Source organism: Salvelinus alpinus, chromosome 20 (assembly GCF_045679555.1).
Source record: "Salvelinus alpinus chromosome 20, SLU_Salpinus.1, whole genome shotgun sequence".
NCBI lineage: Eukaryota > Metazoa > Chordata > Actinopteri > Salmoniformes > Salmonidae > Salvelinus > Salvelinus alpinus.
The window spans coordinates 1579301-1723479 of NC_092105.1; the positions used below are offsets into that span (position 1 = coordinate 1579301).

At 43.6% G+C, this 144179-nt stretch overlaps 2 protein-coding genes across 2 annotated transcripts; both read right to left on the reverse strand.

Moving 5' to 3' along the window:
- Positions 1 to 8045: 8045 nt before the first annotated feature.
- On the reverse strand, positions 8046 to 79656 carry LOC139547258 (uncharacterized protein KIAA2012 homolog). Its single transcript, XM_071356317.1, has 24 exons — positions 79552 to 79656; positions 79056 to 79346; positions 75177 to 75357; positions 74206 to 74388; positions 68011 to 68084; positions 66941 to 66990; positions 60171 to 60448; positions 59895 to 60031; positions 59524 to 59815; positions 57788 to 58009; positions 55508 to 55684; positions 54654 to 54803; positions 53931 to 54002; positions 45654 to 45805; positions 37815 to 37890; positions 37436 to 37727; positions 36737 to 36905; positions 17104 to 17221; positions 14908 to 15088; positions 14275 to 14455; positions 13722 to 13927; positions 10445 to 10617; positions 9555 to 9774; positions 8046 to 8360 (listed from the first exon to the last, which is right to left on the reverse strand). Exons 1-24 carry the CDS (start codon positions 79654 to 79656, stop codon positions 8177 to 8179), a joined length of 4164 nt encoding a protein of 1387 aa, XP_071212418.1. The 3' UTR covers positions 8046 to 8176.
- Positions 79657 to 94386: 14730 nt separating this feature from the next.
- LOC139546197 (complement C1q-like protein 4) lies at positions 94387 to 95282 on the reverse strand. The gene has a single exon (XM_071354298.1). It carries the CDS (start codon positions 95052 to 95054, stop codon positions 94548 to 94550), a length of 507 nt encoding a protein of 168 aa, XP_071210399.1. The 5' UTR covers positions 95055 to 95282; the 3' UTR covers positions 94387 to 94547.
- Between the last annotated feature and the right edge of the window lie 48897 nt (positions 95283 to 144179).

The window sequence follows — 144179 nt, forward strand, 5'->3', positions numbered from 1 at the left end:
GCCCCAGTGATGTACTGGGCCGTACTCACCAATTGCCTTGCGGTGATGCAGCCAGTGAAGATGCCCTCAATGGTGCAGCTGTAGAACTTTTTGAGGATCTGAGGGCCAATGCCAAGTCTTTTCGGCCTCCTGAGGGGTAAGAGGAGGCGCTGTCGTTGGCCTCGGTGGTCTGTTCCGTTGGCCTCGGTGGTCTGTTCCGTTGGCCTCGGTGGTCTGTTCCGTTGGCCTCCGTGGTCTGTTTTGTTGGCCTCGGTGGTCTGTTTTGTTGGCCTCGGTGGTCTGTTCTGTTGGCCTCGGTGGTCTGTTCTGTTGGCCTCGGTGGTCTGTTCTGTTGGCCTCGGTGGTCTGTTCTGTTGGCCTCGGTGGTCTGTTCTATTGGCCTCGGTGGTCTGTTCTATTGGCCTCGGTGGTCTGTTCTGTTGGCCTCGGTGGTCTGTTCTGTTGGCCTCGGTGGTCTGTTCTGTTGGCCTCGGTGGTCTGTTCTGTTGGCCTCGGTGGTCTGTTCTGTTGGCCTCCGTGGTCTGTTCTGTTGGCCTCCGTGGTCTGTTCTGTTGGCCTCCGTGGTCTGTTCTGTTGGCCTCCGTGGTCTGTTCTGTTGGCCTCCGTGGTCTGTTCTGTTGGCCTCCGTGGTCTGTTCTGTTGGCCTCCGTGGTCTGTTCTGTTGGCCTCCGTGGTCTGTTCTGTTGGCCTCCGTGGTCTGTTCTGTTGGCCTCCGTGGTCTGTTCTGTTGGCTTCCGTGGTCTGTTCTGTTGGCCTCCGTGGTCTGTTCTGTTGGCCTCCGTGGTCTGTTCTGTTGGCCTCCGTGTTCTGTTCTGTTGGCCTCCTTGGTCTGTTCCGTTGGCCTCCGTGGTCTGTTCCGTTGGCCTCCGTGGTCTGTTCCGTTGGCCTCCGTGGTCTGTTCTGTTGGCTTCCGTGGTCTGTTCTTTTGGCCTCCGTGGTCTGTTCTGTTGGCCTCCGTGGTCTGTTCTGTTGCCCTCGGTGGTCTGTTCTGTTGGCCTCCGTGGTCTGTTCTGTAGCTTATCTGTGACTTTCCGTGAACAAGGTTTGATGACTGGCATGTATGATGGTCAAAACAACAATCTCTCCTAGGCCAAGAGAGGTAGGCCTACTGATAAAACCTTCCCTCAGTGAGTTGCCAGACTCGTGTTTCTAAGGCTAGGCTACCTCTCTCTCTTCCTCTCTCTCTCGCTGTCTCTCTCTCTTCCTCTCTCTCTCGCTGTCTCTCTGTGTGTGTCTCTCTCTCGCTGTCTCTCTGTGTGTGTCTCTCTCTCGCTGTCTCTGTGTGTGTCTCTCTCTCGCTGTCTCTCTGTGTGTGTGTCTCTCTCTCGCTGTCTCTCTGTGTGTCTCTCTCTCGCTCTGTCTCTGTCTCTGTCTCTCCCTCTCTCTCTCCCTCTCTGTGTCTCTCTCCCTCTCTGTGTCTCTCTCTCTCAGTTCAATTCAATTCAAGGGGCTTTATTGGCATGGGAAGCATATGTTAACATTGCCAAAGCAAGTACGGTAGATAATATACAAAAGTGAAATAAATAATAAAAATGAACAGTAAACATTACACTCCCAGAAGTTCCAAAATAATAAAGACATTACAAATGTCATATTATGTATATATACAGTGTTGTAACGATGTACAAATAGTTAAAGTACAAAAGGGAAAATAAATAAACATAAATATGGGTTGTATTTACAATGGTGTTTGTTCTTCACTGGTTGACCTTTTCTTGTGGCAACAGGTCACACATCTTGCTGCTGTGATGAAACACTGTGGTATTTTATCAAAATCGGATTTGTTTTTGAATTCTTGATGGATCTGTGTAATCTGAGGGAAATATGTCTCTCTAATATGATCATAGCCTTCCAGCTGATTCTGTAATTCCGTCCAAAATCAGGTTGTTGGTTTTGAGTTTTGATTTGGAGTGAAGGTTATGTTGTAGAGGGTAGCATCCTGTATATGTTCCTGACAATTTTTTTTATCTAACTCTAAATCTAAGTTTATCTAACTCTAAATCTATTTGTTTTTAAAGAACATGCTGAAAAACACATGAGCTCATCTGATCATGACCAATCTCTCTCTTTCTCTGAACAAAAAATAAAACATCATTAACATTCACAGTTGATTATTATGTTTACAAATCCAAGACTTATAATCATAATCTATAATCACACTATGCACACTTTTATTTCGCCAGACAACAGAATGACATTTCAGCTGGAGCTTTTTACTTCCTCCATTTCAGCTGGATCTTTTTACTTCCTCCATTTCAGCTGGAGCTTTTTACTTCCTGCATTTCAGCTGGAGCTTTTGACTTCCTCCATTTCAGCTGGAGCTTTTTACTTCCTGCATTTCAGCTGGAGCTTTTTACTTCCTCCATTTCAGCTGGAGCTTTTGGCTTCCTGCATTTCAGCTGGAGCTTTTGGCTTCCTGCATTTCAGCTGGAGCTTTTGGCTTCCTCCATTTCAGCTGGAGCTTTTTACTTCCTGCATTTCAGCTGGAGCTTTTTACTTCCTCCATTTCAGCTGGAGCTTTTGGCTTCCTGCATTTCAGCTTCTGGTTCCTAAGAGAGTGATAGCACAAGACTTTAAAAGCAAAAAGTAACACGGAACATAACAGTATTAATAAGCTGTTAAAGTATGCATCATTTTTTATGCGAAGAAAAACCAAAGTTGGATAACATGACAATTCCCATTCTCTCTTCGCCTGACTCTATGCCTTCGGGATACTTTTCTGCTGGGTTCCACAAAAATGAAGGCCCTAAAAAACCTCCTCATGCTTTTCACTTTCTTCCCCCATCCGGCCACAGGCTCCAAAAGGTGTTTCCAAGCCATGTCATTTTCACTTTGTTCCCGTTCTCCTTCCTCCTCCATTGCCACCTGATACACATGTGCGGGTGGCCTTAATCAACATTACCTCATCTTGAGGTTACTCAGCACTGTATATACGTTTCAACATCAATGTCCTCAGAAAATGTGCGTACGGCCAAGTACATCACTAAGCTGCCTGCCATCCAGGACCTCTACACCAGGCGGTGTCAGAGGAAGGCCCTAACAATTGTCAAAGACCCCAGCCACCCCAGTCATAGACTGTTCTCTCCACTACCGCATGGCAAGCGGTACCGGAGTGCCACGTCTAGGACAAAAAGGCTTCTCAACAGGTTTTACCCCCAAGCCATGATCTGTGAGCTGCTCTGACAGCTGGTGCTTAAAGTTAGTGAGGGAGATAAGAGTCTCCAGCTTCAGTGATTTTTGTAGTTCGTTCCAGTCATTGGCAGCAGAGAACTGGAAGGAAAGGCGGCCATAGTAAGTGTTGGCTTTGGGGATGACCAGAGAGATAAACCTGCTGGAGCGCGTGCTACAGGTAGGTGTTGCTATGGTGACCAGCGAGCTGAGATAAGGCGGGGCTTTACCTAGCAAAGACTTATAGATGACCTGGAGCCAGTTTGATTGGCAACGAGTATGAAGCGAGGGCCAGCCAACGAGAGTGTACAGGTCGCAGTGGTGAGTAGTATATGGGGCTTTGGTGACAAAACGGATGGCACTGTGATAGACTACATCCAGTTTGCTGAGTAGAGTGTTGGAGGATATTTTGTAAATGACATCGCCGAAGTCAAGGATCGGTAGGATAGTCAGTTTTACGAGGGTATGTTTGGCAGCATGAGTGAAGGATGCTTTGTTGCGAAATAGGAAGCCAATTCTAGATTTAATTTTGGATTGGAGATGCTTAATGTGAGTCTGGAAGGAGAGTTTACAGTCTAACCAGACACCTAGGTATTTATAGTTGTCCACATATTCTAAGTCAGAACCGTCCAGAGTAGTGATGCTGGACGGGCGGGAGGGTGCGGGCAGTTGACTAATTATTTTTCAGGTAGTGATATCCACCTCTTGAGAGTAGTTATGGTGCCTAATAATTTGGTCTTGTATTACATTGTATTAGATCCAAAACTAAAGTGTCTGCAAATATATTACTGGAGAATACGGGTGACCTAATGTCTTATACCAGTGTTACGCCTCACATGTCCCTGTTGTTGATAACACACTGTACTAAAATGATTCACAGTTGTCTTCTTATTTCCACATAGTCTGTCACGGTTCCCCGCCCCAATAGGGCATCAACCAACCTCTTTCCTTATTGCTAATACACACAAATCATGTTCACACAACCCTCCTAGATATGCAGTGCTCGCAGCACCTAGTCCTACCGGTAGTATTTACAGGTGGCCTACTAAATAAACTCAGGCTTTTCTAGGTCTGTATCCTACATCTCCCCGGGATGTCAGAATGTGTGGTAACGTGTAGGAACTACCTTGTTTCTGGTGCTCCTGTTTCACTGATTCGGACTCCGTAGTTCGACTGTAAATCGTGGTGAATTCGGTTATTAAAGCTCAAAACAAGTTTATTCACCCAATGGGCAGCTGAACAGACCAAAGACATGTTTCCACCAGCACCAGCAAGTATATTTACCACAATTTAGGTGAAGTTGCCTTCTTCCCTGTAAACATCTTTATTGCTAGGCAGGAAGTTAAGTGACCTGACCTGGTCCTCACTAATCCACAGCTCTGAACCCTTATCAGGGTGATTGCCTTTCCTTTACAGTAGATTCCAAGGCCCCTGGCTCATATCCAATTACCAGCATCAATGTTGTTATCAGATTAGATTATAATTTATATATATTATAAAGATTAGATGATTACTTATATATATAATATTTTTCAGGATCGGTGTCCCTTCCACAGGACGGTTGAGCTAACGTAGGCTAATGCGATTAGCATGAGGTTGTAAGTAACAAGAACATTTCCCAGGACATAGATATATCTGATATTGGCAGAAAGCTTAAATTATTGTTAATCTTACTGCACTGTCCAATTTACAGTAGCTATTACAGTGAAAGAATACCATGCTATTGTTTGAGAGTGCACAATTTTGAACATGAAAAGTTATTAATAAAGAAATTAGGCACATTTGGGCAGTCTTGATACAACATTTTGAACAGAAATGCAATGGTTCATTAGATCAGTCTAAAATTTTGCACATACACTGATGCCATCTAGTGGCCAAAATCTAAATTGCACCTGGGCTGGAATAATACATTATGGCCTTTCTGTTGCATTTCAAAGATCATGGTACAAAATAAATACAAAAGAACGGTTGGTTTTGTCTTTGTATTGTCTTTTACCAGATCTATTGTGTTATATTCTCCTACATTAATTTCACATTTCCACAAACTGCAAAGTGTTTCCTTTCAAATGGTACCAAGAATATGCATGTCCTTGTTTCAGGGCCTGAGCTACAGGAAGTTAGATTTGGGTATGTCATTTTAGGCGAAAATTGAGAAAAGGTGCTGATCCTTAAGTAGGTTGGTGATCGATTTCTAATATCATTACATTAACAGTTAAAGTGAATAAATTCAAAAAGATTTTAGAATGAATGCAACTCATTTACTAAACTTGCGACTGCAACTCATTCACTAAACTTGCGACTGGTGAATCTTCTGTGAATCGAAGCTTCATTTGCCGTTGTCGAATCTGTGCTCTCATTAATTAAGTACCACCCAAGAGTTTTGGCATTAATTAAGTGACTAACCTGGGCCAAAAGCTTTGCAGTTGTAAAAATCTAATTCTGCAAGCGGGCAGCACATAAACACACAGCTCTGATGGACAATACTTTTTATTCTGACCAATCAAATAAAATCAAATTGTATTTGTCACATGCGCCGAATACAACAGTAGACCTTACAGTGAAATGCTTACTTACAAGCCCTTAACCAACAACGATTTAAGAAGTTTTTACCATGGTGATCATAAACACTACCTGCACGTATAGTTGGACCATATGGACATGCGAAAGGCACATTTGGAATAACAAGTGCTTGGCTTGCTTGTATGACATCAGAGCAGGATTTATTATAATCCTCAATGTCTCATCTTTGAGAACACATTGAGGCCTCATTTATTTACAGTATTTCCCTCACGCAGACAACGTATGTGCAGAAGTTGCCCCATCAGGCAGGGATGGGGGCATCTTCTTGTCACGCGTGGTGCTCAAGTTCAGAACGGCTGTCAGTCAAAACCCAAACTGCGAAGAACAGAACCAGACCTCTGATGTCGTGTAGAGCATGTTACTGTACAACCAGGCGTTTATTAGTGCCCAAATCTGTACTGTTCAACCCGTATACAGGTTCTGTTCAACCCATATACAGGTTCTGTTCAACCCGTATACAGGTACCATTCAACCAGACCTCTGATGTCGTGTAGAGCATGTTACTGTACAGCCACTACGTTCCAATTTTCAAAAACATTGTTGTAAAATATATATTTTTTAAACAGATAAGTCAATTAAGAACACATTCTTATTTACAATGATGCCCTTTAGGTGCTTATTAGTGTGCAAATCTGCCATTTGTAACCTTTGTATGAGTGTGAAGAGTTATTTAACTGTGATATTTTAACATGTATTAATAGTACATAGAGGAAAAGTGCTATTCAGAGACTGAAGGGACGTGACTGAAGGGACGTGACTGAAGGGACGTGACTGAAGGGACGTGACTGAAGGGACGTGACTGAAGGGACGTGACTGAAGGGACGTGACTGAAGGGACGTGACTGAAGGGACGTGACTGAAGGGACGTGACTGAAGGGATGTGACTGAAGGACGTGACTGAAGGGACGTGACTGAAGGGACGTGACTGAAGGGACGTGACTGAAGGACGTGACTGAAGGGACGTGACTGAAGGGACGTGACTGAAGGGACGTGACTGAAGGACGTGACTGAAGGACGTGACTGAAGGACGTGACTGAAGGGACGTGACTGAAGGACGTGACTGAAGGATGTGACGTGACTGAAGGGACACGACGTGACTGAAGGGACGTGACTGAAGGACGTGACTGAAGGGACGTGACTGAAGGACGTGACTGAAGGGACGTGACTGAAGGGACGTGACTCAAGGGACGTGACTCAAGGGACGTGACTCAAGGGACATGACTCAAGGGACGTGACTGAAGGGACGTGACTGAAGGGACGTGACTGAAGGGACGTGACTGAAGGGACGTGACTGAAGAACGTGACTGAAGAACGTGACTGAAGGGACGTGACTGAAGGGACGTGACTGAAGGGACGTGACTGAAGGGACGTGACTGAAGGGACGTGACTGAAGAACGTGACTGAAGGGACGTGACTGAAGGGACGTGACTGAAGGGACGTGACTGAAGGGACGTGACTGAAGGACGTGACTGAAGGGACGTGACTGAAGGGACGTGACTGAAGGGACGTGACTGAAGGACGTGACTGAAGGGACGTGACTGAAGGGACGTGACTGAAGGACGTGACTGAAGGGACGTGACTGAAGGGACGTGACTGAAGGGACGTGACTGAAGGACGTGACTGAAGGGACGTGACTGAAGGGACGTGACTGAAGGGACGTGACTGAAGGGACGTGACTGAAGGACGTGACGTGACTGAAGGACGTGACTGAAGGATGTGACGTGACTGAAGGGACGTGACTGAAGGACGTGACTGAAGGGACGTGACTGAAGGGACGTGACTGAAGGGACGTGACTGAAGAACGTGACTGAAGGGACGTGACTGAAGGGACGTGACTGAAGGGACGTGACTGAAGGGACGTGACTGAAGGGACGTGACTGAAGGGACGTGACTGAAGAACGTGACTGAAGAACGTGACTGAAGGGACGTGACTGAAGGGACGTGACTGAAGGGACGTGACTGAAGGACGTGACTGAAGGGACGTGACTGATGGGACGTGACTGAAGGGACGTGACTGAAGGGACGTGACTGATGGGACGTGACTGAAGGACGGGACGTGACTGAAGGGACGTGACTGAAGGGACGTGACTCAAGGACGCGACTGACTGAAGGGACGTGACTGATGGGACGTCCCTTACGTGACTGAAGGGCCGTGACTGAAGGGACGTGACTGAAGGGCCGTGACTGAAGGGACGTGACTGAAGGGACGTGACTGAAGGGACGTGACTGAAGGGACGTGACTGAAGGACGGGACGTGACTGAAGGGACGTGACTGAAGGGACGTGACTCAAGGACGCGACTGACTAGCATCCCATTTACAGCCCGACCTAAACTTACCCTTACCTTAACCATAACCATAACCATAACCAGTTTGGAAATTCAACATTGGTTTGCTGGTCAGCCACATCCCCTAGTTTTCCCCTTAAATTCTAGGACATGTCTTTGGGTGAGTCTTCCTGTGCTGTGGGGTCCTCAGCCAGCCCCAGTAGTTGCATGAGCTGGAAGTAAGAGTAGACCCAGGCTCGAGAGATGTCCTGAGTCTGTCCCAGAGCCCCGGCCTCCGTCTGCAGGCCTCGTCGGAACTGCAGCTGCTGCTCTAGCATAGCCCTCTGCCTGTGGACGGGACAGAGGGAGGAAGAGATGCTGACACAAAAATATATACTTTTCTAGGGGACAATCTCAATTGCCTTGATTCATCACATCCTCTCGCCTCCTTCTCAAATCCCATTTTGGATGAGAAGGTCAGAGGTCCCGCCCCTGACCTTCTCATCCAATGGGTTTTGAGGAGAGATAATGCACTTTTTGCAACAGAATCGGCGTAATGAATACACCCCTGTCCACTTCCTCTTACTGACACACCTTCATGTTATGGACCTCTTAGCCAGGCCTACCACCCTGTTAGCCAGGCCTAGCACCCTATACCCTGTTAGCCAGGCCTACCACCCTGTTAGCCAGGCCTAGCACCCTGTTAGCCAGGCCTAGCACCCTGTTAGCCAGGCCTACCACCCTAGACCCTGTTAGCCAGGCCTAGCACCCTGTTAGCCAGGCCTACCACCCTGTTAGCCAGGCCTAGCACCCTGTTAGCCAGGCCTAGCACCCTGTTAGCCAGGCCTACCACCCTGTTAGCCAGGCCTAGCTCCCTGTTAGCCAGGCCTACCACCCTGTTAGCCAGGCCTAGCTCCCTGTTAGCCAGGCCTACCACCCTGTTAGCCAGGCCTAGCACCCTGGTCCTGATGTAAATCCACTTCATCTACTGTAGTTCAAAAACCCAAATAAAACAATTAAAACCCAAGGTATCATGTCATAGATGAAACCCACTTCTTTCTGAAGACATCTTTCAATCTTAGTTCGAAACAGATGTTTCAGAGTTTCTGGAAAATGAAAAATACTGAGGGAGATGTGTTTGTAATTATTTTACCAAAGTTTGCATCTGCACAGTTCTTTCAGTAAATGTGTTTATGTGAATTTTTTTGTGTAAATTGTTCAAAGTAGTCCTTGTGTATAGAGTTGGTTTCTTAATAAACTTTTAAGTTTTGTTTGACATACATTTTAAAGTGAAAATCTGAGTCAAAGAGTAATTCTGTTACAGTGGAACTGCCCATTCTGAAGATGGAAAATTGGTGAAAATGTATCCATGCCTTCATTTCCCAAAAATGTTAGCTTTCATTTGACACCCAATTTGACATGTTCCTATGCACTTCACATGTTGATGCTCATGGGTCCTTTTTCAGGGAACTACTGGCATGCAAACGTCCCGTCTGCTGTAAAGGATTGGACATGGCAGCAACAATGAAGAGATTGAGATACCTGGCAAACAGTTCAGCTTGTAGTCGTGCCTCTTCTTCTGCCCACTGCGCTGCCTCCTCCTCTCTGCGTTTTCTCTCCTCCACTGCCTTCTTCCTCTCCTCTTCCTCCTCCTTCTGTTTCTGCAGGTACTCTCTCTTCTCATGGTCCTCCATCGCTGCCAGCCTCCTCCTCTCCTCTTCTTTACTCACCGCCTCCTCTAGTCGCTGCAGCTCCAGCTCAGCTGTAGTAGAGTGGAGGGGACACACTTGTTATATTCAGGTCTGTGTGTGTGTGTATGTGTGTGTTTGCAGGGCTGGCCCTAGCCTTTTGGGGGCCCTAAGCGAGATTTGGTTGGGGGGCCCCCTACCTCGTGGCAAAATGTTTTAATGGCCCCCCTCTTGATGGCGGAGAGAACAATTATAGGTTTTAAGTTAATTTCCTGCAACTCGACATTTTGCCATGGGGCAGAGATCTTTTTTTTTTAAGGTTTACAGCCAAATACCTGCAATTCTACACATTTTGCCAAGACTTATGCTGTGTTAATATGATATCTGAGTTAATGACTAAGTAAATCAATGGGGACCCCCTGGTGGTAAGAGCCCCAGGGCACGTGCCCGGTCAGTATTCGACCATGATTATTACAAGTTTAGAGGGCTGGCTAGACTAACTATCAATCTAAAAATTGTTATCTGACATGCCTAATTGAGTGAGTGTCAGTGAGTGACATAACAAGAAAAAGAACTGCAGATGCACAACCAAATTTCGCTACAGCACCTGTTGTATTCTGCTGTTCTTACTATCAATAGTAAGTTGAGACCCCAACTGAGTTCCTAAGAAAAGCCTAGCAGCCGGGGGCCCTAAGCAACCGCTCTTATACCTGGGACAGGCCTGGTGTGTGTGGAGCCATTCACCTGCCCTGCGCTCCTCCTCTTCCTGTCTGATCTTCTGAATCATCTCCAACTGTCGTCTCTTCTTCTCCTTCTTCCTCCACTCCCTCTCTTTCTCCGCCTGCTCCCTTCTTATCCTCTCAGTCTCTTTCTCCTCTAACCGTTGTCTCTCTTCCTCCTCAGCCAGCCTCCTCAGCCTGCAGGAAGAGATCATTACTATAAAAAAAAACATTTTACATTTATATTTTAGTAATTTAGCAGACGCTCTTATCCAGAGCGACTTACAGGATCAAATAGGGTGAAGTGCCTTGCTCAAAGGCACATTGACAAATTTGTCAACAAGTTGAGTCGGGATTCAAATCAGCAAACTTTCGGTTAGTGATCCAGTGCTCTTAACAGCTAGGCTACCTGCCCAGGCCCGGCGCCACGAGGGGGCAAAAGGGGGCATTGCCCCTTAGTTGGAATATTGTCCTCCATCAGTTCTGTCCGACAATCGACCTACTCCGTCATGCCCAGCCGATTTGTTGTGTATGTTTCATTCATGCAACTCCCTCGCATCATATGTACGTCATACACAATTTACCAGTTGAAAAAGAAAAGTGGGTTAATTCTCAAAGTTACGTACTACCGGGAAAAAAGTTTCACTGTGCAGCTGGATGGAATTTAGCTGATGTTAACAGTTAGGTAACTGGTGGATATTATAAAGTGGCTTCGCCAGGACACAACGGCAGCGTCGGATTAACGCGGCGGGGAGAAGTCTGCCACAGAGGCCAAGGCCGTTAGCCGACGCTAATCACCTAGGCAACAAAGGCACCTGCACAACCGTCTTGCAGCCTGGTGACATCGAAGGTAACCAACCCGAGGAGGGGCCTGCAGCCACCAAGACACCCGCCTGTACTGTGGGAGAAAACTGGCATTTTATAGCTCGCGGTTTAAAGTCAGAAAGTGGCTGGAATAATCCTGCAAGGAAATACATGCACACGGACACCCCCGCTCCAAGCAAACGGCAAAGAGTAGTGAGTCGTAATCTGAAGGAATATGTGGTGAAACAACAATGGGTCAGGAAGAAGAGGATCATGAGAGAGCACTCTGGATGCTGTACTGGGAGAAAAGTCAGCACGATTTAACCAACCAAACAGCCAACTTGTTGAGGCCCTGTGTGCCTTGCACCCACATAAGGAAACCTTTATGGATGTGGAAAAGGCCACTGCTGGACTTTGTGGAAGCTGAGTTTACTGTCGCACTGCCAGTTTGTACAGACTGAAATCGCCCCGATCTGGAGAAGGAAAATGGACTAATGCTATGCAGAGCATTTTGGATAAATACTCCAAGCGTCTAACAGCTATGCCTGCTGGGACGCTGGGATTAACATTTGGAGCATCCACGGCAATTTGCGAGAACTCTTTTTCAACATTGAAAAAAATGTATTCAGTAAAAACACAGACGGAGCCTGTTGCACAGGAGGAAAGCACAGCTGATTCAACTGGCATTTGGAAAGGGATCTTATAAGCAAGTTCCTTGGGGAACGAGAGACTGCTGAGGAGGTCCAACACAGCATCAAGGAGGCTTTGAATCTGGGTACGAACAGGCAGCCTGGCTGGGCTTGTATTATTTTGTTATTTTGCTAGCTTTTGGAAATCCGTGGCAAATGTCAGAAAATAGTCGTAGACGTGATTTTTTTTTATTGGCGTTGCTGCCAAGTCTACTGCTTGACTTCTGTGATTGGATTGGACATGTTTGGTTTATAATTTAAATTGGATTGTTTTTAATGTCGTTTTATACGGTAGAAGAGGTGCTTTGCATTACGTGGATGAGGGTGGGCAGATCTTGGCCAATGGTTGAGTAACGACGTAGCTATAGTGTTGCCATAAACAACTCGTTGCTATGGAAAACTAATTTCTCTGTCGTCATACGCAGCGTAGTACGGCACTCTTGTAGGAAGACAGCTTGGAAGCTGCGTCCAAGCTGCATTGATAAGTCGTGGTATTGCATTGTACATGATTGTTTGCGTTCCGCGATTGGAAATGCATTCTATTACAGTAATTAGCATCTGTTTTGCATTGACAGGTACTTGTGCATGTAGCTGTGTGGCGTTGTCATAACTTGTAATTTCCTCGAGAGGGTTATGAATCGTCCATGTTTGTAAAGCGGTGCAGTAGCCTGTATTCTTGCTGCAAGACAGCCGTGCAGTAGCCTGTATTCTTGCTGCAAGACAGCCGTGCAATAGCCTGTATTCTTGCTGCAACACAGACGTGCAGTAGCCTGTATTCTTGCTGCAAGACAGCCGTGCAGTAGCTTGTATTCTTGCTGCAAGACAGCGGTGCAGTAGCTTGTATTCTTGCTGCAAGACAGCGGTGCAGTAGCTTGTATTCTTGCTGCAAGACAGCCGTGCAGTAGCTTGTATTCTTGCTGCAAGACAGCGGTGCAGTAGCTTGTATTCTTGCTGCAAGACAGCCGTGCAGTAGCTTGTATTCTTGCTGCAAGACAGACATGCAGTAGCCTGTATTCTTGCTGCAAGACAGCCGTGCAGTAGCTTGTATTCTTGCTGCAAGACAGCCGTGGCTGCAAATACATTGTGTGTAATTGTACTATAGAGTATTAACAATCCTGTGTTATCAGCAAGCGAATATAGTTGTGCCCCTTTAGTCATTTCTAATGCCCCCTTGCCAAGTTAATCCTGCCGCCGGGCCTGTTCCTGCCGCCTAGGTAGTCATTTTGTTTTGGTCGGAACAGCATTGATTCTCTTTCTCTGCGTCTCATTAATAGTGCCAGAGGTTTTCCCCGACCAAGTGACCAGGAAAAGTTCTGAGTCCTCGACCAAGTGACCAGGAAAAGTTCTGGGTCCTCGACCAAGTGACCAGGAAAAGTTCTGGGTCCTCGACCAAGTGACCAGGAAAAGCTCTGGGTCATTCAAGTTGTTCCATATTTTAGGTAATTCATATCATATCCACTAGAGGGCGGTGCTGAGGCCCCATCACATATTTCAGAGGTAATTCGTATCATATCCACTAGAGGGCGGTGCTGAGGCCCCATCACATATTTCAGAGGAAATTCATATCATATCCACTAGAGGGCGGTGCTGAGGCCCCATCACATATTTCAGAGGTAATTCGTATCATATCCACTAGAGGGCGGTGCTGAGGCCCCATCACATATTTCAGAGGTAATTCATATCATATACACTAGAGGGCGGTGCTAAGGCCCCATCACATATTTCAGCGGTAATTCATATCATATACACTAGAGGGTGGTGCTGAGGCCCCATCCCAGCCCATATCAGGGAGTTAGCTAGACAGTCTACCTGAGTTCCTCAGCTCTCTGATTCTGCTCCTCTTCCAGCTCCAGCCTCATGCACTCCTCTCTCTCCTCCCGCTCCTGCTGCCTCCTCCTCTCCTCCTCTCTCTCCTTCCTCTTCCTCTCCACCTCTAGTCGGCGACGCTCTGCCTTCTCAGCCAACACGTTCTTCTGTTGCTCCATATGGGCTGCTGCCTCTCCTCTGTTCTTGTCCTTATTACCCACAGATCATGGAAAATGGAGTGAATTCAAGGGTAGCACCGACCAGGACTCAAACCCGGGTCCCTGCACCCATCAGTCCAACAACTTAACCGTTACGCCCAGAGGTCTGAACCTCTGTACGAAGTCGCTAGGTGTTGTACTGAGGTCACTAGTATATCAAAATAACATTGGGTAAAAACAATGGTGAGAATGTGTTTGTCCGAAGTGACGTCCTATTCACTACATAGTGCACTACTTCTAACTAGAGCCCTTTGACCCTAGGTGCCCTAGTCAATAGTAGTGCACTATATAGTGAATAAGGGGCCATTTCCCTTGCAGACTATGTCCTCCATACTCACAGTACTGATGCTGGCGTCAGATATGACCAGGTTTAACGGTTGGGTTTCTGCTGTCACGACAACCGAGCAGGATGACAGTTGGTCATGAGAGGACCGTCGTTGTCCGCACGGTAAAACCTCGTCCTCACAGGAGTTAGATCTGTGTGAACTCTGACCTGACTGCCCATTGGATGAGGAGCTCCTGAAGACAAAAAGGGAATTCAGCAACTCTTGGAAGACGGTGGAAGTGTTTACAGAGCTGTGATTGGATAAAACCAACCCACCTGTTTACAGAGCTGTGATTGGATAAAACCAACCCACCTGTTTACAGAGCTGTGATTGGATAAAACCAACCCATCTGTTTACAGAGCTGTGATTGGATAAAACCAACCCACCTGTTTACAGAGCTGTGATTGGATAAAACCAACCCACCTGTTTACAGAACTGTGATTGGATAAAACCAACCCACCTGTTTACAGAGCTGTGATTGGATAAAACCAACCCACCTGTTTACAGAACTGTGATTGGATAAAACCAACCCACCTGTTTACAGAGCTGTGATTGGATAAAACCAACCCACCTGTTTATAGAGCTGTGATTGGATAAAACCAACCCACCTGTTTACAGAGCTGTGATTGGATAAAACCAACCCACCTGTTTCCAGAGCTGTGATGGGATCTAGGGGATTGGACGAGGTCACTATGTTCCTCGTCATGTGTGTTGAGTGCAGCACTATCGTCCTTCACGTCTCCATCAGAAGCAGACGTCTCAGATAAGCCTTTGGTCTCTTTGGTCTTGTTCGTCCTCTCCACGTCCACATGGCCTTTAGGTTTTCCTATAAGACAGGGAGGGAATCAGTGGAGATGGGTCTCTGACACCATGGGTGAATCCCAAATGGCTCCCCATTCCCTATATACTGCACTACTTTAGACCAGAGCCCTATGGAACCCTATTCCCTATATAGTGCACTACTTTAGACCAGAGCCCTATTCCCTATATACTGCACTACTTTAGACCAGAGCCCTATTCCCTATATAGTGCACTACTTTAGACCAGAGCCCTATTCCCTATATAGTACACTACTTTAGACCAGAGCCCTATTCCCTATATACTGCATTACTTTAGACCAGAGCCCTATTCCCTATATAGTGCACTACTTTAGACCAGAGCCCTATTCCCTATATACTGCACTACTTTAGACCAGAGCCCTATTCCCTATATACTGCATTACTTTAGACCAGAGCCCTATTCCCTATATAGTGCACTACTTTAGACCAGAGCCCTATTCCCTATATACTGCACTACTTTAGACCAGAGCCCTATTCCCTATATACTGCATTACTTTAGACCAGAGCCCTATTCCCTATATACTGCATTACTTTAGACCAGAGCCCTATTCCCTATATACTGCACTACTTTAGACCAGAGCCCTATTCCCTATATAGTGCACTACTATAGACCAGAGCCCTATTCCCTATATACTGCACTACTATAGACCAGAGCCCTATTCCCTATATAGTGCACTACTTTAGACCAGAGCCCTATTCCCTATATAGTACACTACTTTAGACCAGAGCCCTATTCCCTATATAGTACACTACTATAGACCAGAGCCCTATTCCCTATATAGTACACTACTTTAGACCAGGGCCCTATTCCCTATATACTGCATTACTTTAGACCAGAGCCCTATTCCCTATATAGTGCACTACTTTAGACCAGAGCCCTATTCCCTATATAGTGCACTACTATAGACCAGAGCCATATTCCCTATATAGTGCACTACTTTAGACCAGAGCCCTATTCCCTATATAGTACACTACTTTAGACCAGAGCCCTATTCCCTATATAGTACACTACTTTAGACCAGGGCCCTATTCCCTATATAGTGCACTACTTTAGACCAGAGCCCTATTCCCTATAGACTGCACTACTTTAGACCAGAGCCCTATTCCCTATATAGTGCACTACTTTAGACCAGAGCCCTATTCCCTATATAGTACACTACTTTAGACCAGAGCCCTATTCCCTATATAGTGCACTACTTTAGACCAGAGCCCTATTCCCTATATAGTGCACTACTTTAGACCAGAGCCCTATTCCCTATATAGTACACTACTTTAGACCAGAGCCCTATTCCCTTTATAGTGCACTACTATAGACCAGAGCCCTATTCCCTATATACTGCACTACTTTAGACCAGAGCCCTATTCCCTATATACTGCACTACTTTAGACCAGAGCCCTATTCCCTATATACTGCACTACTTTAGACCAGAGCCCTATTCCCTATATAGTGCACTACTTTAGACCAGAGCCCTATTCCCTATATAGTGCACTACTTTAGACCAGAGCCCTATTCCCTATATAGTGCACTACTATAGACCAGAGCCCTATTCCCTATATACTGCACTACTTTAGACCGGAGCCCTATTCCCTATATAGTGCACTACTTTAGACCAGAGCCCTATTCCCTATATACTGCACTACTTTAGACCAGAGCCCTATTCCCTATATACTGCACTACTTTAGACCAGAGCCCTATTCCCTATATAGTGCACTACTATAGACCAGGGCCCTATTCCCTATATAGTACACTACTATAGACCAGGGCCCTATTCCCTATATAGTGCACTACTATAGACCAGGGCCCTATTCCCTATATAGTGCACTACTATAGACCAGAGCCCTATTCCCTATATAGTGCACTACTTTAGACCAGAGCCCTATTCCCTATATAGTGTACTACATTTAACCAGGGCCTATAGGGAATAGGGTGCTATTGGGGAGGTAAATCATATCAGATATCAGCTCCATTCAACAGGTCATCCTGACAGAGACAGAAACTCACCGACAACAAACTCAGCTTGACCTTTGACCCGGTCCTTTTTCTTCTTCCTCAAGACCTTCCCCGCCTTGGAGAGGACTTCCTGGTTCTGCTCCTGTCCTTCATTCACTTTTCTCTTTTTCTGGAAGACAGGAATGAAGCTCCAACTTGGTTTTTATTAAACTACAGTATTATGTGTTGGATATAGGCCGGGGGGGGGTATTAAACTACAGTATTATGTGTTGGATACAGGCCGGGGGGGGGGGGGTGGTATTAAACTACAGTATTATGTGTTGGATATAGGCCGGGGGGGGGGGGGGGGGGGGGTTATTAAACTACAGTATTATGTGTTGGATACAGGCCGGGGGGGGGGGGGGGGGTGGTATTAAACTACAGTATTATGTGTTGGATATAGGCCGGGGGGGGGGGGGGGGGGGTTATTAAACTACAGTATTATGTGTTGGATACAGGCCGGGGGGGGGGGGGGGGGTATTAAACTACAGTATTATGTGTTGGATACAGGCCAGGGGGGGGTGGTATTAAACTACAGTATTATGTGTTGGATACAGGCCGGGGGGGCCGGGGGGGTATTAAACCACAGTATTATGTGTTGGATACAGGCCGGGGGGGGGGGTATTAAACTACAGTATTATGTGTTGGATACAGGGGGGGGGGGGGGGGTATTAAACTACAGTATTATGTGTTGGATATAGGCCAGGGGGGGGGGGGGGGGTATTAAACTACAGTATTATGTGTTGGATACAGGCCAGGGGGGGGGGGGGGGTATTAAACTACAGTATTATGTGTTGGATACAGGCCAGGGGGGGGTGGTATTAAACTACAGTATTATGTGTTGGATACAGGCCGGGGGGGCCGGGGGGGTATTAAACCACAGTATTATGTGTTGGATACAGGCCGGGGGGGGGGGTATTAAACTACAGTATTATGTGTTGGATACAGGGGGGGGGGGGGGGGTATTAAACTACAGTATTATGTGTTGGATATAGGCCGGGGGGGGGGTATTAAACTACAGTATTATGTGTTGGATACAGGCCGGGGGGGGGGGGTTATTAAACTACAGTATTATGTGTTGGATATAGGCCGGGGGGGGGGGGGGGGTATTAAACTACAGTATTATGTGTTGGATACAGGCCGGGGGGGGGGGTATTAAACTACAGTATTATGTGTTGGATACAGGCCAGGGGGGGGGGGGGGGGTGGTTATTAAACTACAGTATTATGTGTTGGATACAGGCCGGGGGGGGGGGGTATTAAACTACAGTATTATGTGTTGGATACAGGCCGGGGGGGGGGGGGGGGGGGTATTAAACCACAGTATTATGTGTTAGATATAGGCCGGGGGGGGGTATTAAACTACAGTATTATGTGTTGGATACAGGCCGGGGGCCGGGGGGGGGTTATTAAACTACAGTATTATGTGTTGGATACAGGCCGGGGGCCGGGGGGGGGTTATTAAACTACAGTATTATGTGTTGGATACAGGCCAGGGGGGGGGGGGGGGGGTATTAAACTACAATATTATGTGTTGGCTATAGGCCGGGGGGGGGGGTATTAAACTACAGTATTATGTGTTGGATACAGGCCGGGGGGGGGGTTATTAAACTACAGTATTATGTGTTGGATACAGGCCGGGGGGGGGGGGGGGGTATTAAACTACAGTATTATGTGTTGGATACAGGCCGGGGGGGGGGGGGGGGATTAAACTACAGTATTATGTGTTGGATACAGGCCGGGAGGGGGGTATTAAACTACAGTATTATGTGTTGGATATAGGCCGGGGGGGGGGGGGGTTATTAAACTACAGTATTATGTGTTGGATACAGGCCGGGAGGGGGGTATTAAACTACAGTATTATGTGTTGGATACAGGCCGGGGGGGGGGGGGGTATTAAACTACAGTATTATGTGTTGATATAGGCCGGGGGGGGGGGGGGGGGTTATTAAACTACAGTATTATGTGTTGGATACAGGCCGGGGGGGGGGGGGGGGGGGGTTATTAAACTACAATATAATGTGTTGGATACAGGCCGGGGGTGTATTAAAATACAGTATTATGTGTTGGATACAGGCCGGGGGGGGGGGTTATTAAACCACAGTATTATGTGTTGGATACAGGCCGGGGGGGGGGGGGTGATTAAACTACAGTATTATGTGTTGGATACAGGCCGGGGGGGGTATTAAACTACAGTATTATGTGTTGGATACAGGCCGGGGGGGGGGGGTATTAAACTACAGTATTATGTGTTGGATACAGGCCGGGGGGGGGGGGGTATTAAACTACAGTATTATGTGTTGGATACAGGCCGGGGGGGGGGGGGGTTATTAAACTACAGTATTATGTGTTGGATACAGGCCGGGGGGGGGGTATTAAACTACAGTATTATGTGTTGGATACAGGCCGGGGGGGGGGGGGGTATTAAACTACAGTATTATGTGTTGGATACAGGCCGGGGGGGGGGTGGTGTTATTAAACTACAGTATTATGTGTTGGATACAGGCCGGGGGGGGGGGGGGGGTATTAAACTACAGTATTATGTGTTGGATATAGGCCGGGGGGGGGGGGGGGGGGTTATTAAACTACAGTATTATGTGTTGGATACAGGCCGGGGGGGGGGTTATTAAACTACAGTATTATGTGTTGGATACAGGCCGGGGGGGGGGCATTAAACTACAGTATTACGTGTTGGATACAGGGGGGGGGGGGTATTAAACTACAGTATTATGTGTTGGGTATAGGCCGGGGGGGGGGGTATTAAACTACAGTATTATGTGTTGGATACAGGCCGGGGGGGGGGGCATTAAACTACAGTATTACGTGTTGGATACAGGGGGGGGGGGGTATTAAACTACAGTATTATGTGTTGGATATAGGCCGGGGGGGGGGTATTAAACTACAGTATTATGTGTTGGATACAGGCCGGGGGGGGGGGGGGGTATTAAACTACAGTATTATGTGTTGGATACAGGCCGGGGGGGGGGGGGGATTAAACTACAGTATTATGTGTTGGATACAGGCCGGGAGGGGGGTATTAAACTACAGTATTATGTGTTGGATATAGGCCGGGGGGGGGGGGGGGTTATTAAACTACAGTATTATGTGTTGGATACAGGCCGGGAGGGGGGTATTAAACTACAGTATTATGTGTTGGATACAGGCCGGGGGGGGGGGGGGGTATTAAACTACAGTATTATGTGTTGATATAGGCCGGGGGGGGGGGGGGGGGGGTTATTAAACTACAGTATTATGTGTTGGATACAGGCCGGGGGTGTATTAAAATACAGTATTATGTGTTGGATACAGGCCGGGGGGGGGGGTTATTAAACCACAGTATTATGTGTTGGATACAGGCCGGGGGGGGGGGGGGTGATTAAACTACAGTATTATGTGTTGGATACAGGCCGGGGGGGGTATTAAACTACAGTATTATGTGTTGGATACAGGCCGGGGGGGGGGGGGTATTAAACTACAGTATTATGTGTTGGATACAGGCCGGGGGGGGGGGGGTATTAAACTACAGTATTATGTGTTGGATACAGGCCGGGGGGGGGGGGGGGTTATTAAACTACAGTATTATGTGTTGGATACAGGCCGGGGGGGGGTATTAAACTACAGTATTATGTGTTGGATACAGGCCGGGGGGGGGGGGGGTATTAAACTACAGTATTATGTGTTGGATACAGGCCGGGGGGGGGGTGGTGTTATTAAACTACAGTATTATGTGTTGGATACAGGCCGGGGGGGGGGGGGGGGGTATTAAACTACAGTATTATGTGTTGGATATAGGCCGGGGGGGGGGGGGGGGGGTTATTAAACTACAGTATTATGTGTTGGATACAGGCCGGGGGGGGGGTTATTAAACTACAGTATTATGTGTTGGATACAGGCCGGGGGGGGGGCATTAAACTACAGTATTACGTGTTGGATACAGGGGGGGGGGGTATTAAACTACAGTATTATGTGTTGGGTATAGGCCGGGGGGGGGGGTATTAAACTACAGTATTATGTGTTGGATACAGGCCGGGGGGGGGGGGCATTAAACTACAGTATTACGTGTTGGATACAGGGGGGGGGGGGTATTAAACTACAGTATTATGTGTTGGATATAGGCCGGGGGGGGGGTATTAAACTACAGTATTATGTGTTGGATACAGGCCGGGGGGGGGGGGGGGGTATTAAACTACAGTATTATGTGTTGGATACAGGCCGGGGGGGGGGGGGGGTATTAAACTACAGTATTATGTGTTGGATATAGGCCGGGGGGGGGTATTAAACTACAGTATTATGTGTTGAATACAGGCCGGGGGGGGGGGGGGGGTATTAAACTACAGTATTATGTGTTGGATACAGGGGGGGGGGGGTATTAAACTACAGTATTATGTGTTGGATATAGGCCGGGGGGGGGGTTATTAAACTACAGTATTATGTGTTGGATACAGGCCGGGGGGGGGTTATTAAACTACAGTATTATGTGTTGGATACAGGCCGGGGGGGGGGGGTATTAAACTACAGTATTATGTGTTGGATACAGGCCGGGGGGGGGGGGGGGATTAAACTACAGTATTATGTGTTGGATACAGGCCGGGAGGGGGGTATTAAACTACAGTATTATGTGTTGGATATAGGCCGGGGGGGGGGGGGGGGTTATTAAACTACAGTATTATGTGTTGGATACAGGCCGGGGGGGGGGGGGGTTATTAAACTACAATATAATGTGTTGGAAACAGGCCGGGGGGGGGGTATTAAAATACAGTATTATGTGTTGGATACAGGCCGGGGGGGGGGGTTATTAAACCACAGTATTATGTGTTGGATACAGGCCGGGGGGGGGGGTTATTAAACTACAGTATTATGTGTTGGATACAGGCCGGGGGGGGGTATTAAACTACAGTATTATGTGTTGGATACAGGCCGGGGGGGGGGGGTATTAAACTACAGTATTATGTGTTGGATACAGGCCGGGGGGTATTAAACTACAGTATTATGTGTTGGATACAGGCCGGGGGGGGGTATTAAACTACAGTATTATGTGTTGGATACAGGCCAGGGGGGGGGGGGGGGTATTAAACTACAGTATTATGTGCTGGATACAGGGGGGGGGGGGTATTAAACTACAGTATTATGTGTTGGATACAGGCCGGGGGGGGGGGGGGGGTATTAAACTACAGTATTATGTGTTGGATACAGGGGGGGGGGGGGGGGTATTAAACTACAGTATTATGTGTTGGATATAGGCCGGGGGGGGGGGTATTATACTACAGTATTATGTGTTGGATACAGGCCGGGGGGGGGGGGGGGGTTATTAAACTACAGTATTATGTGTTGGATACAGGCCGGGGGGGGGGGGGGGGGGTATTAAACTACAGTATTATGTGTTGGATACAGGCCGGGGGGGGGGGGGGGTGGTATTAAACTACAGTATTATGTGTTGGATACAGGCCGGGGGGGGGGGTATTAAACTACAGTATTATGTGTTGGATACAGGCCGGGGGTGGGGGTATTAAACTACAGTATTATGTGTTGGATACAGGCCGGGGGGGGGGGGTATTAAACCACAGTATTATGTGTTGGATATAGGCCGGGGGGGGGGGTATTAAACTACAGTATTATGTGTTGGATATAGGCCGGGGGGGGGGGGGGGGGGTATTAAACTACAGTATTATGTGTTGGATACAGGCCGGGGGGGGGGGGGGGGTATTAAACTACAGTATTATGTGTTGGATACAGGCCGGGGGGGGGGGGTATTAAACTACAGTATTATGTGTTGGATACAGGCCGGGGGTGGGGGTATTAAACTACAGTATTATGTGTTGGATACAGGCCGGGGGGGGGGGGGTATTAAACCACAGTATTATGTGTTGGATATAGGCCGGGGGGGGGGGTTATTAAACTACAGTATTATGTGTTGGATACAGGCCGGGGGGGGGGGGGTATTAAACTACAGTATTATGTGTTGGATACAGGCCAGGGGGGGGGGGGGGTATTAAACTACAGTATTATGTGTTGGATATAGGCCGGGGGGGGGTATTAAACTACAGTATTATGTGTTGAATACAGGCCGGGGGGGGGGGGGGGTATTAAACTACAGTATTATGTGTTGGATACAGGGGGGGGGGGGTATTAAACTACAGTATTATGTGTTGGATATAGGCCGGGGGGGGGGTTATTAAACTACAGTATTATGTGTTGGATACAGGCCGGGGGGGGGGTTATTAAACTACAGTATTATGTGTTGGATACAGGCCGGGGGGGGGGGGGTATTAAACTACAGTATTATGTGTTGGATACAGGCCGGGGGGGGGGGGGGATTAAACTACAGTATTATGTGTTGGATACAGGCCGGGAGGGGGGTATTAAACTACAGTATTATGTGTTGGATATAGGCCGGGGGGGGGGGGGGGGGTTATTAAACTACAGTATTATGTGTTGGATACAGGCCGGGGGGGGGGGGGGGGGGGTTATTAAACTACAATATAATGTGTTGGAAACAGGCCGGGGGGGGGGTATTAAAATACAGTATTATGTGTTGGATACAGGCCGGGGGGGGGGGGTTATTAAACCACAGTATTATGTGTTGGATACAGGCCGGGGGGGGGGGTTATTAAACTACAGTATTATGTGTTGGATACAGGCCGGGGGGGGGTATTAAACTACAGTATTATGTGTTGGATACAGGCCGGGGGGGGGGGGTATTAAACTACAGTATTATGTGTTGGATACAGGCCGGGGGGTATTAAACTACAGTATTATGTGTTGGATACAGGCCGGGGGGGGGTATTAAACTACAGTATTATGTGTTGGATACAGGCCAGGGGGGGGGGGGGGTATTAAACTACAGTATTATGTGCTGGATACAGGGGGGGGGGGGTATTAAACTACAGTATTATGTGTTGGATACAGGCCGGGGGGGGGGGGGGGGTATTAAACTACAGTATTATGTGTTGGATACAGGGGGGGGGGGGGGGTATTAAACTACAGTATTATGTGTTGGATATAGGCCGGGGGGGGGGGGTATTATACTACAGTATTATGTGTTGGATACAGGCCGGGGGGGGGGGGGGGGGGTTATTAAACTACAGTATTATGTGTTGGATACAGGCCGGGGGGGGGGGGGGGGGTATTAAACTACAGTATTATGTGTTGGATACAGGCCGGGGGGGGGGGGGGGTGGTATTAAACTACAGTATTATGTGTTGGATACAGGCCGGGGGGGGGGGGTATTAAACTACAGTATTATGTGTTGGATACAGGCCGGGGGTGGGGGTATTAAACTACAGTATTATGTGTTGGATACAGGCCGGGGGGGGGGGTATTAAACCACAGTATTATGTGTTGGATATAGGCCGGGGGGGGGGGTATTAAACTACAGTATTATGTGTTGGATATAGGCCGGGGGGGGGGGGGGGGGGTATTAAACTACAGTATTATGTGTTGGATACAGGCCGGGGGGGGGGGGGGTATTAAACTACAGTATTATGTGTTGGATACAGGCCGGGGGGGGGGGTATTAAACTACAGTATTATGTGTTGGATACAGGCCGGGGGTGGGGGTATTAAACTACAGTATTATGTGTTGGATACAGGCCGGGGGGGGGGGTATTAAACCACAGTATTATGTGTTGGATATAGGCCGGGGGGGGGGGTTATTAAACTACAGTATTATGTGTTGGATACAGGCCGGGGGGGGGGGGGTATTAAACTACAGTATTATGTGTTGGATACAGGCCAGGGGGGGGGGGGGGTATTAAACTACAGTATTATGTGTTGGATACAGGCCAGGGGGGGGGGGGTATTAAACTACAGTATTATGTGTTGGATACAGGCCAGGGGGGGGGGTATTAAACTACAGTATTATGTGTTGGATACAGGCCGGGGGGGGGGGGGGGAAATTAAACTACAGTATTATGTGTTGGATACAGGCCGGGGGGGGGGGGGGGGTATTAAACTACAGTATTATGTGTTGGATACAGGCCAGGGGGGGGGGGGGGAGTTTATTAAACTACAGTATTATGTGTTGGATACAGGCCGGGGGGTATTAAACTACAGTATTATGTGTTGGATACAGGCCGGGGGGGGGGTATTAAACTACAGTATTATGTGTTGGATACAGGCCAGGGGGGGGGGGGGGGTATTAAACTACAGTATTATGTGTTGGATACAGGCCAGGGGGGGGGGGGGTATTAAACTACAGTATTATGTGTTGGATACAGGCCAGGGGGGGGGGGTATTAAACTACAGTATTATGTGTTGGATACAGGCCAGGGGGGGGGGTATTAAACTACAGTATTATGTGTTGGATACAGGCCGGGGGGGGGGGGGGAAATTAAACTACAGTATTATGTGTTGGATACAGGCCGGGGGGGGGGGGGGTATTAAACTACAGTATTATGTGTTGGATACAGGCCAGGGGGGGGGGGGGAGTTTATTAAACTACAGTATTATGTGTTGGATACAGGCCGGGGGGTATTAAACTACAGTATTATGTGTTGGATACAGGCCGGGGGGGGGGTATTAAACTACAGTATTATGTGTTGGATACAGGCCAGGGGGGGGGGGGGGTATTAAACTACAGTATTATGTGTTGGATACAGGGGGGGGGGGGGTATTAAACTACAGTATTATGTGTTGGATACAGGCCGGGGGGGGGGGGGGGTATTAAACTACAGTATTATGTGTTGGATACAGGGGGGGGGGGGTATTAAACTACAGTATTATGTGTTGGATATAGGCCGGGGGGGGGGGTATTATACTACAGTATTATGTGTTGGATACAGGCCGGGGGGGGGGGGGGGGGGTTATTAAACTACAGTATTATGTGTTGGATACAGGCCGGGGGGGGGGGGGGGGTATTAAACTACAGTATTATGTGTTGGATACAGGCCGGGGGGGGGGGGGTGGTATTAAACTACAGTATTATGTGTTGGATACAGGCCGGGGGGGGGGGTATTAAACTACAGTATTATGTGTTGGATACAGGCCGGGGGTGGGGGTATTAAACTACAGTATTATGTGTTGGATACAGGCCGGGGGGGGGGGTATTAAACCACAGTATTATGTGTTGGATATAGGCCGGGGGGGGGGGTATTAAACTACAGTATTATGTGTTGGATATAGGCCGGGGGGGGGGGGGGGTATTAAACTACAGTATTATGTGTTGGATACAGGCCGGGGGGGGGGGGGGGGTATTAAACTACAGTATTATGTGTTGGATACAGGGGGGGGGGGGGGTATTAAACTACAGTATTATGTGTTGGATATAGGCCGGGGGGGGGGGTATTATACTACAGTATTATGTGTTGGATACAGGCCGGGGGGGGGGGGGGGTTATTAAACTACAGTATTATGTGTTGGATACAGGCCGGGGGGGGGGGGGGGGTATTAAACTACAGTATTATGTGTTGGATACAGGCCGGGGGGGGGGGGGTGGTATTAAACTACAGTATTATGTGTTGGATACAGGCCGGGGGGGGGGGTATTAAACTACAGTATTATGTGTTGGATACAGGCCGGGGGTGGGGGTATTAAACTACAGTATTATGTGTTGGATACAGGCCGGGGGGGGGGGTATTAAACCACAGTATTATGTGTTGGATATAGGCCGGGGGGGGGGGTATTAAACTACAGTATTATGTGTTGGATATAGGCCGGGGGGGGGGGGGGGGTATTAAACTACAGTATTATGTGTTGGATACAGGCCGGGGGGGGGGGGGGGTATTAAACTACAGTATTATGTGTTGGATACAGGCCGGGGGGGGGGGGTATTAAACTACAGTATTATGTGTTGGATACAGGCCGGGGGTGGGGGTATTAAACTACAGTATTATGTGTTGGATACAGGCCGGGGGGGGGGGGGGGAAATTAAACTACAGTATTATGTGTTGGATACAGGCCGGGGGGGGGGGGGGGGTATTAAACTACAGTATTATGTGTTGGATACAGGCCAGGGGGGGGGGGGGGAGTTTATTAAACTACAGTATTATGTGTTGGATACAGGCCGGGGGGGGGTATTAAACTACAGTATTATGTGTTGGATACAGGCCAGGGGGGGGGGGGGGGTATTAAACTACAGTATTATGTGTTGGATACAGGGGGGGGGGGGGTATTAAACTACAGTATTATGTGTTGGATACAGGCCGGGGGGGGGGGGGGGTATTAAACTACAGTATTATGTGTTGGATACAGGGGGGGGGGGGGTATTAAACTACAGTATTATGTGTTGGATATAGGCCGGGGGGGGGGGTATTATACTACAGTATTATGTGTTGGATACAGGCCGGGGGGGGGGGGGGGGTTATTAAACTACAGTATTATGTGTTGGATACAGGCCGGGGGGGGGGGGGGGGGGTATTAAACTACAGTATTATGTGTTGGATACAGGCCGGGGGGGGGGGGGGTGGTATTAAACTACAGTATTATGTGTTGGATACAGGCCGGGGGGGGGGGTATTAAACTACAGTATTATGTGTTGGATACAGGCCGGGGGTGGGGGTATTAAACTACAGTTTTATGTGTTGGATACAGGCCGGGGGGGGGGGTATTAAACCACAGTATTATGTGTTGGATATAGGCCGGGGGGGGGGGTATTAAACTACAGTATTATGTGTTGGATATAGGCCGGGGGGGGGGGGGGGGGGTATTAAACTACAGTATTATGTGTTGGATACAGGCCGGGGGGGGGGGGGGGTATTAAACTACAGTATTATGTGTTGGATACAGGCCGGGGGGGGGGGGTATTAAACTACAGTATTATGTGTTGGATACAGGCCGGGGGTGGGGGTATTAAACTACAGTATTATGTGTTGGATACAGGCCGGGGGGGGGGGGGTATTAAACCACAGTATTATGTGTTGGATATAGGCCGGGGGGGGGGGGTTATTAAACTACAGTATTATGTGTTGGATACAGGCCGGGGGGGGGGGGGTATTAAACTACAGTATTATGTGTTGGATACAGGCCAGGGGGGGGGGGGGGTATTAAACTACAGTATTATGTGTTGGATACAGGCCAGGGGGGGGGGGTATTAAACTACAGTATTATGTGTTGGATACAGGCCAGGGGGGGGGGTATTAAACTACAGTATTATGTGTTGGATACAGGCCGGGGGGGGGGGGGGAAATTAAACTACAGTATTATGTGTTGGATACAGGCCGGGGGGGGGGGGGGGGTATTAAACTACAGTATTATGTGTTGGATACAGGCCAGGGGGGGGGGGGGGAGTTTATTAAACTACAGTATTATGTGTTGGATACAGGCCGGGGGGTATTAAACTACAGTATTATGTGTTGGATACAGGCCGGGGGGGGGTATTAAACTACAGTATTATGTGTTGGATACAGGCCAGGGGGGGGGGGGGGGGGTATTAAACTACAGTATTATGTGTTGGATACAGGGGGGGGGGGGTATTAAACTACAGTATTATGTGTTGGATACAGGCCGGGGGGGGGGGGGGGGTATTAAACTACAGTATTATGTGTTGGATACAGGGGGGGGGGGGGGTATTAAACTACAGTATTATGTGTTGGATATAGGCCGGGGGGGGGGGTATTATACTACAGTATTATGTGTTGGATACAGGCCGGGGGGGGGGGGGGGGGTTATTAAACTACAGTATTATGTGTTGGATACAGGCCGGGGGGGGGGGGGGGGGGTATTAAACTACAGTATTATGTGTTGGATACAGGCCGGGGGGGGGGGGGGGTGGTATTAAACTACAGTATTATGTGTTGGATACAGGCCGGGGGGGGGGGTATTAAACTACAGTATTATGTGTTGGATACAGGCCGGGGGTGGGGGTATTAAACTACAGTATTATGTGTTGGATACAGGCCGGGGGGGGGGGGTATTAAACCACAGTATTATGTGTTGGATATAGGCCGGGGGGGGGGGGTATTAAACTACAGTATTATGTGTTGGATATAGGCCGGGGGGGGGGGGGGGGGTATTAAACTACAGTATTATGTGTTGGATACAGGCCGGGGGGGGGGGGGGGGTATTAAACTACAGTATTATGTGTTGGATACAGGCCGGGGGGGGGGGTATTAAACTACAGTATTATGTGTTGGATACAGGCCGGGGGTGGGGGTATTAAACTACAGTATTATGTGTTGGATACAGGCCGGGGGGGGGGGGGGGGGAAATTAAACTACAGTATTATGTGTTGGATACAGGCCGGGGGGGGGGGGGGGTATTAAACTACAGTATTATGTGTTGGATACAGGCCAGGGGGGGGGGGGGGAGTTTATTAAACTACAGTATTATGTGTTGGATACAGGCCGGGGGGGGGGGGGGGGGGTATTAAACTACAGTATTATGTGTTGGATACAGGCCGGGGGGGGGGGGGGGGGGGTTATTAAACTACAGTATTATGTGTTGGATATAGGCCGGGGGGGGGGGGGCTATTAAACTACAGTATTATGTGTTGGATACAGGCCGGGGGGGGGGTATTAAACTACAGTATTATGTGTTGGATACAGGCCGGGGGGGGGGGGGTATTAAACTACAGTATTATGTGTTGGATACAGGCCGGGGGGGGGGGTATTAAAATACAGTATTATGTGTTGGATACAGGCCGGGGGGGGGGGGGTTATTAAACCACAGTATTATGTGTTGGATACAGGCCGGGGGGGGGGGTATAAACTACAGTATTATGTGTTGGATACAGGCCGGGGGGGGGGGGGTATTAAACCACAGTATTATGTGTTGGATACAGGCCGGGGGGGGGTGGTATTAAACCACAGTATTATGTGTTGGATACAGGCCGGGGGGGGGGGGGGTTATTAAACTACAGTATTATGTGTTGGATACAGGCCGGGGGGGGGGGGGGGTTATTAAACTACAGTATTATGTGTTGGATACAGGCCGGGGGGGGGGGGGGGGGTTATTAAACTACAGTATTATGTGTTGGATACAGGCCGGGGGGCGTATTAAACTACAGTATTATGTGTTGGATACAGGCCGGGGGGGGGGGGGGGGTTATTAAACTACAGTATTATGTGTTGGATACAGGCCGGGGGGCGTATTAAACTACAGTATTATGTGTTGGATACAGGCCGGGGGGGGGGGGGTATTAAAATACAGTATTATGTGTTGGATACAGGCCGGGGGGGGGGGGTTATTAAACCACAGTATTATGTGTTGGATACAGGCCGGGGGGGGGTATTAAACTACAGTATTATGTGTTGGATACAGGCCGGGGGGGGGGGGGGGTATTAAACCACAGTATTATGTGTTGGATACAGGCCGGGGGGGGGGGGGGGTATTAAACCACAGTATTATGTGTTGGATACAGGCCGGGGGGGGGGGGGGGTATTAAACTACAGTATTATGTGTTGGATACAGGCCGGGGGGGGTGGGGTATTAAACTACAGTATTATGTGTTGGATACAGGCCGGGGGGGGGGGGGGGGTATTAAACTACAGTATTATGTGTTGGATACAGGCCGGGGGGGGGGGGGGGTATTAAACTACAGTATTATGTGTTGGATACAGGCCGGGGGGGGGGGGGGGTATTAAACGACAGTATTATGTGTTGGATACAGGCCGGGGGGGCCCGGGGGGGTATTAAACTACAGTATTATGTGTTGGATACAGGCTGGGGGGGGGGGGGGGGTATTAAACTACAGTATTTGTGTTGGATACAGGCCGGGGGGGGGGGGTATTAAACTACAGTATTATGTGTTGGATACAGGCCGGGGGGGGGGTATTAAACTACATTATTATGTGTTGGATACAGGCCGGGGGGGGTATTAAACTACAGTATTATGTGTTGGATACAGGCCGGGGGGGGGGGGGGTATTAAACTACAGTATTATGTGTTGGATACAGGCCGGGGAGGGTATTAAACTACAGTATTATGTGTTGGATACAGGCCGGGGGGGGGGGTTATTAAACCACAGTATTATGTGTTGGATACAGGCCGGGGGGGGGGGTATTAAACTACAGTATTATGTGTTGGATACAGGCCGGGGGGGGGGGGGGGGTATTAAACCACAGTATTATGTGTTGGATACAGGCCGGGGGGGGGGGGGGGGTATTAAACCACAGTATTATGTGTTGGATACAGGCCGGGGGGGGGGGGGGGGGTATTAAACTACAGTATTATGTGTTGGATACAGGCCGGGGGGGGGGGGGGGTATTAAACTACAGTATTATGTGTTGGATACAGGCCGGGGGGGGGGGGGGGGGTTATTAAACTACAGTATTATGTGTTGGATATAGGCCGGGGGGGGGGGGGGCTATTAAACTACAGTATTATGTGTTGGATACAGGCCGGGGGGGGGGTATTAAACTACAGTATTATGTGTTGGATACAGGCCGGGGGGGGGGGGGGGGTATTAAACTACAGTATTATGTGTTGGATACAGGCCGGGGGGGGGGGTATTAAAATACAGTATTATGTGTTGGATACAGGCCGGGGGGGGGGGGTTATTAAACCACAGTATTATGTGTTTGTTGGATACAGGCCGGGGGGGGGGGTATAAACTACAGTATTATGTGTTGGATACAGGCCGGGGGGGGGGGGTATTAAACCACAGTATTATGTGTTGGATACAGGCCGGGGGGGGGTGGTATTAAACCACAGTATTATGTGTTGGATACAGGCCGGGGGGGGGGGGGGTTATTAAACTACAGTATTATGTGTTGGATACAGGCCGGGGGGGGGGGGGGGTTATTAAACTACAGTATTATGTGTTGGATACAGGCCGGGGGGGGGGGGGGGGTTATTAAACTACAGTATTATGTGTTGGATACAGGCCGGGGGGCGTATTAAACTACAGTATTATGTGTTGGATACAGGCCGGGGGGGGGGGGGGGGGGTTATTAAACTACAGTATTATGTGTTGGATACAGGCCGGGGGGCGTATTAAACTACAGTATTATGTGTTGGATACAGGCCGGGGGGGGGGGGTATTAAAATACAGTATTATGTGTTGGATACAGGCCGGGGGGGGGGGTTATTAAACCACAGTATTATGTGTTGGATACAGGCCGGGGGGGGGTATTAAACTACAGTATTATGTGTTGGATACAGGCCGGGGGGGGGGGGGGGTATTAAACCACAGTATTATGTGTTGGATACAGGCCGGGGGGGGGGGGGGGGTATTAAACCACAGTATTATGTGTTGGATACAGGCCGGGGGGGGGGGGGGGTATTAAACTACAGTATTATGTGTTGGATACAGGCCGGGGGGGGTGGGGTATTAAACTACAGTATTATGTGTTGGATACAGGCCGGGGGGGGGGGGGGGGGGGTATTAAACTACAGTATTATGTGTTGGATACAGGCCGGGGGGGGGGGGGGTATTAAACTACAGTATTATGTGTTGGATACAGGCCGGGGGGGGGGGGGGGTATTAAACGACAGTATTATGTGTTGGATACAGGCCGGGGGGGCCCGGGGGGGTATTAAACTACAGTATTATGTGTTGGATACAGGCTGGGGGGGGGGGGGGGGGTATTAAACTACAGTATTTGTGTTGGATACAGGCCGGGGGGGGGGGGTATTAAACTACAGTATTATGTGTTGGATACAGGCCGGGGGGGGGGTATTAAACTACATTATTATGTGTTGGATACAGGCCGGGGGGGGTATTAAACTACAGTATTATGTGTTGGATACAGGCCGGGGGGGGGGGGTATTAAACTACAGTATTATGTGTTGGATACAGGCCGGGGAGGGTATTAAACTACAGTATTATGTGTTGGATACAGGCCGGGGGGGGGGGTTATTAAACCACAGTATTATGTGTTGGATACAGGCCGGGGGGGGGGTATTAAACTACAGTATTATGTGTTGGATACAGGCCGGGGGGGGGGGGGGGGGTATTAAACCACAGTATTATGTGTTGGATACAGGCCGGGGGGGGGGGGGGTATTAAACCACAGTATTATGTGTTGGATACAGGCCGGGGGGGGGGGGGGGGGTATTAAACTACAGTATTATGTGTTGGATACAGGCCGGGGGGGGGGGGGGTATTAAACTACAGTATTATGTGTTGGATACAGGCCGGGGGGGGGGGGGGGGGGGGTATTAAACGACAGTATTATGTGTTGGATACAGGCTGGGGGGGGGGGGGGGGGGTATTAAACTACAGTATTTGTGTTGGATACAGGCCGGGGGGGGGGGTATTAAACTACAGTATTATGTGTTGGATACAGGCCGGGGGGGGGGGTATTAAACTACAGTATTATGTGTTGGATACAGGCCGGGGGGGGTATTAAACTACAGTATTATGTGTTGGATACAGGCCGGGGGGGGGGGGGTATTAAACTACAGTATTATGTGTTGGATACAGGCCGGGGGGGGTATTAAACTACAGTATTATGTGTTGGATACAGGCCGGGGGGGGGGGTTATTAAACCACAGTATTATGTGTTGGATACAGGCCGGGGGGGGGGGTATTAAACTACAGTATTATGTGTTGGATACAGGCCGGGGGGGGGGGGGGGTATTAAACCACAGTATTATGTGTTGGATACAGGCCGGGGGGGGGGGGGGGGGTATTAAACCACAGTATTATGTGTTGGATACAGGCCGGGGGGGGGGGTATTAAACTACAGTATTATGTGTTGGATACAGGCCGGGGGGGGGGGGGGTATTAAACTACAGTATTATGTGTTGGATACAGGCCGGGGGGGGTATTAAACCACAGTATTATGTGTTGGATACAGGCCGGGGGGGGGGGTATTAAACTACAGTATTATGTGTTGGATACAGGCCGGGGGGGGGGGGTATTAAACTACAGTATTATGTGTTGGATACAGGCCGGGGGGGGGGGGGGGGGTATTAAACTACAGTATTATGTGTTGGATACAGGCCGGGGGGGGGGGTATTAAACGACAGTATTATGTGTTGGATACAGGCCGGGGGGGCCGGGGGGGTATTAAACTACAGTATTATGTGTTGGATACAGGCCGGGGGGGGGGGGGTATTAAACGACAGTATTATGTGTTGGATACAGGCCGGGGGGGGGGGTATTAAACTACAGTATTATGTGTTGGATACAGGCCGGGGGGAGGGTTATTAAACTACAGTATTATGTGTTGGATATAGGCCGGGGGGGGGGGGGTATTAAACTACAGTATTATGTGTTGGATACAGGCCGGGGGGGAGGGTTATTAAACTACAGTATTATGTGTTGGATATAGGCCGGGGGGGTATTAAACTACAGTATTATGTGTTGGATACAGGCCGGGGGGGGGGGGGGGTATTAAACTACAGTATTATGTGTTGGATACAGGCCGGGGGGGGGGGGGGGGTATTAAACTACAGTATTATGTGTTGGATACAGGCCGGGGGGGGGGGGGGGGTATTAAACGACAGTATTATGTGTTGGATACAGGCCGGGGGGGGGTATTAAACTACAGTATTATGTGTTGGATACAGGCCGGGGGGGGAGGGTTATTAAACTACAGTATTATGTGTTGGATATAGGCCGGGGGGGTATTAAACTACAGTATTATGTGTTGGATACAGGCCGGGGGGGGGGGGGGGGGGTATTAAACTACAGTATTATGTGTTGGATACAGGCCGGGGGGGGGGGGGGGGGTATTAAACTACAGTATTATGTGTTGGATACAGGCCGGGGGGGGGGGTATTAAACGACAGTATTATGTGTTGGATACAGGCCGGGGGGGCCGGGGGGGTATTAAACTACAGTATTATGTGTTGGATACAGGCCGGGGGGGGGGGGGGGGGTATTAAACTACAGTATTATGTGTTGGATACAGGCCGGGGGGGGTATTAAACTATAGTATTATGTGTTGGATACAGGCCGGGGGGGGGGTATTAAACTACAGTATTATGTGTTGGATACAGGCCGGGGGGGGGGGTATTAAACTACAGTATTATGTGTTGGATACAGGCCAGGGGGGGGGGGGGGGGTTATTAAACTACAGTATTATGTGTTGGATACAGGCCGGGGGGGGGGTATTAAACTACAGTATTATGTGTTGGATACAGGCCGGGGGGGGTATTAAACTACAGTATTATGTGTTGGATATAGGCCGGGGGGGGGTATTAAACTACAGTATTATGTGTTGGATACAGGCCGGGGGGGGGGGGGGGGTATTAAACTACAGTATTATGTGTTGGATACAGGCCGGGGGGGGGGGGGGGGTATTAAACTACAGTATTATGTGTTGGATACAGGCCGGGGGGGGGGGGGGTATTAAACTACAGTATTATGTGTTGGATACAGGCCGGGGGGGGGGGTATTAAACGACAGTATTATGTGTTGGATACAGGCCGGGGGGGGGGTATTAAACTACAGTATTATGTGTTGGATACAGGCCGGGGGGGGGTTATTAAACTACAGTATTATGTGTTGGATACAGGCCGGGGGGGGGGGGGGTATTAAACGACAGTATTATGTGCTGGATACAGGCCGGGGGGGGGTTATTAAACTACAGTATTATGTGTTGGATACATTAAGGACGGAGTCCCAAGTGGCACCCTATTGCCTATGTAGTGCACTAGGGCCCATAGGGCTCTGGTCAATAGTAGTGCACTATGTAGAGAATAGGGTGTCACTTGGGACAACACTGGGGCTCCACAAGGGTGCGTTCTCAGCCCTCTCCTGTACTCCCTGTTCACCAATGACTGCGTGGCCATGCACACCTCCAACTCAATCACCACGTTTGCAGACGACACTGCAGTGGTAGGCTTGATTACCAACAACGACGAGACGGCCTACAGGGAGGAGGTGAGGGCACTCGGAGTGTGGTGTCAGGAAAACCCCCTCTCACTCAACGTCAACAAAACAAAGGAGATGATCGTGGACAAACTGAAATGGTCCACCCACACAGACAGTGTTATGAAAAAGGTGCAACAGAGCCTTTACAACCTCAGGAGGCTGAAGACATTTGACTTGTCACCTAAAACCCTCACAAACATTTACAGATGCACAATCGAGAGCATCCTGTCGGGCTGTATCACCGCCTGGGTCGGCAACTGCACCACCCACAACTGTAAGGCTCTCCAGAGGGTAGTGAGGTCTGCACAACGCATCACCGGGGGCAAACTACCTGCCCTCCAGGACACCTACAGCACCCGATGTCACAGGAAGGCCAACAAGATCATGAAGGACAACAATCACCCGAGCCACTGCCTGTTCACCCCGCTATCATCCAGAAGGAGAGGTCAGTACAGGTGCATCAAACAGTTTCTATCTCAAGGCCATCAGACTGTTAAACAGCCATCACTAACTCAGAGAGGCTCCTGCCAACATACAGACTTGAAATAATTGGCCACTTTAATAAATGGATCACTAGTCACTTTAAATAATGCCACCTTAATAATGTCTACATATCTTGCATTACTCATCTCATACAGTATATACGGTATTCTATACCATCTATTGCCTCTTAGTCTACACCGCTCTGACATCGCTCATCCATATATTAATATGTATATTCTTATTCCATCCGTTACTTAGATGTGTGTGTATTGGGTATATGTTGTGTAATTGTTAGATATTACTTGTTAGATATTACTGCACTGTTGGAGCTAGAAACACAAGCATTTAGCTACACCCGCAATAACATCTGCTAACCATGTTTATCTAGGCAAGTCAGTTAAAAGAACACATTCTTATTTACCTGTATGTGACCAATAACATTTGATTTGAACACCATAACGTACCGTTTTCTGTACAGTAGGAGAGTCCTGTGATTCCACCTCTTTATTCAATGTGTCCTCCAGCTTCTCTCTGCTGGTTTGTTCACCTGTTTCCTGTGTCTGTCCCTCCACCTGCTGCGGATTCTGTTCATCTACTGTCACGTTGGTTTTCTTAGAATGGCCTCCTTTCCTGCTAAAAAGAGAGAAGAAGCAGGATAAAAGGTAATGATCGATAAAGATGGAGATACTAGAGGCAGGCACTGAAGAGAGGGGAGAGGAGGGAGAGATGGGGTGAACATGGGAGGGAGAGAGCAGGAGAGATGGGGTGGACGGGAGGGAGACTGAGGGAGGGAGAGACTGAGGGAGGGAGAGAGAAGGAGAGATGGGGTGGACAGGGGAGGGAGAGAGCAGGGGAGACTGAGGGGGAGACAGTGGGAGAGGAAGGGGGTATGAGGGAGGGAGACTGAGATATAACAGGGAAGGAATGCAAACAGCAATTAGACAGGATATGAATAAGGACTAGAACCCTGTGGAGCTTTACACTGTGACCTCTGACCTATAACTGCTACTCAGGACCCTGTCAACCTGCAGCCCAGATAGTAGATCTGAAAGGACTCGATTACGGTCTGTCTGAGTCCCAAATGGGTCCTATGACTCCTGGTCAACAGCAGTGCACTATGTAGGGCGTAGGATGCCATGTGGGATACAATCTCTTTCACTCACCCACTGGGTGTGAGGGGTCCCTCTGAGTGTTTGGGAGTTCTCTTCTGAGAGAGGACCCGTGCTGTAGAGTGGCCTGCGGGGATGGGCTGTGAAGGTTTGTGGGGGTTGATGTTTTGGGTCTCTTCTTCTTCTGTGGTAGGTAAGGAGGATACCCCGCTCATCTGTGTACCTGGCTGATCCCGATTCTGGCTCCTCTTCCTTCTTGTAGACTTCTCCTCAGCTTCCTCCCTCCTCACCTCCTTTCCTTCCCGTGCCGCCTTCCCTTCCTCCTGTCTTGGAATCTCCACTGGTGCTACAAGCAGAGTGTGTACAGGTGAGGTCCTTGCAGATCCAGATACCGGCCTATCAGAAGGCTAACAGCCGCTGGGGTTTTCTTTACCTGTCCCACTGCGGAGGTTGTAGCTCACAGCCGTGTCTTTATGTCTTCCCCCAGGTCTCTGAGTGTCTGGGTGCAGCTGGCCAGGGGAGGGACACACCACAGGGTTAGACCAGACTACAACAGGCAGTAGACCAGACTCAGTGTATTAGATCAGTGTATTAGATCAGACTCAGTGTATTAGATCAGACTCAGTGTATTAGATCAGACTAAGTGTAGTAGACCAGACTAAGTGTATTAGACCAGACTAAGTGTATTAGATCAGTGTATTAGACCAGACTCAGTGTATTAGACCAGACTCAGTGTATTAGATCAGTGTATTAGACCAGACTCAGTGTATTAGACCAGACTCAGTGTATTAGATCAGTGTATTAGACCAGACTCAGTGTATTAGACCAGACTCAGTGTATTAGATCAGTGTATTAGACCAGACTCAGTGTATTAGATCAGTGTATTAGATCAGTGTATTAGATCAGACTCAGTGTATTAGATCAGTGTATTAGACCAGACTCAGTGTATTAGACCAGACTCAGTGTATTAGACCAGACTCAGTGTATTAGATCAGTGTATTAGACCAGACTCAGTGTATTAGATCAGTGTATTAGACCAGACTCAGTGTATTAGACCAGACTCAGTGTATTAGATCAGTGTATTAGACCAGACTCAGTGTATTAGATCAGTGTATTAGACCAGACTCAGTGTATTAGACCAGACTCAGTGTATTAGACCAGACTCAGTGTATTAGACCAGACTCAGTGTATTAGACCAGACTCAGTGTATTAGACCAGACTCAGTGTAGTAGACCAGACTAAGTGTATTAGATCAGTGTATTAGATCAGACTCAGTGTATTAGATCAGTGTATTAGACCAGACTCAGTGTATTAGACCAGACTCAGTGTATTAGAACAGACTCAGTGTATTAGATCAGTGTATTAGACCAGACTCAGTGTATTAGACCAGACTCAGTGTATTAGACCAGACTCAGTGTATTAGACCAGACTCAGTGTATTAGACCAGACTCAGTGTAGTAGACCAGACTAAGTGTATTAGATCAGTGTATTAGATCAGACTCAGTGTATTAGATCAGTGTATTAGATCAGTGTATTAGACCAGACTAAGTGTATTAGACCAGACTAAGTGTATTAGATCAGTGTATTAGATCAGACTCAGTGTATTAGATCAGTGTATTAGATCAGTGTATTAGACCAGACTCAGTGTATTAGACCAGACTCAGTGTATTAGACCAGACTCAGTGTAGTAGACCAGACTAAGTGTAGTAGACCAGACTAAGTGTATTAGACCAGACTAAGTGTATTAGATCAGTGTATTAGATCAGACTCAGTGTATTAGATCAGTGTATTAGATCAGTGTATTAGACCAGACTCAGTGTATTAGACCAGACTAAGTGTAGTAGACCAGACTAAGTGTATTAGACCAGACTAAGTGTATTAGATCAGTGTATTAGATCAGACTCAGTGTATTAGATCAGTGTATTAGATCAGTGTATTAGACCAGACTCAGTGTATTAGACCAGACTCAGTGTATTAGACCAGACTAAGTGTAGTAGACCAGACTAAGTGTATTAGACCAGACTAAGTGTATTAGATCAGTGTATTAGATCAGACTCAGTGTATTAGATCAGACTCAGTGTATTAGATCAGTGTATTAGATCAGTGTATTAGACGAGACTCAGTGTATTAGACCAGACTCAGTGTATTAGACCAGACTAAGTGTAGTAGACCAGACTAAGTGTATTAGACCAGACTAAGTGTATTAGATCAGTGTATTAGATCAGACTCAGTGTATTAGATCAGTGTATTAGATCAGTGTATTAGACCAGACTCAGTGTATTAGACCAGACTCAGTGTATTAGACCAGACTCAGTGTATTAGACCAGACTCAGTGTAGTAGACCAGACTAAGTGTATTAGATCAGTGTATTAGATCAGACTCAGTGTATTAGATCAGTGTATTAGACCAGACTCAGTGTATTAGACCAGACTCAGTGTATTAGAACAGACTCAGTGTATTAGATCAGTGTATTAGACCAGACTCAGTGTATTAGACCAGACTCAGTGTATTAGACCAGACTCAGTGTATTAGACCAGACTCAGTGTATTAGACCAGACTCAGTGTAGTAGACCAGACTAAGTGTATTAGATCAGTGTATTAGATCAGACTCAGTGTATTAGATCAGTGTATTAGATCAGTGTATTAGACCAGACTAAGTGTATTAGACCAGACTAAGTGTATTAGATCAGTGTATTAGATCAGACTCAGTGTATTAGATCAGTGTATTAGATCAGTGTATTAGACCAGACTCAGTGTATTAGACCAGACTCAGTGTATTAGACCAGACTCAGTGTATTAGACCAGACTCAGTGTAGTAGACCAGACTAAGTGTAGTAGACCAGACTAAGTGTATTAGACCAGACTAAGTGTATTAGATCAGTGTATTAGATCAGACTCAGTGTATTAGATCAGTGTATTAGATCAGTGTATTAGACCAGACTCAGTGTATTAGACCAGACTAAGTGTAGTAGACCAGACTAAGTGTATTAGACCAGACTAAGTGTATTAGATCAGTGTATTAGATCAGACTCAGTGTATTAGATCAGTGTATTAGATCAGTGTATTAGACCAGACTCAGTGTATTAGACCAGACTCAGTGTATTAGACCAGACTAAGTGTAGTAGACCAGACTAAGTGTATTAGACCAGACTAAGTGTATTAGATCAGTGTATTAGATCAGACTCAGTGTATTAGATCAGACTCAGTGTATTAGATCAGTGTATTAGATCAGTGTATTAGACGAGACTCAGTGTATTAGACCAGACTCAGTGTATTAGACCAGACTAAGTGTAGTAGACCAGACTAAGTGTATTAGACCAGACTAAGTGTATTAGATCAGTGTATTAGATCAGACTCAGTGTATTAGATCAGTGTATTAGATCAGTGTATTAGACCAGACTCAGTGTATTAGACCAGACTCAGTGTATTAGACCAGACTCAGTGTATTAGACCAGACTCAGTGTAGTAGACCAGACTAAGTGTAGTAGACCAGACTAAGTGTATTAGACCAGACTAAGTGTATTAGATCAGTGTATTAGATCAGACTCAGTGTATTAGATCAGTGTATTAGATCAGTGTATTAGACCAGACTCAGTGTATTAGACCAGACTAAGTGTAGTAGACCAGACTAAGTGTATTAGACCAGACTAAGTGTATTAGATCAGTGTATTAGATCAGACTCAGTGTATTAGATCAGTGTATTAGATCAGTGTATTAGACCAGACTCAGTGTATTAGACCAGACTCAGTGTATTAGACCAGACTAAGTGTAGTAGACCAGACTAAGTGTATTAGACCAGACTAAGTGTATTAGATCAGTGTATTAGATCAGACTCAGTGTATTAGATCAGACTCAGTGTATTAGATCAGTGTATTAGATCAGTGTATTAGACGAGACTCAGTGTATTAGACCAGACTCAGTGTATTAGACCAGACTAAGTGTAGTAGACCAGACTAAGTGTATTAGACCAGACTAAGTGTATTAGATCAGTGTATTAGATCAGACTCAGTGTATTAGACCAGACTCAGTGTAGTAGACCAGACTAAGTGTAGTAGACCAGACTAAGTGTATTAGACCAGACTAAGTGTATTAGATCAGTGTATTAGATCAGACTCAGTGTATTAGATCAGTGTATTAGATCAGTGTATTAGACCAGACTCAGTGTATTAGACCAGACTAAGTGTAGTAGACCAGACTAAGTGTATTAGACCAGACTAAGTGTATTAGATCAGTGTATTAGATCAGACTCAGTGTATTAGATCAGTGTATTAGATCAGTGTATTAGACCAGACTCAGTGTATTAGACCAGACTCAGTGTATTAGACCAGACTAAGTGTAGTAGACCAGACTAAGTGTATTAGACCAGACTAAGTGTATTAGATCAGTGTATTAGATCAGACTCAGTGTATTAGATCAGACTCAGTGTATTAGATCAGTGTATTAGATCAGTGTATTAGACGAGACTCAGTGTATTAGACCAGACTCAGTGTATTAGACCAGACTAAGTGTAGTAGACCAGACTAAGTGTATTAGACCAGACTAAGTGTATTAGATCAGTGTATTAGATCAGACTCAGTGTATTAGATCAGTGTATTAGATCAGTGTATTAGACCAGACTCAGTGTATTAGACCAGACTCAGTGTATTAGACCAGACTCAGTGTATTAGACCAGACTCAGTGTAGTAGACCAGACTAAGTGTAGTAGACCAGACTAAGTGTATTAGACCAGACTAAGTGTATTAGATCAGTGTATTAGATCAGACTCAGTGTATTAGATCAGTGTATTAGATCAGTGTATTAGACCAGACTCAGTGTATTAGACCAGACTAAGTGTAGTAGACCAGACTAAGTGTATTAGACCAGACTAAGTGTATTAGATCAGTGTATTAGATCAGACTCAGTGTATTAGATCAGTGTATTAGATCAGTGTATTAGACCAGACTCAGTGTATTAGACCAGACTCAGTGTATTAGACCAGACTAAGTGTAGTAGACCAGACTAAGTGTATTAGACCAGACTAAGTGTATTAGATCAGTGTATTAGATCAGACTCGGTGTATTAGATCAGACTCAGTGTATTAGATCAGTGTATTAGATCAGTGTATTAGACGAGACTCAGTGTATTAGACCAGACTCAGTGTATTAGACCAGACTAAGTGTAGTAGACCAGACTAAGTGTATTAGACCAGACTAAGTGTATTAGATCAGTGTATTAGATCAGACTCAGTGTATTAGATCAGTGTATTAGATCAGTGTATTAGACCAGACTCAGTGTATTAGACCAGACTCAGTGTATTAGACCAGACTCAGTGTATTAGACCAGACTCAGTGTAGTAGACCAGACTCAGTGTAGTAGACCAGACTAAGTGTATTAGACCAGACTAAGTGTATTAGATCAGTGTATTAGATCAGACTCAGTGTATTAGATCAGTGTATTAGATCAGTGTATTAGACCAGACTCAGTGTATTAGACCAGACTAAGTGTAGTAGACCAGACTAAGTGTATTAGACCAGACTAAGTGTATTAGATCAGTGTATTAGATCAGACTCAGTGTATTAGATCAGTGTATTAGATCAGTGTATTAGACCAGACTCAGTGTATTAGACCAGACTCAGTGTATTAGACCAGACTAAGTGTAGTAGACCAGACTAAGTGTATTAGACCAGACTCAGTGTAGTAGACCAGACTAAGTGTAGTAGACCAGACTAAGTGTATTAGACCAGACTAAGTGTATTAGATCAGTGTATTAGATCAGACTCAGTGTATTAGATCAGTGTATTAGATCAGTGTATTAGACCAGACTCAGTGTATTAGACCAGACTAAGTGTAGTAGACCAGACTAAGTGTATTAGACCAGACTAAGTGTATTAGATCAGTGTATTAGATCAGACTCAGTGTATTAGATCAGTGTATTAGATCAGTGTATTAGACCAGACTCAGTGTATTAGACCAGACTCAGTGTATTAGACCAGACTAAGTGTAGTAGACCAGACTAAGTGTATTAGACCAGACTAAGTGTATTAGATCAGTGTATTAGATCAGACTCAGTGTATTAGATCAGACTCAGTGTATTAGATCAGTGTATTAGATCAGTGTATTAGACGAGACTCAGTGTATTAGACCAGACTCAGTGTATTAGACCAGACTAAGTGTAGTAGACCAGACTAAGTGTATTAGACCAGACTAAGTGTATTAGATCAGTGTATTAGATCAGACTCAGTGTATTAGATCAGTGTATTAGATCAGTGTATTAGACCAGACTCAGTGTATTAGACCAGACTCAGTGTATTAGACCAGACTCAGTGTAGTAGACCAGACTAAGTGTAGTAGACCAGACTAAGTGTATTAGACCAGACTAAGTGTATTAGATCAGTGTATTAGATCAGACTCAGTGTATTAGATCAGTGTATTAGATCAGTGTATTAGACCAGACTCAGTGTATTAGACCAGACTAAGTGTAGTAGACCAGACTAAGTGTATTAGACCAGACTAAGTGTATTAGATCAGTGTATTAGATCAGACTCAGTGTATTAGATCAGTGTATTAGATCAGTGTATTAGACCAGACTCAGTGTATTAGACCAGACTCAGTGTATTAGACCAGACTAAGTGTAGTAGACCAGACTAAGTGTATTAGACCAGACTAAGTGTATTAGATCAGTGTATTAGATCAGACTCAGTGTATTAGATCAGACTCAGTGTATTAGATCAGTGTATTAGATCAGTGTATTAGACGAGACTCAGTGTATTAGACCAGACTCAGTGTATTAGACCAGACTAAGTGTAGTAGACCAGACTAAGTGTATTAGACCAGACTAAGTGTATTAGATCAGTGTATTAGATCAGACTCAGTGTATTAGATCAGACTCAGTGTATTAGATCAGACTAAGTGTATTAGACCAGACTCAGTGTATTAGACCAGACTCAGTGTATTAGACCAGACTCAGTGTATTAGACCAGACTCAGTGTATTAGACCAGACTCAGTGTATTAGACCAGACTCAGTGTATTAGATCAGTGTATTAGATCAGTGTATTAGACCAGACTCAGTGTATTAGATCAGTGTATTAGATCAGTGTATTAGACCAGACTCAGTGTATTAGACCAGACTCAGTGTATTAGACCAGACTCAGTGTAGTAGACCAGACTCAGTGTATTAGATCAGTGTATTAGATCAGTGCATTAGACCAGACTCAGTGTATTAGACCAGACTCAGTGTATTAGACCAGACTCAGTGTATTAGATCAGTGTATTAGACCAGTGTATTAGACCAGACTCAGTGTATTAGACCAGACTCAGTGTATTAGACCAGACTCGGTGATTAGACCAGACTCAGTGTATTAGATCAGTGTATTAGAACAGACTCAGTGTATTAGATCAGTGTATTAGATCAGTGTATTAGACCAGACTCAGTGTATTAGATCAGTGTATTAGACCAGACTCAGTGTATTAGATCAGTGTATTAGATCAGTGTATTAGACCAGACTCAGTGTATTAGATCAGTGTATTAGATCAGTGTATTAGACCAGACTCAGTGTATTAGATCAGTGTATTAGATCAGTGTATTAGACCAGACTCAGTGTATTAGATCAGTGTATTAGACCAGACTCAGTGTATTAGATCAGTGTAGTAGACCAGACTCAGTGTATTAGACTAGATCAGTGTAGTAGACCAGAGTCAGTGTATTAGACTAGATCAGTGTAGTAGACCAGAGTCAGTGTATTAGATCAGTGTATTAGATCAGTGTATTAGACCAGACTCAGTGTATTAGATCAGTGTATTAGATCAGTGTATTAGACCAGACTCAGTGTATTAGATCAGTGTATTAGACCAGACTCAGTGTATTAGATCAGTGTAGTAGACCAGACTCAGTGTATTAGACTAGATCAGTGTAGTAGACCAGAGTCAGTGTATTAGACTAGATCAGTGTAGTAGACCAGAGTCAGTGTATTAGACTAGACCAGTGTATTAGACCAGACTCAGTGTATTAGACTAGACCAGTGTATTAGACTAGATCAGTGTATTAGACCAGACTCAGTGTATTAGATCAGTGTAGTAGACCAGACTCAGTGTATTAGACTAGATCAGTGTATTAGACTAGACCAGTGTAGTAGACCAGACTCAGTGTAGTAGACCAGACTCAGTGTATTAGACTAGATCAGTGTATTAGACCAGTGTATTAGACTAGATCAGTGTAGTAGATCAGTGTATTAGACCAGTGTATTAGACCAGACTCAGTGTAGTATACTAAATGTAGTACCGGATGTTGCTCACCTGTTTCCCTGTACTTCTGTTGCTGGAAGACTCAGGTTCCCGTCTGTGTCTCTGGTCACCAGACAGGACAGTTTGTCCATCAGATCCCACCTCTTGGACTAATTCACATTGCTCCATGTTGGTTGGCGGTCCTTCAGGATGACTGGCTTCCCCTGGAAATGAAAAGCCATCAGATATCTATAATTGATCCACTTGTATATACGCTGTGGGTACGTCATGAAACCTAATCAAAACACCCACTACATACCCAGCCATCACCTGCATATTGAGACACGATGATGGCTGGGTACGTCAATTTAAAACTGTCACCACCACTTCCATGTCGATAGAGAATAGTGTAATCCGTCTTTATGAAGAACTCCCAATCATATGGCTCTCTGAGACATGGAAGTGCCATGTTTCCTCTTGAGTATGTCTCAACAGGTTCTAGTTCGACTCCTACATCTCCTGTTATCTCAGTGTGTGTACCAGGCACCGAAGGGGTTAGTTAGGGTTAGGCCTGTCAGCACCGGCCAAAAACAAAAACATCAACTGGCTTCTCATAAACCTTGTATCGTGATTGGGAGAGAGAATTCCTCTTTGAAATATATATCCCATGACACTCTGGCCCACTCACCTCCTTGACCTCCCTGTGACCCTAACTGATTCCTAACCCCTGACCCCTGACCCACAGAGCAGACCAACAACAACACCTAGAGACAGTGAAACCACCAACCCACTACACTAAAGGGCAGAGTCATTCAACCCACTACACTAAAGGACAGAGTCATTCAACCCACTACACTAAAGGGTAGAGTCATTAAACCCACTACACTAAAGGGCAGAGTCATTCAACCCACTACACTAAAGGGCAGAGTCATTCAACCCACTACACTAACGGGCAGAGTCATTCAACCCACTACACTAAAGGGCAGAGTCATTCAACCCACTACACTAAAGGGTAGAGTCATTCAACCCACTACACTAACGGACAGAGTCATTAAACCCACTACACTAAAGGGCAGAGTCATTCAACCACTACACTAAAGGGTAGAGTCATTCAACCCACTACACTAAAGGACAGAGTCATTCAACCCACTACACTAAAGGGCAGAGTCATTAAACCCACTACACTAAAGGGCAGAGTCATTCAACCCACTACACTAAAGGGCAGAGTCATTCAACCCACTACACTAAAGGGCAGAGTCATTCAACCCACTACACTAAAGGGCAGAGTCATTCAACCCACTACACTAAAGGGCAGAGTCATTCAACCCACTACACTAAAGGGCAGAGTCATTCAACCCACTACACTAAAGGACAGAGTCATTCAACCCACTACACTAAAGGGCAGAGTCATTCAACCCACTACACTAAAGGACAGAGTCATTCAACCCACTACACTAAAGGGTAGAGTCATTCAACCCACTACACTAAAGGGTAGAGTCATTCAACCCACTACACTAAAGGGTAGAGTCATTAAACCCACTACACTAAAGGCAGAGTCATTAAACCCACTACACTAAAGGGCAGAGTCATTCAACCCACTACACTAAAGGGTAGAGTCATTCAACCCACTACACTAAAGGGCAGAGTCATTCAACCCACTACACTAAAGGACAGAGTCATTCAACCCACTACACTAAAGGGCAGAGTCATTCAACCCACTACACTAAAGGGCAGAGTCATTCATCCCACTACACTAAAGGACAGAGTCATTCAACCCACTACACTGAAGGGTAGAGTCATTAAACCCACTACACTAAAGGGCAGAGTCATTCAACCCACTACACTAAAGGGCAGAGTCATTCAACCCACTACACTAAAGGCCAGAGTCATTCAACCCACTACACTAAAGGGTAGAGTCATTAAACCCACTACACTAAAGGGCAGAGTCATTAAACCCACTACACTAAAGGGTAGAGTCATTCAACCCACTACACTAAAGGGCAGAGTCATTAAACCCACTACACTAAAGGGCAGCGTCATTCAACCCACTACACTAAAGGGCAGAGTCATTCAACCCACTACACTAAAGGGCAGAGTCATTAAACCCACTACACTAAAGGGCAGAGTCATTCAACCCACTACACTAAAGGACAGAGTCATTCAACCCACTACACTAAAGGCCAGAGTCATTCAAACCCACTACACTAAAGGGCAGAGTCATTCAAACCCACTACACTAAAGGGCAGAGTCATTCAACCCACTACACTAAAGGGCAGAGTCATTAAACCCACTACACTAAAGGGCAGAGTCATTAAACCCACTACACTAAAGGGCAGAGTCATTAAACCCACTACACTAAAGGGCAGAGTCATTCAACCCACTACACTAAAGGGCAGAGTCATTAAACCCACTACACTAAAGGGTAGAGTCATTCAACCCACTACACTAAAGGACAGAGTCATTAAACCCACTACACTAAAGGGCAGAGTCATTCAACCCACTACACTAAAGGACAGAGTCATTAAACCCACTACACTAAAGGGCAGAGTCATTAAACCCACTACACTAAAGGGCAGAGTCATTCAACCCACTACACTAAAGGACAGAGTCATTCAACCCACTACACTAAAGGCCAGAGTCATTCAAACCCACTACACTAAAGGCCAGAGTCATTCAAACCCACTACACTAAAGGGCAGAGTCATTCAACCCACTACACTAAAGGACAGAGTCATTAAACCCACTACACTAAAGGGCAGAGTCATTAAACCCACTACACTAAAGGCAGAATCATTCAACCCACTACACTAAAGGGCAGAGTCATTCAACCCACTACACTAAAGGCCAGAGTCATTCAACCCACTACACTAAAGGGCAGAGTCATTCCACCCACTACACTAAAGGACAGAGTCATTCAACCCACTACACTAAAGGACAGAGTCATTCAACCCACTACACTAAAGGGTAGAGTCATTCAACCCACTACACGAAAGGACAGAGTCATTCAACCCACTACACTAAAGGCAGAGTCATTCAACCCACTACACTAAAGGGCAGAGTCATTAAACCCACTACACTAAAGGGCAGAGTCATTAAACCCACTACACTAAAGGCCAGAGTCATTCAACCCACTACACTAAAGGACAGAGTCATTCAACCCACTACACTAAAGGACAGAGTCATTCAACCCACTACACTAAAGGGCAGAGTCATTCAACCCACTACACTAAAGGACAGAGTCATTCAACCCACTACACTAAAGGGTAGAGTCATTCAACCCACTACACTAAAGGGTAGAGTCATTCAACCCACTACACTAAAGGGCAGAGTCATTAAACCCACTACACTAAAGGGCAGAGTCATTCAACCCACTACACCAAAGGACAGAGTCATTCAACCCACTACACTAAAGGGTAGAGTCATTCAACCCACTACACTAAAGGGTAGAGTCATTCAACCCACTACACTAAAGGGTAGAGTCATTAAACCCACTACACTAAAGGCAGAGTCATTAAACCCACTACACTAAAGGGCAGAGTCATTCAACCCACTACACTAAAGGGTAGAGTCATTCAACCCACTACACTAAAGGGTAGAGTCATTCAACCCACTACACTAAAGGGCAGAGTCATTCAACCCACTACACTAAAGGGCAGAGTCATTCAACCCACTACACTAAAGGGCAGAGTCATTCATCCCACTACACTAAAGGACAGAGTCATTCAACCCACTACACTAAAGGGTAGAGTCATTAAACCCACTACACTAAAGGGCAGAGTCATTCAACCCACTACACTAAAGGGCAGAGTCATTCAACCCACTACACTAAAGGGCAGAGTCATTCAACCCACTACACTAAAGGGCAGAGTCATTCAACCCACTACACTAAAGGGTAGAGTCATTAAACCCACTACACTAAAGGGCAGAGTCATTAAACCCACTACACTAAAGGGTAGAGTCATTCAACCCACTACACTAAAGGGCAGAGTCATTCAACCCACTACACTAAAGGGCAGAGTCATTCAACCCACTACACTAAAGGGCAGAGTCATTCAACCCACTACACTAAAGGGCAGAGTCATTCAACCCACTACACTAAAGGGCAGAGTCATTCAACCCACTACACTAAAGGGCAGAGTCATTAAACCCACTACACTAAAGGGCAGAGTCATTCAACCCACTACACTAAAGGGCAGAGTCATTCAACCCACTACACTAAAGGGCAGAGTGACTAAACCCACTACACTAAAGGGCAGAGTCATTCAACCCACTACACTAAAGGACAGAGTCATTCAACCCACTACACTAAAGGCCAGAGTCATTCAAACCCACTACACTAAAGGCCAGAGTCATTCAAACCCACTACACTAAAGGGCAGAGTCATTCAACCCACTACACTAAAGGGCAGAGTCATTAAACCCACTACACTAAAGGGTAGAGTCATTCAACCCACTACACTAAAGGACAGAGTCATTAAACCCACTACACTAAAGGGCAGAGTCATTCAACCCACTACACTAAAGGACAGAGTCATTAATCCCACTACACTAAAGGGCAGAGTCATTAAACCCACTACACTAAAGGCAGAGTCATTCAACCCACTACACTAAAGGGCAGAGTCATTCAACCCACTACACTAAAGGCCAGAGTCATTCAACCCACTACACTAAAGGACAGAGTCATTCAACCCACTACACTAAAGGACAGAGTCATTCAACCCACTACACTAAAGGACAGAGTCATTCAACCCACTACACTAAAGGGTAGAGTCATTCAACCCACTACACTAAAGGACAGAGTCATTCAACCCACTACACTAAAGGCCAGAGTCATTCAACCCACTACACTAAAGGACAGAGTCATTCAACCCACTACACTAAAGGACAGAGTCATTCAACCCACTACACTAAAGGCCAGAGTCATTCAACCCACTACACTAAAGGACAGAGTCATTAAACCCACTACACTAAAGGACAGAGTCATTCAACCCACTACACTAAAGGGCAGAGTCATTCAACCCACTACACTAAAGGGCAGAGTCATTCAACCCACTACACTAAAGGACAGAGTCATTCAACCCACTACACTAAAGGGCAGAGTCATTCAACCCACTACACTAAAGGACAGAGTCATTCAACCCACTACACTAAAGGGTAGAGTCATTCAACCCACTACACTAAAGGGTAGAGTCATTCAACCCACTACACTAAAGGGCAGAGTCATTAAACCCACTACACTAAAGGGCAGAGTCATTCAACCCACTACACTAAAGGGCAGAGTCATTCAACCCACTACACTAAAGGACAGAGTCATTCAACCCACTACACTAAAGGGCAGAGTCATTCAACCCACTACACTAAAGGGCAGAGTCATTAAACCCACTACACTAAAGGGCAGAGTCATTAAACCCACTACACTAAAGGGTAGAGTCATTCAACCCACTACACTAAAGGGCAGAGTCATTCAACCCACTACACTAAAGGGTAGAGTCATTCAACCCACTACACTAAAGGGTAGAGTCATTCAACCCACTACACTAAAGGGTAGAGTCATTAAACCCACTACACTAAAGGGCAGAGTCATTCAACCCACTACACTAAAGGGCAGAGTCATTCAACCCACTACACTAAAGGGCAGAGTCATTCAACCCACTACACTAAAGGGCAGAGTCATTCAACCCACTACACTAAAGGGTAGAGTCATTAAACCCACTACCCTAAAGGGCAGAGTCATTCAACCCACTACACTAAAGGGCAGAGTCATTCAACCCACTACACTAAAGGGCAGAGTCATTCAACCCACTACACTAAAGGGCAGAGTCATTCAACCCACTACACTAAAGGGCAGAGTCATTCAACCCACTACACTAAAGGGCAGAGTCATTCAACCCACTACACTAAAGGGCAGAGTCATTCAACCCACTACACTAAAGGGCAGAGTCATTCAACCCACTACACTAAAGGGCAGAGTCATTAAACCCACTACACTAAAGGGCAGAGTCATTCAACCCACTACACTAAAGGGCAGAGTCATTCAACCCACTACACTAAAGGGCAGAGTGACTAAACCCACTACACTAAAGGGCAGAGTCATTCAACCCACTACACTAAAGGACAGAGTCATTCAACCCACTACACTAAAGGCCAGAGTCATTCAAACCCACTACACTAAAGGCCAGAGTCATTCAAACCCACTACACTAAAGGGCAGAGTCATTCAACCCACTACACTAAAGGGCAGAGTCATTAAACCCACTACACTAAAGGGTAGAGTCATTCAACCCACTACACTAAAGGACAGAGTCATTAAACCCACTACACTAAAGGGCAGAGTCATTCAACCCACTACACTAAAGGACAGAGTCATTAATCCCACTACACTAAAGGGCAGAGTCATTAAACCCACTACACTAAAGGCAGAGTCATTCAACCCACTACACTAAAGGGCAGAGTCATTCAACCCACTACACTAAAGGCCAGAGTCATTCAACCCACTACACTAAAGGACAGAGTCATTCAACCCACTACACTAAAGGACAGAGTCATTCAACCCACTACACTAAAGGACAGAGTCATTCAACCCACTACACTAAAGGGTAGAGTCATTCAACCCACTACACTAAAGGACAGAGTCATTCAACCCACTACACTAAAGGCCAGAGTCATTCAACCCACTACACTAAAGGACAGAGTCATTCAACCCACTACACTAAAGGACAGAGTCATTCAACCCACTACACTAAAGGCCAGAGTCATTCAACCCACTACACTAAAGGACAGAGTCATTAAACCCACTACACTAAAGGACAGAGTCATTCAACCCACTACACTAAAGGGCAGAGTCATTCAACCCACTACACTAAAGGGCAGAGTCATTCAACCCACTACACTAAAGGACAGAGTCATTCAACCCACTACACTAAAGGGCAGAGTCATTCAACCCACTACACTAAAGGACAGAGTCATTCAACCCACTACACTAAAGGGTAGAGTCATTCAACCCACTACACTAAAGGGTAGAGTCATTCAACCCACTACACTAAAGGGCAGAGTCATTAAACCCACTACACTAAAGGGCAGAGTCATTCAACCCACTACACTAAAGGGCAGAGTCATTCAACCCACTACACTAAAGGACAGAGTCATTCAACCCACTACACTAAAGGGCAGAGTCATTCAACCCACTACACTAAAGGGCAGAGTCATTAAACCCACTACACTAAAGGGCAGAGTCATTAAACCCACTACACTAAAGGGTAGAGTCATTCAACCCACTACACTAAAGGGCAGAGTCATTCAACCCACTACACTAAAGGGTAGAGTCATTCAACCCACTACACTAAAGGGTAGAGTCATTCAACCCACTACACTAAAGGGTAGAGTCATTCAACCCACTACACTAAAGGGTAGAGTCATTCAACCCACTACACTAAAGGCAGAGTCATTCAACCCACTTGAGGTCTGGATTGAGGTCTCGGCTTTGACTAGGCCATTCCAAGACATTTAAATGTTTCCCCTTAAACCAGTCCAGTGTTGCTTTAGCAGTATGCTTAGGGTCATTGTCCTGCTGGAGGGTGAAACTCCGTCCCAGTCTCAAATCTCTGGAAGACTGAAACAGGTTTCCCTCAATAATTTCCCTGTATTTAGCACCATCCTTCAATTCTGACCAGTTTCCCAGTCCCTGCCGATGAAAAACATTCCCACAGCATGATGCTACCACAACCATGCTTCACTGTGGGGATGGTATTCTCGGGGTGATGAGAGGTGTTGGATTTGCGCCAGATATAGCGTTTTCCTTGATGGCCAAAAAGCTACATTTTAGTTTCATCTGACCAGAGTAGCTTCTTCCATATGTTTGGGGAGTTTCCCATAAGCCTTTTTGGAGAACACCAAACATGTTGGCTTATTTCTTTCTTTAAGCTATTTTTTTCTGGCCACTCTTCCGTAAAGCCCAGCTCTGTGGAGTGTACAGTTTAGTGGTGCTATGGACAGATACTCCAATCTCCGCTGTGGAGCTTTGCAGCTCCTTCAGGGTTATTTATTTCAGGGTTAGGGGTTAGGGTTAGGTACTGGCCTGTGGCTGTAGGCTCTGTTTGTATCAGTAGGACCCAGGGTTAGGGTTAGGGGTTAGGGGTTAGGGTTAGGGTTAGGGGTTAGGGTTAAGGTTAGGTACTGGCCTGTGGCTGTAGGCTCTGTTTGTATCAGAAGGACTGAGGGTTAGGGGTTAGGGTTAGGGGTTAAGGTTAGGGTTAGGGTTAGGTACTGACCTGTGGCTGTAGGCTCTGTTTGTATCAGAAGGACCGAGGGTTAGGGTTAGGGGTTAGGGGTTAGGGGTTAAGGTTAGGTACTGACCTGTGGCTATAGGCTGCGTTTGCATCAGTACGACCCAGGGTAGCTCCCCCTCTGAGGTTAGGACCTGTTGAGCTGTACGGGTGACATACACAGTGGAGAGGGTTAGGGGTTAGGGTTAGGGGTTAGGGGTTAGGGGTTAGGGGTTAGAGGGCAAAGTGAAGGTATGAGTGAGCTTACATTCAATCTGTTTCATTTGGAAGCAAACAAATATAATGATTTACCATATAAATGTTAAGTCTCAACATTAGCTGAGACTAATTAGAATGTAACCCCCCCCCCCCACACTGCTGTATGTATCCAACCCCCCCCCCCCCCCCCACCACACTGCTGTATGTATCCAACCCCCCCCCCCCCCCACACTGCTGTATGTATCCAACCCCCCCCCCCACACTGCTGTATGTATCCAACCCTCCCCCCCCCCACACTGCTGTATGTATCCAACCCCCCCCCACCACACTGCTGTATGTATCCAACCCCCCCCCCCACCACACTGCTGTATGTATCCAACCCCCCCCCCCCACCACACTGCTGTATGTATCCAACCCCCCCCCCACCACACTGCTGTATGTATCCAACCCCCCCCCCCCCCCCACCACACTGCTGTATGTATCCAACCCCCCCCCCCCACCACACTGCTGTATGTATCCAACCCCCACCAACCTCCCTGTCGTTGGCCAGATGACCACAGTGTCCCTGCATCGTTAATAACCCCACATTACATACCATGGTCTCGTGTGACCTGGTCCAGAGCAGAGGTAAGGGCAGGCTGGTCCGCAGACGTGTTAGTAGGTTCCCACGGGGACATCTGTATAACCTCACCATCAGGACCCAAGATCAAGGTGCCCAGAGATTTGCCTGTCTGCTGCTGCCACTCTGAAAACACAAAGAGGGTTGCGTCTGAAATGGCACCCTATTCACTATATAGTGCCCTACTTTGGACCAGGGCCCCATGGCACCCTATTCACTATATAGTGCCCTACTTTAGACCAGGGCCCCATGGTACCCTATTCACTATATAGTGCCCTACTTTAGACCAGGGCCCCGTGGTACCCTATTCACTATATAGTGCCCTACTTTAGACCAGGGCCCCGTGGTACCCTATTCACTATATAGTGCCCTACTTTAGACCAGGGCCCCATGGTACCCTATTCACTATATAGTGCCCTACTTTAGACCAGGGCCCCGTGGTACCCTATTCACTATATAGTGCCCTACTTTAGACCAGGGCCCCATGGTACCCTATTCACTATATAGTGCCCTACTTTAGACCAGGGCCCCATGGTACCCTATTCACTATATAGTGCCCTACTTTAGACCAGGGCCCCGTGGTACCCTATTCACTATATAGTGCCCTACTTTAGACCAGGGCCCCATGGTACCCTATTCACTATATAGTGCCCTACTTTAGACCAGGGCCCCATGGTACCCCCCTGGTCAAAAGTAGTGGACTATATAGGGACTAGTGTGCCATTTGGAACACATTCAAACGTTGGTTTACCTAACTGAGCATCTAGAATGGCATTTTCAACATACCAGACATCTACTGAACACAGAGTCCTGTGATGTGGGCCGCTTACCTCTGAGCTCCAGGGGTAGGCTGCCTCTGACCATGGCCCTCCCAGGATCGGAGGGGTCCCAGAGGGCATCAGATCTGTCTTTATAGATGGCCATGGAGCTCTGTTTGCCTGGGCCTCTCAGCCGACCAGCCAGGGGGGCAGCCAGGGGGGCAAATACAGCGAGGGGGACAGCAGCCTCTGGAGGAGGAAGGGAAAGTATCAGCATAGTGAAAGAAAGATGGATACCTGGTATGGTACCACAGAGCAGAGCCCTATACTACGTAGCTGGTACCACAGAGCAGAGCCCTATACTACGTAGCTGGTACCACAGAGCAGAGCCCTATACTACGTAGCTGGTACTTCAGAGCCCTATACTACGTAGCTGGTACCTCAGAGCCCTATACTACGTAGCTGGTACCTCAGAGCCCTATACTACGTAGCTGGTACCTCAGAGCCCTATACTACGTAGCTGGTACCTCAGAGCCCTATACTACGTAGCTGGTACCACAGAGCCCTATACTACGTAGCTGGTACCACAGAGCCCTATACTACGTAGCTGGTACCACAGAGCCCTATACTACGTAGCTGGTACCACAGAGCCCTATACTACGTAGCTGGTACCACAGAGCCCTATACTACGTAGCTGGTACCACAGAGCCCTATACTACGTAGCTGGTACCACAGAGCCCTATACTACGTAGCTGGTACCACAGAGCCCTATACTACGTAGCTGGTACCACAGAGCAAAGCCCTATACTATGTAGCTGGTACTTCAGAGCCCTATACTACGTAGCTGGTACCTCAGAGCCCTATACTACGTAGCTGGTACCACAGAGCCCTATACTACGTAGCTGGTACCACAGAGCAAAGCCCTATACTATGTAGCTGGTACCACAGAGCCCTATACTACGTAGCTGGTACCACAGAGCAGAGCCCTGTACTAAGTAGCTATACCACAGAGCCCTATACTACGTAGCTGGTACCACAGAGCAGAGCCCTATACTACGTAGCTGGTACCACAGAGCCCTATACTACGTAGCTGGTACCTCAGAGCCCTATACTACGTAGCTGGTACCACAGAGCCCTATACTACGTAGCTGGTACCACAGAGCCCTATACTACGTAGCTGGTACCACAGAGCCCTATACTACGTAGCTGGTACCACAGAGCCCTATACTACGTAGCTGGTACCACAGAGCCCTATACTACGTAGCTGGTACCACAGAGCATTATACTACGTAGCTGGTACCACAGAGCCCTATACTACGTAGCTGGAACCACAGAACAGAGCCCTATACTACATAGCTGGTGCCACAGAGCCCTATACTACGTAGCTGGTACCACAGAGCAGAGCCCTATACTACGTAGCTGGTACCACAGAGCCCTATACTACGTAGCTGGTACCACAGAGCAGAGCCCTATACTACGTAGCTGGTACCACAGAGACCTATACTACGTAGCTGGTACCACAGAGCCCTATACTACGTAGCTGGTACCACAGAGCAGAGCCCTATACTACGTAGCTGGTACCACAGAGCCCTATACTACGTAGCTGGTACCACAGAGCCCTATACTACGTAGCTGGTACCACAGAGCCCTATACTACGTAGCTGGTACCACACTTTACCACATTATCACTTTACCACTTTATAATTTTATGATGTTATCATTTTAACACTTCAACACTTTATCACTTTACCCTTTATCAGTTAATCATGGGTGCGGCAGGTAGTCTAGTGGTTAAAATGTTGGACTAGTAACCGAAAGGTTGCTGGATCGAATCCCAAAGCTGACAAGGTAAAAATCTGTCGTTCTGCCCCTGAACAAGGCAGTTAACCCACCGTTCCAAGGCTGTCATTGAAAATAAGAATTTGTTCTTAACCGACTTCAACGGCTAAATGTATTAAAAAAAACAGTTTATACCTTTATCATTGCCCTTTGCATGACCTTTTACACTAAATGGAGTTGGGAAATAGGTAAGTTACTCAGAAACAGACTGGAATCCAGGCTAGGGAAAGTCAGTTACTCAGAAACAGACTGAAATCCAGGCTAGGGAAAGTCAGTTCCCTCAAGTTTCTTAGGGAATTGTCATACCAACTAAATGCATGGCTTGACAATGACAGCAATGGAGTTGGTAAGAGCACAACCAGATCTGGGACCAGGCTATAGGAGGAGACTACAGATATGGGACCAGTATAATCCCCTCAGCCCAGTGAATACCTTCCCCAGGCTGTAGTAGGGAGAGACCGTTCTGCTCAGGCCCGGTCTGCTTCGAGCCTTTCATCTTAGTGATCAGAATACCTTCCCCAGGCTGTCGTAGGGAGAGACCGTCCTGCTCAGGCCCGGTCTGCTTCGAGCCTTTCTCAGGGAGACCTCCTCCTCCTCCTCGTCCTCCTCCTCCTCCTCCTCCTCGTCCTCCTGCTCCTCCTCCTTCTCCTCTTCTAGTGCTCTCTCTTTTGTGTCCCATCTCTCCACAGTGAGGCTCCCCTCTCTCCTCCTCTGATGGCTTGTAGTGGACACCAACTGAGAGACACAGAAGAGACCCGACAAGACAACAGGATGAAGATCGTTAGTGGAAAAGAAAATGTGTGTTTTAATGACTTACCTGGTGTCATGACGCTGGCCTGGGGGTAGGTTCATAAATATCTCTCCCCCCTTTTTTCCTCTCTCTACCCTACTGATGTGACTATTGAAAATCCCTTGGTTAACATAGAGATTCTGGGAACATTAGAAGGAGGGGGGAAATGAACCATATTTTGGTAATCCAACCAGTTGAACATATGCGTTGGTACTTAATGAATATGATGTCATTCGGTTGTCATCTGAGACATTCTCATCAATGATAGGATGACATAAACGGTACAGTGGAAAGTCTACACATTATAGTTATCAGATTCACATGGAATTGTTGTGCAATTTAAATGTTTGAATATGAAATTATTTGTGAGGGGATGAAATGTGATTTTAGCTTCTAAAATGTGAGAATTGGGTTTTAATGAGTGAATTAGGCCCGACTCAGTGGCCCGCCCACGTGAAGAGACATTGGTTATAAACTATTAAACACGCCCTCCTCTCCCTTCCTATATAAAGCCTTGACGACAATGTAACTTCCTGTTCCGGGTACATTAGGATGACGATCTGATGTCAGAAGGGTTCAGATAATAACTACAGAACGAAGCCAACCTCAGGGTGAGCATTGGTTGCGAATGGTATGAACTTTGAACTCTTATTCGCTACAGAAGTGATACCTGTTAGCTGTTGAGTTAGCAACAATAGCTGAAAACGAGGGCTAGGAAAGAACAGACAGAGTATCCCGTCTACCACACAACGACGTTACTACACAGTAGTTTGTAATCAAGGTATGATTCATTCTGTGTATTTGTAATTCTGTGTGATTAGTTAGGTATTTAGTAAATATATAATTAAACCCAATTTTGTATTGCTGATTCAACTTGTTAGCCAGGGTTCGTGAAGATAACCAAGAATTTACAACTTTCAGATGAGACTGAATAAAGTGATGATTAAATATTGACTGCTATTGATGTAAAATATTACTAGATCTTTAAGAGTTTATTCGGAAGATAACCGCTCTATAAATAGTATTCCGTGGTGCCCCGACTTTCTAGTTAATTACATTTACATGATTAGCTCAATCGGGTAATATTAATTACAGAGAAAGGATTTTATAGAATAGCATGTCATATCACTTAATCCGGCATAGCCAAAGACACGACACCGGTTAAATAATACAATCAATAAGAATGTCCTAGTAGGTATTAGTCAGCATGTCAAATATTAAAATACACAGAGAAAATAAAGGGCTCATGAGGTGGCTGGTAGCCTAGTGGTTAGAGCGTTGGACTTTTAACCGAAAGGTTGCAAATCAAATCCCCGAGCTGACAAGGTAAAACAAAATGTGTTGCTCTGCCCCTGAACAAGGTAGTTAACCCGCTGTTCCTAGGCTGTCATTGAAAATAAGAATTTGTTCTTAACTGACTTGCCTTGTTAAATAAAGGTAAAACATTTTTTTTAAATACCACAGGGAGTCTGCACGTCCTCCTCTTCTGTATGCTCAAGGGGTAGTAGCACTGACAGCAGCAGCCTCCTGGGCCCTGGCTTCTCCAGGTGAGCCCTCTCTGGATGGTTACCCTCTGGGTGGGCTCGGGGCTCTAGGAGGGTGTGGGCTGGATGGACAGGATAGGTCTGGGTCAACCTCTCTGGCTGGGTTCCAGCCTCTGGCTGGGTCTGGGCTGGATCCTCAGGGCTGACATACCCCTCATGTATGAGTGGCAGGAACTTCCCCCCCAGCCCACCTGGACTCCTTGGTTTCTGCCATTAGACGATTTAGAGTTATTATGTTGTAATTCTATGAAGCTCAAAGCTGGTGTCATTAGATTGCCTTACTTACCCTCCCACTACTGTCCTGGTCCCTGTCCTGGTCCAGACTGACCACTGAGCCAGAGAAAAGGGGAGGGAGATGAAATCTGGAGAAGCTGGGGTCCGAGGATGTGGTGTCCTTTTTTGTGTCTGCATTGCCTTGTTTCACTGACCGAAGAAACAAAACAGTAGAAATTTGACTCTGTGAAATGCACACTCACATGCACACTCACAATCCTTCTTCATTCTTCACAACTGAACTGAAGGATGTGAAGGAAGGTGAATATGTGAAGGAAGGTGAACTCACGTGTCCGTCCCTGCTGGGCCCCACCCAGGTAACCACCATAGTAGTTGATGTGTGATAGCTGGCTGCTTCTCCAGGAGGAATCTACTGAGGCCGTCTTCAGAGGGCAGGGTCTCTCTCCTCTCGGTAGAGGCCAGGGCCTCTCTCCTCTCTGTAGAGGCCAGGGCCTCTCTCCTCCCTGTAGAGGCCAGGGTCTCTCTCCTCTCTGTAGAGGCCAGGGTCTCTCTCCTCCCTGTAGAAGCCAGGGCCTCTCTCCTCCAACCTCCTCACAGTCTTTCACACTAAATCATTATAATTTATTCAACTTTTGTAGCGCTTTTCATAACTCAAAGCAATATGTCATGCAAAAATGCAAAATATCATGAGTAGCCAAGCTATAGCTAACTACGCTGAACAAAAATATAAACGCAACATGTCAAGTCACGAGCTGAAATAAGAGATCCCAGAAATGTTCCATATGCACAAAAAGCTGATTGCTCTAAAATGTTTCTCACAAATTTGTTTTCATCCCTGTTAATGAGCATTTCTCCGTGGCCAAGATAATCAATACATCTAACAGGTGTGGCATATCAAGAAGCTGATTAAACAGCATGACCATTACACAGATGTACCTTGTGCTGGGGACAATAAAAGACCATGTCCAACAGAGCTGTTGACAGAGAATTGAATGTTCATTTCTCTACCGCTCCGGTATCGCTTGCCGTACGGTAGCAGAGAGAACAGTCTATGACTTGGATGACTGGAGTACTTGACCATTTTTGGGGCCTTCCTCTGACACCATCTAGCATATAGGTCCTGGATGGCAGGAAGCCTGGGCCCAGTACATGATGGCAGGAAGCTTGGGCCCAGTACATGATGGCAGGAAGCTTGGGCCCAGTACATGATGGCAGGAAGCTTGGCCCCAGTGATGTACTGGGCTGTTCACACTACCCTCTGTAGCGCCTTACGGTCAGAGGCTGAGCAGTTGCCATTCCAGGTGGTGATGTAACCCGTCAGGATGCTCTCGATGGTCCAGCTGTATAACTTTTTGAGGATCTGGGGACCCATGCCAAAACTTTTCAGTCTGCTGAGGAGGAAAAGGTGTTGTCGTGCCCTCTTCACGACTGTCTTGGTGTGCTTGGACCATGATAGTCCGTTGGTGATGTGGACACCAAGGAACTTGAAACTCTCGACCTGCTCCACTACAGCCCCGTCGATGTGAATGGGGGCCTGTTCGGCTCCTTTGTCTTGCTCACATTGAGGTAGAGGTTGTTGTCCTGGCACCACACTGCCAGGTCTCTGACTAAGTACACACCCTTGAGGGGCTCTCGTGTTGAGGATCAGCGTGGCAGATGTGTTGTTACCTACCCTTACCACCTGAGGGCAGCCCGTCAGGAAGTCCAGGATCCAGTTGCAGAGGGAGGTGTTTTGTCACAGGGTCCTTAGCTTAGTGATGAGCTTTGAGGGCACTATGGTGTTGAACGCTGAGATGTAGTCAATATGCGAATTGGACTGGGTCTAGGGTTTCCGGCATGATGTTGTTGATGTGAGCCATGACCAGCCTTTCAAAGCACTTCATGGTTACTGACGTGAGTGCTACGGGCGGGAATCATTTAGGCAGGATACCTTCGCTTTTCTGGGGACAGGGACTATGGTGGTCTGTTAGAAACATGCAGGTATTACAGACGCGGTCACGGAGAGGTTGAAAATGTCAGTGAAGACGTGGCTTTGCGAATGTTGACCTGTTTACAGGTCTTGCTCACATCGGCTACAGGGAGCGTGATCACACAGTCATCCGGAACAGCTAGGGCTCTCATGCATGCTTCAGTGTTTCTTTCCTCGAAGCCAGCATTAAAGGTATTTAGCTCGTCTGGTAGGCTCGCGTCACTGGGCAGCTCGCGGCTGGGTTTCCCTTTGTAGGCTGTAATAGTTTTCAAGCCCTGCCACATCCGACGAGCGTCACAGCCAGTGTAGTAGGATTCAATCTTAGTCCTGTATTGACTCTTTGCCTTTTTGATCGTTTGTCTGAGGGCATTGTGGGATTTCTTCTAAAGGTCTGGATTAGTGTCCCGCTCCATGAAAGTGGCAGCTCTAGCCTTTAGCTCGGTGCAGATGTTGCCTGTGTTCTATGACTTCTGGTTAGGATATGTACGTATGGTCACTGTGGGGATGACGTCGTCGATGCACTTATTGATGAAGCCAGTGACAGAGGTGGTTTCCTCCTTATCACGAGGTATTCTACCTCAGGAGAGCAATACCTCAAGACTTCCTTAATACTAGACACCAGCAGTCATTGACAAATAGACACCACCGCCCCTCATCTTTCCAGACGTAGCTGCTCTGTCCTGCCGATGAACGGTAAACCAGCTCTATATATCCATGGCGTTGTTCAGATATGGCTTCTATATTGTGATCACCACATCCGATGGATTTGGATACTGCTTTAAAGCAAATTTCTGCAGCATTAGTAAAGATGTGATCTATACATGTTGATGATTTCATTCCTGTGCTGTTTGTAACTACCCTGGTAGGTTGACTGATACTCTTACTACTAAATGATTTCATGAACCTTGTTTCTTAAGCTACATTTGTTAATGTACAGAAAGTTAATCTTCTCTCTTCATGTAGTGTTATCTCTCTTGTTGTGATGTGTGTTTGGTCCTATATTTATATTGTATGTATTTATTTATTTTATTTTAATCCCAGGCCCCCGTCCCTGCAGGAGGACTTTTGCCTTTTGGTAGGCCGTCATTGTAAATAAAAATGTGTTCTTTAACTGACTTGCCTGGTTAAATAAAGGTTACATAAAAATCTAAAATATTTGTAGCCCTTTTCTGGGATGCTTGCTTGTTTTCATTGCTTCACTGGAAAGCTTAGCAGAAGTAGACATGCTCATGTTATTTATGTTAGTGCAGGGCACACCGTCTCAGTGCTAACAGTATAACTCTGGTTCATAGGCACATGATTACTGCATTCAATAGCTGTGGGATCAGCAGAGGCATTCAGGGCAGTAAGAGTGACATACAGTAAATTTGGCTACTTACATTGTGTCTACCAACGCCCCTGGGATAATGTACAGTTGCTGAAGCCTTCTCAGATCAAATCAAATGTATTTATATAGCCCTTCTTAGATCAGCTGATATCTCAAAGTGCTGTACAGAAACCCAGCCTAAAACCCCAAACAGCAAGCAATGCAGGTGTAGAAGCACGGTGGCTAGGAAAAACTCCCTAGAAAGGCCAAAACCTAGGAAGAAACCTAGAGAGGAACCAGGCTATGAAGGGTGGCCAGTCCTCTTCTGGCTGTGCCGGGTGCAGATTATAACAGAACATGGCCAAGATGTTCAAATGTTCATAAATGACCAGCAGGGTCAAATAATAATAATCACAGTAGTTGTCGAGGGTGCAACAGGTCAGCACCTCAGGAATAAATGTCAGTTGGCTTTTCATAGCCAATCATTGATAACTCAGCAACACAATGGTGGGGATTAACTGAGCTGAGCTTGGGTCATTGATAAGTCATTGTCTCAACGCAGCCTTATAATACTGTGAAAGGACCCAGGAACCGAAAGGATTTGGGTGGTTCCCATCTTTTCTTATAGAACGAGCTTTGCTTCCAGAAGGTATCAGAATTGTCAATAAATGTTACACCCACAGAGCTGAAATAGTCTGGTAGCCAGTTATGGAGGGCTAAAAGTCTGCTGAAACGTTCAATGCCACGAATTAGGGAGGACAGATATTATGGGGCATTTGTTGGTGTCAATCAGTTCTTTAAAATCCATCCTCAGCTGTTCTGAGCTGCCCTTCATAATGTAATTGAAATCCCTCATGAACTATGATAGACTCAATTTCCTGATGCTGGTTTATAATGTCTGGGAGCAGCTTATTGATGTCCTGATGCTGGTTTATAATGTTTGGGAGCAGCTTATTGATGTCCTGATGCAGGTTTATAATGTTTGGGAGCAGCTTATTGATGTCCTGATGCTGGTTTATAATGTTTGGGAGCAGCTTATTGATGTCCTGATGCTGGTTTATAATGTTTGGGAGCAGCTTATTGATGTCCTGATGCAGGTTTATAATGTTTGGGAGCAGCTTATTGATGTCCTGATGCTGGTTTATCATGTTTGGGAGCAGATTATTGATGTCCTGATGCTGGTTTATAATGTTTGGGAGCAGATTATTGATGTCCTGATGCAGGTTTATAATGTTTGGGAGCAGCTTATTGATGTCCTGATGCTGGTTTATAATGTTTGGGAGCAGCTTATTGATGTCCTGATGCTGGTTTATAATGTTTGGGAGCAGCTTATTGATGTCCTGATGCAGGTTTATAATGTTTGGGAGCAGCTTATTGATGTCCTGATGCTGGTTTATCATGTTTGGGAGCAGATTATTGATGTCCTGATGCTGGTTTATAATGTTTGGGAGCAGATTATTGATGTCCTGATGCAGGTTTATAATGTTTGGGAGCAGATTATTGATGTCCTGATGCAGGTTTATAATGTTTGGGAGCAGCTTATTGATGTCCTGATGCAGGTTTATAATGTTTGGGAGCAGATTATTGATGTCCTGTAGTCGTGCTCCTGGAGAGCACAACGTTTTTACTCCAGAGACTGAGACATTTCTCACCGTTGAACTGAACATACAATGGCCGGAGAAGGGAATTGATAAATCCGGGCATTTCTACCCTCACACAATTCGGTGAACCACGAGAAGCAGGAAAGCATGCGCCCGCTGCATCTGGCGACACGTCCAGACCTCCCAGAGCAGGCAGTGCCCCGTCAGATCCAGAGAGAGGAGACAAACTCAACGACGAAGCCACTGCTGGAGTCAGCGTAGTTGGAGTCAGCACCGTCGTCGCAGTCCCAGTAATGAAGGCAGATCAGGCACCAGTGAAGTTATTCCTTATGTCAATCTGCCACGAACCTCTCGGAGTCACTCCCGTCCACTTAGCAGCAGGACCAGCTCTGATTGAAACATTCTTCTTTCTGTTCTCCATCCACTTCACTACAGGACGGAGGAGGAGAAGCAGACGGGGATTTTATTCTGATAGGGACGGATGACAAGGCAGGGAAACATCCATCAGGCCCGAGCGGCGTCCAGCCATAGGAGTTGAGAAGAAGAAGATTCCAATGTGTGATTTCCCCATAAGTTTGAACAGAATTTAGATGTGTTTGCTAAGCATAGCCACCTCCTTCCTGTAAACCTCCACTGCGTTGGATCTCCAGATTGTAAATTCTGGACCAAGGACTCCTTGTACAAGATTCTGATGGAAGCTCAGCAAAAGTAAGAACAATTTATACTGTTCCGGACAAGAGCGTAATAAACAGCGCTGGAAAAGTTTGTTCGCTATTCCAGGGGAAGCGAGTTCCATTGCAACCTAGCTAGCTAGCTACAGCTTGCTAGCTGGTAGCAGGTGTTGACACAAACACTTATGAACAAAATAAATAAAACTAAGTAGAACAAAGTAAATCTTCGGAAACAAAATGCTGAAGCAACAGGTTGAGGAGCAGGAGTTATCCGAGTTTGTGACAGGAAATGACGCGGACAGGAAATGTGAGAGCACGGTGATTAGCTGGGCCTGGCTCCCAAGTGGGTGCACTTATGCCCGGTCATTTGAAATCCATAGATTAGAGCCTAATGCATTTATTTCAATAGACTGATTTCCTTCTATGAACTATAACTCGTTAAAATCTTTGAAATTGTTGCATGTTGCGTTTTGTTCAGTATAAGTCGACCAATAGAGGCCAAGTGTTTGAGTGCATGCATCATTCAAAGGTCTAGAACACGTGTCCAACTCATTCCACGGAGGGCCGAGTGTCTGCGGGTTTCCACTCCTCCCTTGTACTTGATTGATGAAATAAGGTCACTAATTAGTAAGGAACTCCTCTCACCTGGTTGTCTAGGTCACTAATTAGTAAGGAACTCCCCTCACCTGGTTGTCTAGGTCACTAATTAGTAAGGAACTCCTCTCACCTGGTTGTCTAGGTCACTAATTAGTAAGGAACTCCCCTCACCTGGTTGTCTAGGTCACTAATTAGTAAGGAACTCCTCTCACCTGGTTGTCTAGGTCACTAATTAGTAAGGAACTCCTCTCACCTGGTTGTCTAGGTCACTAATTAGTAAGGAACTCCCCTCACCTGGTTGTCTAGGTCACTAATTAGTAAGGAACTCCCCTCACCTGGTTGTCTAGGTCACTAATTAGTAAGGAACTCCCCTCACCTGGTTGTCTAGGTCACTAATTAGTAAGGAACTCCCCTCACCTGGTTGTCTAGGTCACTAATTAGTAAGGAACTCCCCTCACCTGGTTGTCTAGGTCACTAATTAGTAAGGAACTCCCCTCACCTGGTTGTCTAGGTCACTAATTAGTAAGGAACTCCCCTCACCTGGTTGTCTAGGTCACTAATTAGTAAGGAACTCCCCTCACCTGGTTGTCTAGGTCACTAATTCGTAAGGAACTCCCCTCACCTGGTTGTCTAGGTCACTAATTAGTAAGGAACTCCCCTCACCTGGTTGTCTAGGTCACTAATTAGTAAGGAACTCCCCTCACCTGGTTGTCTAGGTCACTAATTAGTAAGGAACTCCCCTCACCTGGTTGTCTAGGTCACTAATTCGTAAGGAACTCCCCTCACCTGGTTGTCTAGGTCACTAATTAGTAAGGAACTCCCCTCACCTGGTTGTCTAGGTCACTAATTAGTAAGGAACTTAATTGAATGTAAAAACCAAAAACGAGCAGACACGAGGCCCTCCGTGGAAGGAGTTTGACAGCCCTGCTCTAGATGGTCAGGTAGATACTGTACCTGTCGTCAGGGTATATCAACACAGGCCTCCCAACCTCCTGATGTGCAGCCTGGAATATACAAAAAGATGATCAGTTATGTTGAAATTGTTGAGACTAGTCCAGGGGGTGTCCTAGTACATCAAGCTGCCTCACGCTACAGAAACAGGAGAGGCCCCTGCCCTATGGGCCGTTCTGGCTGCCTCACGCTACAGAAACAGGAGATAGGCACCAGCCCTATGGGCCGTTCTGGCTGCCTCACACTACAGAAACAGGAGAGGCCCCTGCCCTATGGGCCGCTCTGACTGTCTCACGCTACAGAAACAGGAGAGGCCCCTGCCCTATGGGCCGTTCTGGCTGCCTCACACTACAGAAACAAGAGATAGGCCCCTGCCCTATGGGCCGTTCTGGCTGCCTCACGCTACAGAAACAGGAGACAGGCTCCTGCCCTATGGGCCGTTCTGGCTGCCTCACGCTACAGAAACAGGAGATAGGCCCCTGCCCTATGGGCCGTTCTGACTGTCTCACGCTACAGAAACAGGAGATAGGCTCCTGCCCTATGGGCAGTTCTGGCTGCCTCATCCTACAGAAACAGGAGACAGGCTCCTGCCCTATGGGCCGTTCTGGCTGCCTCACGCTACAGAAACAGGAGATATACTCCTGCCCTATGGGCCGTTCTGGCTGCCTCACGCTACAGAAACAGGAGATATACTCCTGCCCTATGGGCCGTTCTGGCGGCCTCACGCTACAGAAACAGGAGATAGACTCCTGCCCTATGGGCCGTTCTGGCTGCCTCACGCTACAGAAACAGGAGATATACTCCTGCCCTATGGGCCGTTCTGGCGGCCTCACGCTACAGAAACAGGAGATAGGCTCCTGCCCTATGGGCCGTTCTGGCGGCCTCACGCTACAGAAACAGGAGATAGGCTCTTGCCCTATGGGCCAATCTGACTGCCTCACGCTACAGAAACAGGAGATAGCCCCCTGCCCTATGGGCCGTTCTAGCTCGGACATGGCTTACTTATAGTGAAACCAAACGCTTTTGACAAAATGGTATTCCGACAGAAAAAGGCTATTCGTTTCTGTTATCACCTGTCCGTGAGGTGTATCTCCAGGGAGCTGTCTTGTACTCTCTACCCGCCAAAGAGACTCCTGCTGCTCCAAACCTTTTAGAAACAACAATAACAACAACAAACAAACAACTAGATCATTTAAATGTTGACCTGTTGTTCTTGATTGATGACATTACATGACATAATGAATGGATGCTACCACCACTGATGGGTAACAGTTCAATAGAAGAGCGTTACTCTGACATGCTGTGTACACCAACTGTGTGACGTCTCCTGTGGTTTAAACAACAACGGCTCAAAAGAAGGTCACAAGCGTGGGCGCATGGCCAGGGTTGTGGGTTCGATTCCCGGAGTCACCCATATGTAAAATGTATGCGCAAATAACTGCAAGTCGCTTTGGATAAAAGCATCTTCTAAATGGTGTACATTATTATAATAAGAAACTGTGTGGTTAAATAAAGGTTTCGTAGTTAAATAAAGGTTCCAGAACGTAACAGGAAAACAAGGAAGGGGTAACTTGATTTTCATGCTTCCTGAAGAACACGTTTGCACTATAGGGGTAGAACGTTGGTAGAAGGTAGAAAGTAGAAAGGTAGAAGAGGTAGAGGACCCAGAGGTAGAAAGTTGTACAAGAGGGATTTGATGAGCCTCTCTCATTACAATGGGTTATACTGGTTTCTTCCCAAATCGCACCATGTTCATTATATAGCGCACAACCTTCTGGGGCCCTGTACTGTGTAGAGTACATAGTCATACCATGTTTGGCGGGATCCCGTATCCTCATGACGTCTCTACCTCACACCAATACATCACAGGGAGTGTCTTCTAAAACCTAGCAGCACTTCCTTTCTCTAAAATACCTCCCGTTAACTCACAGGTGCGTCCCAATAATATCTCGTTCCTCTCTCTCTGAAGTGTGTCTTACTAAAGCTCAGACTGTTGTCCCTCTCCTTCAGTACTAACCTTCCCCTGTTGTCCCTGTCCTTCATTACTAACCTTCCCACTGTTGGCCCTGTCCCTCAGTACTAACCTTCCCACTGTTGTCCCTGTCCTTCAGTACTAACCTTCCCACTGTTGTCCCTGTCCTTCATTACTAACCTTCCCACTGTTGTCCCTGTCCTTCATTACTAACCTTCCCACTGTTGTCCCTGTCCTTCATTACTAACCTTCCCACTGTTGTCCCTGTCCCTCAGTACTAACCTTCCCACTGTTGTCCCTGTCCTTCAGTACTAACCTTCCCACTGTTGTCCCTGTCCCTCAGTACTAACCTTCCCACTGTTGTCCCTGTCCTTCAGTACTAACCTTCCCACTGTTGTCCCTGTCCTTCAGTACTAACCTTCCCACTGTTGTCCCTGTCCTTCATTACTAACTGTCCCACTGTTGTCCCTGTCCTTCAGTACTAACCTTCCCCTGTTGTCCCTGTCCCTCAGTACTAACCTTCCCACTGTTGTCCCTGTCCTTCAGTACTAACCTTCTCCTGTTGTCCCTGTCCCTCAGTACTAACCTTCCCACTGTTGTCCCTGTCCTTCAGTACTAACCTTCCCACTGTTGTCCCTCTCCTTCAGTACTAACCTTCCCACTGTTGTCCCTGTCCTTCAGTACTAACCTTCCCACTGTTGTCCCTCTCCTTCAGTACTAACCTTCCCACTGTTGTCCCTGTCCTTCAGTACTAACCTTCCCACTGTTGTCCCTGTCCTTCAGTACTAACCTTCCCACTGTTGTCCCTCTCCTTCAGTACTAAGCTTCCCACTGTTGTCCCTCTCCTTCAGTACTAAGCTTCCCACTGTTGTCCCTCTCCTTCAGTACTAACCTTCCCACTGGTGTCCCTCTCCTTCAGTACTAACCTTCCCCTGTTGTCCCTGTCCCTCAGTACTAACCTTCCCACTGGTGTCCCTCTCCTTCAGTACTAACCTTCCCACTGTTGTCCCTGTCCTTCAGTACTAACCTTCCCACTGGTGTCCCTCTCCTTCAGTACTAACCTTCCCACTGTTGTCCCTGTCCTTCAGTACTAACCTTCCCCTGTTGTCCCTGTCCCTCAGTACTAACCTTCCCACTGTTGTCCCTGTCCTTCAGTACTAACCTTCCCCTGTTGTCCCTGTCCCTCAGTACTAACCTTCCCACTGTTGTCCCTGTCCTTCAGTACTAACCTTCCCCTGTTGTCCCTGTCCCTCAGTACTAACCTTCCCACTGTTGTCCCTGTCCCTCAGTACTAACCTTCCCACTGTTGTCCCTGTCCCTCATTACTAACCTTCCCACTGTTGTCCCTCTCCTTCAGTACTAACCTTCCCACTGTTGTCCCTGTCCTTCAGTACTAACCTTCCCACTGTTGTCCCTCTCCTTCAGTACTAACCTTCCCCTGTTGTCCCTGTCCCTCAGTACTAACCTTCCCACTGTTGTCCCTCTCCTTCAGTACTAACCTTCCCACTGTTGTCCCTGTCCTTCAGTACTAACCTTCCCACTGTTGTCCCTGTCCTTCAGTACTAACCTTCCCACTGTTGTCCCTCTCCTTCAGTACTAAGCTTCCCACTGTTGTCCCTCTCCTTCAGTACTAAGCTTCCCACTGTTGTCCCTCTCCTTCAGTACTAACCTTCCCACTGGTGTCCCTCTCCTTCAGTACTAACCTTCCCCTGTTGTCCCTGTCCCTCAGTACTAACCTTCCCACTGGTGTCCCTCTCCTTCAGTACTAACCTTCCCACTGTTGTCCCTGTCCTTCAGTACTAACCTTCCCACTGGTGTCCCTCTCCTTCAGTACTAACCTTCCCACTGTTGTCCCTGTCCTTCAGTACTAACCTTCCCACTGGTGTCCCTCTCCTTCAGTACTAACCTTCCCCTGTTGTCCCTGTCCTTCATTACTAACCTTCCCACTGTTGTCCCTGTCCTTCAGTACTAACCTTCCCACTGTTGTCCCTGTCCTTCAGTACTAACCTTCCCACTGTTGTCCCTGTCCCTCAGTACTAACCTTCCCACTGTTGTCCCTGTCCTTCAGTACTAACCTTCCCACTGTTGTCCCTGTCCCTCAGTACTAACCTTCCCACTGTTGTCCCTGTCCCTCAGTACTAACCTTCCCACTGTTGTCCCTGTCCCTCAGTACTAACCTTCCCACTGTTGTCCCTGTCCCTCAGTACTAACCTTCCCACTATTGTCCCTGTCCTTCATTACTAACCTTCCCACTGTTGTCCCTGTCCTTCATTACTAACCTTCCCACTGTTGTCCCTGTCCCTCAGTACTAACCTTCCCACTGTTGTCCCTGTCCCTCAGTACTAACCTTCCCACTGTTGTCCCTGTCCCTCAGTACTAACCTTCCCACTGTTGTCCCTGTCCCTCAGTACTAACCTTCCCACTATTGTCCCTGTCCTTCAGTACTAACCTTCCCACTGTTGTCCCTCTCCTTCAGTACTAACATTCCCACTGTTGTCCCTCTCCTTCATTACTAACCTTCCCACTGTTGTCCCTGTCCTTCATTACTAACTGTCCCACTGTTGTCCCTCTCCTTCATTACTAACCTTCCCACTGTTGTCCCTGTCCTTCAGTACTAACCTTCCCACTGTTGTCCCTCTCCTTCAGTACTAACCTTCCCACTGTTGTCCCTGTCCCTCAGTACTAACCTTCCCACTGTTGTCCCTGTCCCTCAGTACTAACCTTCCCACTGTTGTCCCTGTCCCTCATTACTAACCTTCCTACTGTTGTCCCTGTCCCTCATTACTAACCTTCCCACTGTTGTTCCTGTCCCTCAGTACTAACCTTCCCACTGTTGTCCCTGTCCTTCATTACTAACCTTCCCACTGTTGTCCCTGTCCCTCAGTACTAACCTTCCCACTGTTGTCCCTGTCCTTCATTACTAACCTTCCCACTGTTGTCCCTCTCCTTCAGTACTAACCTTCCCACTGTTGTCCCTGTCCTTCATTACTAACCTTCCCACTGTTGTCCCTGTCCCTCAGTACTAACCTTCCCACTGTTGTCCCTCTCCCTCAGTACTAACCTTCCCACTGTTGTCCCTGTCCTTCATTACTAACCTTCCCACTGTTGTCCCTGTCCCTCAGTACTAACCTTCCCACTGTTGTCCCTGTCCTTCAGTACTAACCTTCCCACTGTTGTCCCTCTCCTTCATTACTAACCTTCCCACTGTTGTCCCTGTCCCTCAGTACTAACCTTCCCACTGTTGTCCCTCTCCTTCAGTACTAACCTTCCCACTGTTGTCCCTGTCCTTCATTACTAACCTTCCCACTGTTGTCCCTGTCCCTCAGTACTAACCTTCCCACTGTTGTCCCTCTCCTTCATTACTAACCTTCCCACTGTTGTCCCTGTCCTTCATTACTAACCTTCCCACTGTTGTCCCTCTCCTTCATTACTAACCTTCCCACTGTTGTCCCTCTCCTTCATTACTAACCTTCCCACTGTTGTCCCTCTCCTTCAGTACTAACCTTCCTACTGTTGTCCCTGTCCCTCAGTACTAACCTTCCCACTGTTGTCCCTCTCCTTCAGTACTAACCTTCCCACTGTTGTCCCTGTCCCTCATTACTAACCTTCCCACTGTTGTCCCTGTCCTTCATTACTAACCTTCCCACTGTTGTCCCTGTCCCTCAGTACTAACCTTCCCACTGTTGTCCCTGTCCTTCATTACTAATCTTCCCACTGTTGTCCCTGTCCCTCAGTACTAACCTTCCCACTGTTGTCCCTGTCCTTCATTACTAACCTTCCCACTGTTGTCCCTCTCCTTCATTACTAACCTTCCCACTGTTGTCCCTGTCCCTCAGTACTAACTTTCCCACTGTTGTCCCTGTCCCTCAGTACTAACCTTCCCACTGTTGTCCCTGTCCTTCATTACTAACCTTCCCACTGTTGTCCCTCTCCTTCATTACTAACCTTCCCACTGTTGTCCCTGTCCCTCATTACTAACCTTCCCACTGTTGTCCCTGTCCTTCATTACTAACCTTCCCACTGTTGTCCCTGTCCCTCAGTACTAACCTTCCCACTGTTGTCCCTGTCCTTCATTACTATCCTTCCCACTGTTGTCCCTGTCCCTCAGTACTAACCTTCCCACTGTTGTCCCTGTCCCTCAGTACTAACCTTCCCACTGTTGTCCCTGTCCTTCATTACTAACCTTCCCACTGTTGTCCCTGTCCCTCAGTACTAACCTTCCCCTGTTGTCCCTCTCCTTCATTACTAACCTTCCCACTGTTGTCCCTGTCCTTCAGTACTAACCTTCCCACTGTTGTCCCTGTCCTTCATTACTAACCTTCCCACTGTTGTCCCTGTCCCTCAGTACTAACCTTCCCCTGTTGTCCCTCTCCTTCATTACTATCCTTCCCACTGTTGTCCCTGTCCCTCAGTACTAACCTTCCCACTGTTGTCCCTGTCCTTCATTACTAACCTTCCCACTGTTGTCCCTGTCCCTCAGTACTAACCTTCCCCTGTTGTCCCTCTCCTTCATTACTAACCTTCCCACTGTTGTCCCTGTCCCTCAGTACTAACCTTCCCACTGTTGTCCCTGTCCCTCAGTACTAACCTTCCCACTGTTGTCCCTGTCCTTCATTACTAACCTTCCCACTGTTGTCCCTGTCCTTCATTACTAACTGTCCCACTGTTGTCCCTCTCCTTCATTACTAACTGTCCCACTGTTTTCCCTCTCCTTCATTACTAACCTTCCCACTATTGTCCCTGTCCTTCAGTACTAACCCTCCCACTGTTGTCCCTGTACTTCAGTACTAACCTTCCCACTGTTGTCCCTGTCCTTCATTACTAACTGTCCCACTGTTGTCCCTCTCCTTCAGTACTAACCTTCCCACTGTTGTCCCTGTTCTTCATTACTAACTGTCCCACTGTTGTCCCTCTCCTTCATTACTAACCTTCCCACTGTTGACCCTGTCCTTCAGTACTAACCTTCCCACTGTTGTCCCTGTCCCTCAGTACTAACCTTCCCACTGTTGTCCCTGTCCTTCATTACTAACCTTCCCACTGTTGTCCCTGTCCTTCATTACTAACCTTCCCCTGTTGTCCCTCTCCTTCATTACTAACCTTAACCCTAACCTGGTGGGAGTTTCCACCATAAAGCATTGGAATGGTGGAGGCATGGGCTAGTTAAAGTTTTCACCGTGTTTGTTCCCTTCATTCACCTCAATCCCTTTAAAATCAGTGAAGGGAAGTGACCAAGTACACACTTTTGGACGAAGGATAGCTAATTGGGGCAGTATGTTGGTCAGCATGCTGAGTTTACCTGATGCTGGATGAGATAGGTCTCTTGTGTAGCAGTTCACCTCTGGTATAGGTGGTAAAGGAACTTGAGGTTGCCTGTAGGGATTGTGGGATACTGCCTGGCCAGGCCTGGGGATGCAAAGGCCACCTGTAGCTGGAGTGGGGCATGGGGTCTTGACATGGCCCCTACACAGCTCTGGATCATCTGGTTAAACAGGGGCAAGCGAAGGACAGGAAAAGTATCTATTTCTCAGTGAAATACTCACAGCTCTGGATCATCTGGTTAAACAGGGGCAAGCGAAGGACAGGAAAAGTCTCTATTTCTCAGTGAAATACTCACAGCTCTGGATCATCTGGTTAAACAGGGGCAAGCGAAGGACAGGAAAAGTCTCTATTTCTCAGTGAAATACTCACAGCTCTGGATCATCTGGTTAAACAGGGGCAAGCGAAGGACAGGAAAAGTCTCTATTTCTCAGTGAAATACTCACAGCTCTGGATCATCTGGTTAAACAGGGGCAAGTGAAGGACAGGAAAAGTCTCTATTTCTCAGTGAAATACTCACAGCTCTGGATCATCTGGTTAAACAGGGGCAAGCGAAGGACAGGAAAAGTCTCTATTTCTCAGTGAAATACTCACAGCTCTGGATCATCTGGTTAAACAGAGGCAAGCGAAGGACAGGAAAAGTCTCTATTTCTCAGTGAAATACTCACAGCTCTGGATCATCTGGTTAAACAGAGGCAAGCGAAGGACAGGAAAAGTCTCTATTTCTCAGTGAAATACTCACAGCTCTGGATCATCTGGTTAAACAGGGGCAAGCGAAGGACAGGAAAAGTCTCTATTTCTCAGTGAAATACTCATAGAGATGCAGAGACCGTCTTTTTTTCTGACTTTCATCTCAACTGCCATTATTGACAGAAGGTGGACATACAGACACGTTTCATGTTCCCCTGTTATGCCTGTTACCTTTGACCTTTGGCCTGTCCTGCGTGTTACCTGTAAGCTGCTCCAGGTGGGGGGGCGCTACCTGGCGGTTCCAGGTAGACCTGAAGGGAGTCCAACCCTTGGTGGGGTGTCTGGGGTAGGAGGGCTTGATGGGAGGATAGTAGGTCTCATGACTGGAGGGGAGGGGGAGGACAGGCTGGTGGGTGTCTTTGCCTTCTTCTTCCTCACGAAGCTGAGGGAGAGACAGAGACAAACCATTATTAATGAGAATCATAACAGATGCATCATAACAAATACTACAACACCTTAGATACTTCCCAGTGTAGGAAAGGGGCTTTAACAATATGTTTAGCCTGTCAGAGGTAAAAATGAACTACAGACAGAAAGCTGCTATATATGGGCGTGTCCTGCCATAGTTCAAATATAGCTTGTTTCTGAATGGGTGAGTTATTTAATTACATTTTTATTTCACCTTTATTTAACCAGGTAGGCCAGTGTCACGCCCTGACCTTAGAGAGCCTTTTTATGTCTCTCTTTTGGTTTGGTCAGGGTGTGATTTGGGTGGGCATTCTATGTTCTTTATTTCTAGGTTTTGTATTTCTTTTTTTCTGGCCGAGTGTGGTTCCCAATCAGAGGCAGCTGTCTATCGTTGTCTCTGATTGGGGATCATACTTAGGCAGCCCTTTCCCTCCTTCTGTGTGGGATCTTGTTCTTTGTTTTTGTGCAGGTAGTTTGCACATTGAAGCTCTTCGGTCGGCGTATTCTTTATTGTTTTGCCCTTTCAAAGATTCACTTTGTTATTAAATTATGTGGAACTCAAAGAACACTGCGCCTTGGTCTCTTCCTTCCGACGACACCCGTTACAGCCAGTTGAGAACAAGATAAAGCAAAGCAGTGCGACACAAACAACACAGAGTTACACATGAACATAAACAAACATACAGTCATTAACACAACAGAAAAAGTATATATACAGTCTGTGCAAATTAAGTAAGATAATGGGGAGGTAAGGCAATAAACAGGCCATAGTGGTGGAATAATAACAATTTACCAATTAAACACTGGAGTGATAGATGAGCAGAAGACAAATGTGCAAGTAGAGATACTGTGGTGCAAAGGAGCAAAAAAATAAATAACAATATGGGGATGAGGTAATTGGATGGGATATTTACAGATGGGCTGTGTACAGGTACAGTGATCAGTAAGCTGCTCTGACAGCTGATGCTTAAAGTTAGTGAGGGAGATATGAGTCTCCAGCTTCAGTGATTTTTGCAATTCGTTCCAGTCACTGGCAGCAGAGAACTAGTCGGGAAAGGTGATCAAATGAGGAGTTGGCTTTGGGGATGACCAGTGAAATATACCTGCTGGAGCGCGTGCTACGGGTGGATGTTGCTATGGTGACCAGTGAGCTGAGATAAGGCGGGGCTTTATCTAGCAAAGACTTATAGATGACCTGGAGCCAGTGGGTTTGGGGATGAATATGAAGTGATGGCCAGCCAACGAGAGCATACAGGTCGCAGTGGTGGGTAGTATATGGGGCTTTGGTGACAAAACGGATGGCACTGTGATAGACCGCATCCAATTTGCTGAGTAGAGTGTTGGAGGATATTTTGTAAATGACATCGCCGAAGTCAAGGATCGGTAGGATAGTCAGTTTTACGAGGGTATGTTTGGCAGCATAAGTGAAGGATGCTTTGTTGCGAAATAGGAAGCCGATTCTAGATTTAATTTTGGATTGGAGATGCTTAATATGAGTCTGGAAGGAGAGTTTACAGTCTAACCAGACACCTAGGTATTTATAGTTGTCCACATATTCTAAGTCAGAACCGTCCAGAGTAGTGATGCTGGACGTGCGGGCGGGTGCGGGCAGCGAACGGTTGAAGAGCATGCATTTAGTTTTATTAGCGTTTAAGAGCAGTTGGAGGCCACGGAAGGAGTGTTGTAGGGCATTGAAGCTCGTCTGGAGGTTAGTTAACACAGTGTCCAAAGAAGGGCCAGAGGTATACAGAATGGTGTCGTCTGCGTAGAGGTGGGTCAGGGAATCACCAGCCACAACAGTACACTGTTACAGTACACCCAGATAGGAAATGGCTACTTCTTCATTACTCAAAGGAAAAACACCAACCAATTTCTAAAGACTGTTGACATCTAGTGGAAGCGATAGGAACTGCAAGCATATTTCTATTAAAACAGGCTTGTCATAGGAAACCAATAGAAAACAGATTGACCTCAACAAAAAAAGAATCGCTGGATGGATTGGGCTCGGGGTTTCGCCTGCCAAATCAGTTATGTTATTTACAGATATTATTTAAACAGTTTTAGAAACTTCAGAGTGTTTTCTATCCAAATCTACTAATAATATACATATCCTAGCTTCTGGGCCCGAGTAGCAGGCAGTTTACTTCGGGCACGCTTTTCATCCGGACGTGACAATACCGCCCCCTAGCCCAAAGAAGTTTTAAAATGTCCTTCTTTTATAAGATTCAATTTGTTCTGCTATGAAACCTATATAATATTCTGTCCAAACTTATATAATATTCTGCCCATATGAACACATTTATTTTAGGCCATAGAAAAAATAGCTATGTTGTTTCACATTCTTTAATAAAATAATCTTATACAGAAACAGGCAAGAGGCTGTCCAGCTGCCTTCACCGTTTCCCCGCGAAATAGGCCTACAAGGAAACTCTACATATCTCTATGACGTTGAGTGCGGGAAGAGGTCTGTGTACGGAGTAGTACCTTCCACAAAAAGATTAGCTCTACAAAAAACACACCTAATTGTCTGATTTAACCCTCAGGGTGCAGATATAAACCCAAAGATTTGAGGACAATCCTCAGCATGTATAATCTCATCAGTTTATTCATGTGGGTCTCTTCTCTTTTCAAGTCTAGCCATTCCACGTCAGCTACATACACACAGATATCTCTAAACCTGTCCCACTACGACCGTCAGCTAGATACACACAGATATCTCTAAACCTGTCCCACTACGCCCGTCAGCTACATACACACAGATATCTCTAAACCTGTCCCACTACGACCGTCAGCTACATATACACACAGATATCTCTAAACCTGTCCCACTACGACCATCAGCTACATACACACAGATATCTCTAAACCTGTCCCACTACGACCATCAGCTACATACACACAGATATCTCTAAACCTGTCCCACTACGACCGTCAGCTACATACACACAGATATCTCTAAACCTGTCCCACTAGTACAATTTTACAATCAGTCACTTCCCTTTACAGATTCTAATTTCACAAATATGTTAGCAAAACGGGGTGAGAGATAGTGAGAGAGAGAGAGAAAGAGAGGGAGAGAGAGAGAAGGAGAGAGAGGAGAGAGAGAGAGAGAGGGGGGGGAGAGAGAGAGAGAGAGACAGAGAGAGAGAGAGACAGAGAGAGAGAGAGAGAGAGAGAGAGAGAGAGAGAGAGAGAGGGATAATGCATGACTGTATTATTTTACCAGGCCCAGGTATTGCACCATAGTGCACTATGTAAAGAATAATGAGCCATTTGGGATTGTAAGACATGAATGGGACTATGGGTTGTGGGTTAAACACTGGTCAGTATGACAATGGGACTATGGGTTGTGGGTTAAACACTGGTCAGTATGACAATGGGACTATGGGTTGTGGGTTAAACACTGGTCAGTATGACAATGGGACTATGGTTGAACTCTGTCTGGTTCCTTATGAGAAGAGCTCAGTGGAAATTAGTAGAGAACCTCTTTATGTGTGAGTTCCAACAATGATTCCGTTTGAATTGATGAAGGACAATGTGAAACGAAATGATCCAAGCCAGCACAGAACGTTTCTGGTTGGCCCTACAGTGTGAATCAGGCACCAGACGTCTCCTATTGGCTGAGCTCCACCTGCTTGTTGCCCCAAACTCTTCCTATTGGCTGAGCTCTACCTGCTTTTTCCCATAAGCCAGTATGGCTCCCGTCAGGTCCCGCAGAGTGTTCAGCTGGAGCTCCACTTCCTGTCTGGAATGTTGGGAGGCCTGCCTCTTCCTGATGTCCTCTGACCCCGAGGGGCACGATGACAGAAACGATGACGTCATGGCCATTTCCTGGTAGTATAGGAAGAGAGGTCCCTGTCTTGTGCTATAGGTTTTAGGAAGCCCTGTCTCCACGCCGCCCAGCAGACGGCCACTCTTAGATAAGCGGAGCAGGGAGGGCTGAGACTTCCAATCATAGTAGTCCTATGTAGAAATAAAACATGTGTAATGTCAACATTTTATCATAACTACCACATTTTCCCCATTTCATTGTTATTTGAGTCTTCAATCAATTCATCAAAACACTTTAAAGGGTAACACTTTAATTAAAGCCTGCAGATATAATGCTTTATAACGTGCTATAACTTGCTTTCTGACTGAATCAAGTGTAAAAGGACCTGACATTTACCTTAGGTTCGAAGTAGACTTCCAGGCGTCCATCTTGACTGCCCAGCTGTGCCTGGACAACATGACCACAGCCTCGACTCAGTAGCGATAGAGCAATATCCTTCATGACTAAAATCCTGCTGCTTCTTAAAACACTAAGGAATAACAGTTAGATACTGTCCTCTCAGTCAAATCCTGCTCCGGATACTGTCCTCTCAGACAAATCCTGCTCCTGATACTGTCCTCTCAGACAAATCCTGCTCCTGATACTGTCCTCTCAGAAACAAGTCCTGCTCCTGATCCTGTCCTCTCAGACAAATCCTGCTCCTGATACTGTCCTCTCAGAAACAAGTCCTGCTCCTGATCCTGTCCTCTCAGACAAGTCCTGCTCCAGACACTGTCCTCTCAGACAAATCCTGCTCCTGATACTGTCCTCTCAGACAAGTCCTGCTCCAGACACTGTCCTCTCAGAAACAAGTCCTGCTCCAGATACTGTCCTCAGGAGAGCAGTTTCATTCCCTGTCTCTATAAAACAAACAAAAAATTGTGTGTAATTTTACAAAAAAGAACACTAAATCGCACATTTCAAAGCATAAAAACTTAAAGGAAAAGTATCTCTTACAGGAGCTTTGTACCATTCCGCTGTGGCAGTAAAATAGAACTGACTGAATTTGTTAACTGGTGAATGTGAGTCGTCAAAAGCGAATAGCCTCTCTGCCCCTCTGTGTCTGTCCGTAATGCTTGTGGTTGCCGAGTTGCTGTTGCTAAGTGTTGCTAGGTTCTCTAGAGTTTCTCTCTGTACAGGCAGAGCTCAGCCACTGAGTTGCTGTTGCCGTGGTTGCAACTTATTACCCCCTCCCTTCCTGTCTGTCCAACAGCCCTCACCACCTTCACCCATCCTCAAACAGTAACACAACAAAGGAGAGACCCAGGCATCTGAAATGGAGCCCTATTCCCTAGGTAGTGCACTACTTGAAGCTCTGGTCATAAGTAGTGCACTACTTGAAGCTCTGGTTATAAGTAGTGCACTACTTGAAGCTCTGGTCATAAGTAGTGCACTATAGAGAAAAGGGGGCCATATTCGATCTAGGTTCACGACAGGCAGATTACCCTCAACACGGGGGCCCCACAGGAATGTGTATTTAGTCCCATTTAACCCACGACTGAGGCCGAGCATGACTCCGACACCATGCTCCAAGTCTGCTGACAACACGACGGTGCAGTGGAACGGGTCCGAGAGCTTCAAGTTCCTACGGTGTCCAGATCACTAAGGATTTAAAATGGTCCACACACATGCTCACAGTCATGAAGAAATCACGACAGCGCCTCTTCCCCCTCAGGAGGATGAAAGATTTTGGCATGGACCTTCAAATCCTCAAAAAGTTCTACAGCTGCACCATTGAGAGCATCTTGACTGGCTGCATCACCGCCTGGTATGGCAACTGCACTGCCCTCCACCGCATGGTGCTACAGAGGATGGTGTGGAAGTTGTGATGATGAAATAATATATTGCTACAATAATAACAAAGCTTATAAAGCAATAGAATGATAAGTCTGACCAGACTAGATTATATCAATAGAATGGTAAATCTGACCAGTCTAGCTTATATCAATAGAATGGTAAATCTGACCAGTCTAGATTATATCAATAGAATGGTAAATCTGACCAGTCTAGATTATATCAATAGAATGGTAAATCTGACCAGTCTAGATTATATCAATAGAATGGTAAATCTGACCAGTCTAGATTATATCAATAGAATGGTAAATCTGACCAATCTAGATTATATCAATAGAATGGTAAATCTGACCAGTCTAGATTATATCAATAGAATGGTAAATCTGACCAGTCTAGATTATATCAATAGAATGGTAAATCTGACCAGTCTAGATTATATCAATAGAATGGTAAATCTGACCAGACTAGATTATATCAATAGAATGGTAAATCTGACCAGACTAGATTATATCAATAGAATTGTAAGTCTGACCAGACTAGATTATATCAATAGAATGGTAAATCTGACCAGTCTAGATTATATCAATAGAATGGTAAATCTGACCAGTCTAGATTATATCAATAGAATGGTAAATCTGACCAGTCTAGATTATATCAATAGAATGGTAAATCTGACCAGACTAGATTATATCAATAGAATGGTAAATCTGACCAGTCTAGATTATATCAATAGAATGGTAAATCTGACCAGTCTAGATTATATCAATAGAATGGTAAATCTGACCAGACTAGATTATATCAATAGAATTGTAAATCTGACCAGTCTAGATTATATCAATATAATGGTAAATCTGACCAGTCTAGATTATATCAATAGAATGGTAAATCTGACCAGTCTAGATTATATCAATAGAATGGTAAATCTGACCAGTCTAGATTATATCAATAGAATGGTAAATCTGACCAGTCTAGATTATATAAATAGAATGGTAAATCTGACCAGACTAGATTATATCAATAGAATTGTAAGTCTGACCAGACTAGATTATATCAATAGATTGGTAAATCTGACCAGTCTAGATTATATCAATAGAATGGTAAATCTGACCAGACTAGATTATATCAATAGAATGGTAAGTCTGACCAGTCTAGATTATATCAATAGAATGGTAAATCTGACCAGTCTAGATTATATCAATAGAATGGTAAGTCTGACCAGTCTAGATTATATCAATAGAATGGTAAATCTGACCAGACTAGATTATATCAATAGAATGGTAAATCTGACCAGACTAGATTATATCAATAGAATGGTAAATCTGACCAGTCTAGATTATATCAATAGAATGGTAAATCTGACCAGTCTAGATTATATCAATAGAATGGTAAATCTGACCAGTCTAGATTATATCAATAGAATGGTAAATCTGACCAGTCTAGATTATATCAATAGAATGGTAAATCTGACCAGTCTAGATTATATCAATAGAATGGTAAATCTGACCAGTCTATATTATATCAATAGAATGGTAAGTCTGACCAGACTAGATTATATCAATAGAATGGTAAATCTGACCAGTCTAGATTATATCAATAGAATGGTAAATCTGACCAGTCTAGATTATATCAATAGAATGGTAAATCTGACCAGTCTAGATTATATCAATAGAATGGTAAATCTGACCAGTCTAGATTATATCAATAGAATGGTAAATCTGACCAGTCTAGATTATATCAATAGAATGGTAAATCTGACCAGTCTAGATTATATCAATAGAATGGTAAATCTGACCAGTCTAGATTATATCAATAGAATGGTAAATCTGACCAGTCTAGATTATATCAATAGAATGGTAAATCTGACCAGACTAGATTATATCAATAGAATGGTAAATCTGACCAGTAGATTATATCAATAGAATGGTAAATCTGACCAGTCTAGATTATATCAATAGAATGGTAAATCTGACCAGTCTAGATTATATCAATAGAATGGTAAATCTGACCAGACTAGATTATATCAATAGAATGGTAAATCTGACCAGACTAGATTATATCAATAGAATGGTAAGTCTGACCAGACTAGATTATATCAATAGAATTGTAAGTCTGACCAGACTAGATTATATCAATAGAATGGTAAATCTGACCAGTCTAGATTATATCAATAGAATTGTAAGTCTGACCAGTCTAGATTATATCAATAGAATGGTAAATCTGACCAGTCTAGATTATATCAATAGAATGGTAAGTCTGACCAGACTAGATTATATCAATAGAATGGTAAATCTGACAAAACTAGATTATATCAATAGAATGGTAAATCTGACCAGACTAGATTATATCAATAGAATGGTAAATCTGACCAGTCTAGATTATATCAATAGAAGGGTAAATTTGACCAGTCTAGATTATATCAATAGAATGGTAAATCTGACCAGTAGATTATATCAATAGAATGGTAAATCTGACCAGTCTAGATTATATCAATAGAATGGTAAATCTGACCAGTCTAGATTATATCAATAGAATGGTAAATCTGACCAGTCTAGATTATATCAATAGAATGGTAAGTCTGACCAGTCTAGATTATATCAATAGAATGGTAAATCTGACCAGTAGATTATATCAATAGAATGGTAAATCTGACCAGTCTAGATTATATCAATATAATGGTAAATCTGACCAGTCTAGATTATATCAATAGAATGGTAAATCTGACCAGTCTAGATTATATCAATAGAATGGTAAATCTGACCAGTCTAGATTATATCAATCAAACAGGGTTTATTAAAAATACACACTTACAAACAAATGTTTCAGTTGATTCAGTTTTTAAATTTTGTGATATGAAACTTTTAAGTTGCCTGAATTTGAAAATATCTACTTTGGTCAACCCAAAATTCTGTGATGGAAATAAATGTTTTTCCTACTGTATAATCTGGGTGGATTAGCTCTAATAATACATTTATATTTGTCCCCGACTCTATGCATACTTCCAGGACTCTACACACACTCATACTGACTCTATGCATACTTCCAGGACTCTACACACACTCACACTGACTCTATGCATACTTCCAGGACTCTACACACACTCACACTGACTCTATGCATACTTCCAGGACTCTACACACACTCATACTGACTCTATGCATACTACCAGGACTCTACACACACTCATACTGACTCTATGCATACTACCAGGACTCTACACACACTCATACTGACTCTATGCATACTACCAGGACTCTACACACACTCATACTGACTCTATGCATACTACCAGGACTCTACACACACTCATACTGACTCTATGCATACTACCAGGACTCTACACACACTCATACTGACTCTATGCATACTACCAGGACTCTACACACACTCACACTGACTCGACACACACACACTCACACTGACTCTATGCATACTACCAGGACTCTACACACACTCACACTGACTCTATGCATACTACCAGGACTCTACACACACTCACACTGACTCTATGCATACTACCAGGACTCTACACACACTCACACTGACTCTATGCATACTACCAGGACTCTACACACACTCATACTGACTCTATGCATACTTCCAGGACTCTACACACACTCACACTGACTCGACACACACACACTCACACTGACTCTATGCATACTACCAGGACTCTACACACACTCACACTGACTCTATGCATACTACCAGGACTCTACACACACTCACACTGACTCTATGCACACTACCAGGACTCTACACACACTCACACTGACTCTATGCATACTACCAGGACTCTACACACACTCACACTGACTCTATGCATACTACCAGGACTCTACACACACTCACACTGACTCTATGCATACTTCCAGGACCCCACACACACACACACACACTTTTCCTTGTCAGTGTAACAGTTTAACTTTAGTCCGTCCCCTCGTCCCGGGCGCGAACCAGGGACCCTCTGCACACATCAACAACAGTCACCCACGATATGGTATGGTATTGGCACTGACCCTGGAACTGTCCCTGTATATAGCTACTGACCCTGGAACTGACCCTGTATATAGCTACTGACCCTGGAACTGTCCCTGTATATAGCTACTGACCCTGGAACTGTCCCTGTATATAGCTACTGACCCTGGAACTGTCCCTGTATATAGCTACTGACCCTGGAACTGTCCCTGTATATAGCTACTGACCCTGGAACTGTCCCTGTATATAGCTACTGACCCTGGAACTGTCCCTGTATATAGCTACTGACCCTGGAACTGTCCCTGTATATAGCTACTGACCCTGGAACTGTCCCTGTATATAGCTACTGACCCTGGAACTGTCCCTGTATATAGCTACTGACCCTGGAACTGTCCCTGTATATAGCTACTGACCCTGGAACTGTCCCTGTATATAGCTACTGACTCTGTATATAACTTACTTACTTTCTTGTGTTCTTTCTATTTCTCACTCCTGTCAGTCCTGTCAGTCCAGCATGCCAGAGGCATTTCAGTTATTTATCCCTTTTGCCCGTGTCAGTTAACATGTTTGTTTCTACCTTTTTGTATTTCCCCCAATAATAAATAGACCACAACAGTGTGTCTGTGTTAATAAAACCCCACTGTGTGGATCCCTGCTTCATCTCATTTCATCTGCGTTCTTATCGAAGCGCCATCGCTGGCTCTTTGAACTCTGAACCAGTCGAACCCTCCTTATACAGTCCACCGTTTCTATGACTACTGCATTGTTGTGGGAAAATGTTTAAAGAAAGGCCTTTCACTGTGGTGCACGTGACCATGTGTCATTTCCAGCCTCCTGTCACTGTGGACTAACAATAGTTACAGGGTTTAGTAAAGCACCTGCCCATCCCTCTAAGGCTGCCTCCCAAACGACATCCTATTCCCTGTATAGTGCATGTCTTTTGACCAGGGGCCATAGGGAATAGGGTGCACTACTTTAGACCAGGACCCATAGGAAATAGGGTGTCATTTGGGAGGCGGACAAAGAGTCTGTTATTAACCCTTAGAAGTGTCAGAACAGGAGGGACCATGTGATGCCGATCTACTGGTTTGGAAACTAATCTAGCCTACGTACTTCTTCCCCCCCACACTGGAGTAAAGGCCATTTCATACTTCAACCGTTTTACTTTAAAGGTTTGTTGAACTATAAGCAAATGTGTTACCAAGCAACCTGTCGGACATCATAAGGGAAAACATACAAATATGGAGGATTTGGGTTAAAGGTCAAAAAGACTCAGCCCATCTATAGAGTCCCACAGTGGGACATAATACCCATAAAACCTAGCAGTCAAACAGGGAAATGGTTCCAATTGTTTTTCCACCATACATTTTTCATCTAGGGGATTTTAGAAACACTTAAGGGCTGAGTTTGGTGTAGGCTTACCCTGGCGTGATGTCTTGATAACCATGGAAATCCCTCTGGACAAGGTGACTTTTATCAATACATTTGTCTCTATTTACTCTGATTTCAAAAATGCTAAATTCTTATCAAAGTAGACATCATAAAAAACTACAAATCCCAGCAAGCTCCTGCACGTCATCTCTAGCTGACACCTTAACTAACAGGTATATCAATTTAAAACTTGCACAAGACAGTTTACATAATTGTCAATTTAAAGAAATGTAGTCAATTTATTCATTAGAAAATGTAGTTAACATTAGATAGTTAATCCAGAGATTCTTACCTTTTGCCTTGATTTGGCAGTCTGGTCCAGAGCATCATGGGATTTGTAGTTTTTAGCAGCTAATTAGCATTTCATTTTTTTGGGGGGGGTGAATACAGGTGAATGTATTGATAAACGTCACCTTGTCCAAGAGAGATTTACACAGTTATCAAGACGTCACGCCAGGGTAAGCCGACACGAAACTCAGCCCTTATTTTAAGTGTTTCTGGAGTGCAAATCGCATCACATTTTTTGTCTCAGTAGCTGACAAAGGGACTGGAGAATAACATAATTGTGACCATAACAAACCTTTTACTTTTATACCTGACCTCAGGTTGAATCAGTTTTTATTATTACTCTATTAGCTACTGGCCCATTTATTACCAAGGTCAGATCTCACGGTCAACGCGCCAAAACACCGATAGGTGGCGCCAAAGTATCAGCCGACAGATATGCAGCCGAGATTAAACATATCAGAAGACAGATATTGATAGAGGTGAAAAATCAATATTGATTAAAACCAAATGGAGCAGTCAGAGAAAATAAGATGAAAAGGTCAAACACACCCCAGATGAAAGGTCAAACACACCCCAGATGAAAGGTCAAGCACACCCCAGATGAAAGGTCAAGTACACCCCAGGTGAAAGATCAAACACACCCCAGATGAAAGGTCAAACACACCCCAGATGAAAAGTCAAACACACCCCAGATGAAAAGTCAAACACACCCCAGATGAAAGGTCAAGCACACCCCAGATGAAAGGTCAAACACACCCTAGATGAAAGGTCAAACACACCCCAGTTGAAAGGTCAAACACACCCCAGATGAAAGGTCAAGCACACCCCAGGTGAAAGGTCAAACACACCCCAGATGAAAGGTCAAAAACACCCCAAATAAAAGGTCAAACACACCCCAGATGAAAGGTAAAACACACCCCAGATGAAAGGTCAAACACACCCCAAATAAAAGTTCAAACACACCCCAGATGAAAGGTCTGGGGAGTTTCCTGTCCATGGACCCAAAATATCAATGTTTTGTTCCCTGAGCCACTTAGTTATCACTTTGCCTTATGGCAAGGTGCTCCATCATGCTGGAAAAGGCATTGTTCCTGGATGGTTGGGAGAAGTTGCTCTCGGAGGATGTGTTGGTACCATTCTTTATTCATGGCTGTGTTCTTAGGCAAAATTGAAAAAACTACCCTAACCACCATACCACCATACCATCATACCACCATACCACCATACTACCCTAACCACCATACTACCCTAACCACCATACCACCATACTACCCTAACCACCATACCACCATACCACCATACTACCCTAACCACCATACCACCATACCACCATACCACCATACCACCATACCACCATACCACCATACTACCCTAACCACCATACCACCATACTACCCTAACCACCATACCACCATACTACCCTAACCACCATACCACCATACTACCCTAACCACCATACCACACTACCCACCATACCACCATACTACCCTAACCACCATACTACCATACTACCCTAACCACCATACTACCATACCACCATACTACCCTAACCACCATACCACCATACCACCATACTACCCTAACCACCATACCACCATACTACCCTAACCACCATACCACCATACTACCATACCACCATACTACCATACTACCCTAACCACCATACCACCATACTACCCTAACCACCATACTACCATACCACCATACTACCCTAACCACGATACTACCCTGACCACCATACTACCCTAACCACCATACTACCCTAACCACCATACTACCCTAACCACCATACCACCATACTACCCTAACCACCATACCACCATACTACCCTAACCACCATACTACCATACCACCATACTACCCTAACCACGATACTACCCTGACCACCATACTACCCTAACCACCATACTACCCTAACCACCATACTACCCTAACCACCATACCACCATACCACCATACCACCATACTACCCTAACCACCATACTACCCTAACCACCATACCACCATACTACCATAACCACCATACTACCCTAACCACCATACCACCATACTACCCTAACCACCATACCACCATACTACACTAACCACCATACCACCATACTACCCTAACCACCATACCACCATACTACCCTAACCACCATACTACCCTAACCACCATACTACCCTAACCACCATACTACCATACCACCATACCACCATACTACCCTAACCACCATACCACCATACTACCCTAACCACCATACTACCCTAACCACCATACCACCATACCACCATACCACCATACCACCCTAACCACCATACTACCCTGACCACCATACTACCCTAACCACCATACTACCCTGACCACCATACCACCATACTACCCTAACCACCATACCACCATACTACCCTAACCACCATACTACCATACCATACTACCCTAACCACCAACCACCATACCACCATACTACCCTAACCACCATACTACCCTAACCACCATACTACCCTAACCACCATACTACCATACCACCATACCACCATACTACCCTAACCACCATACCACCATACTACCCTAACCACCATACTACCCTAACCACCATACTACCCTAACCACCATACTACCATACCACCATACCACCATACTACCCTAACCACCATACCACCATACTACCCTAACCACCATACCACCATACCACCATACCACCATACTACCCTAACCACCATACTACCCTGACCACCATACTACCCTAACCACCATACCACCATACTACCCTAACCACCATACCACCATACTACCCTAACCACCATACCACCATACTAACCTAACCACCATACCACACTACCCACCATACCACCATACTACCCTAACCACCATACTACCATACTACCCTAACCACCATACTACCATACCACCATACTACCCTAACCACCATACCACCATACCACCATACTACCCTAACCACCATACCACCATACTACCCTAACCACCATACCACCATACTACCATACCACCATACTACCATACTACCCTAACCACCATACCACCATACTACCCTAACCACCATACTACCATACCACCATACTACCCTAACCACGATACTACCCTGACCACCATACTACCCTAACCACCATACTACCCTAACCACCATACTACCCTAACCACCATACCACCATACCACCATACTACCCTAACCACCATACTACCCTAACCACCATACCACCATACCACCATACCACCATACTACCCTAACCACCATACTACCCTAACCACCATACCACCATACTACCCTAACCACCATACCACCATACTACACTAACCACCATACCACCATACTACCCTAACCACCATACCACCATACTACCCTAACCACCATACTACCCTAACCACCATACTACCCTAACCACCATACTACCATACCACCATACCACCATACTACCCTAACCACCATACCACCATACTACCCTAACCACCATACTACCCTAACCACCATACCACCATACCACCATACCACCATACTACCCTAACCACCATACTACCCTGACCACCATACTACCCTAACCACCATACTACCCTGACCACCATACCACCATACTACCCTAACCACCATACCACCATACTACCCTAACCACCATACTACCATACCATACTACCCTAACCACCATACCACCATACCACCATACCACCATACTACCCTAACCACCATACTACCCTAACCACCATACTACCCTAACCACCATACTACCATACCACCATACCACCATACTACCCTAACCACCATACCACCATACTACCCTAACCACCATACTACCCTAACCACCATACTACCCTAACCACCATACTACCATACCACCATACCACCATACTACCCTAACCACCATACCACCATACTACCCTAACCACCATACTACCCTAACCACCATACCACCATACCACCATACCACCATACTACCCTAACCACCATACTACCCTGACCACCATACTACCCTAACCACCATACTACCCTAACCACCATACTACCCTAACCACCATACTACCCTAACCACCATACTACCCTAACCACCATACCACCATACTACCCTACCACCATCCTACCCTAACCACCATACTACCCTAACCACCATACTACCCTAACCACCATACTACCCTAACCACCATACTACCCTAACCACCATACCACCATACTACCCTAACCACCATACCACCATACTACCCTAACCACCATACCACCATACCACCATACTACCCTAACCACCATACTACCCTAACCACCATACCACCATACTACCCTACCACCATACTACCCTGACCACCATACTACCCTAACCACCATACTACCCTAACCACCATACTACCCTAACCACCATACTACCCTAACCACCATACCACCATACTACCCTAACCACCATACCACCATACCACCATACTACCCTAACCACCATACCACCATACCACCATACTACCCTAACCACCATACTACCATACTACCATACCACCATACTACCCTAACCACCATACCATCATACTACCCTAACCACCATACCACCATACTACCCTAACCACCATACCACCATACTACCCTAACCACCATCCTACCCTAACCACCATACTACCCTAACCACCATACCACCCTAACCACCATACCACCATACTACCCTAACCACCATACCACCATACTACCCTAACCACCATACCACCATACCACCATACTACCCTAACCACCATACTACCATACTACCCTAACCACCATACCACCATACTACCCTACCACCATCCTACCCTAACCACCATACCACCATACTACCCTAACCACCATACCACCATACCACCATACTACCCTAACCACCATACTACCATACTACCATACCACCATACTACCCTAACCACCATACCATCATACTACCCTAACCACCATACCACCATACTACCCTAACCACCATACCACCATACTACCCTAACCACCATACTACCCTAACCACCATACTACCCTAACCACCATACCACCCTAACCACCATACCACCATACTACCCTAACCACCATACCACCATACTACCCTAACCACCATACCACCATACTACCCTAACCACCATACCACCATACTACCCTAACCACCATACCATCATACTACCCTAACCACCATACCACCCTAACCACCATACCACCATACCACCCTAACCACCATACCACCATACTACCCTAACCACCATACCACCATACTACCCTAACCACCATACCACCCTAACCACCATACCACCATACCACCCTAACCACCATACCACCATACTACCCTAACCACCATACCATCATACTACCCTAACCACCATACCACCCTAACCACCATACCACCATACCACCATACTACCCTAACCACCATACCACCATACTACCCTAACCACCATACCACCATACCACCATACTACCCTAACCACCATACTACCATACTACCCTAACCACCATACCACCATACCACCATACTACCCTAACCACCATACTACCATACTACCCTAACCACCATACCACCATACTACCCTAACCACCATACCACCATACCACCATACTACCCTAACCACCATACTACCATACTACCCTAACCACCATACTACCCTAACCACCATACCACCATACCACCATACTACCCTAACCACCATACTACCATACTACCCTAACCACCATACTACCCTAACCACCATACCACCATACCACCATACTACCCTAACCACCATACCACCATACCACCATACTACCCTAACGACTATATCACCATACTACCCTAACCACCATACCACCATACCACCATACCAACATACCACCATACTACCCTAACCACCATACCACCATACCACCATACCACCATACCACCATACTACCCTAACGACTATACCACCATACTAGCCTAACCACCATACCACCATACTACCCTAACCACCATACCACCATACTACCCTAACCACCATACCACCATACCATCATACCACCATACCACCATACTACCCTAACCACCATACTACCCTAACCACCATACCACCATACTACCCTAACCACCATACCATCATACCACCATACCACCATACTACCCTAACCACCATACTACCCTAACCACCATACCATCATACTACCCTAACCACCATACCACCATACCACCATACTACCCTAACCACTATACCACCATACTACCCTAACCACCATACCACCATACTACCATACTACCCTAACCACCATACCACCATACTACCATACTACCCTAACCACCATACCACCATACTACCATACTACCCTAACCACCATACTACCATACTACCCTAACCACTATACCACCATACTACCCTAACCACCATACCACCATACTACCATACTACCCTAACCACCATACTACCATACTACCCTAACCACTATACCACCATACTACCCTAACCACCATACTACCCTAACCACCATACTACCATACTACCCTAACCACCATACCACCATACCACCATTCCACCATACCACCCTAACCACCATACCACCCTCACCACCATACTAACTTGTACACACACTCAAGTCCGCAACTGGTTCCATGACCATCCCAGGTTTACACTTCAGGTTTACACTTCTCTATCTCCCACCATATTCACCATTTCTTAACCCCATTGAGGAGGTATTTTCAGCATGGCGGAAGCTGTATGATTCCAAACCCCATGAACGTGTGGCCCTTCTCCAGGCCATGGAGGAGGCCTGTGTAGACATTCCAGCAGAGTCCTGTCAGGGGGGGATGCGTCATACCAGAAGATATTTCCCCCGCTGTCGGGCCAAGGAGAATATCGCCTGTAATGTTGATGAAAATCTGTGGCCGGAACAAAAACAACAGACATGATTGATTTTGTTTTCGCAATGAAGTATTTGTTTCTGGACTTATGATGTTGATTTGCCTGTATTTCGACAGTTTCTTTATCTATTCTCTTCGATTGATCTTACGTACAATACAGTAGTACAAATAGGCATATTTTTCTTCATTTGATTATGCAAATTATACTTACTCTATGTTTGCATTTTTACAGTATGTGTGCTAACAGTATGCTGTTTGACATCTATTGAGTCATATTGAAATATAGAACTTACATTTGTGCATTTGTGTTCCTTTCTTGTTTAAGTACTGTCGTGGAAAATTGTTTTAGAAATATGACATATATATTACACTAGCTCCCACAGTACACACAAACAAAATACAGTATAACAACAAAATGTTAATCTTTACACTGAAATAGTAGTGTTTTTGAATATGTCACATTAGCGTGATCTTGTGTGTCACGAAGTTAGATTCATTTGGTGATTAGGTGTGTCTCATTTGTTTGCAGAGTTTCATTTTGAGCAGAGAGTACATGATTTTGATAGTTTGTGTTTCATTTTGCGAGACATCTGTGGGGTTGTGGGTAAATTGCCTAACTGGTTTGGGGATTTGTGTATATAGTTTAGAGAACCTGAAATGTAGTTTCATCCAACGTGTGTTAATTAATTAATTGTGAAAAACTGGAATCAGGCAATAAATTCTTTCCTTCTCTTTTTTTTTTTAAGACTTTATTGCTTTTCAACAATGGACACGCGCGTAACAACACACAGTCATCACATCAGAAACAAAAGAAGATGCTGTCACACAACCTACAAAGTAAAGGACAGCGCTAGCCTACCGATGTATTTTACCAACACTGTCAGCCTGAATACATCAAAAAAGGATATATAGACTACAGGATGATGAATAAGATGGTTATATTGAATACATTATGATGGATATATAGATTACATCAGGAATTAGGATACAGGAGTTACAGTATGTGAGAAAGATTAGCCGTTCACAATAATAATATCATCAACAGTAGAAAGCAGAGGACAACGCTACCAATGTATTTATCGTCACACTTGTTTGAGCAGGAACCCATTGAAGGTGGTGTGGTTTACAGAGTCCCACACGTGAGTGTTAGCCATTAGGCGTATGAAGACCTGGTCCCCCAACTCCAGCTGTAGAGTGACTGCATTAGCCCCGTTGTCAGCTCCATCACTGCTAGACTGGTGATCAGAGGAACTGACCATGCGCTGTCCATTCTTGAACAAGGAGATGTATTTAGCTTGACTTCCTCCGGCATGGTAGAAGAAACTGAAGTAGTAGACCCCTGCAATAGGGGCAGCAAATACCCCTGTACTTGGATTGTAGGCACCGCCGATGTTAGTGATGACCTCTTTGTAGATCAGGGTAGTGTCATGGTCGATTGGCCCGGTGTGCCCATTCCCGCCCAGGGCAGCCGAAAAGATCACCTTCCTTCTCTCCTTATTTTTCAGTTCCTCAAGTTGATTCTCGCTAACTTTGAGCTGGGTTTCCATGACTCCCAGTTTTTCCACCGTGGTTCGCAGTTTCTCCTGCATGACACCGAAGTCTCTCAGCAGCTTGCACAAGTCAGGGTAGCAGGAGCCTTGTGATGTCTGGCATTCTTTATCTTAATTTTCAGTCTTTTTGGTCTCTTCTTGAGCCGCAGACAGCCAGCAGCAGCAGCAGCACAGGGAAACCAACAGAAATGCAGTAGTATTCATTTCTCCCTGTATTCAGGAACCTGTCTTGATTCTGGAGTTTTATCTTCCTATTTTTATACAGCTAGGATGTAGATCCTGTTTCAGACACTCCTTTGTACATTCCCTTTATTTCGCAATTCTTTATCGCTAGTGTTGCGAAATTTGATAATTGTTTTGGACAGTGTTTGTCTCCAGCACATGGAGTAGCCAGTCGCTTAAGTAAGAGACCAATAAACCTTACTTAACATTTAACCTGTCTTCTCTTGAGATTAAAGTATTTTGCTGCAAAATATGAATTTCCACAATTATGTTTGTTATTCAAATGATGTATTTTATTGAAACAGAAAAGTTCAGTAAGTAGCCTTGAAAATAATTTATATCAAACATTTCTAGTATTCATTTCTCCCTGTATTCAGGAACCTGTCTTGATTCTGGAGTTTTATCTTCCTATTTTTATACAGCTAGGATGTAGATCCTGTTTCAGACACTCCTTTGTACATTCCCTTTATTTCGCAATTCTTTATCGCTAGTGTTGCGAAATTTGATAATTTTTTTGGACAGTGTTTGTCTCCAGCACATGGAGTAGCCAGTCGCTTAAGTAAGAGACCAATAAACCTTACTTAACATTTAACCTGTCTTCTCTTGAGATTAAAGTATTTTGCTGCAAAATATGAATTTCCACAATTATGTTTGTTATTCAAATGATGTATTTTATTGAAACAGAAAAGTTCAGTAAGTAGCCTTGAAAATAATTTATATCAAACATTTCTAACCAAACAAATTGTGTGATGGGCACTTTTTAAAAACCACCCTCAGACTCAGGAAGGTTTAAACCACCCTCTAGGGGTCAACACAGTCCTCTCTGGACTACACATGTCCCCCAACAGGTTGGTCTAGGGGTCAACACAGTCCTCTCTGGACTACACATGTCCCCCAACAGGTTGGTCTAGGGGTCAACACAGTCCTCTCTGGACTACACATGTCCCCCAACAGGTTGGTCTAGGGGTCAACACAGTCCTCTCTGGACTACACATGTCCCCCAACAGGTTGGTCTAGGGGTCAACACAGTCCTCTCTGGACTACACATGTCCCCCAACAGGTTGGTCTAGGGGTCAACACAGTCCTCTCTGGACTACACATGTCCCCCAACAGGTTGGTCTAGGGGTCAACACAGTCCTCTCTGGACTACACATGTCCCCCAACAGGTTGGTCTAGTGGTCAACACAGTCCTCTCTGGACTACACATGTCCCCCAACAGGTTGGTCTAGGGGTCAACACAGTCCTCTCTGGACTACACATGTCCCCCAACAGGTTGGTCTAGGGGTCAACACAGTCCTCTCTGGACTACACATGTCCCCCAACAGGTTGGTCTAGGGGTCAACACAGTCCTCTCTGGACTACACATGTCCCCCAACAGGTTGGTCTAGTGGTCAACACAGTCCTCTTTGGACTACACATGTCCCCCAACAGGTTGGTCTAGGGGTCAACGCAGTCCTCTCTGGACTACACATGTCCCCCAACAGGTTGGTCTAGTGGTCAACACAGTCCTCTCTGGACTACACATGTCCCCCAACAGGTTGGTCTAGGGGTCAACACAGTCCTCTCTGGACTACACATGTCCCCCAACAGGTTGGTCTAGTGGTAAACACAGTCCTCTCTGGACTACACATGTCCCCCAACAGGTTGGTCTAGGGGTCAACACAGTCCTCTCTGGACTACACATGTCCCCCAACAGGTTGGTCTAGGGGTCAACACAGTCCTCTCTGGACTACACATGTCCCCCAACAGGTTGGTCTAGTGGTCAACACAGTCCTCTCTGGACTACACATGTCCCCCAACAGGTTGGTCTAGGGGTCAACACAGTCCTCTCTGGACTACACATGTCCCCCAACAGGTTGGTCTAGGGGTCAACACAGTCCTCTCTGGAGTACACATGTCCCCTCTCTGCTGCTGTTACTGTCTATAATCTATCCTTTACCCCTACCTACAGTATACTGCTGTTACTGTCTATTATCTATCCTTTACCCCTACCTACAGTATACTGCTGTTACTGTCTATTATCTATCCTTTACCCCTACCTACAGTATACTGCTGTTACTGTCTGTTATCTATCCTTTACCCCTACCTACAGTATACTGCTGTTACTGTCTATTATCTATCCTTTACCCCTACCTACAGTATACTGCTGTTACTGTCTATTATCTATCCTTTACCCCTACCTACAGTATACTGCTGTTACTGTCTATTATCTATCCTTTACCCCTACCTACAGTATACTGCTGTTACTGTCTATTATCTATCCTTTACCCCTACCTACAGTATACTGCTGTTACTGTCTATTATCTATCCTTTACCCCTACCTACAGCATACTGCTGTTACTGTCTATTATCTATCCTTTACCCCTACCTACAGTATACTGCTGTTACTGTCTATTATCTATCCTTTACCCCTACCTACAGTATACTGCTGTTACTGTCTATTATCTGTCCTTTACCCCTACCTACAGCATACTGCTGTTACTGTCTATTATCTATCCTTTACCCCTACCTACAGCATACTGCTGTTACTGCCTATTATCTATCATTTAACCCTACCTACAGTATACTGCTGTTACTGTCTATTATCTATCCTTTACCCCTACCTACAGTATACTGCTGTTACTGTCTATTATCTATCCTTTACCCCTACCTACAGCATACTGCTGTTACTGTCTATTATCTATCCTTTACCCCTACCTACAGTATACTGCTGTTACTGTCTATTATCTATCCTTTATCCCTACCTACAGTATACTGCTGTTACTGTCTATTATCTATCCTTTACCCCTACCTACAGTATACTGCTGTTACTGTCTTTTATCTATCCTTTACCCCTACCTACAGTATACTGCTGTTACTGTCTATTATCTATCCTTTACCCCTACCTACAGTATACTGCTGTTACTGTCTATTATCTATCCTTTAACCCTACCTACAGTATACTGCTGTTACTGTCTATTATCTATCCTTTACCCCTACCTACAGTATACTGCTGTTACTGTCTATTATCTATCCTTTACCCCTACCTACAGTATACTGCTGTTACTGTCTATTATCTATCCTTTACCCCTACCTACAGTATACTGCTGTTACTGTCTATTATCTATCCTTTACCCCTACCTACAGTATACTGCTGTTACTGTTTACTATCTATCCTTTACCCCTACCTACAGTATACTGCTGTTACTGTCTATTATCTATCCTTTACCCCTACCTACAGTATACTGCTGCTACTGTCTATTATCTATCCTTTACCCCTACCTACAGTATACTGCTGTTACTGTCTATTATCTATCCTTTACCCTTACCTACAGTATACTGCTGTTACTGTCTATTATCTATCCTTTACCCCTACCTATAGTATACTGCTGTTACTGTCTATTATCTATCCTTTACCCCTACCTACAGTATACTGCTGTTACTGTCTATTATCTATCCTTTACCCCTACCTACAGTATACTGCTGTTACTGTCTATTATCTATCCTTTACCCCTACCTACAGTATACTGCTGTTACTATCTATTATCTATCCTTTACCCCTACCTACAGTATACTGCTGCTACTGTCTATTATCTATCCTTTACCTCTATCTACAGTATACTGCTGTTACTGTCTATTATCTATAATGTTGTCTAGTCCCTTTACCCCTACCTACAGTATACTGCTGTTACTGTCTATTATCTATCCTTTACCCCTACCTACAGTATACTGCTGTTACTGTCTATTATCTATCCTTTACCCCTACCTACAGTATACTGCTGTTACTGTCTATTATCTATCCTTTACCCCTACCTACAGTATACTGCTGTTACTGTCTATTATCTATCCTTTACCCCTACCTACAGTATACTGATGTTACTGTCTATTATCTATCCTTTACCCCTACCTACAGTATACTGCTGTTACTGTCTATTATCTATCCTTTACCCCTACCTACAGTATACTGCTGTTACTGTCTATTATCTATCCTTTACCCCTACCTACAGTATACTGCTGTTACTGTCTATTATCTATCCTTTACCCCTACCTACAGTATACTGCTGTTACTGTCTATTATCTATCCTTTACCCCTACCTACAGTATACTGCTGTTACTGTCTATTATCTATCCTTTACCCCTACCTACAGTATACTGCTGCTACTGTCTATTATCTATCCTTTACCCCTACCTACAGTATACTGCTGTTACTGTCTATTATCTATCCTTTACCCTTACCTACAGTATACTGCTGTTACTGTCTATTATCTATCCTTTACCCCTACCTATAGTATACTGCTGTTACTGTCTATTATCTATCCTTTACCCCTACCTACAGTATACTGCTGTTACTGTCTATTATCTATCCTTTACCCCTACCTACAGTATACTGCTGTTACTGTCTATTATCTATCCTTTACCCCTACCTACAGTATACTGCTGTTACTATATATTATCTATCCTTTACCCCTACCTACAGTATACTGCTGCTACTGTCTATTATCTATCCTTTACCTCTACCTACAGTATACTGCTGTTACTGTCTATTATCTATAATGTTGTCTAGTCCCTTTACCCCTACCTACAGTATACTGCTGTTACTGTCTATTATCTATCCTTTACCCCTTCCTACAGTATACTGCTGTTACTGTCTATTATCTATCCTTTACCCCTACCTACAGTATACTGCTGTTACTGTCTATTATCTATCCTTTACCCCTACCTACAGTATACTGCTGTTACTGTCTATTATCTATCCTTTACCCCTACCTACAGTATACTGATGTTACTGTCTATTATCTATCCTTTACCCCTACCTACAGTATACTGCTGTTACTGTCTATTATCTATCCTTTACCCCTACCTACAGTATACTGCTGTTACTATCTATTATCTATCCTTTACCCCTACCTACAGTATACTGCTGCTACTGTCTATTATCTATCCTTTACCTCTACCTACAGTATACTGCTGTTACTGTCTATTATCTATCCTGTTGTCTAGTCCCTTTACCCCTACCTACGGTATACTGCTGTTACTGTCTATTATCTATCCTTTACCCCTACCTACAGTATACTGCTGTTACTATCTATTATCTATCCTTTACCCCTACCTACAGTATACTGCTGTTACTGTCTATTATCTATCCTTTACCCCTACCTACAGTATACTGCTGTTACTGTCTATTATCTATCCTTTACACCTACCTACTGTATACTGCTGTTACTGTATATTATCTATCCTTTACCCCTACCTATAGTATACTGCTGTTACTGTCTATTATCTATCCTTTACCCCTACCTACAGTATACTGCTGTTACTGTCTATTATCTATCCTTTACCCCTACCTACAGTATACTGCTGTTACTGTCTATTATCTATCCTTTACCCCTACCTACAGTATACTGCTGTTACTATATATTATCTATCCTTTACCCCTACCTACAGTATACTGCTGCTACTGTCTATTATCTATCCTTTACCTCTACCTACAGTATACTGCTGTTACTGTCTATTATCTATAATGTTGTCTAGTCCCTTTACCCCTACCTACAGTATACTGCTGTTACTGTCTATTATCTATCCTTTACCCCTACCTACAGTATACTGCTGTTACTGTCTATTATCTATCCTTTACCCCTACCTACAGTATACTGCTGTTACTGTCTATTATCTATCCTTTACCCCTACCTACAGTATACTGCTGTTACTGTCTATTATCTATCCTTTACCCCTACCTACAGTATACTGATGTTACTGTCTATTATCTATCCTTTACCCCTACCTACAGTATACTGCTGTTACTGTCTATTATCTATCCTTTACCCCTACCTACAGTATACTGCTGTTACTATCTATTATCTATCCTTTACCCCTACCTACAGTATACTGCTGCTACTGTCTATTATCTATCCTTTACCTCTACCTACAGTATACTGCTGTTACTGTCTATTATCTATCCTGTTGTCTAGTCCCTATACCCCTACCTACGGTATACTGCTGTTACTGTCTATTATCTATCCTTTACCCCTACCTACAGTATACTGCTGTTACTATCTATTATCTATCCTTTACCCCTACCTACAGTATACTGCTGTTACTGTCTATTATCTATCCTTTACCCCTACCTACAGTATACTGCTGTTACTGTCTATTATCTATCCTTTACACCTACCTACTGTATACTGCTGTTACTGTATATTATCTATCCTTTACCCCTACCTACAGTATACTGCTGTTACTGTCTATTATCTATCCTTTACCCCTACCTACAGTATACTGCTGTTACTGTCTATTATCTATCCTTTACCCCTACCTACAGTATACTGCTGTTACTGTCTATTATCTATCCTTTACCCCTACCTACAGTATACTGCTGTTACTGTCTATTATCTATCCTTTACCCCTACCTACAGTATACTGCTGCTACGGTCTATTATCTATCCTTTACCCCTACCTACAGTATACTGCTGTTACTGTCTATTATCTATCCTTTACCCCTACCTACAGTATACTGCTGTTACTGTCTATTATCTATCCTTTACCCCTACCTACAGTATACTGCTGTTACTGTCTATTATCTATCCTTTACCCCTACCTACAGTATACTGCTGTTACTGTCTATTATCTATCCTGTTGTCTAGTCCCTTTACCCCTACCTACAGTATACTGCTGTTACTGTCTATTATCTATCCTTTACCCCTACCTACAGTATACTGCTGTTACTGTCTATTATCTATCCTTTACCCCTACCTTCAGTATACTGCTGTTACTGTCTATTATCTATCCTTTACCCCTACCTACAGTATACTGCTGTTACTGTCTATTATCTATCCTTTACCCCTACCTACAGTATACTGCTGTTACTGTCTATTATCTATCCTTTACCCCTACCTACAGTATACTGCTGTTACTGTCTATTATCTATCCTTTACCCCTACCTACAGTATACTGCTGTTACTGTCTATTATCTATCCTTTACCCCTACCTACAGCATACTGCTGTTACTGTCTATTATCTATCCTTTACCCCTACCTACAGTATACTGCTGTTACTGTCTATTATCTATCCTTTATCCCTACCTACAGTATACTGCTGTTACTGTCTATTATCTATCCTTTACCCCTACCTACAGTATACTGCTGTTACTGTCTTTTATCTATCCTTTACCCCTACCTACAGTATACTGCTGTTACTGTCTATTATCTATCCTTTACCCCTACCTACAGTATACTGCTGTTACTGTCTATTATCTATCCTTTACCCCTACCTACAGTATACTGCTGTTACTGTCTATTATCTATCCTTTACCCCTACCTACAGTATACTGCTGTTACTGTCTATTATCTATCCTTTACCCCTACCTACAGTATACTGCTGTTACTGTCTATTATCTATCCTTTACCCCTACCTACAGTATACTGCTGTTACTGTCTATTATCTATCCTTTACCCCTACCTACAGTATACTGCTGTTACTGTTTACTATCTATCCTTTACCCCTACCTACAGTATACTGCTGTTACTGTCTATTATCTATCCTTTACCCCTACCTACAGTATACTGCTGCTACTGTCTATTATCTATCCTTTACCCCTACCTACAGTATACTGCTGTTACTGTCTATTATCTATCCTTTACCCTTACCTACAGTATACTGCTGTTACTGTCTATTATCTATCCTTTACCCCTACCTATAGTATACTGCTGTTACTGTCTATTATCTATCCTTTACCCCTACCTACAGTATACTGCTGTTACTGTCTATTATCTATCCTTTACCCCTACCTACAGTATACTGCTGTTACTGTCTATTATCTATCCTTTACCCCTACCTACAGTATACTGCTGTTACTATCTATTATCTATCCTTTACCCCTACCTACAGTATACTGCTGCTACTGTCTATTATCTATCCTTTACCTCTATCTACAGTATACTGCTGTTACTGTCTATTATCTATAATGTTGTCTAGTCCCTTTACCCCTACCTACAGTATACTGCTGTTACTGTCTATTATCTATCCTTTACCCCTACCTACAGTATACTGCTGTTACTGTCTATTATCTATCCTTTACCCCTACCTACAGTATACTGCTGTTACTGTCTATTATCTATCCTTTACCCCTACCTACAGTATACTGCTGTTACTGTCTATTATCTATCCTTTACCCCTACCTACAGTATACTGATGTTACTGTCTATTATCTATCCTTTACCCCTACCTACAGTATACTGCTGTTACTGTCTATTATCTATCCTTTACCCCTACCTACAGTATACTGCTGTTACTGTCTATTATCTATCCTTTACCCCTACCTACAGTATACTGCTGTTACTGTCTATTATCTATCCTTTACCCCTACCTACAGTATACTGCTGTTACTGTCTATTATCTATCCTTTACCCCTACCTACAGTATACTGCTGTTACTGTCTATTATCTATCCTTTACCCCTACCTACAGTATACTGCTGTTACTGTCTATTATCTATCCTTTACCCCTACCTACAGTATACTGCTGTTACTGTCTATTATCTATCCTTTACCCTTACCTACAGTATACTGCTGTTACTGTCTATTATCTATCCTTTACCCCTACCTACAGTATACTGCTGTTACTGTCTATTATCTATCCTTTACCCCTACCTACAGTATACTGCTGTTACTGTCTATTATCTATCCTTTACCCCTACCTACAGTATACTGCTGTTACTGTCTATTATCTATCCTTTACCCCTACCTACAGTATACCTGCTGTTACTATATATTATCTATCCTTTACCCCTACCTACAGTATACTGCTGCTACTGTCTATTATCTATCCTTTACCTCTACCTACAGTATACTGCTGTTACTGTCTATTATCTATAATGTTGTCTAGTCCCTTTACCCCTACCTACAGTATACTGCTGTTACTGTCTATTATCTATCCTTTACCCCTACCTACAGTATACTGCTGTTACTGTCTATTATCTATCCTTTACCCCTACCTACAGTATACTGCTGTTACTGTCTATTATCTATCCTTTACCCCTACCTACAGTATACTGCTGTTACTGTCTATTATCTATCCTTTACCCCTACCTACAGTATACTGATGTTACTGTCTATTATCTATCCTTTACCCCTACCTACAGTATACTGCTGTTACTGTCTATTATCTATCCTTTACCCCTACCTACAGTATACTGCTGTTACTATCTATTATCTATCCTTTACCCCTACCTACAGTATACTGCTGCTACTGTCTATTATCTATCCTTTACCTCTACCTACAGTATACTGCTGTTACTGTCTATTATCTATCCTGTTGTCTAGTCCCTTTACCCCTACCTACGGTATACTGCTGTTACTGTCTATTATCTATCCTTTACCCCTACCTACAGTATACTGCTGTTACTATCTATTATCTATCCTTTACCCCTACCTACAGTATACTGCTGTTACTGTCTATTATCTATCCTTTACCCCTACCTACAGTATACTGCTGTTACTGTCTATTATCTATCCTTTACACCTACCTACTGTATACTGCTGTTACTGTATATTATCTATCCTTTACCCCTACCTACAGTATACTGCTGTTACTGTCTATTATCTATCCTTTACCCCTACCTACAGTATACTGCTGTTACTGTCTATTATCTATCCTTTACCCCTACCTACAGTATACTGCTGTTACTGTCTATTATCTATCCTTTACCCCTACCTACAGTATACTGCTGTTACTGTCTATTATCTATCCTTTACCCCTACCTACAGTATACTGCTGCTACTGTCTATTATCTATCCTTTACCCCTACCTACAGTATACTGCTGTTACTGTCTATTATCTATCCTTTACCCCTACCTACAGTATACTGCTGTTACTGTCTATTATCTATCCTTTACCCCTACCTACAGTATACTGCTGTTACTGTCTATTATCTATCCTTTACCCCTACCTACAGTATACTGCTGTTACTGTCTATTATCTATCCTGTTGTCTAGTCCCTTTACCCCTACCTACAGTATACTGCTGTTACTGTCTATTATCTATCCTTTACCCCTACCTACAGTATACTGCTGTTACTGTCTATTATCTATCCTTTACCCCTACCTACAGTATACTGCTGTTACTGTCTATTATCTATCCTTTACCCCTACCTACAGTATACTGCTGTTACTGTCTATTATCTATCCTTTACCCCTACCTACAGTATACTGCTGTTACTGTCTATTATCTATCCTTTACCCCTACCTACAGTATACTGCTGTTACTGTCTATTATCTATCCTTTACCCCTACCTACAGTATACTGCTGTTACTGTCTATTATCTATCCTTTACCCCTACCTACAGTATACTGCTGTTACTGTCTATTATCTATCCTTTACCCCCACCTACAGTATACTGCTGTTACTGTCTATTATCTATCCTTTACCCCTACCTACAGTATACTGCTGTTACTGTCTATTATCTATCCTTTACCCCTACCTACAGTATACTGCTGTTACTGTCTATTATCTATCCTTTACCCCTACCTACAGTATACTGCTGTTACTGTCTATTATCTATCCTTTACCCCTACCTACAGTATACTGCTGTTACTGTCTATTATCTATCCTTTACCCCTACCTACAGTATACTGCTGCTACTGTCTATTATCTATCCTTTACCCCTACCTACAGTATACTGCTGCTACTGTCTATTATCTATCCTTTACCCCTACCTACAGTATACTGCTGTTACTGTCTTTTATCTATCCTTTACCCCTACCTACAGTATACTGCTGTTACTGTCTATTATCTATCCTTTACCCCTACCTACAGTATACTGCTGTTACTGTCTATTATCTATCCTTTACCCCTACCTACAGTATACTGCTGTTACTGTCTATTATCTATCCTTTACCCCTACCTACAGTATACTGCTGTTACTGTCTATTATCTATCCTTTACCCCTACCTACAGTATACTGCTGTTACTGTCTATTATCTATCCTTTACCCCTACCTACAGTATACTGCTGTTACTGTCTATTATCTATCCTTTACCCCTACCTACAGTATACTGCTGTTACTGTTTACTATCTATCCTTTAAACCTACCTACAGTATAATGCTGTTACTGTCTATTATCTATCCTTTACCCCTACCTACAGTATACTGCTGTTACTGTCTATTATCTATCCTTTACCCCTACCTACAGTATACTGCTGTTACTATCTATTATCTATCCTTTACCCCTACCTACAGTATACTGCTGCTACTGTCTATTATCTATCCTTTACCTCTACCTACAGTATACTGCTGTTACTGTCTATTATCTATCCTGTTGTCTAGTCCCTTTACCCCTACCTACAGTATACTGCTGTTACTGTCTATTATCTATCCTTTACCCCTACCTACAGTATACTGCGGTTACTATATATTATCTATCCTTTACCCCTACCTACAGTATACTGCTGCTACTGTCTATTATCTATCCTTTACCTCTACCTACAGTATACTGCTGTTACTGTCTATTATCTATAATGTTGTCTAGTCCCTTTACCCCTACCTACAGTATACTGCTGTTACTGTCTATTATCTATCCTTTACCCCTACCTACAGTATACTGCTGTTACTGTCTATTATCTATCCTTTACCCCTACCTACAGTATACTGCTGTTACTGTCTATTATCTATCCTTTACCCCTACCTACAGTATACTGCTGTTACTGTCTATTATCTATCCTTTACCCCTACCTACAGTATACTGATGTTACTGTCTATTATCTATCCTTTACCCCTACCTACAGTATACTGCTGTTACTGTCTATTATCTATCCTTTACCCCTACCTACAGTATACTGCTGTTACTGTCTATTATCTATCCTTTACCCCTACCTACAGTATACTGCTGTTACTGTCTATTATCTATCCTGTTGTCTAGTCACTTTACCCCTACCTACAGTATACTGCTGTTACTGTCTATTATCTATCCTTTACCCCTACCTACAGTATACTGCTGTTACTGTCTTTTATCTATCCTTTACCCCTACCTACAGTATACTGCTGTTACTGTCTATTATCTATCCTTTACCCCTACCTACAGTATACTGATGTTACTGTCTATTATCTATCCTTTACCCCTACCTACAGTATACTGCTGTTACTGTCTATTATCTATCCTTTACCCCTACCTACAGTATACTGCTGTTACTGTCTATTATCTATCCTTTACCCCTACCTACAGTATACTGCTGTTACAGTCTATTATCTATCCTTTACCCCTACCTACAGTATACTGCTGTTACTGTCTATTATCTATCCTTTACCCCTACCTACAGTATACTGCTGTTACTGTCTATTATCTATCCTTTACCCCTACCTACAGTATACTGCTGTTACTGTTTACTATCTATCTTTTAAACCTACCTACAGTATAATGCTGTTACTGTCTATTATCTATCCTTTACCCCTACCTACAGTATACTGCTGTTACTGTCTATTATCTATCCTTTACCCCTACCTACAGTATACTGCTGTTACTATCTATTATCTATCCTTTACCCCTACCTACAGTATACTGCTGCTACTGTCTATTATCTATCCTTTACCTCTACCTACAGTATACTGCTGTTACTGTCTATTATCTATCCTGTTGTCTAGTCCCTTTACCCCTACCTACGGTATACTGCTGTTACTGTCTATTATCTATCCTTTACCCCTACCTACAGTATACTGCTGTTACTATCTATTATCTATCCTTTACCCCTACCTACAGTATACTGCTGTTACTGTCTATTATCTATCCTTTACCCCTACCTACAGTATACTGCTGTTACTGTCTATTATCTATCCTTTACACCTACCTACTGTATACTGCTGTTACTGTATATTATCTATCCTTTACCCCTACCTACAGTATACTGCTGTTACTGTCTATTATCTATCCTTTACCCCTACCTACAGTATACTGCTGTTACTGTCTATTATCTATCCTTTACCCCTACCTACAGTATACTGCTGTTACTGTCTATTATCTATCCTTTACCCCTACCTACAGTATACTGCTGTTACTGTCTATTATCTATCCTTTACCCCTACCTACAGTATACTGCTGCTACTGTCTATTATCTATCCTTTACCCCTACCTACAGTATACTGCTGTTACTGTCTATTATCTATCCTTTACCCCTACCTACAGTATACTGCTGTTACTGTCTATTATCTATCCTTTACCCCTACCTACAGTATACTGCTGTTACTGTCTATTATCTATCCTTTACCCCTACCTACAGTATGCTGCTGTTACTGTCTATTATCTATCCTGTTGTCTAGTCCCTTTACCCCTACCTACAGTATACTGCTGTTACTGTCTATTATCTATCCTTTACCCCTACCTACAGTATACTGCTGTTACTGTCTATTATCTATCCTTTACCCCTACCTACAGTATACTGCTGTTACTGTCTATTATCTATCCTTTACCCCTACCTACAGTATACTGCTGTTACTGTCTATTATCTATCCTTTACCCCTACCTACAGTATACTGCTGTTACTGTCTATTATCTATCCTTTACCCCCACCTACAGTATACTGCTGTTACTGTCTATTATCTATCCTTTACCCCTACCTACAGTATACTGCTGTTACTGTCTATTATCTATCCTTTACCCCTACCTACAGTATACTGCTGTTACTGTCTATTATCTATCCTTTACCCCTACCTACAGTATACTGCTGTTACTGTCTATTATCTATCCTTTACCCCTACCTACAGTATACTGCTGTTACTGTCTATTATCTATCCTTTACCCCTACCTACAGTATACTGCTGCTACTGTCTATTATCTATCCTTTACCCCTACCTACAGTATACTGCTGCTACTGTCTATTATCTATCCTTTACCCCTACCTACAGTATACTGCTGTTACTGTCTTTTATCTATCCTTTACCCCTACCTACAGTATACTGCTGTTACTGTCTATTATCTATCCTTTACCCCTACCTACAGTATACTGCTGTTACTGTCTATTATCTATCCTTTACCCCTACCTACAGTATACTGCTGTTACTGTCTATTATCTATCCTTTACCCCTACCTACAGTATACTGCTGTTACTGTCTATTATCTATCCTTTACCCCTACCTACAGTATACTGCTGTTACTGTCTATTATCTATCCTTTACCCCTACCTACAGTATACTGCTGTTACTGTCTATTATCTATCCTTTACCCCTACCTACAGTATACTGCTGTTACTGTTTACTATCTATCCTTTAAACCTACCTACAGTATAATGCTGTTACTGTCTATTATCTATCCTTTACCCCTACCTACAGTATACTGCTGTTACTGTCTATTATCTATCCTTTACCCCTACCTACAGTATACTGCTGTTACTATCTATTATCTATCCTTTACCCCTACCTACAGTATACTGCTGCTACTGTCTATTATCTATCCTTTACCTCTACCTACAGTATACTGCTGTTACTGTCTATTATCTATCCTGTTGTCTAGTCCCTTTACCCCTACCTACAGTATACTGCTGTTACTGTCTATTATCTATCCTTTACCCCTACCTACAGTATACTGCTGTTACTATCTATTATCTATCCTTTACCCCTACCTACAGTATACTGCTGTTACTGTCTATTATCTATCCTTTACCCCTACCTACAGTATACTGCTGTTACTGTCTATTATCTATCCTTTACACCTACCTACTGTATACTGCTGTTACTGTCTATTATCTATCCTTTACCCCTACCTACAGTATACTGCTGTTACTGTCTATTATCTATCCTTTACCCCTACCTACAGTATACTGCTGTTACTGTCTATTATCTATCCTTTACCCCTACCTACAGTATACTGCTGTTACTGTCTATTATCTATCCTTTACCCCTACCTACAGTATACTGCTGTTACTGTCTATTATCTATCCTTTACCCCTACCTACAGTATACTGATGTTACTGTCTATTATCTATCCTTTACCCCTACCTACAGTATACTGCTGTTACTGTCTATTATCTATCCTTTACCCCTACCTACAGTATACTGCTGTTACTGTCTATTATCTATCCTTTACCCCTACCTTCAGTATACTGCTGTTACTGTCTATTATCTATCCTGTTGTCTAGTCACTTTACCCCTACCTACAGTATACTGCTGTTACTGTCTATTATCTATCCTTTACCCCTACCTACAGTATACTGCTGTTACTGTCTATTATCTATCCTTTACCCCTACCTACAGTATACTGCTGTTACTGTCTATTATCTATCCTTTACCCCTACCTACAGTATACTGCTGTTACTGTCTATTATCTATCCTTTACCCCTACCTACAGTATACTGCTGTTACTGTCTATTATATATCCTTTACCCCTACCTACAGTATACTGCTGTTACTGTCTATTATCTATCCTTTACCCCTATATTATCTATCCTTTACCCCTACCTACAGTATACTGCTGTTACTGTCTATTATCTATCCTTTACCCCTACCTACAGTATACTGCTGTTACTGTTTACTATCTATCCTTTAAACCTACCTACAGTATAATGCTGTTACTGTCTATTATCTATCCTTTACCCCTACCTACAGTATACTGCTGTTACTGTCTATTATCTATCCTTTACCCCTACCTACAGTATACTGCTGTTACTATCTATTATCTATCCTTTACCCCTACCTACAGTATACTGCTGCTACTGTCTATTATCTATCCTTTACCTCTACCTACAGTATACTGCTGTTACTGTCTATTATCTATCCTGTTGTCTAGTCCCTTTACCCCTACCTACAGTATACTGCTGTTACTGTCTATTATCTATCCTTTACCCCTACCTACAGTATACTGCGGTTACTATATATTATCTATCCTTTACCCCTACCTACAGTATACTGCTGCTACTGTCTATTATCTATCCTTTACCTCTACCTACAGTATACTGCTGTTACTGTCTATTATCTATAATGTTGTCTAGTCCCTTTACCCCTACCTACAGTATACTGCTGTTACTGTCTATTATCTATCCTTTACCCCTACCTACAGTATACTGCTGTTACTGTCTATTATCTATCCTTTACCCCTACCTACAGTATACTGCTGTTACTGTCTATTATCTATCCTTTACCCCTACCTACAGTATACTGCTGTTACTGTCTATTATCTATCCTTTACCCCTACCTACAGTATACTGATGTTACTGTCTATTATCTATCCTTTACCCCTACCTACAGTATACTGCTGTTACTGTCTATTATCTATCCTTTACCCCTACCTACAGTATACTGCTGTTACTGTCTATTATCTATCCTTTACCCCTACCTACAGTATACTGCTGTTACTGTCTATTATCTATCCTGTTGTCTAGTCACTTTACCCCTACCTACAGTATACTGCTGTTACTGTCTATTATCTATCCTTTACCCCTACCTACAGTATACTGCTGTTACTGTCTTTTATCTATCCTTTACCCCTACCTACAGTATACTGCTGTTACTGTCTATTATCTATCCTTTACCCCTACCTACAGTATACTGATGTTACTGTCTATTATCTATCCTTTACCCCTACCTACAGTATACTGCTGTTACTGTCTATTATCTATCCTTTACCCCTACCTACAGTATACTGCTGTTACTGTCTATTATCTATCCTTTACCCCTACCTACAGTATACTGCTGTTACAGTCTATTATCTATCCTTTACCCCTACCTACAGTATACTGCTGTTACTGTCTATTATCTATCCTTTACCCCTACCTACAGTATACTGCTGTTACTGTCTATTATCTATCCTTTACCCCTACCTACAGTATACTGCTGTTACTGTTTACTATCTATCTTTTAAACCTACCTACAGTATAATGCTGTTACTGTCTATTATCTATCCTTTACCCCTACCTACAGTATACTGCTGTTACTGTCTATTATCTATCCTTTACCCCTACCTACAGTATACTGCTGTTACTATCTATTATCTATCCTTTACCCCTACCTACAGTATACTGCTGCTACTGTCTATTATCTATCCTTTACCTCTACCTACAGTATACTGCTGTTACTGTCTATTATCTATCCTGTTGTCTAGTCCCTTTACCCCTACCTACGGTATACTGCTGTTACTGTCTATTATCTATCCTTTACCCCTACCTACAGTATACTGCTGTTACTATCTATTATCTATCCTTTACCCCTACCTACAGTATACTGCTGTTACTGTCTATTATCTATCCTTTACCCCTACCTACAGTATACTGCTGTTACTGTCTATTATCTATCCTTTACACCTACCTACTGTATACTGCTGTTACTGTATATTATCTATCCTTTACCCCTACCTACAGTATACTGCTGTTACTGTCTATTATATATCCTTTACCCCTACCTACAGTATACTGCTGTTACTGTCTATTATCTATCCTTTACCCCTACCTACAGTATACTGCTGTTACTGTCTATTATCTATCCTTTACCCCTACCTACAGTATACTGCTGTTACTGTCTATTATCTATCCTTTACCCCTACCTACAGTATACTGCTGCTACTGTCTATTATCTATCCTTTACCCCTACCTACAGTATACTGCTGTTACTGTCTATTATCTATCCTTTACCCCTACCTACAGTATACTGCTGTTACTGTCTATTATCTATCCTTTACCCCTACCTACAGTATACTGCTGTTACTGTCTATTATCTATCCTTTACCCCTACCTACAGTATACTGCTGTTACTGTCTATTATCTATCCTGTTGTCTAGTCCCTTTACCCCTACCTACAGTATACTGCTGTTACTGTCTATTATCTATCCTTTACCCCTACCTACAGTATACTGCTGTTACTGTCTATTATCTATCCTTTACCCCTACCTACAGTATACTGCTGTTACTGTCTATTATCTATCCTTTACCCCTACCTACAGTATACTGCTGTTACTGTCTATTATCTATCCTTTACCCCTACCTACAGTATACTGCTGTTACTGTCTATTATCTATCCTTTACCCCCACCTACAGTATACTGCTGTTACTGTCTATTATCTATCCTTTACCCCTACCTACAGTATACTGCTGTTACTGTCTATTATCTATCCTTTACCCCTACCTACAGTATACTGCTGTTACTGTCTATTATCTATCCTTTACCCCTACCTACAGTATACTGCTGTTACTGTCTATTATCTATCCTTTACCCCTACCTACAGTATACTGCTGTTACTGTCTATTATCTATCCTTTACCCCTACCTACAGTATACTGCTGCTACTGTCTATTATCTATCCTTTACCCCTACCTACAGTATACTGCTGCTACTGTCTATTATCTATCCTTTACCCCTACCTACAGTATACTGCTGTTACTGTCTTTTATCTATCCTTTACCCCTACCTACAGTATACTGCTGTTACTGTCTATTATCTATCCTTTACCCCTACCTACAGTATACTGCTGTTACTGTCTATTATCTATCCTTTACCCCTACCTACAGTATACTGCTGTTACTGTCTATTATCTATCCTTTACCCCTACCTACAGTATACTGCTGTTACTGTCTATTATCTATCCTTTACCCCTACCTACAGTATACTGCTGTTACTGTCTATTATCTATCCTTTACCCCTACCTACAGTATACTGCTGTTACTGTCTATTATCTATCCTTTACCCCTACCTACAGTATACTGCTGTTACTGTTTACTATCTATCCTTTAAACCTACCTACAGTATAATGCTGTTACTGTCTATTATCTATCCTTTCCCCCTACCTACAGTATACTGCTGTTACTGTCTATTATCTATCCTTTACCCCTACCTACAGTATACTGCTGTTACTGTCTATTATCTATCCTTTACCCCTACCTACAGCATACTGCTGTTACTGTCTATTATCTATCCTTTACCCCTACCTACAGTATACTGCTGTTACTGTCTATTATCTATCCTTTACCCCTACCTACAGTATACTGCTGTTACTGTCTATTATCTATCCTTTACCCCTACCTACAGTATACTGCTGCTACTGTCTATTATCTATCCTTTACCCCTACCTACAGTATACTGCTGTTACTGTCTATTATCTATCCTTTACCCCTACCTGCAGTATACTGCTGTTACTGTCTATTATCTATCCTTTACCCCTACCTACAGTATACTGCTGTTACTGTCTATTATCTATCCTTTACCCCTACCTACAGTATACTGCTGTTACTGTCTATTATCTATCCTGTTGTCTAGTCCCTTTACCCCTACCTACAGTATACTGCTGTTACTGTCTATTATCTATCCTTTACACCTACCTACTGTATACTGCTGTTACTGTATATTATCTATCCTTTACCCCTACCTACAGTATACTGCTGTTACTGTCTATTATATATCCTTTACCCCTACCTACAGTATACTGCTGTTACTGTCTATTATCTATCCTTTACCCCTACCTACAGTATACTGCTGTTACTGTCTATTATCTATCCTTTACCCCTACCTACAGTATACTGCTGTTACTGTCTATTATCTATCCTTTACCCCTACCTACAGTATACTGCTGCTACTGTCTATTATCTATCCTTTACCCCTACCTACAGTATACTGCTGTTACTGTCTATTATCTATCCTTTACCCCTACCTACAGTATACTGCTGTTACTGTCTATTATCTATCCTTTACCCCTACCTACAGTATACTGCTGTTACTGTCTATTATCTATCCTTTACCCCTACCTACAGTATACTGCTGTTACTGTCTATTATCTATCCTGTTGTCTAGTCCCTTTACCCCTACCTACAGTATACTGCTGTTACTGTCTATTATCTATCCTTTACCCCTACCTACAGTATACTGCTGTTACTGTCTATTATCTATCCTTTACCCCTACCTACAGTATACTGCTGTTACTGTCTATTATCTATCCTTTACCCCTACCTACAGTATACTGCTGTTACTGTCTATTATCTATCCTTTACCCCTACCTACAGTATACTGCTGTTACTGTCTATTATCTATCCTTTACCCCCACCTACAGTATACTGCTGTTACTGTCTATTATCTATCCTTTACCCCTACCTACAGTATACTGCTGTTACTGTCTATTATCTATCCTTTACCCCTACCTACAGTATACTGCTGTTACTGTCTATTATCTATCCTTTACCCCTACCTACAGTATACTGCTGTTACTGTCTATTATCTATCCTTTACCCCTACCTACAGTATACTGCTGTTACTGTCTATTATCTATCCTTTACCCCTACCTACAGTATACTGCTGCTACTGTCTATTATCTATCCTTTACCCCTACCTACAGTATACTGCTGCTACTGTCTATTATCTATCCTTTACCCCTACCTACAGTATACTGCTGTTACTGTCTTTTATCTATCCTTTACCCCTACCTACAGTATACTGCTGTTACTGTCTATTATCTATCCTTTACCCCTACCTACAGTATACTGCTGTTACTGTCTATTATCTATCCTTTACCCCTACCTACAGTATACTGCTGTTACTGTCTATTATCTATCCTTTACCCCTACCTACAGTATACTGCTGTTACTGTCTATTATCTATCCTTTACCCCTACCTACAGTATACTGCTGTTACTGTCTATTATCTATCCTTTACCCCTACCTACAGTATACTGCTGTTACTGTCTATTATCTATCCTTTACCCCTACCTACAGTATACTGCTGTTACTGTTTACTATCTATCCTTTAAACCTACCTACAGTATAATGCTGTTACTGTCTATTATCTATCCTTTACCCCTACCTACAGTATACTGCTGTTACTGTCTATTATCTATCCTTTACCCCTACCTACAGTATACTGCTGTTACTGTCTATTATCTATCCTTTACCCCTACCTACAGCATACTGCTGTTACTGTCTATTATCTATCCTTTACCCCTACCTACAGTATACTGCTGTTACTGTCTATTATCTATCCTTTACCCCTACCTACAGTATACTGCGGTTACTGTCTATTATCTATCCTTTACCCCTACCTACAGTATACTGCTGCTACTGTCTATTATCTATCCTTTACCCCTACCTACAGTATACTGCTGTTACTGTCTATTATCTATCCTTTACCCCTACCTACAGTATACTGCTGTTACTGTCTATTATCTATCCTTTACCCCTACCTACAGTATACTGCTGTTACTGTCTATTATCTATCCTTTACCCCTACCTACAGTATACTGCTGTTACTGTCTATTATCTATCCTGTTGTCTAGTCCCTTTACCCCTACCTACAGTATACTGCTGTTACTGTCTATTATCTATCCTTTACCCCTACCTACAGTATACTGCTGTTACTGTCTATTATCTATCCTTTACCCCTACCTACAGTATACTGCTGTTACTGTCTATTATCTATCCTTTACCCCTACCTACAGTATACTGCTGTTACTGTCTATTATCTATCCTTTACCCCTACCTACAGTATACTGCTGTTACTGTCTATTATCTATCCTTTACCCCCACCTACAGTATACTGCTGTTACTGTCTATTATCTATCCTTTACCCCTACCTACAGTATACTGCTGTTACTGTCTATTATCTATCCTTTACCCCTACCTACAGTATACTGCTGTTACTGTCTATTATCTATCCTTTACCCCTACCTACAGTATACTGCTGTTACTGTCTATTATCTATCCTTTACCCCTACCTACAGTATACTGCTGTTACTGTCTATTATCTATCCTTTACCCCTACCTACAGTATACTGCTGCTACTGTCTATTATCTATCCTTTACCCCTACCTACAGTATACTGCTGCTACTGTCTATTATCTATCCTTTACCCCTACCTACAGTATACTGCTGTTACTGTCTTTTATCTATCCTTTACCCCTACCTACAGTATACTGCTGTTACTGTCTATTATCTATCCTTTACCCCTACCTACAGTATACTGCTGTTACTGTCTATTATCTATCCTTTACCCCTACCTACAGTATACTGCTGTTACTGTCTATTATCTATCCTTTACCCCTACCTACAGTATACTGCTGTTACTGTCTATTATCTATCCTTTACCCCTACCTACAGTATACTGCTGTTACTGTCTATTATCTATCCTTTACCCCTACCTACAGTATACTGCTGTTACTGTCTATTATCTATCCTTTACCCCTACCTACAGTATACTGCTGTTACTGTTTACTATCTATCCTTTAAACCTACCTACAGTATAATGCTGTTACTGTCTATTATCTATCCTTTACCCCTACCTACAGTATACTGCTGTTACTGTCTATTATCTATCCTTTACCCCTACCTACAGTATACTGCTGTTACTATCTATTATCTATCCTTTACCCCTACCTACAGTATACTGCTGCTACTGTCTATTATCTATCCTTTACCTCTACCTACAGTATACTGCTGTTACTGTCTATTATCTATCCTGTTGTCTAGTCCCTTTACCCCTACCTACAGTATACTGCTGTTACTGTCTATTATCTATCCTTTACCCCTACCTACAGTATACTGCTGTTACTATCTATTATCTATCCTTTACCCCTACCTACAGTATACTGCTGTTACTGTCTATTATCTATCCTTTACCCCTACCTACAGTATACTGCTGTTACTGTCTATTATCTATCCTTTACACCTACCTACTGTATACTGCTGTTACTGTCTATTATCTATCCTTTACCCCTACCTACAGTATACTGCTGTTACTGTCTATTATCTATCCTTTACCCCTACCTACAGTATACTGCTGTTACTGTCTATTATCTATCCTTTACCCCTACCTACAGTATACTGCTGTTACTGTCTATTATCTATCCTTTACCCCTACCTACAGTATACTGCTGTTACTGTCTATTATCTATCCTTTACCCCTACCTACAGTATACTGCTGCTACTGTCTATTATCTATCCTTTACCCCTACCTACAGTATACTGCTGTTACTGTCTATTATCTATCCTTTACCCCTACCTACAGTATACTGCTGTTACTGTCTATTATCTATCCTTTACCCCTACCTACAGTATACTGCTGTTACTGTCTATTATCTATCCTTTACCCCTACCTACAGTATACTGCTGTTACTGTCTATTATCTATCCTGTTGTCTAGTCCCTTTACCCCTACCTACAGTATACTGCTGTTACTGTCTATTATCTATCCTTTACCCCTACCTACAGTATACTGCTGTTACTGTCTATTATCTATCCTTTACCCCTACCTACAGTATACTGCTGTTACTGTCTATTATCTATCCTTTACCCCTACCTACAGTATACTGCTGTTACTGTCTATTATCTATCCTTTACCCCTACCTACAGTATACTGCTGTTACTGTCTTTTATCTATCCTTTACCCCTACCTACAGTATACTGCTGTTACTGTCTATTATCTATCCTTTACCCCTACCTACAGTATACTGCTGTTACTGTCTATTATCTATCCTTTACCCCCACCTACAGTATACTGCTGTTACTGTCTATTATCTATCCTTTACCCCTACCTACAGTATACTGCTGTTACTGTCTATTATCTATCCTTTACCCCTACCTACAGTATACTGCTGTTACTGTCTATTATCTATCCTTTACCCCTACCTACAGTATACTGCTGTTACTGTCTATTATCTATCCTTTACCCCTACCTACAGTATACTGCTGTTACTGTCTATTATATATCCTTTACCCCTACCTACAGTATACTGCTGTTACTGTCTATTATCTATCCTTTACCCCTATATTATCTATCCTTTACCCCTACCTACAGTATACTGCTGCTACTGTCTATTATCTATCCTTTACCCCTACCTACAGTATACTGCTGCTACTGTCTATTATCTATCCTTTACCCCTACCTACAGTATACTGCTGTTACTGTCTATTATCTATCCTTTACCCCTACCTACAGTATACTGCTGTTACTGTCTATTATCTATCCTTTACCCCTACCTACAGTATACTGCTGTTACTGTCTATTATCTATCCTTTACCCCTACCTACAGTATACTGCTGTTACTGTCTATTATCTATCCTTTACCCCTACCTACAGTATACTGCTGTTACTGTCTATTATCTATCCTTTACCCCTACCTACAGTATACTGCTGTTACTGTCTTTTATCTATCCTTTACCCCTACCTACAGTATACTGCTGTTACTGTCTATTATCTATCCTTTACCCCTACCTACAGTATACTGCTGTTACTGTCTATTATCTATCCTTTACCCCTACCTACAGTATACTGCTGTTACTGTCTATTATCTATCCTTTACCCCTACCTACAGTATACTGCTGTTACTGTCTGTTATCTATCCTTTACCCCTACCTACAGTATACTGCTGTTACTGTCTATTATCTATCCTTTACCCCTACCTACAGTATACTGCTGTTACTGTCTATTATCTATCCTTTACCCCTACCTACAGTATACTGCTGTTACTGTCTATTATCTATCCTTTACCCCTACCTACAGTATACTGCTGTTACTGTCTATTATCTATCCTTTACCCCTACCTACAGTATACTGCTGTTACTGTCTATTATCTATCCTTTACCCCTACCTACAGTATACTGCTGTTACTGTCTATTATCTATCCTTTACCCCTACCTACAGTATACTGCTGTTACTGTCTATTATCTATCCTTTACCCCCACCTACAGTATACTGCTGTTACTGTCTATTATCTATCCTTTACCCCTACCTACAGTATACTGCTGTTACTGTCTATTATCTATCCTTTACCCCTACCTACTGTATACTGCTGTTACTGTCTATTATCTATCCTTTACCCCTACCTACGGTATACTGCTGTTACTGTCTATTATCTATCCTTTACCCCTACCTACAGTATACTGCTGTTACTGTCTATTATCTATCCTTTACCCCTACCTACAGTATACTGCTGTTACTGTCTATTATCTATCCTTTACCCCCACCTACAGTATACTGCTGTTACTGTCTATTATCTATCCTTTACCCCACCTACAGTATACTGCTGTTACTGTCTATTATCTATCCTTTACCCCTACCTACAGTATACTGCTGTTACTGTCTATTATCTATCCTTTACCCCTACCTACAGTATACTGCTGTTACTGTCTATTATCTATCCTTTACCCCTACCTACAGTATACTGCTGTTACTGTCTATTATCTATCCTTTACCCCTACCTACAGTATACTGCTGTTACTGTCTATTATCTATCCTTTACCCCTACCTACAGTATACTGCTGTTACTGTCTATTATCTATCCTTTACCCCTACCTACAGTATACTGCTGTTACTGTCTATTATCTATCCTTTACCCCTACCTACAGTATACTGCTGTTACTGTCTATTATCTATCCTGTTGTCTAGTCCCTTTACCCCTACCTACAGTATACTGCTGTTACTGTCTATTATCTATCCTTTACCCCTACCTACAGTATACTGCTGTTACTGTCTATTATCTATCCTTTACCCCTACCTACAGTATACTGCTGTTACTGTCTATTATCTATCCTTTACCCCTACCTACAGTATACTGCTGTTACTGTCTCTTATCTATCCTTTACCCCTACCTACAGTATACTGCTGTTACTGTCTATTATCTATCCTTTACCCCTACCTACAGTATACTGCTGTTACTGTCTATTATCTATCCTTTACCCCTACCTACAGTATACTGCTGTTACTGTCTATTATCTATCCTTTACCCCTACCTACAGTATACTGCTGTTACTGTCTATTATCTATCCTTTACCCCTACCTACAGTATACTGCTGTTACTGTCTATTATCTATCCTTTACCCCTACCTACAGTATACTGCTGTTACTGTCTATTATCTATCCTTTACCCCTACCTACAGTATACTGCTGTTACTGTCTATTATCTATCCTGTTGTCTAGTCCCTTTACCCCTACCTACAGTATACTGCTGTTACTGTCTATTATCTATCCTTTACCCCTACCTACAGTATACTGCTGTTACTGTCTATTATCTATCCTTTACCCCCACCTACAGTATACTGCTGTTACTGTCTATTATCTATCCTTTACCCCTACCTACAGTATACTGCTGTTACTGTCTATTATCTATCCTTTACCCCTACCTACAGTATACTGCTGTTACTGTCTATTATCTATCCTTTACCCCTACCTACAGTATACTGCTGTTACTGTCTATTATCTATCCTTTACCCCTACCTACAGTATACTGCTGTTACTGTCTATTATCTATCCTGTTGTCTAGTCCCTTTACCCCTACCTACAGTATACTGCTGTTACTGTCTATTATCTATCCTTTACCCCTACCTACAGTATACTGCTGTTACTGTCTATTATCTATCCTTTACCCCTACCTACAGTATACTGCTGTTACTATCTATTATCTATCCTTTACCCCTACCTACAGTATACTGCTGTTACTGTCTTTTATCTATCCTTTACCCCTACCTACAGTATACTGCTGTTACTGTCTATTATCTATCCTTTACCCCTACCTACAGTATACTGCTGTTACTGTCTATTATCTATCCTTTACCCCCACCTACAGTATACTGCTGTTACTGTCTATTATCTATCCTTTACCCCTACCTACAGTATACTGCTGTTACTGTCTATTATCTATCCTTTACCCCTACCTACAGTATACTGCTGCTACTGTCTATTATCTATCCTTTACCCCTACCTACAGTATACTGCTGTTACTGTCTATTATCTATCCTTTACCCCTACCTACAGTATACTGCTGTTACTGTCTATTATCTATCCTTTACCCCTACCTACAGTATACTGCTGTTACTGTCTATTATCTATCCTTTACCCCTACCTACAGTATACTGCTGTTACTGTCTATTATCTATCCTTTACCCCTACCTACAGTATACTGCTGTTACTGTCTATTATCTATCCTTTACCCCTACCTACAGTATACTGCTGTTACTGTCTATTATCTATCCTTTACCCCTACCTACAGTATACTGCTGTTACTGTCTATTATCTATCCTTTACCCCTACCTACAGTATACTGCTGTTACTGTCTATTATCTATCCTTTACCCCTACCTACAGTATACTGCTGTTACTGTTTACTATCTATCCTTTAAACCTACCTACAGTATAATGCTGTTACTGTCTATTATCTATCCTTTACCCCTACCTACAGTATACTGCTGTTACTGTCTATTATCTATCCTTTACCCCTACCTACAGTATACTGCTGTTACTATCTATTATCTATCCTTTACCCCTACCTACAGTATACTGCTGCTACTGTCTATTATCTATCCTTTACCTCTACCTACAGTATACTGCTGTTACTGTCTATTATCTATCCTGTTGTCTAGTCCCTTTACCCCTACCTACAGTATACTGCTGTTACTGTCTATTATCTATCCTTTACCCCTACCTACAGTATACTGCTGTTACTATCTATTATCTATCCTTTACCCCTACCTACAGTATACTGCTGTTACTGTCTATTATCTATCCTTTACCCCTACCTACAGTATACTGCTGTTACTGTCTATTATCTATCCTTTACACCTACCTACTGTATACTGCTGTTACTGTCTATTATCTATCCTTTACCCCTACCTACAGTATACTGCTGTTACTGTCTATTATCTATCCTTTACCCCTACCTACAGTATACTGCTGTTACTGTCTATTATCTATCCTTTACCCCTACCTACAGTATACTGCTGTTACTGTCTATTATCTATCCTTTACCCCTACCTACAGTATACTGCTGTTACTGTCTATTATCTATCCTTTACCCCTACCTACAGTATACTGCTGCTACTGTCTATTATCTATCCTTTACCCCTACCTACAGTATACTGCTGTTACTGTCTATTATCTATCCTTTACCCCTACCTACAGTATACTGCTGTTACTGTCTATTATCTATCCTTTACCCCTACCTACAGTATACTGCTGTTACTGTCTATTATCTATCCTTTACCCCTACCTACAGTATACTGCTGTTACTGTCTATTATCTATCCTGTTGTCTAGTCCCTTTACCCCTACCTACAGTATACTGCTGTTACTGTCTATTATCTATCCTTTACCCCTACCTACAGTATACTGCTGTTACTGTCTATTATCTATCCTTTACCCCTACCTACAGTATACTGCTGTTACTGTCTATTATCTATCCTTTACCCCTACCTACAGTATACTGCTGTTACTGTCTATTATCTATCCTTTACCCCTACCTACAGTATACTGCTGTTACTGTCTTTTATCTATCCTTTACCCCTACCTACAGTATACTGCTGTTACTGTCTATTATCTATCCTTTACCCCTACCTACAGTATACTGCTGTTACTGTCTATTATCTATCCTTTACCCCCACCTACAGTATACTGCTGTTACTGTCTATTATCTATCCTTTACCCCTACCTACAGTATACTGCTGTTACTGTCTATTATCTATCCTTTACCCCTACCTACAGTATACTGCTGTTACTGTCTATTATCTATCCTTTACCCCTACCTACAGTATACTGCTGTTACTGTCTATTATCTATCCTTTACCCCTACCTACAGTATACTGCTGTTACTGTCTATTATCTATCCTTTACCCCTACCTACAGTATACTGCTGTTACTGTCTATTATCTATCCTTTACCCCTACCTACAGTATACTGCTGTTACTGTCTATTATCTATCCTTTACCCCTACCTACAGTATACTGCTGCTACTGTCTATTATCTATCCTTTACCCCTACCTACAGTATACTGCTGTTACTGTCTATTATCTATCCTTTACCCCTACCTACAGTATACTGCTGTTACTGTCTATTATCTATCCTTTACCCCTACCTACAGTATACTGCTGTTACTGTCTATTATCTATCCTTTACCCCTACCTACAGTATACTGCTGTTACTGTCTATTATCTATCCTGTTGTCTAGTCCCTTTACCCCTACCTACAGTATACTGCTGTTACTGTCTATTATCTATCCTTTACCCCTACCTACAGTATACTGCTGTTACTGTCTATTATCTATCCTTTACCCCTACCTACAGTATACTGCTGTTACTGTCTATTATCTATCCTTTACCCCTACCTACAGTATACTGCTGTTACTGTCTATTATCTATCCTTTACCCCTACCTACAGTATACTGCTGTTACTGTCTTTTATCTATCCTTTACCCCTACCTACAGTATACTGCTGTTACTGTCTATTATCTATCCTTTACCCCTACCTACAGTATACTGCTGTTACTGTCTATTATCTATCCTTTACCCCCACCTACAGTATACTGCTGTTACTGTCTATTATCTATCCTTTACCCCTACCTACAGTATACTGCTGTTACTGTCTATTATCTATCCTTTACCCCTACCTACAGTATACTGCTGTTACTGTCTATTATCTATCCTTTACCCCTACCTACAGTATACTGCTGTTACTGTCTATTATCTATCCTTTACCCCTACCTACAGTATACTGCTGTTACTGTCTATTATCTATCCTTTACCCCTACCTACAGTATACTGCTGCTACTGTCTATTATCTATCCTTTACCCCTACCTACAGTATACTGCTGCTACTGTCTATTATCTATCCTTTACCCCTACCTACAGTATACTGCTGCTACTGTCTATTATCTATCCTTTACCCCTACCTACAGTATACTGCTGTTACTGTCTATTATCTATCCTTTACCCCTACCTACAGTATACTGCTGTTACTGTCTATTATCTATCCTTTACCCCTACCTACAGTATACTGCTGTTACTGTCTATTATCTATCCTTTACCCCTACCTACAGTATACTGCTGTTACTGTCTATTATCTATCCTTTACCCCTACCTACAGTATACTGCTGTTACTGTCTATTATCTATCCTTTACCCCTACCTACAGTATACTGCTGTTACTGTCTATTATCTATCCTTTACCCCTACCTACAGTATACTGCTGTTACTGTCTATTATCTATCCTTTACCCCTACCTACAGTATACTGCTGTTACTGTCTATTATCTATCCTTTACCCCTACCTACAGTATACTGCTGTTACTGTCTATTATCTATCCTTTACCCCTACCTACAGTATACTGCTGTTACTGTCTATTATCTATCCTTTACCCCTACCTACAGTATACTGCTGTTACTGTCTGTTATCTATCCTTTACCCCTACCTACAGTATACTGCTGTTACTGTCTATTATCTATCCTTTACCCCTACCTACAGTATACTGCTGTTACTGTCTATTATCTATCCTTTACCCCTACCTACAGTATACTGCTGTTACTGTCTATTATCTATCCTTTACCCCTACCTACAGTATACTGCTGTTACTGTCTATTATCTATCCTTTACCCCTACCTACAGTATACTGCTGTTACTGTCTATTATCTATCCTTTACCCCTACCTACAGTATACTGCTGTTACTGTCTATTATCTATCCTTTACCCCCACCTACAGTATACTGCTGTTACTGTCTATTATCTATCCTTTACCCCTACCTACAGTATACTGCTGTTACTGTCTATTATCTATCCTTTACACCTACCTACTGTATACTGCTGTTACTGTCTATTATCTATCCTTTACCCCTACCTACAGTATACTGCTGTTACTGTCTATTATCTATCCTTTACCCCTACCTACAGTATACTGCTGTTACTGTCTATTATCTATCCTTTACCCCTACCTACAGTATACTGCTGTTACTGTCTATTATCTATCCTTTACCCCCACCTACAGTATACTGCTGTTACTGTCTATTATCTATCCTTTACCCCTACCTACAGTATACTGCTGTTACTGTCTATTATCTATCCTTTACACCTACCTACTGTATACTGCTGTTACTGTCTATTATCTATCCTTTACCCCTACCTACAGTATACTGCTGTTACTGTCTATTATCTATCCTTTACCCCTACCTACAGTATACTGCTGTTACTGTCTATTATCTATCCTTTACCCCTACCTACAGTATACTGCTGTTACTGTCTATTATCTATCCTTTACCCCTACCTACAGTATACTGCTGTTACTGTCTATTATCTATCCTTTACCCCTACCTACAGTATACTGCTGCTACTGTCTATTATCTATCCTTTACCCCTACCTACAGTATACTGCTGTTACTGTCTATTATCTATCCTTTACCCCTACCTACAGTATACTGCTGTTACTGTCTATTATCTATCCTTTACCCCTACCTACAGTATACTGCTGTTACTGTCTATTATCTATCCTTTACCCCTACCTACAGTATACTGCTGTTACTGTCTATTATCTATCCTGTTGTCTAGTCCCTTTACCCCTACCTACAGTATACTGCTGTTACTGTCTATTATCTATCCTTTACCCCTACCTACAGTATACTGCTGTTACTGTCTATTATCTATCCTTTACCCCTACCTACAGTATGCTGCTGTTACTATCTATTATCTATCCTTTACCCCTACCTACAGTATACTGCTGTTACTGTCTATTATCTATCCTTTACCCCCACCTACAGTATACTGCTGTTACTGTCTATTATCTATCCTTTACCCCTACCTACAGTATACTGCTGTTACTGTCTATTATCTATCCTTTACCCCTACCTACAGTATACTGCTGTTACTGTCTATTATCTATCCTTTACCCCTACCTACAGTATACTGCTGTTACTGTCTATTATCTATCCTTTACCCCTACCTACAGTATACTGCTGTTACTGTCTATTATCTCTCCTTTACCCCTACCTACAGTATACTGCTGCTACTGTCTATTATCTATCCTTTACCCCTACCTACAGTATACTGCTGTTACTGTCTATTATCTATCCTGTTGTCTAGTCCCTTTACCCCTACCTACAGTATACTGCTGTTACTGTCTATTATCTATCCTTTACCCCTACCTACAGTATACTGCTGTTACTGTCTATTATCTATCCTTTACCCCTACCTACAGTATACTGCTGTTACTATCTATTATCTATCCTTTACCCCTACCTACAGTATACTGCTGTTACTGTCTATTATCTATCCTTTACCCCCACCTACAGTATACTGCTGTTATTGTCTATTATCTATCCTTTACCCCTACCTACAGTATACTGCTGTTACTGTCTATTATCTATCCTTTACCCCTACCTACAGTATACTGCTGTTACTGTCTATTATCTATCCTTTACCCCTACCTACAGTATACTGCTGTTACTGTCTATTATCTATCCTTTACCCCTACCTACAGTATACTGCTGTTACTGTCTATTATCTCTCCTTTACCCCTACCTACAGTATACTGCTGTTACTGTCTATTATCTATCCTTTACCCCTACCTACAGTATACTGCTGTTACTGTCTATTATCTATCCTTTACCCCTACCTACAGTATACTGCTGTTACTGTCTATTATCTATCCTTTACCCCTACCTACAGTATACTGCTGTTACTGTCTATTATCTATCCTTTACCCCTACCTACAGTATACTGCTGTTACTGTCTATTATCTATCCTTTACCCCTACCTACAGTATACTGCTGTTACTGTCTATTATCTATCCTTTACCCCTACCTACAGTATACTGCTGTTACTGTCTGTTATCTATCCTTTACCCCTACCTACAGTATACTGCTGTTACTGTCTATTATCTATCCTTTACCCCTACCTACAGTATACTGCTGTCACTGTCTATTATCTATCCTTTACCCCTACCTACAGTATACTGCTGTTACTGTCTATTATCTATCCTTTACCCCTACCTACAGTATACTGCTGTTACTGTCTATTATCTATCCTTTACCCCTACCTACAGTATACTGCTGTTACTGTCTGTTATCTATCCTTTACCCCTACCTACAGTATACTGCTGTTACTGTCTATTATCTATCCTTTACCCCTACCTACAGTATACTGCTGTTACTGTCTATTATCTATCCTTTACCCCTACCTACAGTATACTGCTGTTACTGTCTATTATCTATCCTTTACCCCTACCTACAGTATACTGCTGCTACTGTCTATTATCTATCCTTTACCCCTACCTACAGTATACTGCTGTTACTGTCTATTATCTATCCTTTACCCCTACCTACAGTATACTGCTGTTACTGTCTATTATCTATCCTTTACCCCTACCTACAGTATACTGCTGTTACTGTCTATTATCTATCCTTTACCCCTACCTACAGTATACTGCTGTTACTGTCTATTATCTATCCTTTACCCCTACCTACAGTATACTGCTGTTACTGTCTATTATCTATCCTTTACCCCTACCTACAGTATACTGCTGTTACTGTCTATTATCTATCCTTTACCCCTACCTACAGTATACTGCTGTTACTGTCTATTATCTATCCTTTACCCCTACCTACAGTATACTGCTGTTACTGTCTATTATCTATCCTTTACCCCTACCTACAGTATACTGCTGTTACTGTCTATTATCTATCCTTTACCCCTACCTACAGTATACTGCTGTTACTGTCTATTATCTATCCTTTACCCCTACCTACAGTATACTGCTGTTACTGTCTATTATCTATCCTTTACCCCTACCTACAGTATACTGCTGTTACTGTCTATTATCTATCCTTTACCCCTACCTACAGTATACTGCTGTTACTGTCTATTATCTATCCTTTACCCCTACCTACAGTATACTGCTGTTACTGTCTGTTATCTATCCTTTACCCCTACCTACAGTATACTGCTGTTACTGTCTATTATCTATCCTTTACCCCTACCTACAGTATACTGCTGTTACTGTCTATTATCTATCCTTTACCCCTACCTACAGTATACTGCTGTTACTGTCTATTATCTATCCTTTACCCCTACCTACAGTATACTGCTGTTACTGTCTATTATCTATCCTTTACCCCTACCTACAGTATACTGCTGTTACTGTCTATTATCTATCCTTTACCCCTACCTACAGTATACTGCTGTTACTGTCTATTATCTATCCTTTACCCCCACCTACAGTATACTGCTGTTACTGTCTATTATCTATCCTTTACCCCTACCTACCGTATACTGCTGTTACTGTCTATTATCTATCCTTTACACCTACCTACTGTATACTGCTGTTACTGTCTATTATCTATCCTTTACCCCTACCTACAGTATACTGCTGTTACTGTCTATTATCTATCCTCTACCCCTACCTACAGTATACTGCTGTTACTGTCTATTATCTATCCTTTACCCCTACCTACAGTATACTGCTGTTACTGTCTATTATCTATCCTTTACCCCCACCTACAGTATACTGCTGTTACTGTCTATTATCTATCCTTTACCCCCACCTACAGTATACTGCTGTTACTGTCTATTATCTATCCTTTACACCTACCTACTGTATACTGCTGTTACTGTCTATTATCTATCCTTTACCCCTACCTACAGTATACTGCTGTTACTGTCTATTATCTATCCTTTACCCCTACCTACAGTATACTGCTGTTACTGTCTATTATCTATCCTTTACCCCTACCTACAGTATACTGCTGTTACTGTCTATTATCTATCCTTTACCCCTACCTACAGTATACTGCTGTTACTGTCTATTATCTATCCTTTACCCCTACCTACAGTATACTGCTGCTACTGTCTATTATCTATCCTTTACCCCTACCTACAGTATACTGCTGTTACTGTCTATTATCTATCCTTTACCCCTACCTACAGTATACTGCTGTTACTGTCTATTATCTATCCTTTACCCCTACCTACAGTATACTGCTGTTACTGTCTATTATCTATCCTTTACCCCTACCTACAGTATACTGCTGTTACTGTCTATTATCTATCCTGTTGTCTAGTCCCTTTACCCCTACCTACAGTATACTGCTGTTACTGTCTATTATCTATCCTTTACCCCTACCTACAGTATACTGCTGTTACTGTCTATTATCTATCCTTTACCCCTACCTACAGTATACTGCTGTTACTATCTATTATCTATCCTTTACCCCTACCTACAGTATACTGCTGTTACTGTCTTTTATCTATCCTTTACCCCTACCTACAGTATACTGCTGTTACTGTCTATTATCTATCCTTTACCCCTACCTACAGTATACTGCTGTTACTGTCTATTATCTATCCTTTACCCCCACCTACAGTATACTGCTGTTACTGTCTATTATCTATCCTTTACCCCTACCTACAGTATACTGCTGTTACTGTCTATTATCTATCCTTTACCCCTACCTACAGTATACTGCTGTTACTGTCTATTATCTATCCTTTACCCCAACCTACAGTATACTGCTGTTACTGTCTATTATCTATCCTTTACCCCTACCTACAGTATACTGCTGTTACTGTCTATTATCTCTCCTTTACCCCTACCTACAGTATACTGCTGTTACTGTCTATTATCTATCCTTTACCCCTACCTACAGTATACTGCTGTTACTGTCTATTATCTATCCTTTACCCCTACCTACAGTATACTGCTGTTACTGTCTATTATCTATCCTTTACCCCTACCTACAGTATACTGCTGTTACTGTCTATTATCTATCCTTTACCCCTACCTACAGTATACTGCTGTTACTGTCTATTATCTATCCTTTACCCCTACCTACAGTATACTGCTGTTACTGTCTATTATCTATCCTTTACCCCTACCTACAGTATACTGCTGTTACTGTCTGTTATCTATCCTTTACCCCTACCTACAGTATACTGCTGTTACTGTCTATTATCTATCCTTTACCCCTACCTACAGTATACTGCTGTCACTGTCTATTATCTATCCTTTACCCCTACCTACAGTATACTGCTGTTACTGTCTATTATCTATCCTTTACCCCTACCTACAGTATACTGCTGTTACTGTCTATTATCTATCCTTTACCCCTACCTACAGTATACTGCTGTTACTATCTATTATCTATCCTTTACCCCTACCTACAGTATACTGCTGTTACTGTCTATTATCTATCCTTTACCCCTACCTACAGTATACTGCTGTTATTGTCTATTATCTATCCTTTACCCCTACCTACAGTATACTGCTGTTACTGTCTATTATCTATCCTTTACCCCTACCTACAGTATACTGCTGTTACTGTCTATTATCTATCCTTTACCCCTACCTACAGTATACTGCTGTTACTGTCTATTATCTATCCTTTACCCCTACCTACAGTATACTGCTGTTACTGTCTATTATCTCTCCTTTACCCCTACCTACAGTATACTGCTGTTACTGTCTATTATCTATCCTTTACCCCTACCTACAGTATACTGCTGTTACTGTCTATTATCTATCCTTTACCCCTACCTACAGTATACTGCTGTTACTGTCTATTATCTATCCTTTACCCCTACCTACAGTATACTGCTGTTACTGTCTATTATCTATCCTTTACCCCTACCTACAGTATACTGCTGTTACTGTCTATTATCTATCCTTTACCCCTACCTACAGTATACTGCTGTTACTGTCTATTATCTATCCTTTACCCCTACCTACAGTATACTGCTGTTACTGTCTGTTATCTATCCTTTACCCCTACCTACAGTATACTGCTGTTACTGTCTATTATCTATCCTTTACCCCTACCTACAGTATACTGCTGTCACTGTCTATTATCTATCCTTTACCCCTACCTACAGTATACTGCTGTTACTGTCTATTATCTATCCTTTACCCCTACCTACAGTATACTGCTGTTACTGTCTATTATCTATCCTTTACCCCTACCTACAGTATACTGCTGTTACTGTCTATTATCTATCCTTTACCCCTACCTACAGTATACTGCTGTTACTGTCTATTATCTATCCTTTACCCCCACCTACAGTATACTGCTGTTACTGTCTATTATCTATCCTTTACCCCTACCTACAGTATACTGCTGTTACTGTCTATTATCTATCCTTTACACCTACCTACTGTATACTGCTGTTACTGTCTATTATCTATCCTTTACCCCTACCTACAGTATACTGCTGTTACTGTCTATTATCTATCCTTTACCCCTACCTACAGTATACTGCTGTTACTGTCTATTATCTATCCTTTACCCCTACCTCCAGTATACTGCTGTTACTGTCTATTATCTATCCTTTACCCCTACCTACAGTATACTGCTGTTACTGTCTATTATCTATCCTTTACCCCTACCTACAGTATACTGCTGCTACTGTCTATTATCTATCCTTTACCCCTACCTACAGTATACTGCTGTTACTGTCTATTATCTATCCTTTACCCCTACCTACAGTATACTGCTGTTACTGTCTATTATCTATCCTTTACCCCTACCTACAGTATACTGCTGTTACTGTCTATTATCTATCCTTTACCCCTACCTACAGTATACTGCTGTTACTGTCTATTATCTATCCTGTTGTCTAGTCCCTTTACCCCTACCTACAGTATACTGCTGTTACTGTCTATTATCTATCCTTTACCCCTACCTACAGTATACTGCTGTTACTGTCTATTATCTATCCTTTACCCCTACCTACAGTATGCTGCTGTTACTGTCTATTATCTATCCTTTACCCCTACCTACAGTATACTGCTGTTACTGGCTATTATCTATCCTTTACCCCTACCTACAGTATACTGCTGTTACTGTCTATTATCTATCCTTTACCCCTACCTACAGTATACTGCTGTTACTGTCTATTATCTATCCTTTACCCCTACCTACAGTATACTGCTGTTACTGTCTATTATCTATCCTTTACCCCTACCTACAGTATACTGCTGTTACTGTCTATTATCTATCCTTTACCCCTACCTACAGTATACTGCTGTTACTGTCTATTATCTCTCCTTTACCCCTACCTACAGTATACTGCTGCTACTGTCTATTATCTATCCTTTACCCCTACCTACAGTATACTGCTGTTACTGTCTATTATCTATCCTGTTGTCTAGTCCCTTTACCCCTACCTACAGTATACTGCTGTTACTGTCTATTATCTATCCTTTACCCCTACCTACAGTATACTGCTGTTACTGTCTATTATCTATCCTTTACCCCTACCTACAGTATACTGCTGTTACTATCTATTATCTATCCTTTACCCCTACCTACAGTATACTGCTGTTACTGTCTATTATCTATCCTTTACCCCCACCTACAGTATACTGCTGTTATTGTCTATTATCTATCCTTTACCCCTACCTACAGTATACTGCTGTTACTGTCTATTATCTATCCTTTACCCCTACCTACAGTATACTGCTGTTACTGTCTATTATCTATCCTTTACCCCTACCTACAGTATACTGCTGTTACTGTCTATTATCTATCCTTTACCCCTACCTACAGTATACTGCTGTTACTGTCTATTATCTCTCCTTTACCCCTACCTACAGTATACTGCTGTTACTGTCTATTATCTATCCTTTACCCCTACCTACAGTATACTGCTGTTACTGTCTATTATCTATCCTTTACCCCTACCTACAGTATACTGCTGTTACTGTCTATTATCTATCCTTTACCCCTACCTACAGTATACTGCTGTTACTGTCTATTATCTATCCTTTACCCCTACCTACAGTATACTGCTGTTACTGTCTATTATCTATCCTTTACCCCTACCTACAGTATACTGCTGTTACTGTCTATTATCTATCCTTTACCCCTACCTACAGTATACTGCTGTTACTGTCTGTTATCTATCCTTTACCCCTACCTACAGTATACTGCTGTTACTGTCTATTATCTATCCTTTACCCCTACCTACAGTATACTGCTGTCACTGTCTATTATCTATCCTTTACCCCTACCTACAGTATACTGCTGTTACTGTCTATTATCTATCCTTTACCCCTACCTACAGTATACTGCTGTTACTGTCTATTATCTATCCTTTACCCCTACCTACAGTATACTGCTGTTACTGTCTGTTATCTATCCTTTACCCCTACCTACAGTATACTGCTGTTACTGTCTATTATCTATCCTTTACCCCTACCTACAGTATACTGCTGTTACTGTCTATTATCTATCCTTTACCCCTACCTACAGTATACTGCTGTTACTGTCTATTATCTATCCTTTACCCCTACCTACAGTATACTGCTGCTACTGTCTATTATCTATCCTTTACCCCTACCTACAGTATACTGCTGTTACTGTCTATTATCTATCCTTTACCCCTACCTACAGTATACTGCTGTTACTGTCTATTATCTATCCTTTACCCCTACCTACAGTATACTGCTGTTACTGTCTATTATCTATCCTTTACCCCTACCTACAGTATACTGCTGTTACTGTCTATTATCTATCCTTTACCCCTACCTACAGTATACTGCTGTTACTGTCTATTATCTATCCTTTACCCCTACCTACAGTATACTGCTGTTACTGTCTATTATCTATCCTTTACCCCTACCTACAGTATACTGCTGTTACTGTCTATTATCTATCCTTTACCCCTACCTACAGTATACTGCTGTTACTGTCTATTATCTATCCTTTACCCCTACCTACAGTATACTGCTGTTACTGTCTATTATCTATCCTTTACCCCTACCTACAGTATACTGCTGTTACTGTCTATTATCTATCCTTTACCCCTACCTACAGTATACTGCTGTTACTGTCTATTATCTATCCTTTACCCCTACCTACAGTATACTGCTGTTACTGTCTATTATCTATCCTTTACCCCTACCTACAGTATACTGCTGTTACTGTCTATTATCTATCCTTTACCCCTACCTACAGTATACTGCTGTTACTGTCTGTTATCTATCCTTTACCCCTACCTACAGTATACTGCTGTTACTGTCTATTATCTATCCTTTACCCCTACCTACAGTATACTGCTGTTACTGTCTATTATCTATCCTTTACCCCTACCTACAGTATACTGCTGTTACTGTCTATTATCTATCCTTTACCCCTACCTACAGTATACTGCTGTTACTGTCTATTATCTATCCTTTACCCCTACCTACAGTATACTGCTGTTACTGTCTATTATCTATCCTTTACCCCTACCTACAGTATACTGCTGTTACTGTCTATTATCTATCCTTTACCCCCACCTACAGTATACTGCTGTTACTGTCTATTATCTATCCTTTACCCCTACCTACAGTATACTGCTGTTACTGTCTATTATCTATCCTTTACACCTACCTACTGTATACTGCTGTTACTGTCTATTATCTATCCTTTACCCCTACCTACAGTATACTGCTGTTACTGTCTATTATCTATCCTTTACCCCTACCTACAGTATACTGCTGTTACTGTCTATTATCTATCCTTTACCCCTACCTACAGTATACTGCTGTTACTGTCTATTATCTATCCTTTACCCCCACCTACAGTATACTGCTGTTACTGTCTATTATCTATCCTTTACCCCTACCTACAGTATACTGCTGTTACTGTCTATTATCTATCCTTTACACCTACCTACTGTATACTGCTGTTACTGTCTATTATCTATCCTTTACCCCTACCTACAGTATACTGCTGTTACTGTCTATTATCTATCCTTTACCCCTACCTACAGTATACTGCTGTTACTGTCTATTATCTATCCTTTACCCCTACCTACAGTATACTGCTGTTACTGTCTATTATCTATCCTTTACCCCTACCTACAGTATACTGCTGTTACTGTCTATTATCTATCCTTTACCCCTACCTACAGTATACTGCTGCTACTGTCTATTATCTATCCTTTACCCCTACCTACAGTATACTGCTGTTACTGTCTATTATCTATCCTTTACCCCTACCTACAGTATACTGCTGTTACTGTCTATTATCTATCCTTTACCCCTACCTACAGTATACTGCTGTTACTGTCTATTATCTATCCTTTACCCCTACCTACAGTATACTGCTGTTACTGTCTATTATCTATCCTGTTGTCTAGTCCCTTTACCCCTACCTACAGTATACTGCTGTTACTGTCTATTATCTATCCTTTACCCCTACCTACAGTATACTGCTGTTACTGTCTATTATCTATCCTTTACCCCTACCTACAGTATACTGCTGTTACTATCTATTATCTATCCTTTACCCCTACCTACAGTATACTGCTGTTACTGTCTTTTATCTATCCTTTACCCCTACCTACAGTATACTGCTGTTACTGTCTATTATCTATCCTTTACCCCTACCTACAGTATACTGCTGTTACTGTCTATTATCTATCCTTTACCCCCACCTACAGTATACTGCTGTTACTGTCTATTATCTATCCTTTACCCCTACCTACAGTATACTGCTGTTACTGTCTATTATCTATCCTTTACCCCTACCTACAGTATACTGCTGTTACTGTCTATTATCTATCCTTTACCCCTACCTACAGTATACTGCTGTTACTGTCTATTATCTATCCTTTACCCCTACCTACAGTATACTGCTGTTACTGTCTATTATCTCTCCTTTACCCCTACCTACAGTATACTGCTGTTACTGTCTATTATCTATCCTTTACCCCTACCTACAGTATACTGCTGTTACTGTCTATTATCTATCCTTTACCCCTACCTACAGTATACTGCTGTTACTGTCTATTATCTATCCTTTACCCCTACCTACAGTATACTGCTGTTACTGTCTATTATCTATCCTTTACCCCTACCTACAGTATACTGCTGTTACTGTCTATTATCTATCCTTTACCCCTACCTACAGTATACTGCTGTTACTGTCTATTATCTATCCTTTACCCCTACCTACAGTATACTGCTGTTACTGTCTGTTATCTATCCTTTACCCCTACCTACAGTATACTGCTGTTACTGTCTATTATCTATCCTTTACCCCTACCTACAGTATACTGCTGTCACTGTCTATTATCTATCCTTTACCCCTACCTACAGTATACTGCTGTTACTGTCTATTATCTATCCTTTACCCCTACCTACAGTATACTGCTGTTACTGTCTATTATCTATCCTTTACCCCTACCTACAGTATACTGCTGTTACTGTCTGTTATCTATCCTTTACCCCTACCTACAGTATACTGCTGTTACTGTCTATTATCTATCCTTTACCCCTACCTACAGTATACTGCTGTTACTGTCTATTATCTATCCTTTACCCCTACCTACAGTATACTGCTGTTACTGTCTATTATCTATCCTTTACCCCTACCTACAGTATACTGCTGCTACTGTCTATTATCTATCCTTTACCCCTACCTACAGTATACTGCTGTTACTGTCTATTATCTATCCTTTACCCCTACCTACAGTATACTGCTGTTACTGTCTATTATCTATCCTTTACCCCTACCTACAGTATACTGCTGTTACTGTCTATTATCTATCCTTTACCCCTACCTACAGTATACTGCTGTTACTGTTTACTATCTATCCTTTAAACCTACCTACAGTATACTGCTGTTACTGTCTATTATCTATCCTTTACCCCTACCTACAGTATACTGCTGTTACTGTCTATTATCTATCCTTTACCCCTACCTACAGTATACTGCTGTTACTGTCTATTATCTATCCTTTACCCCTACCTACAGTATACTGCTGTTACTGTCTATTATCTATCCTTTACCCCTACCTACAGTATACTGCTGTTACTGTCTATTATCTATCCTTTACCCCTACCTACAGTATACTGCTGTTACTGTCTATTATCTATCCTTTACCCCTACCTACAGTATACTGCTGTTACTGTCTATTATCTATCCTTTACCCCTACCTACAGTATACTGCTGTTACTGTCTATTATCTATCATTTACCCCTACCTACAGTATACTGCTGTTACTGTCTATTATCTATCCTTTACCCCTACCTACAGTATACTGCTGTTACTGTCTATTATCTATCCTTTACCCCTACCTACAGTATACTGCTGTTACTGTCTATTATCTATCCTTTACCCCTACCTACAGTATACTGCTGTTACTGTCTATTATCTATCCTTTACCCCTACCTACAGTATACTGCTGCTACTGTCTATTATCTATCCTTTACCCCTACCTACAGTATACTGCTGCTACTGTCTATTATCTATCCTTTACCCCTACCTACAGTATACTGCTGTTACTGTCTATTATCTATCCTTTACCCCTACCTACAGTATACTGCTGTTACTGTCTATTATCTATCCTTTACCCCTACCTACAGTATACTGCTGTTACTGTCTATTATCTATCCTTTACCCCTACCTACAGTATACTGCTGTTACTGTCTATTATCTATCCTTTACCCCTACCTACAGTATACTGCTGTTACTGTCTATTATCTATCCTTTACCCCTACCTACAGTATACTGCTGTTACTGTCTATTATCTATCCTTTACCCCTACCTACAGTATACTGCTGTTACTGTCTATTATCTATCCTTTACCCCTACCTACAGTATACTGCTGTTACTGTCTATTATCTATCCTTTACCCCTACCTACAGTATACTGCTGTTACTGTCTATTATCTATCCTTTACCCCTACCTACAGTATACTGCTGTTACTGTCTATTATCTATCCTTTACCCCTACCTACAGTATACTGCTGTTACTGTCTATTATCTATCCTTTACCCCTACCTACAGTATACTGCTGTTACTGTCTGTTATCTATCCTTTACCCCTACCTACAGTATACTGCTGTTACTGTCTATTATCTATCCTTTACCCCTACCTACAGTATACTGCTGTTACTGTCTATTATCTATCCTTTACCCCTACCTACAGTATACTGCTGTTACTGTCTATTATCTATCCTTTACCCCTACCTACAGTATACTGCTGTTACTGTCTATTATCTATCCTTTACCCCTACCTACAGTATACTGCTGTTACTGTCTGTTATCTATCCTTTACCCCTACCTACAGTATACTGCTGTTACTGTCTATTATCTATCCTTTACCCCTACCTACAGTATACTGCTGTTACTGTCTATTATCTATCCTTTACCCCTACCTACAGTATACTGCTGTTACTGTCTATTATCTATCCTTTACCCCTACCTACAGTATACTGCTGCTACTGTCTATTATCTATCCTTTACCCCTACCTACAGTATACTGCTGTTACTGTCTATTATCTATCCTTTACCCCTACCTACAGTATACTGCTGTTACTGTCTATTATCTATCCTTTACCCCTACCTACAGTATACTGCTGTTACTGTCTATTATCTATCCTTTACCCCTACCTACAGTATACTGCTGTTACTGTTTACTATCTATCCTTTAAACCTACCTACAGTATACTGCTGTTACTGTCTATTATCTATCCTTTACCCCTACCTACAGTATACTGCTGTTACTGTCTATTATCTATCCTTTACCCCTACCTACAGTATACTGCTGTTACTGTCTATTATCTATCCTTTACCCCTACCTACAGTATACTGCTGTTACTGTCTATTATCTATCCTTTACCCCTACCTACAGTATACTGCTGTTACTGTCTATTATCTATCCTTTACCCCTACCTACAGTATACTGCTGTTACTGTCTATTATCTATCATTTACCCCTACCTACAGTATACTGCTGTTACTGTCTATTATCTATCCTTTACCCCTACCTACAGTATACTGCTGTTACTGTCTATTATCTATCCTTTACCCCTACCTACAGTATACTGCTGTTACTGTCTATTATCTATCCTTTACCCCTACCTACAGTATACTGCTGTTACTGTCTATTATCTATCCTTTACCCCTACCTACAGTATACTGCTGTTACTGTCTGTTATCTATCCTTTACCCCTACCTATAGTATACTGCTGTTACTGTCTATTATCTATCCTTTACCCCTACCTACAGTATACTGCTGTTACTGTCTATTATCTATCCTTTACCCCTACCTACAGTATACTGCTGTTACTGTCTATTATCTATCCTTTACCCCTACCTACAGTATACTGCTGTTACTGTCTATTATCTATCCTTTACCCCTACCTACAGTATACTGCTGTTACTGTCTATTATCTATCCTTTACCCCTACCTACAGTATACTGCTGTTACTGTCTATTATCTATCCTTTACCCCTACCTACAGTATACTGCTGTTACTGTCTATTATCTATCCTTTACCCCTACCTACAGTATACTGCTGTTACTGTCTATTATCTATCCTTTACCCCTACCTACAGTATACTGCTGTTACTGTCTATTATCTATCCTTTACACCTACCTACTGTATACTGCTGTTACTATCTATTATCTATCCTTTAAACCTACCTACAGTATACTGCTGTTACTGTCTATTATCTATCCTTTACCCCTACCTATAGTATACTGCTGTTACTGTCTATTATCTATCCTTTACCCCTACCTACAGTATACTGCTGTTACTGTCTATTATCTATCCTTTACCCCTACCTACAGTATACTGCTGTTACTGTCTATTATCTATCCTTTACCCCTACCTACAGTATACTGCTGTTACTGTCTATTATCTGCTGTTACTGTCTATTATCTATCATTTACCCCTACCTACAGTATACTGCTGTTACTGTCTATTATCTATCCTTTACCCCTACCTACAGTATACTGCTGTTACTGTCTATTATCTATCCTTTACCCCTACCTACAGTATACTGCTGTTACTGTCTATTATCTATCCTTTACCCCTACCTACAGTATACTGCTGTTACTGTCTATTATCTATCCTTTACCCCTACCTACAGTATACTGCTGTTACTGTCTGTTATCTATCCTTTACCCCTACCTATAGTATACTGCTGTTACTGTCTATTATCTATCCTTTACCCCTACCTACAGTATACTGCTGTTACTGTCTATTATCTATCCTTTACCCCTACCTACAGTATACTGCTGTTACTGTCTATTATCTATCCTTTACCCCTACCTACAGTATACTGCTGTTACTGTCTATTATCTATCCTTTACCCCTACCTACAGTATACTGCTGTTACTGTCTATTATCTATCCTTTACCCCTACCTACAGTATACTGCTGTTACTGTTTACTATCTATCCTTTAAACCTACCTACAGTATACTGCTGTTACTGTCTATTATCTATCCTTTACCCCTACCTACAGTATACTGCTGTTACTGTCTATTATCTATCCTTTACCCCTACCTACAGTATACTGCTGTTACTGTCTATTATCTATCCTTTACCCCTACCTACAGTATACTGCTGTTACTGTCTATTATCTATCCTTTACCCCTACCTACAGTATACTGCTGTTACTGTCTATTATCTATCCTTTACCCCTACCTACAGTATACTGCTGTTACTGTCTATTATCTATCCTTTACCCCTACCTACAGTATACTGCTGTTACTGTCTATTATCTATCCTTTACCCCTACCTACAGTATACTGCTGTTACTGTCTATTATCTATCCTTTACCCCTACCTACAGTATACTGCTGTTACTGTCTATTATCTATCCTTTACCCCTACCTACAGTATACTGCTGTTACTGTCTATTATCTATCCTTTACCCCTACCTACAGTATACTGCTGTTACTGTCTATTATCTGCTGTTACTGTCTATTATCTATCCTTTACCCCTACCTACAGTATACTGCTGTTACTGTCTATTATCTATCCTTTACCCCTACCTACAGTATACTGCTGTTACTGTCTATTATCTATCCTTTACCCCTACCTACAGTATACTGCTGTTACTGTCTATTATCTATCCTTTACCCCTACCTACAGTATACTGCTGCTACTGTCTATTATCTATCCTTTACCCCTACCTACAGTATACTGCTGCTACTGTCTATTATCTATCCTTTACCCCTACCTACAGTATACTGCTGTTACTGTCTATTATCTATCCTTTACCCCTACCTACAGTATACTGCTGTTACTGTCTATTATCTATCCTTTACCCCTACCTACAGTATACTGCTGTTACTGTCTATTATCTATCCTTTACCCCTACCTACAGTATACTGCTGTTACTGTCTATTATCTATCCTTTACCCCTACCTACAGTATACTGCTGTTACTGTCTATTATCTATCCTTTACCCCTACCTACAGTATACTGCTGTTACTGTCTATTATCTATCCTTTACCCCTACCTACAGTATACTGCTGTTACTGTCTATTATCTATCCTTTACCCCTACCTACAGTATACTGCTGTTACTGTCTATTATCTATCCTTTACCCCTACCTACAGTATACTGCTGTTACTGTCTATTATCTATCCTTTACCCCTACCTACAGTATACTGCTGTTACTGTCTATTATCTATCCTTTACCCCTACCTACAGTATACTGCTGTTACTGTCTATTATCTATCCTTTACCCCTACCTACAGTATACTGCTGTTACTGTCTGTTATCTATCCTTTACCCCTACCTACAGTATACTGCTGTTACTGTCTATTATCTATCCTTTACCCCTACCTACAGTATACTGCTGTTACTGTCTATTATCTATCCTTTACCCCTACCTACAGTATACTGCTGTTACTGTCTATTATCTATCCTTTACCCCTACCTACAGTATACTGCTGTTACTGTCTATTATCTATCCTTTACCCCTACCTACAGTATACTGCTGTTACTGTCTGTTATCTATCCTTTACCCCTACCTACAGTATACTGCTGTTACTGTCTATTATCTATCCTTTACCCCTACCTACAGTATACTGCTGTTACTGTCTATTATCTATCCTTTACCCCTACCTACAGTATACTGCTGTTACTGTCTATTATCTATCCTTTACCCCTACCTACAGTATACTGCTGCTACTGTCTATTATCTATCCTTTACCCCTACCTACAGTATACTGCTGTTACTGTCTATTATCTATCCTTTACCCCTACCTACAGTATACTGCTGTTACTGTCTATTATCTATCCTTTACCCCTACCTACAGTATACTGCTGTTACTGTCTATTATCTATCCTTTACCCCTACCTACAGTATACTGCTGTTACTGTTTACTATCTATCCTTTAAACCTACCTACAGTATACTGCTGTTACTGTCTATTATCTATCCTTTACCCCTACCTACAGTATACTGCTGTTACTGTCTATTATCTATCCTTTACCCCTACCTACAGTATACTGCTGTTACTGTCTATTATCTATCCTTTACCCCTACCTACAGTATACTGCTGTTACTGTCTATTATCTATCCTTTACCCCTACCTACAGTATACTGCTGTTACTGTCTATTATCTATCCTTTACCCCTACCTACAGTATACTGCTGTTACTGTCTATTATCTATCCTTTACCCCTACCTACAGTATACTGCTGTTACTGTCTATTATCTATCCTTTACCCCTACCTACAGTATACTGCTGTTACTGTCTATTATCTATCCTTTACCCCTACCTACAGTATACTGCTGTTACTGTCTATTATCTATCCTTTACCCCTACCTACAGTATACTGCTGTTACTGTCTATTATCTATCCTTTACCCCTACCTACAGTATACTGCTGTTACTGTCTATTATCTATCCTTTACCCCTACCTACAGTATACTGCTGTTACTGTCTGTTATCTATCCTTTACCCCTACCTATAGTATACTGCTGTTACTGTCTATTATCTATCCTTTACCCCTACCTACAGTATACTGCTGTTACTGTCTATTATCTATCCTTTACCCCTACCTACAGTATACTGCTGTTACTGTCTATTATCTATCCTTTACCCCTACCTACAGTATACTGCTGTTACTGTCTATTATCTATCCTTTACCCCTACCTACAGTATACTGCTGTTACTGTCTATTATCTATCCTTTACCCCTACCTACAGTATACTGCTGTTACTGTCTATTATCTATCCTTTACCCCTACCTACAGTATACTGCTGTTACTGTCTATTATCTATCCTTTACCCCTACCTACAGTATACTGCTGTTACTGTCTATTATCTATCCTTTACCCCTACCTACAGTATACTGCTGTTACTGTCTATTATCTATCCTTTACCCCTACCTACAGTATACTGCTGTTACTGTCTATTATCTATCCTTTACACCTACCTACTGTATACTGCTGTTACTATCTATTATCTATCCTTTAAACCTACCTACAGTATACTGCTGTTACTGTCTATTATCTATCCTTTACCCCTACCTATAGTATACTGCTGTTACTGTCT

Coding starts and splice junctions, on each gene's coding strand:
- LOC139547258 (XM_071356317.1), bottom strand. CDS start 79,656: ATGAAGGATATTGCTCTATCGCTACTGAGTCGAGGCTGTGGTCATGTT. Junction 59,816..59,894: donor ACCAGGACAGTAGTGGGAGG/GTAAGTAAGGCA, acceptor GTCTAATGGCAG/AAACCAAGGAGTCCAGGTGG. Junction 37,728..37,814: donor CAACCTCCGCAGTGGGACAG/GTAAAGAAAACC, acceptor CTCTGCTTGTAG/CACCAGTGGAGATTCCAAGA.
- LOC139546197 (XM_071354298.1), bottom strand. CDS start 95,054: ATGCAGGAGAAACTGCGAACCACGGTGGAAAAACTGGGAGTCATGGAA.